General features: G+C 41.9%; 2 protein-coding genes, 1 long non-coding RNA gene and 1 pseudogene across 4 annotated transcripts; 2 read left to right on the plus strand and 2 right to left on the minus strand.

Annotated features, from left to right (window-relative positions):
* Nucleotides 1–3,360: 3,360 nt before the first annotated feature.
* Nucleotides 3,361–23,182, plus strand: LOC109461218 (tubulin alpha-8 chain). Its single transcript, XM_019757296.2, has 5 exons — nt 3,361–3,622; nt 15,885–16,107; nt 17,575–17,723; nt 20,077–20,757; nt 22,871–23,182. The coding sequence occupies exons 1-5, from the start codon at nt 3,620–3,622 to the stop codon at nt 23,162–23,164; spliced, it is 1,350 nt and encodes a 449-aa protein (XP_019612855.1). The 5' UTR covers nt 3,361–3,619; the 3' UTR covers nt 23,165–23,182.
* A 19,460-nt stretch (nt 23,183–42,642) lies between these two features.
* Nucleotides 42,643–43,499, minus strand: LOC148759132 (uncharacterized). The gene is made up of 2 exons (XR_016022839.1): nt 43,055–43,499; nt 42,643–42,749 (listed from the first exon to the last, which is right to left on the minus strand). It is a non-coding gene; the product is annotated as an uncharacterized LOC148759132 (long non-coding RNA).
* A 4,714-nt stretch (nt 43,500–48,213) lies between these two features.
* On the plus strand, nt 48,214–103,628 carry USP18 (ubiquitin specific peptidase 18). 2 transcript variants are annotated; one of them, XM_019757219.2, is made up of 11 exons: nt 48,214–48,352; nt 62,008–62,272; nt 63,307–63,403; nt 64,400–64,545; nt 94,960–95,039; nt 95,332–95,481; nt 95,854–95,949; nt 96,424–96,591; nt 100,013–100,144; nt 100,714–100,763; nt 102,951–103,628. In XM_019757219.2, the coding sequence occupies exons 2-11, from the start codon at nt 62,215–62,217 to the stop codon at nt 102,994–102,996; spliced, it is 1,023 nt and encodes a 340-aa protein (XP_019612778.1). In that variant the 5' UTR covers nt 48,214–48,352; nt 62,008–62,214; the 3' UTR covers nt 102,997–103,628. The 2 variants fall into 2 exon arrangements, with proteins under 2 accessions (XP_019612778.1, XP_019612779.1); XM_019757220.2 differs by having other exon boundaries at nt 62,008–62,113.
* Nucleotides 103,629–106,058: 2,430 nt separating this feature from the next.
* On the minus strand, nt 106,059–107,776 carry LOC109461198 (60 kDa heat shock protein, mitochondrial pseudogene; annotated as a pseudogene).
* Between the last annotated feature and the right edge of the window lie 36,403 nt (nt 107,777–144,179).

Below are 144,179 nucleotides of genomic sequence, written 5' to 3' on the forward strand. Positions count from 1 at the left end.
CATGTGAACCCACAGCCCAAAAATCCATGCAGGAAGAAATACACTTACACATACTAAGTGGAATGTGGTAGAGGTGAAGTCATTTTTTTACAATGCCTAAATCACACTCTGTGGGAGGTTGCCCTCTCATGAAGACCCTGAGTTTGACTTCAGTTTCTCCACCTGCAAAAATGGGACTGTATTAGTCAGGGTTCTCCAGAGAAATATGGTATATATTTATATATATTGTTTCAGTGTCTGACTGGAGGGAAATATACAAGTGAAGAAGTAACTATATACAGAATACCAAGGTCTCAGAGAGAGAATAATGACCAGACTGCCTTATCTTTCCTGTGGTGCCACTCTATCCCACACAGACCTTTTTGTGATATATATTTAATATATATATATATATATATATATATATATATATATATATATATATATATATATATATTTAACATAAATATAATAAGTAATTATTTATCAGAAGGAATTGACTCATGTGATTTTGGAGGTTGAGAAGTCCTGAGATCTGAACTCGGTAAGCTGGAGATCCAGGAGAGCTGATGGTATAAGTTCCAGTCCACGGTCAGGAGAAGACCTAGCCCACATCAACAGTCAGGTGGCCCTTCTCTCTCACTCAACCTTTTTTGTTCTATTTAAGTCTTAAATTGATTGGATGAAGCCCACCCACATTGGGGAGGGTAATCTGCCTTACCTAGTCTACTGATTCAAATGTTAAAATCATCCAGAAACTCCCTCACAGACACACCCAGAATAATGTTTGACCAAGTGCCTGCGCACCCCATCACCCAGTAAAGTTGACACATAAAATTAACCGTTAGAGGGACTAAAAAAGTATGTCTTTCCTTCTTTCCAAACTTCTACTCAGGGAGAAAGACATTGGATGGAGGTGGCGTGGGGGAAGTTATCGACGAGATGTGGGTTGTCACAAATCAAATAATTATAAGGCAGAGGACTTAAAAAACAAAAAGAAGTAAACAGTTTTTTGAATTCCAAAGACTTTAAGGCCTGTGTCTTAGTCTGCTCCAAATGCCATAACAAAATACAGCAGAAATTAATTTTTGCACAGTTCTGGAGGCTGGAAGTCCAAGATTAAAGTCCAGCAGGTCAGTGTCTGGTGAGGCCTGTCTTCTGGCTTGTAGATGGCTGCCTTCTTTCTGTGTCCTCACATGGCCTTCCTCTGCGCATGTGTATTCCTTGTGTCTCTTCCTCTTCTTATAAGGATGCCAATCCTATTGGATTAAGGCCACATTCTCATAACCTCATTTAACCTTAATTATCTCCCTAAAGGCCCCATCTCCAAATAAGTCACATTGGAGGTTAGGGCTTCAACATATGAATGGGGGGGGGGGGGGAGTCACACAATTCAGTCCATAACAACTACCCTTCTTTTTTGTCTCACTGGAATCTAAAGATGTTATATTTAGCATTTATGGTGTAGTGATGGCTCACTGCAGCCCTAAACCCAATGAAGGGAAAGATAATGAGGTTCAAAGGGCATCATTATAATGAAAGGCAATTGAATGCCACCATAATCCCTAGCATTATCATTATCAATTTTAGACCAAGACATTAAGAACCTGTTCATAATATGTTTGCTGGTTCACAAAGAGAACTGGAAAAACCAATTTGTTCGGCAATGTTTACTGAGCATCTCTGATGCTCTCGACTGGCTATTGTGATGGGGAGAGCACAAAACTGAACACCACAACCCCACCCTTCAAGGTCTTTCAGTTCTGTAGGGATGTTCAAATGCACACACTCACACATCTCTAGAATCCAACGTAGAAAGTGATAAATGTGATGGAAGAAGTAATTAAATATGCTACAGGAGTTTGGAAGAGTGATAAATATACAGTTAATAATAGTCATTATACTTTATGGATCATTTATCATGTTGACTTAATCAAGGTTCCCAATTTTCAGGATCTTAACATTATAAGACAGATATGCAACTCATGATTTACTAAGTATTATACCCTGTTTCCCCGAAAATAAAACCTAGCTGGGACAATCAGCTCTAAGGCGTCTTTTATAGTAAAATAAGACCGGGTCTTATATAATATAATAAATATAAGACCGGGTCTTATATTAATTTTTGCTCCAAATGATGCATTAGAGCTGATTGTCTGGATAGATCTTATTTTTGGGGAAACACGGTATCAATGGGTAAAGCATTGTGTTTGGTACGCTCTCAGATACAAAGATGATTAAGATGTGTTGTCTCTTCTTCTAGAAGCTCATAATATAAATAGAAAAATATATAAATGGGTGGTCAGCAGGACAAATTGCTACAAAAATAAATTTAAAATGTTTTTTCTCATTCTCTACTGGCCAGAGATAAGCACCTCTCCGGAATGGCAGGGAGGGTAAGCCTGTACCTGTGCTTGGGGACTTGGAGAGTCCCCATGTTTGGTCAGAGCAGCTCTGTGTGGCAGTATCTTGCAGAAAAGCCATGAATTTGCCTGGAGTGACTTGGTGGGTGGGGGTCAGGTGCCTGAGGAAAGTGGGAGAGAAGACAGAAGCTGAGTCGCAGGTCTCAGCCCCGTTGGCCTCGGGTGGGGAATTTTGCAGTGAGGCCAAGGACTGATAAGCACCAGCCCACCACCACCCTGGGGGAGGGGAGGGAAAGTGGAGTAGGTTTAATACAGGGGTTAGAATCTCAAGTGTGAAGAGAGGGGCTCTTCACCAGGCTGGACCCAGTCCCACCCAGCTCTCTCCAACTAGAGGGAGAGTAGGGGAAATCCCTTGCACTTCAGCGTTATTTGTGGCCACCAGAGGAGGTCCTATTACTGGGCAAAGAAGCCGCTGGAACCCTGATATCATTCTGTACTCTCTGAGTGTAACAGCAGGAAGAGGGAGTGATGATAAATGGATCAAGAAAGATACTTGAAAACAATGGTGGAGGGGTGATGTGCACCGATAGCGCAGTAGAAACCGGAACACCTAAAATATTGAGCACCTGCTGTGTACGGGGAGCTTTATGTATATTATCGCATTTAACTCTCCAGTGATCAGGTAAGTCTTGATGCGTGTAGAAACAGTTTTCCAGAGCAGAGGCCATCAACTTGCTCAAGTCCCCGCTGAGCTGCGCTGAGCCTGGAGACTGCGCCTCACCAGGGAGCCAGCACTGCTGCGCTCACCTGGGTAGAGAGAGAGAGCAGCAGCAGTCAACTAACCCCAGCCAGGTGCGTTTCCTGCCTGGGGAGCGATGAACATTTTGTCTAACAGCATTTTCGCATTTCTTTCCCAAGGAGCTGGAATAATAATGGCCTATCTTACAGTGTGGAGGAGTGCGTTTTGGTAGTAGGAAGGCTACCGCACCCAACTGCCGGGAACCCAACTGCGCAGTTCCCTTGCGCCTGCATCCGGGGTGCCCAGGCCGGGAGATTTGAGACGCTGGGCGGGGCGGAGGGTGGTGGGGAGCAACTGTGACATGTCTGGTCCCTCCCCTCCCCGGTCACTGTGATGCTGCTGGGCAGCTGCTGGCCCAGCATGTCTGTCCCCGGGCCCCTCCCGCCCAGTGTGTCACAACAGCGGAGGCGGCTGTATCTGGAGCAGTTGGGGTGGGCAGGCTCAGCTCCGAGGCGAGCGGGCGAAGAGAGCAGCCGCGATGGTGAGCCTGCCAGGGCCTTGGGGCCGGGCCCCAGCAGGGTCGGGGAGGGGGCGGGCGCCATGCGGAGCCGCGTCTACGTGGGGGCTCGTTAGCCATCGCTTTAGATCTCCAGAGCTGGAAGTCTCTTGGGGGTGTCAGTTCAGAGTCGGGGTGTGTGTGTGTGTGTGTGGGGGGGGGTCGGCACCCTCGGGCGGAGGACACCTGGTGGCAGTACATTTTATCATAGAGGGAAAGTGCAGAGCCAGGGCAGGTTGCCCTCCAAAGGTACCTAATGGAGATCTGGGCACGCAAGTACGGGGAGGAAGGACAGGAGAGGGGAGATTCTGAGGGATCCCCAGACGGACAGCTCAGGGACCAGAATGGGGGGTGGGGAGGGGACAGTCCAGCGATTCCAGATGGGTGGGCCTGGCCTGCGGCTGGGGGAGTGGGCTCAGTCAGGTCCCTAACCCCAACCACATGTGTCGGTGTCCCCGAATGTGACAGGGAGTCACAGTGCCCCAGACTGGAGGTAGTAGTTCTCTTTCTTGGTCCCCGGCCACTGGCTTGGGTTTGGGGCCCTTACAACTTGAGCACTCAGCTTCCCAGACACCTGGCACCTGTGCCAAGTCCCAGTTTTTCCAGCGGTCAAAGTCAGGACTTTGGAACACAGAAGTCTCCCTGCGGCAGCCAGGGGGCCTCGGACTTCTCATTTGTTTCGCTTCCTACCCGGACTTAGGGGGACAGGAGATGGCCCCTTTGCCTCACCGCGGCATCTGTCTCCTTTTGCAGACATGGATCTTAATTGCTGGGGAGGAGGCCTCTCCACACTAGTTCCACCCCCTAGAATCTCTCCCTTCATCCCGGGCACCCAGGGGTGGGTAACAGCCACCTCCAACCCACTTCTGTGACCACCTGGGAACCCAGGGTCTCCTGGTCCAGAGCCCTGGTATTTCAGCAGTAGGGAGGTGGGCTGGAAAGGTTGGGTGGGGGAAGGGGACAGACTAAGTATGTGTCCCAGGCCAACGTGGGGTTCTCTGGGTGTCACACAGGTCAGGGGAGAACCTCCCCTCCTCCCCTAGCCCCTGCTCATTGTGGAAAGTGCCCAGGGCCTGTCTCTGGCCCCAGCTCTGCTGTTTCTAACTCCAGGTCTCTCCAGCAAAGTCCCTCTTCCTGAGCTTGTTCCCAGGCACACCTGGGAGCTTTAAAAACTCGGAGGCTATTCAGGAGAGTGGCCAGAGGAATCTACTTCTACCTGAGGCCTTTGGGTGGGACCATACAAGGAGCCCAGAGCCGGAGTTCAGGATTTTGGCTCCTGGCTCTGCAGCTAGCTGTGAGTGACTTCAAGAAGGTCACTTAACTTCTCTGTACTGTTTTTTCTCACCTGCAAAATGAAGAGGGGTTATGGTTCAAAGTTGCATGTAGTTTATGGTTCAAACTCCATCTAGCTTTGCTTTTAAACTTTTTATTATAGAGAATTTCAAACATACAGAAGGACAGAGAATGGTATAATGACCCTGTATATGCCTCATTCAGTTTCAACAAGTAATCTACTTAGGATGAGTCTTGCTTTGTTTATTTTCCTTTCCTCTCTCCCATTATTTTGAAGCAAATCCTAGGCAGCATACTCAAGATTGCATATTTAATATTTATAATATCTAGCTTTAACTCGAGTGCTTTATAATTTTCAAAGTGCTTTCTCTTACATATTTTATTAGGTTGGTGCAAAAGTAATTGCGGTTTTTGCAATTATTTTTCACCTTTTAAACCGCAATTACCGTTTGCACCAACCTAATAATTTTCACCTGAATGTCGTAGTGACTCTCAGAGTGGCCCCTCAAGGAGGCTTCCTGGGAGCCAAGGATCATAATTTAGCCCTCTGAGCAAACGTTGGTGTGTATTCAGTAGGCAAATTCCTGAAAATACCTGGTCAATCAAAAATTTAAACAGTAAAACCTTATTTTAAATGTGCTAAAGAATTTAGATGTTTAACTGAAAATCTATGGCTGATTATTTTGGAAAGAGAATATCTTTTATTTATTGTGAAACATCAAATTTTTTATAACAGGTTCTATTTAGAAAACTTAATTGCATGGGCAACATTTGTCTTAATAGGATAACATTTTTTTATTAGTTTCAGGTGTACAAAACAATGTAATAGACATTTATACCCCTCACAAAGTGATAACCCCCCCAATCTACTACCCCTCTGACATCGTATATAGCTGTTACAATTCCATTGACTCTATTCCCCATGCTGTACTCCACATCCCATGACTATGGATATATTAAATTATAGTTGACATTCAATATTATTCAGCTTCAGCTTCAGGTGTACAGTGCAGTGGTCAGGCATCTACACCGTCCATGAAGTGGTCTCACTAATAAGACAAGTGCCCATCTGACACCCTACAAAATCTTTACAGCATTATTGATTATATCCCCCAAACTGTCTTTCGTATCCCCATGGCAACTTTGTGGTTTCTAATTCCCTCACCTTCTCCCTCACCCCCAACCCCCTCCCATCTAGCAGTCATCAGTTTTTTCTCTATATCTCTGAGATTATTTCTGTTTTGTTTGCTCATTTATTCTGTTCTTTAGATTTCACATATAAGTGAGCTCATATGGTATTTGTCTTTCTCTCTCTGGCTTATTTCAGTTAGCATAATGTTCTCTAGGTCCATCCATATAATTACAGATGGTAAGATTTCAATATCCAAAATTTATAAAAAACTCATTCAACTCAACACCAAGAAAACCAAACAACCCAATTAAAAAATGGGCAGAGGGCCTGAATAGACATTTTTCCCAAGAGGACATACAGATGGCCCACAGATATATGAAAAAATGCTCCACATCACTAATCATTAGGGAAATGCAAATTAGAACCACAAGAAGATACTACCTCACCACAGTCAGAATGGCTATCATCAATAAGTCAACAAACAACAAGTGCTGTCAAGGATGTGGAGAACAGGGATTCCTTGTTCCCTGTTGGTGGGATTACAGATTGGTGCAGCCACTATGGAAATCATTATGGAGGTATCTCAAAAAACTGGAAATGGAACTACCTTATGACCCAGCAACTCCACTCTTAGGTATCTATCCGGAGAAATTCAAAATGCTAATTCGAAAAAATATATGCACCCCTGTCTTTATTGCAGCACTATTCACAACAGCCAAGGCATGGAAACAACCGAAATGCCCATTGGTAGATGACTGGATTAAGAAAGTGTGGTTCATTTATACAATGGAGTATTACTCTGCCATAGGATAACATTTTTTTATTGACCATTTCCCACTCATAGAACCTCTTTTTAAAAGTCCCTGACTCATTCCTGAAAGGCTGGAATGGCACATCTATAAACCTAGAACAAAAGAATCCCACCATTACAGAAAGAACTTTACTTCCTGTAACAGGTTAAGTTTTGGGCAGCCATCCCCCATGCTCCCCTTCCCTAGTGGAGGTTGGGGTGCGGAGGCTGCCTCTGTATTAAGGAGGGTTAGAGCCAGCATTTTTATAGGTTCTGGGTAAGAAATTTATAACTAACCCTATCACTGAGCATTCCCATCTGTCCCCAGTGTCCCTGTACAAGCAGTTGTCCTGGGAACGGCGAATCTGACATCTTTTTTTGGGAGGTGGTATGGAGAATCCTGGCAGGGGACCCAAGCCAAGCCTGTGTCTGTAATTCCAGGGTTTAGAGAAAGTGTCTGTGGTTAAGGGCAGGTGAAGGTTTACAGCATCCTTAAGTGCATTCCTTCTGGATTGGGGAGCATCGGCTGCGTGTGAGTGGAGATGGGCAGCAAATGGCAACAAAGAGCCTGTCTCATGAAAAACTGGGCAGTTAGAGGGCAGAGTGTTCTGGGGGCAAAATGGACACTGCTTCTATGTCTGTGGTGCTCCAAACTGCCCCTGTGTGGGCAGGCATAGCTGAGCTCTTCAGGGTCTGTATTTATATTCTGACCTCAGAGCATTGCTTGGGGCCCCGAGGGGGCTGCACATCACTGCTGCATCCTTCTTTGTCTTCATTAAGTGCAGGTTCCCACAAAGGTCACTGGGTCCGCGCCTCTGGGCAGCACAGAGGCCCTGAGGAGCAGAGCTCCCGCAGGCCATGGCTGAGGCAAAGGCGCTGGGTGAACGAGGAGGGACTGGTGACTTTTCATAGGAAGCTCCCAGGCCCAAGTCAGGCCCATGCAGAGCTAAAGGGTTAATGCAGTTGGTGAGAGTCCTTTCTGAGAGGGCTCCTGAGGGCCTTGAAAGGAAGATGAAAAGTTAAAAATAGTTTTCAAGGAGGAAATAGCTGGTGAATATGGGCCAATGATAGGGGTGAGTAGGCGGATGTGGCACTCCTGGGGGGAGGAAGTGGACCAACTGCTCCTTCTCCCTTTGGCCATCAGGGCTCTGACGGAGCTATGAGCAGCTGTGACATTGCCCCTGTCAGAGTCTTCCTGCGAGGGTTTCTCCCAGATAGTGAGCTGTGGGAGAGGAAGGAAAACACGTGGGCACTATGCGCGTCGGTCTGAAACTCCTTAAGCGTCGTCTCCTCACTTGCGCCCCCTGTCGGCTAAGGCTCCAAGGGTCCTTTGACACCACAGGGTCCTCTGCCGGCAGTCCACTTCCCCAGCACCCCTGCCGTCCCTAAGGCGGGTCTTCTGCCATCGGCCGGCCAGCAGCGCCTGGGACCCAGCCCCTCTCCTGAGCTGCTTTCTTACCGCTGTGGACTCTGGTGGACCGTCTGTTCTTGTTGTTTTTACTTTGCCGTCTCTTCTTTGTTTTGAGTAGTTCCAAATATGCTCTGATGGGAGGATTTTTAGCAGAGATAATTCAATCTTTCATGAGTCACATTTGTTCTTCCTTTAATTATCCCTCTGTAACCCTGTTGGATATACGTTTTACTTGCCATGTCTGACTTAGATCCTAAAACATGGGTGATTTATTATCCCAATCTGACAACTAGAAACAATTCGGTGTAATCATATGCTTCCTGAAAGCCACTGTGTGGCATTTGACTGTGCAGGTGGTCGGGTGTATAAGGACGGGTCTCAGGTTTTCACATGGCACACATTGCTGGCCTACGTCAGTTTCTTTCCTAAGCAATATATCGGTTTTACTGTTTTTGAATACTTTTAAATGATTATTAAAGCTACAAAGCCTCCTTCTACAGAACTTTGATTAGCTGATTTTATTCCTCTGAGGGGAAAGCAAAAGGAAATGACTAATATTAAAATAGAAATAATATAAGATTGATATAAGGAAAGCTTTCTTATGTCAGAATAATAAAAGGGCTGTAAAGTTGTAAAATTGCTTTTCTTTTTTTTAAAAATTTTATTTTATTAAATTTATTGGGGTGACAGTTGTTAGTAAAATTACATAGATTTCAGGTGTACAATTCTGTATTACATCATCTATAAATCCCATTCTGTGTTCATCACCCAGAGTCAGTTCTCCTTCCATCACCATATATTCGATCCCCCTTACTCTCATCTCCCACCCCCCACCCCCTTTACCCTTTGGCAACCACCAAACCATTGTCTGTGTCTATGAGTTTCTGTTTCTCATTTGTTTGTCTTGTTCTTTTGTTGTTTTTGGTTTATATACCACATATCAGTGAAATCACATGGTTCTCTGCTTTTTCTGTCTGACTTATTTCGCTCAGCATTACACTCTCAAGATCCATCCGTGTTGTCACAAATGTTCCTATATCATCTTTTCTCACTTGCCGAATATTATTCCATTGTGTATATGTACCACAACTTCTTTATCCATTCATCTATTGAAGGACATTTTGGTTGTTTCCATGTCTTGGCCACCGTAAACAAAGCTGCAATGAACATTGGAGCACACGTGTTTTTATCTATAAATGTTTTCAGATTTTTTGGGTAGATACCCAGGAGAGGGATTGCTGGGTCATATGGCAATTCTATTCGTAATTTTTTGAGGAACCTCCACACGGCCTTCCATAACGGCTGCACCAGTCTGCATTCCCACCAACAGTGTATGTGGGTTCCTTTTTCTCCACAGCCTCTCCAACACTTTCTACTACTTGTCTTGTTGATGATAGCCATTCTGACTGGGGTGAAGTGATATCTCATTGTGGTTTTTATTATTTGCATTTCTCTGATGATTAGTGATGTTGAGCATTTTTTCATATGTCTATTTGCCATTTGTATGTCCTCTTTGGAGAAATGTCTCTTCAAGTCCTCTCCCCATTTTTCAATTGGGTTGTTTGTTTTTTTGTTGTTGAGTTGCATGAGTTCCTTGTATATTCTGGATACTAGCCCCTTATCGGAGGCACTGTTTGCAACAATCTTCTCCCATTCAGTTGGTGGCCTCTTTATTTTGTCGATGGTTTCTTTTGCTGTGCAGAAGCTTTTAAGTATCATATAGTCCCATTCATTTATTTTAGCTTTTACTTCCATTGCCTTTGGAGTCAAATTCATAAAATGCTCTTTGAACCCAAGGTCCATAAGTTTAGTACCTATGTTTTCTTCTATGCAGTTTATTGTGTCAGGTCTTATGCTTAAGTCTTTGATCCATTTTGAATTAACTTTGGTACATGGTGACAGATAGCAGTCCAGTTTCATTCTTTTGCACGTGGCTCTCCAATTCTCCCAGCACCATTTATTGAAGAGGCTGTCTTTGCTCCATTGTATGTTTTTAGCTTCTTTGTCAAAAATTATCTGTCCATATTTATGTGGTTTTATTTCTGGGTTCTCAATTCTATTCCATTGGTCTATGTGTCTGTTTTGCTGCCAATACCATGCTGTTTTGATTATTGTAGCCCTGTAGTACAAGCCAAAGTCAGGAAGTGTGATACCTCCATTATTGTTCTTTTTTCTTAAGATTGCTTTGGCTATTCGGGGTCTTTTGTGGTTCCAAACAAATCTGATGATTTTTTGTTCTATTTCTTTAAAATATGCCATTGGGATTTTGATGGGGATTGCATTGAATCTGTATATTGCTTTGGGTAATATGGCCATTTTAACTATGTTGATTCTTCCAATCCATGAGCACGGAATGTCTTTCCATTTCTTTGTGTCTTCTTCAATTTCTTTCAAAAATGTCTTATAGTTTTCAGCATATAGGTCCTTCACATCCTTGGTTAAGTTTATTCCTAGGTATTTTATTCTTTTTGCTGCAATTGCAAAAGGAATTGTTTTTTGTATTTTTTTTTCTGAGATTTCATTGTTAGTATATAGGAAAGCAATGGACTTTTGTGCGTTGATTTTGTAGCCAGCAACTTTACTGTATTTGTTGATTGTTTCTAATAGTTTTTTGGTGGAGTCTTTGGGGTTTTCTATATATAGCATCATGTCATCTGCAAAGAGTGATAATTTAACTTCTTCATTCCCAATTTGGATGCCTTTTATTTCTTTCTCTTGCCTGATTGCTCTGGCAAGGACTTCTAACACTATGTTGAAAAGCAGAGATGATAGGGGACATCCCTGTCGTGTTCCTGAACGTAGAGCAAAGGGATTCAGTTTTTCTCCATTAATTATGAGATTAAAAATTTGTTTTTCTTGATGTTCTACAAAACATGGGCTCCTCTGCCCATGGCGGATGGCCGTAGGGTGCACAGATGCCTCATCTGCTCTGTCCTCATGAGCCTATGCCTCAGAGAAACTGAACACTTTGTGGGACCTGCCCTAAATTTTCCCGTCTTTTGTTCATACTGCTTCTAAACCCAACTAAAATGGTCACGTTGGCATGTCTAAATTCCTCAAGGTCTCTGCATATATTCTTCCTCTAAGATACTGATCCAGAAGTTGTTTTTCCTCCTTTGAATTCTTATTACCTCTTAGGCACTGGCCACTGTCCTCACTAAATCGACTGCATATCTAGCATCTAGATTTAATAATAATAACTTTTCTGCCATATTTACTTTACCTGCTGTGTTTATTGAAGTATTTTAAAGGAAAATACAGACATCATGACATTTTACCCCAAATACTTAAAAAATGACTCTAAAAAATAAGGACATTGTCATGCGGGGTGGCATGTGGGGTCTCAGCTCCCACTCCCCATATAAGAATGCAGGACATGGTGAGGCCAAAAAGGAACACACACGGAGCCATAGATAGGGGAGTCACACCACTATATTCTCGCTGGCGGCTGGGTTGGAGACACAGGAAGCAGGAGCCACACATTCCGCAATCTGCACTCCACCGCTTGCTAACTCAGCCACCATCTTCTTGCTAGGCCCCCTCCCCCCCATTTCCTGCTAGCGTAGCCACGACAGTTATATTAGTGGCCAATGGCTCACTGGTTACAGCTGATGGCCAACTAGTCATAGCTGATGGCCATGCAATCACAGTTGATGGCCATTTACTACCTGAGCCAGCACCTTTCTACGTGAGGCCGAGAGCCTAGAAACTGCACTCCTGGCTCTGTCCCCATAGACATTTTCATACTTAACTACACTTTCATTATCATGCTTAACAAAATCAACCAATTTCTCTCTTTGTGTCACAAATATTTTGATTTGTTCATACCAGAATTCAGTCAAAGTTCACATACTACATGTGAATGTTATGCTTCATAAGTTTTTTTTGATATCACCTTTATTTTTCATAAATTAAAAAGATTCTATCACTTGCCCTGTAGAACGTTCCACCTACTGGATTTGTTTTATTGTTTCCTCATGATGTCACTTAACATTGGTCCTTGTGTTTTCTATAAGGTGGAAGCTAAATATTAAGGGTTTAATAGATTAAGGGCTGAGTGTTTTTGACAAGGTTTGCTCGTGGGTGGTGTTGTGTGTGTCATATTGTATTACATCAGGAGTTCCTTAATGCCTGCTTTTCTCACTATTAGTAGTATTAAGATTGATCCCAGTGTTGGGCTGGTGACCATTGTAATTACTTTTCTTCCTCATGTCCTGCAAGTAACAGTGATTCATTGGTGCTATAGGAATATCCAGTTCCCCATCACCCTTTCACTGAATGGTGTTGGCATCCTTGTTGAAATCAATTATATAATTAGAAACTGTAATATGGCAATATTTCTTAATACCGTGTTTCCCTGAAAATAAGACGTAGCTGGACAATCAGCTCTAATGTGTCTTTTGGAGCAAAAATTAATATAGGACCGGTCTTATTTTACTATAAGACTGGGCATAATAATATAATATAATATAATATAATATAATATAATATAATATAATATAATATAATATAATATAATATATACCGGGTCTTATATTAATTTTTGCTCCAAAAGACGCATTAGAGCTTATTGTCCGGCTAGATCTTATTTTCGGGGAAACATGGTATCTCATTTCTTCTACATTGATTCGCTAATACTCTTCTGATAAAAAAAAGCTTTTCCTCATCAACAGGGCTGTTTGGATGAGAACAAATAAGTTTTACTTCTGGGGGAAGTTTCCTTTTTTTCACAACACTAAGAATGTGTGGATTTTTATATATACATCCTGTTTCAATCAAGTACCATTAATCTTCTGATGCTCGGTGTGTCTCATCTTTGACAGCGGGAGCCTCTTCAAGTTGGTTTCTGAGATATTCTGACATCACCCCATTTGTGTTACTGTCTGTGCTCTCAGGGCTCACAGTGTCTGTTCCTTGCCCCAGCCCTGGGTCCAGTTAGTTGGATGGTGTTGAGAGACCTTCACTTTCTCTTGATTGGTGTGGCCACTTTTGGCTTTTGGAAGCACCTATGAACCTATCAATTATTTCCAAGTCTATCTAATCCCTCCAATTACTCTTGTGAATTAGTTCTACAGGGAAAATAGCTCTTCCTAAGGGGTGTGGGTGTGTGTGTGTCAGAAAGAGAGAGAAAGAGAGAAAGAGAGAGAGAAAGAGACAGAGAGAGAGAGAGAGATTTTGTCAGTGACGACTGGCACTTTTATTAGTGTGAGATTAAGGGGCCAATTAAAAGAGGCTAAAAATATTGATATTACCATGTTGGTGGTTTTCAGGTCTCCATGATCCTTTATTCTTCCTCCTATGACCTTTGATCTTTGTGAAACACCGCTGCACCCTTGCCAAAAAGGCCCAGAGTGTTTCATAAGGCAGGGCTGACTGGAGACTAAGCAGCTTCACAGATAGGCCTGGAGGATAGTTGAGGTGTGGTGGTGGTGATGGTGGCAAGCCTCAGAAGGTGGAGGGTCAGGGCCACAGAGGATGTGATCACCCAGAGGATGAGATATAGGGTGAGCCTTCTTTTAGGCCTTTCCAATGTCCCCTCAAATTTAGTTCCTTCCTTAGAAGCCACAGCTGTGTGCTGGATGTCAAGTTGCAGTCTGGGTAGTTCCTGGGTGTGGAACACCGCTGTTCTTAGACCTTAATTGAGTCCTAAGTAAAATAGACCTCACAATAAAGGTGAGTGGAAGGGGACCTGAGGTCTCTAACTTTCTACGTGTGCCTCTTCCAGGTGGAGAATAAAGTTACAAGGTAGCATAATGAAATTGATAACCATAAAGACAACAATAATCATGGCTAACTCTTTCTTTTCAGACAAGGGGAGGTTAAGTAACTCAGCCAATGTCACACAGCACAGCAAATCAGTTGAGAAGGCAAGATCCAAACCCGGGGGTGTGGGCAACTTTGTGAGAGAAGCCTTTCCCTGGCCACCAGGGTCACGGAGATACAGCTGGATTGTATTCCCAGCTTGGATGTGCTATCTACTGGCTGTTGTGAACACCTGTACTCTCTATCCTTCCCAAAGACAAGAGTGCAGAAACAGATGTAGAGTTGGTGCTCAGTTGTAAAACCAAGTAGGGGAGCAAGGGGTCATGACACCTCTGACCCTTTGAGATGTCACTCAGGCAGCTGCCCTGCTCCCATGCCCGGAGAACTTCCAAGCTCCTAGAAGCCCCATATTTTGACATGTACTCAGTGTGTTTCCATGCCCAGCCACATGCTCTGGAGACTCTGCACCTACTGGAGTTATCCGAAGCTGGAAAACGCCCGGTTGGGTCATGGATAAAGAATGGAAACCCACAGACCAGGCACATGCTTCCCTATTGGGCTCTGGAGGGCGTCCCAGGCACAGAGCCACCTTGTACCAGCCACTGCTTACCCACAGGTGTGGTGTAGTAGGGGGATGAGGCCCTCCTCCCAGCAAACCCCATGGTTGATTTTTATTCACACACACACATACACACACACACACACACACACACACACACACACACACACATGCTCATACTCTCAATCACACATGCAAACCCTACTCCCCATCCTAATCTAGGGCCAGTCTAGTACTAGGGCCAGTCAGGTAACTGTGGCTTCATACCAGAGTAACACAAAGAAAAGGACACTCTAAAGGTCAGCTTTACGAGGTCTGACAATTAAGTTCGCGAACTCATCCTAGAAAAAGTGCTACACACCTCATTGCTGAATATCATTATGGTCACCTTCATCCCTTGAGAAGCTATGCACCGATGCTAATGCCTAGTCCACCCTTCAAAGCAATTTTGGAACTCTTTTTCTGGAATGGCCATCAGAGCTGCCATCGTATTATACTTGATGTCCTGAATGTCATCAAAATGTCTTCCTTTCAATATTTCCTTTATCTTTGGGTAAAGAAAGAAGTCATTGGGGACAGATCAGATGAGTAGGGAGGGTGTTACAATACAGTTATTTGTTTACTGGCTAAAAAGTCCCTCACAGACAGTGCCGTGGGAGCTGGTGCATTGTCGTGATGCAAGAGCCATGAATTGTTGGCGAAAGTTGAGGTCGTCTAACTTTTTCACACAGTCTTTTCAGCACTTCCAAATAGTCAACTTAGTTAACTGTTAGTTAACTGTTTGTCCAATTGGTACAAATTCATAATGAATAATCCCTCTGATATCAAAAAGTTAGCAACATTGTTGCAACAAGTTCACAAACTCAATTGTCAAACCTTGCTTGCGTGTGTGCGTGTGTGCGTGCATGTGTGTGTGTGTGTCATTCTGCTGTTATCACTGGTATTTCCTTTGACCATCTTCATCAGTACAGGAGTCTCATGGTCTAGAATTAGTCCTTTGTTTCATTTGTGCAGCTTCCCCCTTTTTCCTTTCCTTGGTATGAAGGATTAACCCTGGAAAGCAAACTTTAGAGCAAACCACAAAACTGGGTCTTCTTCAGAGCTGAGTCTTGGTCTGGATGCAGTGGTGCTCAGATGCCTGAGACCTCACATCCTGTTTCTGCGATGGCATGGCTAGAGGGATGGACATCCTGTGAGCTGAATGTCAGGAGAGACAAGTTTTCACATGTGGGAGATACAGGAAAAAGACATGGCTGTGTGCCAGGACTCTCTGACTGTGATTCTGCACTCTCCCCACAGAGGGAATGTATATCAGTCCACGTGGGTCAAGCGGGCGTTCAGATTGGCAATGCCTGCTGGGAGCTCTTTTGCCTGGAGCACGGCATCCAGGCGGATGGCACCTTTGGTGCCCAGGCCAGCAAGACCAACGACGACGACTCATTTACCACCTTTTTCAGTGAGACTGGCAATGGGAAGCATGTGCCCCGGGCTGTCATGGTCGACTTGGAGCCTACTGTAGTAGGTAAGTATGGGCTAGGCCATCCCCACAGAAAACAACCTGAGACTGAGAGGCTCTGTCTGTGATTCTAAGGAAGCAGAGGCTCTAACTGGAAGGTGCGGTGGCTCAGCTAGAGCCCTTCCGCCCCCCATGATTCTGTCAGCTCCTTGAATTCTCCAGTCTTGAGGAGCCTCACAGTAGAAATCGGGATCTCTTCTCTCCCACCATAGAACTAAACTGTGCAAAACAAAATGCTCTCTACTTAAAACCCTCAAACCTACAGACCAAAATTGTCAAGGTTGTTTAGTAAATACTAGGGATAAAAAAATACAGATAATTTTGGAAATGATAAGAAGCCCCCAAATAGTCAATTTCTCAAAAAGTGTATGTTTCTGATTCTATAATAACTGCAGTCTGTTTTCACAGGTGTGGCACATAAAATGGAGTAATGGCAGGCATATTCTCTTACAGCCAGAGGTTGCTGTAGTCCTAGAATGAACCTCATTTGGATCTTAGAAAACAGGAATTCTGACTCGGGTCAGGACAGAATTCTCTCTGCTCTATCTCTCCCCCTGAGCACTCCCCCTCCAGGTCCCTGGGTCTGACCCTCGGGTCAGTCCTCAACTCCACATCAGGATGTCCTCAGCTTCAAGGCTGGCTCAACAAGCAAGGGATGGATACATGTCACAGAGACGTCTGGGCAAATGTCTGTAAAGCCCAAACACTAATTCCTAGGTGCAGTAGACTCTAGGTACTCAGCCTGTAATTACAATAGTGCAGATTCTGCGCCCAGGCCACTGTGCAAATGGGTGCTTTCCCTGGGGGAGTAGGAGACCCCTGAAAGGAAGAGGGGGGATGTAGTTGGGACCTGGTGCATCCGGTCTGCCTTGTGTCTTCTTTGTGTGGATCTTGGGAGGTGAGCAGCGCCCCCTTGACAGGCTCTCTAGGGCTCCTGCTCTTCTAGAACCTGGAGCATAGCTTTGATTTAAAGTAATTCTGAAATATCTCTAATGCCTGACATGTATTATGTCCACCTTGAGGTGGATATTAGGAGAATGACAATTCTGAGGAGAGCTCAGGAACAAGGTAGGTCATCCTGAATCTTTCTCTGTATCCCCAGAACATTTTAATGCAGATGAAATCAGGTTAAATTTTGGAGTCACTTTGCAGCATGAAAGAAACAATAAAAGGGAAGCCTTGTGGGATCCAGGGGAAAGAAGGAGTGTTTGGTGAACTTGGTTGAGCTTTTTAAAGTTCCAGCCAGGAGAACAGCTAGCTTCTTGTTGCCTACTTGAGTCATAGGCTTCTGGTTCTTTTCGTGCCTATGTTTCCTTGGAATTCTCTCAGCCTTTTGCAGATTTGTTACAAGGTTGTCTGGCTTCACCTCAGTGGAGTTTTACAGGTAGGAGAAGTGGAAACCCAGAAGGGTGTTATATAGTATTTTAATGGAAAAGAAGGCAGTAAGACACAATGGTCCCCCTCTTTTGGTAGATGAGGTTCGGGCAGGAACCTACCGCCAGCTCTTCCATCCAGAGCAGCTGATTACAGGAAAGGAGGATGCAGCTAACAACTATGCCCGGGGCCACTACACGGTGGGCAAGGAGAGCATTGACCTGGTGCTGGACCGCATAAGGAAGCTGGTAAGTATTAACAAGGGCAGGAGATTGGTGAGTCAGGCTAAAGTGGACAGGCTTGGACTCATACCTCTCTGAGCAGGATGGGTAGAGGCACGTGACCCCTGGCTATAGGACAGAGCTTCTAAGCTTTGGGAACTTCTGCTTATGTTCTGTAAGAAGCATTCACAGGGATGGTGGCCTTCCTTCCACTTGGACATCAGGAACTACCTTATAGGCTGGTGCCCTGTTAATTCTTATTGATACTCCATGGTAGTGTCTGGGGCAAATTCCACACATAAAGAAGGCTAAGCTCTTTGCTTGTTGGAAGCATAGATTAACAAAGCATTGAATTTGGAAGAGAAGAGGAAGTGGTTGTTGATACATTTCAGCACTTACAAATGCCATTACAAATGTCAGTTAAATACATTCCTTAATTTAATCTCCTTAGTAATCATAGGAATGAAGCAGGTCACTTCCCTGTGCTTTACAGATGAAGAAATTGAGGGCCAGGATGGTTCAATAAATTAGCCCAGGGCGTACAGCTAGAAAGTGGCAGTTAGGATTTGAACCAGATTGGTTTGCCTAGAAAGCTCTAGTTTGGAGTGATCACTCTCTACTCAAGCTCCCATTTCCTTATCTGTAAAAAAGAATGAAACTGGACTGCTATCTGTCACCATGTACCAAAGTTAATTCAAAATGGATCAAAGACTTAAGCATAAGACCTGACACAATAAACTGCATAGAAGAAAACATAGGTACTAAACTTATGGACCTTGGGTTCAAAGAGCATTTTATGAACTTGACTCCAAAGGCAATGGAAGTAAAAGCTAAAATAAACGAATGGGACTATATGAAACTTAAAAGCTTCTGCACAGCAAAAGAAACCATCGACAAAATAAAGAGGCCACCAACTGAATGGGAGAAGATTTTTGCAAACAGTGCCTCTGATAAGGGGCTAGTATCCAGAATATACAAGGAACTCATGCAACTCAACAACAAAAAAACAAACAACCCAATTGAAAAATGGGGAGAGGACTGAAGAGACATTTCTCCAAAGAGGACATACAAATGGCAAATAGACATATGAAAAAATGCTCAACATCACTAATCATCAGAGAAATGCAAATCAAAACCACAATGAGATATCACCTCACCCCAGTCAGAATGGCTATCACCAACAAGACAAATAGTAACAAATGTTGGAGAGGCTGTGGAGAAAAAGGAACCCTCATACACTGTTGGTGGGAATGCAGACTGGTGCAGCCGTTATGGAAGGCAGTGTGGAGGTTCCTCAAAGAATTACGAATAGAATTGCCGTATGACCCAGCAATCCCTCTCCTGGGTAGCTACCCAAAAAATCTGAAAACATTTAGAGATAAAGACACGTGTGCTCCAATGTTCATTGCAGCTTTGTTTACGGTGGCCAAGACATGGAAACAACCAAAATGTCCTTCAATAGATGAATGGATAAAGAAGTTGTGGTACATATACACAATGGAATACTATTCGGCAGTGAGAAAAGATGATATAGGAACATTTGTGACAACATGGATGGATCTTGAGAGAGTAATGCTGAGCGAAACAAGTCAGACAGAAAAAGCAGAGAACCATGTGATTTCACTGATATGTGGTATATAAACCAAAAACAACAAAAGAACAAGACAAACAAATGAGAAACAGAAACTCATAGACACGGACAATAGTTTAGTGGTTGCCAGAGGGTAAGGGGGGCGGGGGGTGGGGGGTGGGAGATGAGGGTAAGGGGGATTGAATATATGGTGATGGAAGGAGAACTGACTCTGGATTATGAACACACAATGGAATTTATAGATGATGTAATACAGAATTGTACACCTGAAATCTATGTAATTTTACTAACAATTGTCACCCCAATAAATTTAATTTAAAACAAACAAACAAACAAACAAAAAACTCAAATTCTGGGACTCCACTTATATTTCTGATATTGGTACCCTGAACCACCTTCCAAGGTTGGGATGAGATGTGTAGGTCAGCAGTTTCCACCAAATCCAATGAGAAAGGCAGGGGAAGTGGGTGAGGAGTTGGGGCTCTCAAAGGCATAGTCATTCACCACTGCGGTTCTGAAACTCTCATTTTGGGTTCAGCCAAGGCACTGGACTGGCACTTTCATGTACCTAGAGGCATGTACATGTACAGTTTGCCACCTCTATTTCAGCCAGTCTTCCCAAGGTCAACCCAACTCCTTTGGTATTTCCTTTGTCCTTCAAGGCTGTTGTGATTTCCTCCATGTGAGAATGTGCCAGGGCCTGAGATAAAGGTTGCCTGCTTTTGTCCACACGAGGGTATTCTGGGAAAGCTGTCTTCATGGTTTCTTCTCATGTCGTGCTTTCCCCAGACAGATGCCTGCTCTGGCTTGCAGGGCTTTCTGATCTTCCACAGTTTCGGGGGGGGCACTGGCTCTGGCTTCACGTCTCTGCTGATGGAACGCCTCTCCCTGGATTATGGCAAGAAGTCCAAGCTAGAGTTTGCCATCTACCCAGCCCCCCAGGTGTCCACTGCAGTGGTCGAGCCCTACAACTCCATCCTGACGACACACACCACGCTGGAACATTCCGACTGTGCTTTTATGGTGGATAATGAAGCCATCTATGACATTTGCCGCAGGAACCTGGACATCGAACGCCCCACCTACACCAACCTCAACCGCCTCATCAGCCAGATCGTCTCCTCCATCACCGCTTCTCTCCGCTTTGATGGGGCCCTCAACGTGGACCTCACCGAGTTCCAGACCAACTTGGTGCCCTACCCCCGCATCCACTTCCCGCTGGTCACCTACGCACCCATCATTTCTGCTGAGAAAGCCTATCATGAACAACTCTCCGTGGCTGAAATAACCAGCTCCTGCTTTGAGCCCCACAGCCAGATGGTGAAGTGTGACCCAAGGCATGGCAAGTACATGGCCTGCTGCATGCTCTACCGCGGGGATGTGGTGCCCAAGGATGTGAACGTCGCCATCGCTGCTATCAAGACCAAGCGGACAATCCAGTTTGTGGACTGGTGTCCCACAGGCTTCAAGGTGAGACTGAGGATAGAGGGAGGACACAGAGGACTAGAGAGGCAGAGGTGGATTACAAGGATGGGGAAGGTGTGTCAGCTCCAGGTTCTTGGGCTACGATATACAGTTACATGGGCGCTTCAGGCTTTGGGGATGATAGGGGAAGAGGGGCCTAAGCCAAGTGTCACATTAATTTCATTCATTCATTCATTCATTCATTCATTCACTCATTGATTTATTTTGGGTAAGGGAGGATTTCATTTTAAAAGATTATTGACAGAAAGGGACGGTCACTACTGCAATTGGAGAAGGGCTCCTACAGCTCCACCCTAAGGTCTGCAAGCATCTCAAAAGTGGGCAGGAAAGGTCATTTGTTTTATCAGGAGGAGTGAGCATGCTGGAAAGAAGCTGTATGGTGGGTGGGATGAACAGGAGACTGGGTGGAGGTGGCTGTGACTTGGCCATAGATCAGAAAATGAAGGTCACCAAGTTATTCAAGTTGCCAGAGAGGTGTGTTCCCTCTTCTTAGCAAAAGATGTGTTCTTCTCCCAATTTATTGTGAAAATTAAATATTCACCCTGCGAGTCTTAATCAATTTACAGTGAGGCTGACACATTTTGTGGTTGTATGTAACTGTGAATCACTCATATTGTGAAGCCCTGAAGTTTTCCATTAACCAGGAGTAAGCAGACACTGAGGCAGCCTGTTGTGGGTCAGGTGTCTGCAGTCTGGAAAGTGCCAGACTAAGGATTTGTGGGGAGACATGGACTACCCAGGGAAGACCCCTGGGTCTCAGTGCTGACTGAACGCTGAAAGAAGTGAGCCTCTGAGTTGCACTGGCAAGGCATGCAGCTGGCTCTGTGCATGTGAACTGCTTGGTCATTTTGTCCTGTGGTCCATGGTCTTTATTTAATCAGATTACACCATCAAAATAACTGCTACCATTTACATTAATTAGTACCCCCAGTCATGCTTTTAATAATTCAGAGGTTACTGAGCACCAGATGTGGTTATATTAGATGCTGGAGATAGAGATGAGCACATCTCAGCTTTTCCCTGGTGGGAATTATACAAAACAAGGCACTGCATGTCAGCATTTCAGCTGACCTATTTGCCCTTGAAGCTGTGACCTAGCTGATCTGCCAAGCAAAGGAGAGTCGCATTCTTTCTCACTGCTCCATTCCTAGCTACATATATAATCTTTTTTCCTAGACTGTGCCTATTTTTATGTGGTAGTTCTGGTCATTCTTGCAAAAACAGTCAAGATCTTCCAAAAAATGCAGTTCTTTTTTTCTTTCAAATTAGAAACAAACAATAAAACATGCTAATAAGAAAATGAATAGGAAAAAAAATAAGATGTGAAGGTGGGGGTGAAATTAACAAAAAGGAGATGTACTCTCATTTTCTCTCCTTCATTTTAAGCTGAAGCTCTGGGATTGTCCAGAAAGATAAGGTGGTAGCAGCGACGTGAGCTGCTTTTCAGAAAAAGCATATACTGTTGAACATCCTCCTGTTTCATCCTCCCCAAAGGTGTTTGTCTCCACCTAACTGAGGCCAGGGGATATTATTGTCCAAAACAGGAGAGTTGCCTCTAGGCACGCAGTTTTAGTTGGTCAGGGCCAGATCTGGCCAAATCTGTCATGTGGAAGAGTTCATTTTCATTGCCTGTCCCCTTCTCATTTTTGGTCCTTTGCCCCTACTTCAGATGACCATTTGGGAAAGAATAAACTTAATAATAACTTCAAGTCTAGAAATTAATCTGACTCTCAAAGGGAACCTATTTCCCTTTTGAAGAAAAACATGTATTGTACACATCCCCTTACTCATCTCACTCATTATGCTTATTTGTCTACTTGAATCTCCCCGTTAACGTTTCTATTACTAGCCCTGTTCTCCTCCTCCTCTTCTCCAGTCTTTAGATGCCCTTGACTTTGCCTGTACCACAACCCCACTCACTTTGATTTTCTCTTCAGCACTCCCCTCTCTCTACCTGCCAGCTTCCCAACCTCCTGATTCCCTCTTTTCACCTCCAGCCCTGCATCCTGCTCCCACGCCTACAGCTGTGTCTTGCTCCCACACCATGTAACAAAGATGACCCATCTGGAGTTGCTCCTCCTCTTTCTCTGTTCCCCAGGTGGGCATCAACTACCAGCCCCCCACCGTGGTGCCAGGAGGGGACCTGGCCAAAGTCCAGCGGGCTGTGTGCATGCTGAGCAACACCACGGCCATCGCAGAGGCCTGGGCGCGTCTGGACCACAAGTTTGACCTCATGTATGCCAAGCGGGCCTTTGTGCATTGGTATGTTGGCGAGGGAATGGAAGAAGGAGAATTTTCTGAGGCCAGGGAGGACCTGGCTGCCCTGGAGAAGGATTATGAAGAAGTGGGGACTGATTCGTTTGAAGAAGAAAATGAAGGGGAGGAATTTTAAATATACATGTTCCTCTTGGCTGTGTCTTTTTATTTATGCCGCTCCACTCTAAGAACACTCTAAGCACTCTTCCAAGAGTAGCAGCTACACTCCCGACACCAGTACCTGTGGGTGACTGGGTTGAAAATGGGTGCTGGGCTCTGTCAGATCCTCCGTTGGGTAAAAGCAGCTTTGTGTCACTAAAGAACATGAGAGTCCCTGTCTTTGGGTTAGGGTGAAGCCAAGGTACATGTGTGAGGAGGCCTAATCAGGATTTTAAATTCTAGATTAGGTCCACCCCAAAACACAGCCTGCTGGCTGGAGAATGGTAAAACACTAGGGAAAGGAAAGATCTGGGTATCGGGAAGGGAGTGGTACATAAGAGCTGGAGAGTTAGTGAGAAATAAGATAGACCCGTTTCCTGTCCATAGAAACACACAAAGAAATGAATGAGATAATTTCAGATAGTGTTAAGTGATAAAATAAACCAACAGTGATGAGAGAAAATGCTCCGGGGGAATGCTCCTTGCTGTTGGGTTGTCAGAGAAGGACTCATGCGAAGCTGAATGAAGAAAAGAGCCATCATGAGAATTCCAGAGTTGGGATGCTGAACACAGGGCAAAAACACAGATGTGGGAACAGGCTTGGAGTTTCTGAAGAACAGAAAGGAGGTCAGTGTGCCTGGAGGACAGTGATAAATGGACATGAGACCCAAGAGCCAAGCAGGGGTCAGAGCATACTCAGTCTTACAGAGCATGCTAAGGAGTTTGGATTTTTCTGAAGTAAAACACAGAGGCAGTGGAAGGGTCTATGCAGGATCAGCTATACTTCATATACACGCATATCTTATCTCTAACCCTCCCAACAACCTCAGAATGGGCTTTCTCATTTTACAGATGAAAAACCTGAGGGTTAGAGAGTTTGTGTAGAGACAGTAAGAGATGGTGCTCAGGCAGCAGAAACCAGTTCTGTTTTCTTGTCTACCCTACACTATTTCTATTCCTTAGTATTGGGGCCAGATTCCAACTGCTACCTCAGATAATGCCAGATGGGGAGAAACAAAAGTCGATGTCATTTACAAAGGAGAGGGCAACTTAATACATCACTTAAGTTGGCAGCTCTGGCAGGATTTTAGGAGGAAGTCAAGACTGTTCTTATTAAAGTAGTGGTAAGATATCCAGGGTTGGGCCCAATGCAGTAAATGTGCACCTCATTAATTGTTGACTATTCCTAAATGTTTCTATTCGACATTCTTTGGAATCCCTGAGAAAAATAGAATAAAATGTTCTAAGAAAAGGAAGCTTAGGCAACAAGTGATGTTAGTCACCTCTAGAGGATTTTCAGAGACCACTGTTTCTTGTTCTTCTGTGAAGGGGATCATGGTGCTAAAACAGGGAAGTCCCGATCTGCTGTCCATTGTGATCTCCCTTGCCTGAGAGCATTCCTGTACCATGTGCCATAGGTGTCTACATGGACAAACTGAGCTGTGTTAGAGACTCAGGGTCAGGAGCTGTCAGCCCCATATCACGATGGGACATATTCTCTCTTGAAGAAGTGAGATATACTCTTGGATTTCAGATAAGCCTCAAAGGACTTCCTGAGAATATAACTATGACATAATTAGGGAGAGAATAACATACCCCTGAGGTGAGGGGTTAGGGCTGGGGTAAATCACTTATGGTGTGTTCCTTTCCTCCACATTTATGTGAATTAGTTTAAAATAAACATGAAAGGCAAAGTCACAAAGTCACAAAGCTTGAGAGGTATGAGTCAAGGGTTGGGCTGCTGGACAGTTTGAAGAGCGGTATATAAAGGCCTGGGATGCATTTTACTCCCGTTTCTCCCCTTCCATTTTTCCTCATTTGGTTGAGTCCCTGTCCAGCCAAGGGGTTGGGTACCTTTGGCCCTGCTCAGCTTGTATGGTTCTGTTCATGAAGTTGCAGCATTGAACTTTAGAACTGGAGATAAGTGTCCCTAGAAAGTGGGTGAATAGGGAGTGGGTGATTCTCTACCATTCCCTGAGACGAGGCAGCTTCATACAATGGTAAGTTTGGCAGATGCTTGGTAAGACAACTGTGCAACAGCCTCTGGTAGGTTGCTTGTTTAGTTCACTGGCTTTTAGCCTGGGTTATTCAGTTTCTTGAATTCCTAATGCCAGCTCCTAAGAGCTCCTAAGTAATTTCTACTTATAAAACAAAGTCATTTTTATTTTTTAATATTTTACCCCAGGAGTTAGAAGAGTTCATAGTTAACATACTGTCTAGCAAAATCTGCATGGATATCCATATGTACCCCTCACTCCACTATTGGCGGTCCTGGGTCCTGAATTCTCAACAAGGGACAGACCTCCAGCCTTTCGACCATAATCAGCTTAGGTTCCAAAAGGAACCTACTGAGGAAGAAGACAGTATGTTTATCTTCTTCAAACTGCAGGTTCTATTAGCAATTTGATCAGAATTTAAGTTTCCTCTGACACAAAGTTGCCACTAGCCCTACTACTCTGAATTTTTAAGGATCACGGGGTCAACCCCCTGGAATTGCCTTTCCTATTGCAAATCTAAAGGGATTGAAAACTTCCCCTTTTGTGTTGTAAGTCTAAACTTTCTATATTAAAAAAGAAAACCCAGTTCTATAATTACTTCTTTTTTTTTTTTTAGGTCTTGTGACAAATTTATAACATTGACCATTTTAGGGATGATGAAAGTGAAAGAATGAGTGGGGCAAAAAGGGAGGCAATCAATACCGATAGTGATCACATTTTGTAGTGCTTCAGGACATCCTTGCTTCACTTATGCAACAGAATCCCCAAGAGTTAAGGTGAGTCCTCGCTGATCCATATTTTTTCATGAATATGCAGAATGCAACTCCTTATGTGACCTTTCATATATTGTACTTGGGGCTTAGAAACTGAGGTCTAAAATGTAAGGCTGTTCGGCTCATGGTTAGTGAGATAGAACATGGTCTCTCTAAGCAGGTTCCACAATCTTGCACTGGGGGGAAGTAAAAATACAGAAAATGATCTTCCTTGTAAATGCCAGTGCAAAAATCTATAGCAAAATATCAGCAAACAGAATCCATACCACATTAAAAAATATAGCACAAGAGGGATTTTTTTAAAAATAAATTTTTAATTTTTTAATTACAGTTGACATACAATATTATATTAGTTTCAGGTGTACAACATAGTGATTAGGCATTTATATAACTTACAAAGTGATCACCCCAATAAATCTAGTGCCCATCTGAGATACATAGTTATTACAATATTATTGACTATATTCCTTATGCTGTACTTTACAGCCCCATGACTATTTTGTAATTACCAGTTTATTATTATTATTATTAGTTTCAGGTGTACAAAACAATGTAATAGACATTTATACCCCTCACAAAGTGATAACCCCCTCCCCCAATCTACTACCCCTCTGACATGATATACAGCTGTTACAGTTCCACTGACTCTATTCCTTATGCTGTACTCCACATCCTGTGACTATGTCCATCTATCTATATCTATAGCTACAAAATTATAGTTGACATTCATTATTATTCAGCGTCAGCTTCAGGTGTACACTGCAGTGGTCAGGCACCTACACCGTCCATGAAGTGGTCTCCCTAATAAGACAAGTGTCCATCAGATAACCTACAACATCTTTACAACATTATTGATTATATTTGCCAAACTGTCTTTCATATCCCTGTGGCAATCTTGTGGTTACCGATTGTGCTTTCTAATCCCTTCACCTTCTTCCTCATCCCCAAGAGGGATTTATTCCAGGAGTTCAACCATGGTTCAGTATTAGGAATTCCATCAGTGTTAAAGTCAGCATGTTAATGGGGAAACACAAGAGACATTCTACAAAGGTCAAGAACACAGCAAGGGTGAAGAAGGCCTAGTATCTCCACAGCTATTTAAATTGTACTGTATCTAGTGGAATTAGATAAGAGAAAATAATTAGAAGAGAATAATTGGAAATGAAGAAGTAAAACTATCTCTATGTATTGATGATATAATGGTATACTTGGGAAATCCTATGCAAGAAGACTAAAAATTTCAGTAAGGTAGCAGGACATTAAATTAACTTCCAAAAATTAACAGCTTTCATTTTACAAACACAATAACCAGGTAGGATACAGTGGAAGAGAAAGCCTGCATTTACAATAGCAACAAAAAGAGAAATACTTAGAAATAACAAGAAGATATATTTATGAGGAAAACTTTAAACTCCAAGACACAAAAGTAGACTTGAGCAAAATTTTTTTTTATTAGTTTCAGGTGTACAAAACAATGTAATAGTTACACATGTATCATTTATATCCCTCACAAAGTGATAACCCCACTCCCCCAATCTACTACCCCTCTGACATCGCATACAGCCATTACATTTCCACTGTCTCTATTCCTAATGCTGTACTCCACTTCTTGTAAAAATATATGTATATATATTGTAGTTGACATATTGTTCAGCTTCACTTTCAGGTGTACAGTGCAGTGATCAGGCATCTACATCATCCCTGAAGTGGTCTCCCTAATGGGACAAGTGTCCATCGGATACCCTACAAATCTTTACAACATTATTGATTACATTCCCCAAATTGACTTTCGTATCCCCGTGGCAATCTTGTGGTTACCAACTGTGCTTTCTAATCCCCTCACCTTCCCCCTTATCCCCACCCCACCTCCCATCTAGCAATCCTCAGTTTTCCCTCTATGTCTCTGAGACTGTTTCTGATTAGTTCGTTCATTTATTCTTTTCTTAGATTCCACATATAAGTGAGATCATATGGTACTTGTCTTTGTCTGACTTATTTAACTTAGCATAATATTCTCTAGGTCTATCCATATTGTTGCAAATGGTTAAGATTTCATTCTTCTTTATGGCTGCGTAATACTCCATTGTGTAAATGTACCACAGTTTCTTAATCCAGTCATCTACTGATGGGCATTTTGGTTGTTTCCATGTCTTGGCTATTGTGTATAGTGCTGCAATAAACATAAGGGTGCACAAATTTTTTTCGAATTATAGTTTTGGATTTCTCTGGATAAATACCTAGGAGTGGAATTGCTGGTTCATAAGGTAGTTCCATTTTCAGATTTTTGAGACACCTCCACGTTATTTTTCATAGTGGCTGCACCAATCTGCAATCCCACCAACAGTACACAAGCGTTCCCTTTTCTCCACATCCTTGCCAGCACTTGTTTGTTGATTTATTGATAATAGCCATTTTGACTGGGGTGAGGTGGTATCTCATTGTGGTTTTCATTTGTATTTCTCTAATGATTAGTGAGGTTGAGGATTTTTTCATATGTCTGTTTGCCATCTGTATGTCCTCTTTAGAAAAATGTCTCTTCATGTCCTCTGCTCATTTTTTAATTGGGTTGTTTGTTTTTTGGAGTTGAGTTGGGTGAGTTTTTTATAATTTGGGGATATTAACCCCTTATTGGATATATCATTGGCAAATATCTTCTCCCATTCAGTAGGATCACTTTTTGTTTTATTGATGGTTTCCTTTGCTGTGAAAAAAATTTTTAGTTTGATGTAATCCCACATGTTTATTTTTTCTCTTACTTCCCTTGCCTGAGGGAATATATCAGTAAAAATCCTACTCTGGGTAATGTCTGTAAACTTTCTTCCTATATTTTCTTCTAGGAGTTTTATGGTTTCAGATCTTACATTTAAGTCTTTAATCCACTTTGAATTTATTCTTGTATATGGTGTAAGGAGGTGGTCCAGCTTCATTTTTTTGCATGTGTCTGTCCAGGTTTCCCAGCACCATTTATTGAATAGACTGTCTTTACCCCACCGTAAATTCTTGCTTCCATTGTCATAGATTAAATGGCCATATAAGCATGGATTTATTTCTGGATTCTCTATTCTGTTCCATTGATCTATGTGTCTGTTTTTATGCCATTACCATGCTGTTTTGATTACTGTAGCCTTGTCGTGTAATTTGATGTCAGGTATCATTATACCTCCCACTTTGTTCTTATTTCTCAAGATTGCTGAGGCTACCCAGAGTCTTTTATGGTTCCATATAAATTTTAGGATTATATGTTCTATTTCTGTGAAAAATGTCCTTGGTAGTTTGATAGAAATTGCGTTGAATCTGTATATTGCCTTAGGCAGTATGGACATTTTAATGATAGTAATTGTTTCTATCCATGCGCATGGTATATATTTCCATCTATTTGTATCTTCTTTAATTTCTCACTTCAGTGTCTTATAATTTTATGAGTACAGATCTTTTACTTCTTTGGTTAAATTTATTCCTAGGTATTTTATAGTCTTTGAAGCAATTGTAAATGGGATTATTTTCTTAATTTCTCCTTCTGATATTTTATTATTGGTATATACAAATGCAACTGATTTCTGAATATGAATTTTGTATCCTGCTATTTTACTGAATTCATTTATCAGTTCTAAGTCTTTTGGTGGAGTCTTTAGGGTTCTCTCTATGTAGTATCATGTCATCTGCATGTAATGACAATTTTACTTCCTCCTTACCAATTTGGATGCCTTTTATTTCTTTTTCTTGTCTGATTGCTGTGGCTAGAACTTCCAGCACTATGTTGAATAGAAGTGGAGAAAGTGGGCAACCTTGCCTTGTTACTGATCTTAAGGGGAATGGTTTTAGCTTTTCCTCATTGGTATGACGTTAGCTGTGGTTTTATCATATATGGCCTTTATTATGTTGAGATATGGTCCCTCTATTCCCACTTTCTTAAGAGTTTTTATCATAAATGGCTGCTGGATTTTGTCAAATGCTTTTTCTGCATCTATTGATATGATCATATGATTTTTATTTTTCATTTTGTTAATGTGGTGTATCACATTAATTGATTTGTGGATGTTGAACCACCCTTGCATGCCAAGAATGAATCCCACTTGATTATGGTGCATGATCTTTTTAATGTATTGCTGAATTCTGTTCGCTAATATTTTGTTGAGGATTTTTGCATCTATATTCATTAGGGACATCGGCCTGTAGTTTTCTTTTTTTCGTAATGTCTTTGTCTGATTTTGGGATCAGGGTGATAGTGGCCTCATAAAAAGGGTCTGGGAGCCTTCCCTCCTTCTGGATTTTTTGGAATACCTTGAGGAGGATAGGTGATAATACTTTTTTGAATGTTTTATAAAATTCACCTGTAAAGCCATCTGGTTCAGGGCTATTGTTTGTTGGGAGATTGTTGATTACTCATACAATTTCCCTGGTGGTAATCAGTCTATTCCGGTTTTCCGTTTCTTCTTGAGTTAACCATGGAAGGTTGTATGCTTCTAAAAAATTGTCCATTTATTCCAGATTGTCTAATTTATTGTCATATAGTTGCTCATAGTAATTTCTTAATTTTTTTTTTGGTATTTCTGTGGTGTCTGCTGTCACGTCTCCTCTTTCATTTCTGATTTTATTAATTTGGGTCCTCTCTCTCTCTCTCTTTTTGATGAGTCTGGCCAAAGGTTTGTCGATTTTGTTTATCTTCTCTAAAAAACAGTTCTTGGATTCATCGATCTTTTGCTTTTTTTTTTGGTCTCTATTTCATTTACTTCCACTCTGATCTTTATTATCTCCTTCCTTGTACTCCCTTTGGGCTTATTTTGCTGTTCTTTTTCCAGATCCCTTAAGTGTGAAGACAAACTGTTGATTAGTGATGTTTCTTGTTCCTTTAGGTAGTCCTGCATTGCTATGAATTTCCCTCTTAGGATTGCTTTCACTGCATGCCATAGATTTTGGGTCATCGTGTTTTCATTTTCGTTTGTCTCGAGATATCTTTTGATTTCTTCCTTGATCTCATTGTTGACCCATTCATTATTTAGTAACATGTTATACCGCCTCGGTGTATTTGTGTGTCTTCCAGTTATTTTCCTGTATTTGATTTCTAATTTCATAGCACTGTGTTCAGAGAAGACAATTGGCATGATTTCAGTTTTCTTAAATTTATCAAGACTTGTTTTGTGGCCTAACATGTGGTCTATCTTGGAAAATGTTCCATTTGTGCTTGAGAAGAATGTATTCTGCAGCTTTGGGGTGAAATGCTCTGAAAACATTGATTAAATCCAACTGGTCCATTGTGTCATTTAAAGCCGTTGTTTCCATATTGATTTTCTGTTTGGAAGACCTGTCCCTTGTTGTCAGAGGTGTATTGAAGTCCCCTACTATGATAATGTTACTGTTGATCTCTGTCTTTATGTCAGTCAATACCTGTTTTGTATATTTAGGTGCTCCTATGTTGGGTGCATAGATGTTTACTAGGGCTATGTCATCTTGTTGGATCAATCCCTTTATTATTATGTAGTGCCCATCTTTGTCTTTTAATATGTTCTTCATTTTAGAGTATATTTTGTCAGATATAAGTATTGCAACTCCAGCTTTTTTCTCATTTCCATTTGCATGGAATATCTCACTCAAACCCTTCACTTTCAGCCTGTGTTTGTCTTTTGATCTGAGGTGAGTCTCTTGTATACAGCATATACAAGGGTCTTGCTTTCTTATCCACTCAGCCACCCTGTGTCTCTTGATTGGAGCATTTAATCCATTTACATTTAAAGTGATTATTGATAGGTACATAGTTATTGCCATTTTTTTATTTGTAGTTAGATTGTTTTCATTTTTCTTCTGTTTACAGAAACCCTTTTAATAATATGCAATGTGGGCTTGGTGGTAATAAGTTCCTTTAGCTTGTTCTTTTCTGGGAAGCTCTTTATCTCTCCTTCAATTTTAAATGATGGCCTTGCTGGATAAAGCAATCTAGGTTGTAGGCCTTTGTTTTTCATCACTTTGAGTATCTCCTGCCACTCCCTCCTGGCCTTCAATGTTTCTGTAGAAAAGTCATTTGATAGACTTATGAGTTCTCTTGTATGTAACCTGCTGTCTTTTTCTCGCTGCTTTTAGGATTCCTTGTTTGTCTTTAACCTTTGCCAATTTAACTATAATGTGTCTTGGAGTGGACCTGTTTGGGTTTATCCTGGTTGGAACTCTCTGCACTTCCTGGGCTTGTATGTCAGTATCCTTCACCAGGTTAGGGAAGTTTTCGGACATTATTACTTCAAATATGTTCTCAATCCCTTGCTTCCTCTCTTCCCCTTCTGGTATTCCTATGATGCGCATGTTGTTGTGCTTGATGTTATCCCACAGGTCTCTTAAACCATCTTCATTGTTTTTTATTATTTTTTCTTTTTGTTTTTCTGTTTTGGTGATCTCTGCTAACTTGTCTTCTAAGTTGCTGATTCGATCCTCTGCTTCATCTAACCTGCTGTTAATTCCTTCAAGTGAGTTCTTTATTTCAGTAATTGTGTGCTTTAGTTCTAACTGGTTGTTCATTATAATTTCTCTATCCTTCTTTATGTCGTCACTAAGCTCCTTAAACATTCTTATCATCAGTGTTCTGAACTCTGTCTCTGATAGGTTGGTTACCTCTATTTTATTTTGTTCCAATTCTGGGGGTTTTTTCTGCTCTTTTATTTGGGACATGTTTCTTTGTTTCCCCATTCTGGCTGATTCTATGTGTTTGCTTCGATGTATTAGGTAGATCCTCTAGGGTTCTTGGTTTTTGCTGGGTGACCTCATGTAGTATGTGTCCTTTATATTTGACTTGTACCACTTCCCTATTCTCCTGTGTGTGTGCTCCAAAGGTGACTTTTGTGTTGTGTATATTGTCCTGCTAAAATTGAACTTTAATTGCTTTTGGCTTGTCAGTAGGTGGGATTGAATCCTAGGTTGACTAGTTGTGAGACTTGGCTCTGCCCACAGTGGATGATCTGCTGCATGAGGGTTGACCACTTAAATGTGGTTTGGCCTCTATGGGCTCTTATGCCTGTAGAGAATTCCCTCTGGGTGTGTCACTTGTAGGTCAAATCCGGTAATACTCTGGTTTAGTCTGGAGTTGGCCTCTGGGTGTGTTGCATCTTGTGTCTCTTGGGCTGGGCCCTGGCAGTTTCAGAACAAAGCAAATCACCAAGCACAACAACAACAACAACAACAAAACCCCAAATACACTCACATGTATAAACAACCGACAACCCACACTCAACACAGGCAAAAATATCAAAAATACAAAAACAAAACAAAACAAAAAAGCAGCGCCAGTCTTGGCTTAAGCCCACCAAGTAATCTCCAGGTTGTCCTCTGCTGTACCAAGAGTTTTTGCATCTTGTGCAGGCAGAGCCAGTCACCTGTTGCCCAGAGTGACCCTGGGACTACAGTTCTAGATGAGTGGGGCTATGGGGTCTGGATGGTAGTTTTTACAAAGTCAGAGCAGTTTCTGCTCTTGCCTGCACATACGCATGCTGACAGTAACACAGCCAGCCATCTCCTGAGTCTTAGGGCACTTCTTCCGTGGGTGTGTGTCGAGGGCGGAGATTTCTGAGCTGCTGAAAGCCCCAAGTTGCCTCTGCCACCTGTTGCTGACCCCTGGGAGTGTCTCAGCCATTACCATTGCCCTGCCCTAGGCAGGCCAGAAAAGGTGGGGGCTGGGGATGGAGGAGTCTTCTCTCTCCCAGCCCAGTAGTATCACACTCTTCCCAGCCTCTTCCCTGGGTCACAGCTGCAAACCGGGTCTTCCCAGATCCTGAGCCCTATTGCTCCTTCGTAATCTGACACTACTCCTCAGTTCAGGGCCCAACTTGAGTCTCTGGGATGGTGTGGGTATGATTGGGAGAGTGGGGGGAGGGGCCCAGGTAAGGTATTTACATCCTTTTCCGACCTAGGGCCCTGTTGGAGGTCTCAGCTGAGGTTACTGCCTCAAACACTGGATATGCTGCTCTCTTGGCAGGAGAGACCAGCTGTGGGATGCAGGGAAAGAGCCCACCTCCTGGCTCTTGTGGTCTCTGTCCTGTCCTGGGACCCCGCATCTCCATAGCCGTGGATGCGGGCTGCGTCTCCACTCTGCTCCCTTCCCTCTTCCCCTGCTTTCCCAGTTTGCCCACCTTCAAGTAATCCTCATAAGAGTCTCTTAGCTGTTCTGTGTGATAAGCAGAGAGTCCTTTGATGGGTTATAGATGTTCAATTTGTGGTAAATTCCGGAGGAGAACTCAAAAAGACTGCCTTGCTGCCGCCATTCCTATGACGTCTGAGATTGACTTGAGCAAATTTAAAGACATACTTTATTATTGGGTAGTAACTCTCAACAAAATACACGTATCATTTTAAGTTAATTTATAAATTTAATGCAACCCAATAAAAATGCCCATGACTGAAAAAAACACACACACACAAAACATCTTTTATTGTGAAATAATTATAGATTCTAAGAAGTTGTAAAAATAGTACAGAGAGGTTGAGTGTACTCTTAACCCAGTTTCCTCCAATGATTACAGTTTACATAATATTAAAACCAGGAAAGTGACATTAACACAATATGTGTGTGTATCTCATTGCCATTTTAGGTTTGTGTAATTACCATGCCAATCAAGATAAGACACTCTTCCAGCATCACAAAGATCTCTCTTCTGCTACCCCTTTACATTCATACTCATGCCCCTCCTAACCACTCTAACCACTGGCAACCACTAATCTGTTTTCTGTCTCCATAATTTTGTCACTCTGAAAATGTTATATAAATGGAATCGTACAGTATGCAAGTTCCCCTCTATTTCTAGTTTTCTAAGAGTTTTAAATTATGAACAAGAGTTGAATTTTGTTAAATACTTCTTTTGCATCAATTGATATAATCATGTGATTTTCTTCTTTAGCCGGCTAATATGGGGGATTGCATTGATTTTTTTAAAAAGGTTTTTATTAAAAAATATAGCTAACATACAACATTATATTGGTTTCAGTTGTACACCATAGTTGTTCAACATTTATGTACCTAAAGGAGTGATCACCGTAAGTCCAGCAACCATCTGACACCTTACTACGCTATCACATTATTGACTATATTCCCTATGCTGTACATTACATCCCTATGACTTATTTGTTTTATACCTAGAAATTTGAACCTCTTATTTCCCTTCATTTCTCCCCACATTTTTAATTTTTCAATTACAGTTAACATTCAATATGAGTAGTCTGCTGTTGTTGGATGAAGTGTTCTACAAATATTGATCAGATCTTATTGGTTGATGGCATTGTTGAGTGTCTATTATCCTTGCGATTTTCTGTTTAGCTGTTCTATCAATTATTGAGAGAAGGCTGTTGAAGTCCCCAACTACAAATGTGTATTTGTCTATTTCTCCCTTTAGTTCTATCAGTTTTTGCTTCCCATATTTGTCATCTGTACTTTGGCTGTATATGCATTTAGGATTTCTATGTCTTTTTTGGTTGATTGGTCTTTTTTATCATTATGTAATATGCCTTTCTGTCCCTAATAATTTTCTTTACTCTGAAATCTACTTTACCTGATATTACTGTAGCCACTGCTGCTTGTTTTTTATTATTATTTGCGTGGCATACATTTTTCCAGTTTTACTACCAACCTACCTATATCATTCCTTTTCAAGAGAGTTCCTTGTAAACAGTATATAGTTGGTTCATATATTTTTTTAAATCTACTCTGCCAATCCGTCTTAATTAGCATATTTAGACGATATATCTGACAATTAAGTTCGTGAACTTGTTGCAATGATGTTGCTAACCTTTTTTGATATCAGAGGGATTAGTTATTATGAGTTTGTACCAACTGGACAAGCAGTTAACCAAGTTGACTATTTAGAAATGCTGAAAAGGCTGCGTGAAAAAGATAAGACGAAAATGACCGGAACTTTTTGCCAACAATTCATGGCTCTTGCATCACGACAATGCACCAGCTCACACGGCACTGTCTGTGAGGGAGTTTTTAGCCAGTAAATAAATAACTGTATTGGAACACCCTCCCTACTCACCTGACCTGGCCCCCAATGACTTCTTTCTTTACCTGAACATAAAGGAAACATTGAAAGGAAGACATTTTGATGACATTCAGGACATCAAGTATAATACGATGACAGCTCTGATGGCCATTCCAGAAAAAGAGTTCCAAAATTGCTTTGAAGTGTGGACTAGGTGCTGGTTTCGGTGCATAGCTTCCCAAGGGGAGTACTTCAAAAGGTGACCGTAGTGATATTCAGCAATAAGGTATGTAGCACTTTTTCTAGGATGAGTTCTCGAATTTAATTGTCAGACCTCGTACATTTAATATAATTATTGGTACGTTAGGGCTGCCATTTAATTTTTTTAATCTCTTTTTTCCCTTCTGTTCTTTGCTTCCATTTTCTTTTTCCTGCTTTCCTATGGGTTATTTGTAACTTTTTTGAATCCTACTTTGATTTTTCTATAGTAATTTAGAGTGTATCTCTTTGTGTACATTTTGTAGTAGCTGCTCTAGTTGTTATATTATACTGTTATCACAATCTACTGGTGTTGACATTTTATCAGTTTAAGTGAAGTGTAGAAACCTTACATTCATTTAAGTCTTTTTTACCCTCCCTCATTTATAATACAATTATCTTAAATATTTCTTCTAGATACTTTAGAGAACCACCTTAGACAGTGTTATAACTTCAATCATCAAAGATACTCTAGAAAACAAGAAGGAAAGTCTAGTGCATTTACCTATATTATTACTCTATCTGTTGTTCTGTATTCATCCCTGATGTTCTAAAATTCTTTCTTTTATCATTTCCTTTCCATTTCAAAAACTTAATTTAGCTGTTCTTTCAGGAGTAAGTCTGCTGGAAAAAAAATCTCTTAGTTTGCCTTCATCTGAGGATGTTTTGATATCCCTTTCATTCACGAAGGATATTTTCACTGGATAATAGAATTCTGGGTTGAGACCTGTTTTCCTTAAGCATTTGAACATGTTGTTCCACTTCTTTTTGGCCTCTATGGTCTCTGAGGAGAAATCTGCTTTCATTTTTTTTTAATTGCTTTCCCCCTATAGATAAGGTGTCATTTCGGTTTTGCTGCTTTCAAGATTTTTTCTTTGCTTTTAGTTTTTGGAAGTTTGATTATGATGTATATTGACATGGATTTCCGTGGCCTTCTCTCGGGAGTCCACCCAGTTTCTTGAATCTGCATGTTTATGTCTTTTGCCAAATTAGAGAAAACTTCAGCCATCATATCTTCAAATACTTTTCAGTCTCACACTTTCTTCTCTTTTTATTGGAACTTGATGACATGAGTGTTAGATCGTTCATTATAGTACCACAGATCACTGGCTTTGTTAATTGTTTTGTCTGCTTCTCTCTCTGCTGTTAATATTGGGTAATTTATATTGCTCAATATTCAAGTTCACCGATTCTTCCTTCTGTCACCCTCATCCTGTTGAGCCCACCCAGTGATTTTTTTCTTCTTGAACCTTTGGCCTGACCAAACGGTTTTTTGTTTTTTTTTTCTGTTTTAATAAGCTTTTTTACACTGATTTTAAATACAACTTTTATTTAGTACATTGCGTGTTACAATTACAGCACAAAGCTCATAAAATACAATGTTATTTCCTTTCCCTGTGCATCTATTCCCTGTTCAAGAAGTGAGAATGCCAGTATTTTAGTATGGTAGCTCCACTTTAAAACTGTCACTGAATTTACTACAAATTTGGCTCCTTTAACTTTTTATTGTAAAACAATGCTAAGATGTTTATGGTCAAGTTGGCTTAATTTACCTCTTTAAAGGAGGTCCAGAAGAGGCACCACCAGATGTAGAAACCCCATCATCAGAGAAGCCCCAAGAATTCCGCTTGCCATGCCTCTTGCATCTGGTACAACTTAATAATGATGAGATTGCAAATTTTCTCCAGCTCTTTCTGCTGATGTTCAAATTCTTCCTTCTCTGTTATCTGATTCTTATGGAGCCAGTTGATGATTTCATTATACTTATCAAGAATCCTCATCTTTGATCTAGCCTTGAAGTTTCTCATCTCAATTATTGCTTTCATGTTTAATGCAAAGAATTCAAGCAAGTTCCAGGAGATACCTTTTCCCTCTGCTTCTCACATTCAGTTTTGTACTCCTCAACTTCTTGGACCATATGCTCAATGTCTTCCTTGCTCAAATGACCCTTTTCATTTTTGATGGCAATCTTGTTCTATTTTCCTGTACTCTTATCCACAGCAGAGACATCTAGGATGCCACTGGCATCTTGAAACTACATCACATGAAACAAATACATCGAATTGTATATCCAATGGATAATATAACCACATAGAACAAAAAAAACCTAATCCACAGCATTGAACACAATACTTAGACTACATATCTTCTGTGTAAAGATAAAAAGAATGGCAAAGAAATCTTGAACTTTACTTAGTAGTTTTGCTGTTGATAGGAGTATGGGTGTAGCTATTCTGGGTGTGTATGTCGTCAGATTGAGCAAAGAAATAGATTGATACTAATGGGAGCCAGGGTTCTCACTGTGGAAGCAGGGATATACAATTATGGAATGGGATAGAGCAAGGAAGACTCCTGTAATATTGGACAATATTGTAACATTGGAGGCTTCAGTATATTTGCTTCTTATTCTTGTGCTTCTCCCTCTTTCTCTTTCTCTTATTTTCTTTCTCATTCTTCCGCTCCTTCTCTGTCTTCTTAGCTCTGCCATTGAAAGGACCTAGAAGCAATGACACCCCAGTAGCCCAGTAACAATGAGAACATCTAGAGCAGGGGTGTCCAAACTTTTTTCAATAATTTTACCAAGGGCCATATGCGGTAAAATACACAAACAGCCGGGCCACTCACTCGCAGTGAAGTACGTATTGCCTCACCTGGTTTATTTAAGTAAACTAAATATATTTTTGGAATTTGCTGCGGGCCAATAAAAAATGGATCATGGGCTGCAGTTGGTCCGCGGGCCGCAGTTTGGACACCCCTGATCTAGAGCCTGAATCTTGGTTTCTAAATACCATTCCCCTCTAAAAGGAACCATGATTCATTTCAGAACTGTCGGATTTCAGGACTGAAGCAGGAAAGGCACAAGATGAACCTGGAACATCCTGTGCAAGATGGTAAGGAAGTGCTCAAAAAATGATGGGGGACATGTCCTAAGTACACAAGTGGCAGTCAGATAGAGCTTTTATCAGCCAGATGAGCAGCAGAATTAATAATGTCAGTACATATTGAACACAAAAAAATTCTTGAGTCCATAATGATAGGAAGAAACAAACAAGCAGAGAGGAAAGGATAAGGGAAAGTGCTTCCTTTAGTAGAACGTCACCTAGTAAACCTAGAAGGATCACGATAGAATCATTAGGAAAAGCTAAAATCATTAGGTAAAAGTTTCTTGGGTGAAGATAAACAAAGCCAGATATTAGCTAAGACTGTGAAAACAGATTTTACTCAGTAACTACTGACAGTGGGAAAAAGAGCTGAGCTCCATTCTGATTTGCACTGAGATGACATGGCATTTCAGAGGGAGAATGAGGGTATAGGGAGGTCCGGGACCTAGTGGGGAGCTCAAGTGAAAAGTTACAAAGGTCTGGTTAGTGTAAATGTGATTAGGCCAGCTGTGTCTGCTGCTGGCAATTATCAGGATTCTATCCCACAGAGGGAGAGGAAGCCCTATTCTTCCTGATAATTGTATTTCAATTTCACATCCTTGAGAAAGACACTCTGGAGTTGTCAGAGATACATTTACAGCTTGAAGGGACAGAAGAACGAGTCATAATGATTAGCCCTTTTTAGTAATGCTGTAAAGGTGTAGTTACACAACAGCCTAGCCAACTGTCCCCCCCGTGTCTTTCCTTAAGGAAAAAAGAGTCTGTGAGACTGTGCCTTTCTGGGTCTTTGTTCCATCCTTATGTTTACACCTTATGTCTCTCTGTCTGGTCCCCAAAAGATGGTTTGCAGCCAAAGACGGGTAAGATATCTCACGAGAGATACAACCTAAGCCAGGCGGAACCGAGTGGGGACCCCCAATGAGCTGCCTTAGGAAAATATGGGAAGGAGCCTTGCCTCCCCTTCCCCCTGCCTGGGAAAAGCTGTTGCTGGCTCTGCCTTTTCCCTGGCACCTATTTGTGAGAGAAGTTACAAAAACAATAAAGATCAGTTCTCTCCACTTAGCTCAACGGAACTTACAAAATAAGAGACTTGACCCTTCTGACCCTGAGAAGGTACATACCTTAATTAGGACACTGTGGGACCTTGTGCTTCAGCTGTTGACTGACAAAGGGTGATTGAGATAAATATTTTTCTGTTATGATGTGTGAGTTTCAGAGACCGTGTACGAAACAATGTTGCTTTCTCTTGTTTTTGCATACCTATTCAATAAAAACCCCCAGCCGGCCATATTCTGGGCTCCAGTCCTCTGAGACCCCTGGCCTTCGGAGAGATTTAACTGCATTAAGTCTCTGTTTGTTTCTTTCTAAAAAACTTAACCCAAACCGCCCCCCTTCTCGCACCCTCACTGCCCATGTTGTGCTGCACGCGACATAAAGGTAGGTCAGGGGGCCTATGCCAGACGTTGGTTAGAACAAACAGGAAATTATCTGGACAGCCCTAAGCTTTTCTGAACAGGAGCTGAAAATGAAGCTGGGTTGTCCTAGCATGCAGCTTTAGGCAGCTAGAAGCCATATTCAAGTCAAGTGCAGGGGTCTGAATAGAGTGTTCATGCGAGAAGCTTCTGCAGTTCTCATGGATTAAAAGAATATTTAACATTCTCAAAGTATCTCCCCTCAGATTACTTATTAAATGGGAGGGAGGGAGGGGGAAGTACCTATATAGTGGAGAAATCTGGTAGGCACCCCCTAACCAAGTGATGAAAGTTATCATCATTAATAATAAGACAAACTGATGTCAGGTGGCTCCTAATATGATGCTCAGAGGACACAATGTCATATATAGCACTATTGTCAAACATGTGTAACCTGAAGGAAATCATGAGGAAAAGGCCAACAAACCCAAATTAAGGGACATTTTAGGAAACAGCAGGCCTGTGATATTTAAAAATGCCAGTATCATGAGAGACAATAAAAAGTCAACTCCAAATGAAAGAGACATTTTAAAGTTAAATGAAAAACAATGAGATATTACTACACACTTAGCAGAATGGCTACAATAAAAAAGTAGTGATAACACTAAATGCTGGCAGGGATGGAGTGAAATTGATTCCCATATACACTGCTGGTGAGAATGGAGAATGGCACAGTCACTCTGGAAAAGAATTAGACACTTTCTTAAAAATAAGCATGCACTACTATACCATCTAGAAATTGCCTTCCTGGGCATTTATCCCAGAAAAATAAAAACTTATGTTTCCACACAAAAAATCTTGTATACTTGCAGTTTTATTTGTAAGAGACAAAAATTGGGAATAACCCAGATATTCTTTAATAGACAAATTGTTAAACAAACTATGGTACATTCATACCATGGAATAATACTCAGCAATAAAAACGAACAAACTATTGATATTCTCAACAATCTGGATAAATCTCCAGAGAATTATGCTATGTGAAAAAAGTCAATCCCAGAAGGTTACATACTGTGTGATTCCATTTACATAATATTTTTGAAATGAGAACGTTATAGAAATCAACAACAGATTAGTGGTTGCCAGAAGTTAAGGGGCGGGGGCAGGAAGAAAGTGGGTGTGGCTATAAAAGGGGCATAGGAGGGGTACTTGTGTAGTTGGAAATGCTCTTTGTTGACACTGACTCAATGCCAGAATTCGGTTGTGGTGTGTATTAGACATTTTACCAGTCGGCAAAACTCGAATCTTTCTGCATTATTTCTTACGAGTGCATGTGGCTCTATAATTATCTCAAAATAAAAAGTTTAATAATAAAAAAACCTAAATGAATGAGATTATGGCTTGGATTATGCACTGAAAAAAAAGTTGATATAAAAGACAATATTGGAATAATTGGCAAACCTTGAATATTGTGGGGACAGAGCCCCAGAGAGTAGTTTACAGGCTCTCGGCCTCATGTGGAAGGGTGCTGCCTCGGGTGGTGGATGGCCGTCGGCTGTGGCTGATTGGCCGTCGGCTGTGGCTGATTGGCCGTCGGCTGTGTCCGGTTAGCCGATTGGCCACTGGTATAACTGCTGCGGCTACGAGGATTGCCGAGGAGCCGAGCAGAGCCGAGGAAAGTGGAAGAGGAGAGCCGAGAGAGAGGAACAGAGGAGAGAGTGGAGGAGAGTCGTCGGTCGGTCGGTTGGCGGAAAGGCAGACGGCAGGTCGCACGTCCGGTGAACCCAGCCTCCAGTGAGACCGTGGTGGTGTGACTCCCCTACCTATGGCTCCGTGGGTGTTCCTTTTTGGCCTCACCGTATCCTGCGTTCTTGTGTGTGGAGCGGGAGCAGAGACCCCACAGGCCGCCCCGCCTGAAAGATGGCGCGGTGAGAAGGCCTCCGCGCACGACAAATGGCACAGCGAGCAGGGTCTCCCGCACGACAAATATTGACTATACATGTTAGAAAATTATATTGCATCAGTATAAATTTCCTGAATTTGATAATAATCGCAATGGAGTTATGTAAAAAAAATATTTTTGACACTATCAAATACACTGGGTTATTTAGGGCTGAAGAATCTTTTTTTTTTTTTTAATTGGGGAATGTTGGGGTACATTGTGTTTTTCCAGGGCTCTTCAGCTCCAGGTCAAGTTGTTGTCCTTCAGTCTAGTTATGAAGGGCGCAGCTCAGCTCCAAGTCCAGTCGCAGTTTTCAATCTTTAGTTGCAGGGGGCACAGCCCACCATCCTATGTGGGAATTGAACCGGCAACCTTGTTGTTGAGAGCTCGCGCTCTAACCAACTGAGCCATCCGGCCACCCTAGGTCTGAAGAATCTTAACCCAAGCAATTTCTTCTCAAATAGTTTGGCAACCCCCCACCCCCCACAAAACTGATTTAACACGTTGCGAGCGGCGGGGTTTAAATCCCTCATACCCCTCTGTTCCGGCAGGTTTTTAAAAGAAACTACTTTAAAATGCACTCTTCTCTTTAAAGCGTAAATGCTTCTATGTCATTTATTATTTTTCTATGGAATTTTTTAGGATTTACTCACCTATGATGTTAGTAATCCCTCCTGGTGTGATACTGCAGAAAGCAGCTTCCTTTGTGCAGTGGGACACGGAAAAAACGAAGATTCTTGTGATCTGTATGCAACGTGTTAATATGTATACCTAGAGGTGTGTGTGTGTGCGCATGCGTGTGTGTATGTGTGTGTGTGTGTGTGTGTGTGTGTGAGAGAGAGAGAGAGAGAGAGAGAGAAAGAGAGAGAGAGAGAGAGAAAGAGAGATAGAGAGAAGCAATAAAGCAACTGTGCCAAAATGTTAATGAGTGAAGAGTATATGGGGTCATTGTAATATTCTGGTAACTTTCTGTATGTCTAAAATTTATTTTCCAAAATAAAACATTTAATTTAAAAAGTCCTCCATTAAGACAATAAATTGCTAGAGGATAGAGAATGATTAGAAAAGGTAATAGATGCCAAGTCATAGTCTACCCTGAAACCCATGCCAGGAAAATGAAACTTAGAGTTCTGTTTGACTGTTTCAGTTTATCACCACCCTCTCCTTCTTAAGATAGTGTGTTTAATCTGTGAGGCAGATTCAATCAACATGCCTTTAAAGCAAATAACATTATTTATTTTTGGAACCATACCAAATAAAGTAAAATTTAAAATAAAAAAAGCACATATTGACAAAATGCAGAGAGGAAAATAGGCAAGAGAAAAAGTTGTGGAGAGGGAATGAACAAACAAGTCACATGAACTACATGTGTTTATAAAGAAATGTGCTTTTTAGAAAGTACTAATACTTTACCAGTTGCTGATTTACCCCCCACCCCCATTTCTTAAAGCACCATTTGCCCTTATTTCATGCAACAAACCCTCCCCTTTTCCTAGAACAAGAATTAGCATCAGGTTCTATAAATTGTTCCTCACCTCGGACAAATAGCTTTTCTCTAAAGTAGCTTTCCTCTGTGAAGGAGAACCAGATTATCTCAGAGTCAGCCAAGCATCTTCCTCTGTGACCAGTTTTTAGGCAGAATTTTCAAGTGAGGCAGTTAGGTGGGGCTTCTTGCCTCACACTTCAAATTTATATTTTTTTAAAAAAGGAAAAATAGAAAGAAATTCAGCTAATGAGAATTTCAGTGACACTGAAAACATTCCAAATAGGCAGAAATATTATGCAAGCTACAGAAAACACTACTCAGGGCCCAAACTTTCTTTTGAAACAAATATTATGCAGATTCATTTCAAACTCTTTCTTGCAAGGTTTTGAGAAATCCTTCAACCAACACTTTCAAAGAGTACCATCTTAATAATCTTCTGACAAAACTATTAACTCATACTATTTTTTTACTTAAAAAATTTTGAAACATTAAATTTACATAAAAGTTGCAAGTACGGTATAATTTTTTTCTTGAACTATTTGAAAGTAAATTTTCTGCACGATAGGTCATTCCCTCCTAACACCCTAGTATGAAATTACTGCTCCTTAATTTTCAAACCCCATTCAAGTCGCACCAATTGTCCCAATATTGTCCATTATAGCAAAAGGATCCAGTTCAGGGGCTTCTGTTGCATCTAGTTGTAATTATCTTTTAGGTCTGGAACAGTTTCTCAAGTCTTTCTTTGATTTTTCATGACCTTGACACTGTTGAAGATTACAGGCCAGCTATTCTGTAGAGCGTGCCTCAATATGGGTGAGTCCCATGTTTCCTGGTGAATGGATTTAGATCCTGCACATTGGACAACAAAGCACAGAAGTGATGCTGTGTTCTTTTCATTTCATCCTAACAGGTGGCACATAATTTCAACTTTCCTATCACTGTTGGTGTCCAATGCTACTGTGAAAGTATATCGTTTACCCTTTGTAATTAATATTTAAATTAATTGTAATTATAATGTAATATTAATAATATGTATTTTGTGGGAAAGAATTTTGAAGTTGTATAAATATTCTATTCCTCATGAAACTTTGAATTGATTCAATTATTTTTATTGGTATGGACTATGGTTTCCTATTTTCCTTAGTGGGTTATAATCTGTTACTATCATTATTTATGTTGATGCTCAGATTGTTTCATATTTGGCTGATGGGAATGCCCTTAAGTTGGCTTCCATGTCCTTTTGACATATTCTCATCTTTTTCTGAGCATTTCCTTACCTTCTGGCAGAACAAGGTGTCTTAGGCTCATCTTGTCATTCATCTGGAAACAGCCATTGCGTTAAGCAACTCTGGTTCCTTTTATTAGAGGATGGTAATTAGGAGCCAAGATCTGGGAGCTATACGTGCTCATGGCCACAGAGGTGTCACTGCTTCGAGCCCCTCTCTGTGGACAGTTAGGGAATACATGTGTGTGTACACATATTTGCCTCCACATTGATACCTTTACCTGTCTCTGTAAACATACTGAAAATCGTGAATTCACACTGACAACTCCAGTTCCTATTCAACACTACAGGGGTCATCTTCCCTTTCTTTATTTGCAACTCCCTTCTCTGACAGTCACAAACCTGGCCCATTATCCTTAATATAGCTACTTATTTGATAATCCCTCAGTATATAACCAGTCTCTCGTCTCCCCAAGCACCTCTCCTAGATGGACACCCTCCTGCTCCTGCCAATGTTCCAACACCTCGCATTGCATTCCCATGGACAGAAGCCCACCTCAGACCACTAGCCCAGGCTGCACCCCCTGCCCGTGTGGATGTTTTCGGCACCCGTGTGGGTTCTGACACCCAGGCTGGGCAGCCTGCCTGTGCTGACACCCTCCTCACCCTGCTTGGGCTCTGACATTATGTGCTGGGCTGTCCCCCAGGCACGTGTGGACAGCCACCTTCCTCTCCTACTTGGAGGCCAGAACCCTGCTCAGGCAGCTCTTCCATGTGGACGCAATTCTCATCCTGCTCTGGGCCACTGAGGAAGCCTACTGCATGAGGCCTACATTGTTTGTCCCACCCAGTGGCTTTAGCACTGAATCGTTTAGGAAGGTAAGGTAAAGAAAGGGAAGGGAAGAGAAAGAGCCCTCATAATAATTAATGGATCCTTAGGCAGTCTAGTCTCTGGCCCCAAGACTGACTTGTGTCCATTCTCCAGGGGCAGCGATGCCAATTACTTTGCTCTACTATATGATAAGATTCAAGTAGAATGAACCGATTGACTAGAAATAGCCATCCGCCAATATCACTGGAAGCAAATACAACCTGTTCCTTAGAATCCTACGAACTTGAAATATTAGGCAAACTGTATCACACTGTACTACATCCTCCCCCATTTCCCTCACCTCAGAATGTATGAGTTTCCTGTTTATTGACAAGGCTTGACAGAGATATAATGTTGGTTATACAATTGATTAGTCAGCAAATATACTGAGGACCCACTCTGTGCTCACCACTGTGTACCTGTGTAAACATCATGTACCAGCAAGAACATGCTGGGCTGTGCATGGTACTGCTTTCCGTTCAGACTACAAGGAAGGGCGCCTTAGCATAGATGAGTTACAAACGCAGGCACGCACATGGATGTATATACACAGCATGTGCACACATCTGGGCTCATGCTTCTAATGTCCACCTCCACATATATTATGGGTATGTATATCTTCATGCCGTGAGAGTCTCAACAGAATACGTACCTTACTGCAGGCCCTACCAGCACGTCACGAAGTCCTGGCAGCTTTGGGTTTCTGGAGCCTCTCACCCTCACATCTGGCCAGTGGATGGCTCTCAGAAAGAATGAGCTTGTGAGGAGATCTCATGCTGCTTCCCTGCACGAATTTACCCCTGCCCAGCAGCTAGAACCTGAGGCAGGTAACCCTGTGCCCCCCCACCCCCCGCCCAGAAGGCTCCATACATGAGGTAATAAGCATTTCACACATGCGTGTTACAGACCCTTTAACCTTATATATATCTGATGCCCACCTGGTGAGCCCCTAGTTTCACTGAGCTTGTATTTTACATGAAGGGTGAAATTAAATTTAGTTGGTGGCAGTGGTGGTTAAGACCAAAGTTCTGAAATCAGACCCCTTTGGAATCCTGGCTCTGCCACTTGTAATCTTCTGACTTTGGGCAGGTCACTTAACCTTTATTTATTTTTGTTTATTCTTTATTATTAGTTTCAGGTGTACAAAACAATGTACTATTTAGACATTTCACCCCTCACAAAGTGATAACCCCCCCAATCTATTGCTCTCTTGCATCGTATATATCTAATACAGTTCCACTGACTCTATTCCCCATGCTGTACACCACATCCCATGACTATGGATATATTAAATTACGGTTGACATTATTATTCAGCTTCAGCTTCAGGTGTACAGCGCAGTGGTCAGGCATCTACACTGTCCATGAAGTGGTCTCCCTAATAAGACATGTGCCCATCTGACAACCTACAAAGTCTTTACAGCATTATTGATTATATTCCCAAAATTGTCTTTCATTTCCCCTTGGCAATATTGTAGTTGCCAATTTAGAAGGGGAAGGGATTAGACAGCACTTAAGCTTTTTGAAATTTAATATTCCCACCTATAAAATTGGGATAAAAATAGGGTTTACATTAAGAAGCTGTTGTCTAGATTACATTAGGTTTACAGTTTAGAAGAGAGCCTCGCACATCTCAGGGATCCAGTGAACATTAAGTCTAAAAGTTAGACCTTGCATTATAAGTTCTACTGAGGAATATAAACAGTTCACTGTTTTTTCCCGTTCTGCTCTACCATTCACCACGTGGATCCTATTCTGGGGCTCTGCAGAGCAGCTGGACAAAAAAATAACGGCTTTATTATACCTATGTGCCATATTTCATCGAATCTACAAACCATCGAGTTTAAGATACACACTTTAAGAAATTGTATTATGGTATTAAGAAAGAAAAAAAAAATGCTGTCATGTCTCCTACGAAAGGCCAAGAGATTGTACGAGTCATACTAATTGCAGGGATCTTAAAATGTCAAATAAAAAGAAGCGTGTCTTCTTGGAATCATGGACAAAATGCATATATTGAAAACATAGCATACATCTGAAATGCTAAAATGCACAGTGCAGATGCACGAGCTCCGCGGAGCGGCTGCCTTTGGGGTAGTCAGGCTCACCTTCTCCAGCGCAGAACTTCGCGCCCGGCCTCCCGCTGAGTTTCACTTTCCTTTCGGTGGGAAACGAAAGCCGGCGGCGGGCGGGGCGCGGTGGGCGGGGCCAGGGGCGGCAGCGCGGAGAGCGCAGCCAGATGAGTGGAGGACACGGCCAGGCTCCATCTCCCTGGCGCGTCCTCCGCAAAGCTCAGCGACTGCCGCACAGAAAGCCTCGTCGGAGTTTCCAACTCAGCAGTCGAGATTTGACGCTGGCTCGCCGATTAAGGCAAGTTCGGTGCTAATTTGGAAGTTTTCTTTCCAGGAGAGATATCTCATGGGGCTCTGCTCGTATGCCATCTGAATAATTTAGGAATTTACTGGGGCTCTGCAAATTTCAATATGGTCTGTAGTCATTACACAAATATATTGGACCAATGATTTTTTTTTCAAGCTGATATATTTATTTGGACTTTTTGCGTGACTGTGTTTAGTTAAAAACACAAGCTTGTAAAAAATTCAGACCATGCAGACAAATGTGTAATGTAGAAACAAAAGTTTCTCTTACATCTCAACTCAGTATCATTTTTATGTATATACCTTACCAGAAATTTTCCTATGTGCAAGTCTTTAAAATTGTTTTATAATTTGGTTTTTCCTTCTTAACAGTATGTTAGGGACATCTTTTCATGGCAAGACATATAGATATCTCCACCTAATTTTTCAAGATTTGTACATAATATGAGAAGAATATCATTTGTTTAAACAACCTGAGGGCATTTCGGTTGTTTCCAGTTTTTATTGCTGTAGATGATACAGCGATGACTGTCATTTCATGTGAATACACAGATGTATTTGTGCAGAGCCCCATGGAGTATCTCTTCTGGAAATTCCTAGTAGTGGATTGCTGGGTCGGGCATACTCACTGAGAAATTTGAAAGATTTTGTCAAATTGTGCAAATTAGAGTATTTTAGTCTTTGTCCCCCTTTTTACTTCTTCCCCCTTTTTCCTGGAAGAAAGATAAATTTAGATCTTTAAACATAAAACTCCACTTACGACTCCTGAAAATTTCTGTTCAAAGCATTTGAAAATTAAATCAGAGGCATACTTTACAGCACTGAGGTGGTTACACTTTGAATTGTTCCAGAAAACCAGGCAGATATTTAAAAACATTTCAGTGTTATATTGTACAGAGTGAGGCAGAGAGTTAAATCTGGATATCTAGGTTATCTGTGTTCATTGGAAAAAGTGCGTAGGAGACTAAACCAGGTATACAGCTCCATCTTGATTTATGGTGTTCTATCAAAGAACTACAGGAAAGGCTTTTTTCACCATTAAAAGATGTGTTGCCCAGTTTGGGCACTTTTGCACAATGAGGGGCTTGCAAAGGGGAAAATGTTTAACACATACACAGGCTCCAAGAAGGTAAGTCCGAATGCTTTTTGCACGGGCTGTTTTTTTTTTTTTTTTTTTTTTTGAATAGCCCCAAGATTCCCTCTTACTTTGGGTTTTATGTGGTATGTTCTAATCTGCCTGCCCAGCACATAACCATTCTTCAAGAAGCACTTAGCAAATGGTTAAGAATGACATGCTCTTGCCATTATGGGTTGGATTAGGAAGACTGCGAGGCAGCTCATGTCATGTTACAGGCATGTTAATTTTTTTCCTTAGGGCATTTAAAGACAGAGTCAATTTTTCTTGCAGAGAGTCTAGTTGTGAGTGAACAGCCTAGTTAGAGCCCGGAACCACACTAGGTTTCCTGCATCGTGACGTTTATTATTTCTCTAAGACTCTGATTGGTTCTGTGGCTACAGTGATGGTGGGCCTAAGCCAGCTGCTTCTATATCATTCACATCTCCTACTTAATTTAAGGATAAAAATTTCAGAAAGAGTGGGAGCTAAGTTGTTTTAGCTCTTTGAAATATATATTTTAAATAATAGACTCTATTTTTTAGAGAAATTTAGGTTCACAGCAAAATTGTGTGAGAAGTACAGAGACTTCCCATACACTCCCTCCTGCCCAGCCTCATTACTGACAGTCCCCACCAGACGGTACATTTCTTACAATTGATGAATCTACATGGACACATCATTATCATTCCAAGTTCATACTTTACATTAGGGTCACTCTTGGTGTTATACATTCTATGAGTTTTGACAAATGTATAATGCCATGTATACACTATTATAGATCGGACCGAATAGTTTCATTGCCCTAAAACATGCTCTGTTGGAGCCAATTTTTTGGGTCAAGGATTGAGTTTAAAAATTCAACTTCCATCCTCTTTTCTCTGGTGGGTGCTTGTCGCCATCTGCTTAGCTCAACTGCATGCTGTCTGCCTACTCTGCCTTTCCCCATCCTTCTTAGATCTCTGAGTGTCACTTGCCTTCCTTTTGTTGCCCCACCTACCTTTCTCCCATTTGTGATCAGCTCTGAAGGTTGCTGCCTTTTTCTGTTGCCCTTTGGGATCTGGCCTGCCAGCCTGCCCAAATGATACACTTCAGTGGGTTTTACTGTCCTGTTTGGCTGGTAAACATTTTCAAGGTCTTGGCAGACTGTAGAACAGTGTCTCTGGAAAACACAGGCTGGTCCCTTTCTACTCTGTCAAATGCTTTTTCTGTGTCTATTGATGTGATGATATGATTTTTATCTTTCATTTTGTATATGTGGTGTATCATGTTAGTTGTTTTGTGGATATTGAGCCAACCTTGAATCCTGGGAATAAATCCCATTTGATCATGGTTTCTTGACCTTTCTAATGTATTGCTGAATTTGGTTTGCTAATATTTTGTTAAGGATTTTTGCATCTACGTCATCAGGGATATTGGCCTATAATTTTCTTTTCTTTTCTTTCCTTCCTTCCTTCCTTCCTTCCTTCCTTCCTTCCTTCCTTCCTTCCTTCTTCCTTCCTTCCTTCCTTGTCTGGTTTTGGAATCAGGGCAATGCTGGCCTCGTAAAATGAGCTTGGGATCCTTCCCTTCTCTTGAATTTTTTGGAATAGTTTGAGAAGAATCAGTGTTAATTCTTCTTTGAATGTTTGGTAAACTTTACTTTTGAAAGCATCGGTCCAGGACTTTTATTTGATGAGAGGTTTTTGATTACTGATTCAATTTCAGTCTTGGAAGATTGTATGTTTGTTGGAATTTATCCATTTCTTCCAGATTGTCCAATTTGTTGGCATATAATTGTTCATAGTATTTTCTTATAATGTGAAAATCTGGCTATTGCTGCTAGACCTGGACCAAGAGATTTCTACCTTCCAAATAAGAACATGAGTTTGCACTAACGACTCCATTAAATGGAAATAAAGCACCTGGGAAATCATGCACCTTTAGGGGGACTAACACTGAAAACAGTCTTCACGAAACTAACTGAAGGTGCTTCCTGAGCATGTACTGTAAGGATGTGAACAAAACACTTCATGCAAGACAGGCTATGTAATTTGCGGGTGCTGTGGTAAAATAAAGACATGGGGCTCCTTATTAAAAAAATGAAGAATTCAAGACTGTAACAGGAGAGCATTAAACCAAGCCTGGGCACACTTCTAAGTGCCGGTCTCTCTAACTACACAAGTCAAACACTCATGAAACCAGCCCTGACTGTAAGTTTGTGATTCCTAAACCACTCATAGCCTTCATCTTGTTTGTTCTACTACTGATGACAATTGTATGGTATTGCTGTTTTAAAAACTGGTTTTCCAGTCTGTAAATATTTCCTCAATCAGATTTGCAAGGAGAGAATCCTGCTAAATTCATCATTAATCCATCATGCTGTTAAGTTTAAAAGAGACTCTGGTTGTTTCTGCTGTTCAGATGCCTAATGTACATGATATAGAAGTAGCACATCTAGAATTATCACTGTGGGTGTGTGTGCATGTGCACACAGCAGAATACAACTCAGGAAAATTATTTTTAAGAACATATTTTCCAGAGCAATGATTCATAGTTTGGGCAGCTCTAGAAAGCTGAGCCGTTTGTTTCCAATTATTGAATTGAGTGACAATCTAAAGCCATCATTTGGACAATCATTTTTAGCCTCCAGAAATAGACTATACACTACAAAGATGTATGCTTGATCCATTTGTGCAGTTTGTGATTTTTGAAGTTTGGCTGAGAACAAACTGTGTTTTGGGTACTTTGTTTTTCTCTAAACATTTTTTTTCAGATTATTTTTATATTCTTTATTACACTTGAATTGAATGATATTTATTATTTTATTTTTAATATATATGTTTGGAGTTTTTCCTCATGATAATTTGAGGTGATGAAGTTTCACTTTAATTCTTCTTCACAAGATGTGACGAATTCATAAATAGGATTTTTTTCCCCTCAAAGACTCATGGCTTAATTGGGACTAAATAATTAACACTTAAATGCAATTCTTAAAGATTATTTTGTTTAATATTATGAATGCCGGTGTACCAAACAATATTAAAAAGCATAGAACTGATACAAACTTAACTCTGTTATTCTAAATTACTTTTTAAATTCAATAAATAAATTTAATAGTCATAAGCCCCAAAGATATAATATTCTTCACAAACTGCTTACAAAATTTATTCGCTCTTTAATATATATATATTAATTTTCAATTTTTTAAATAAGATTTTAAAATAATAGTTTTATATGTAAAATAAAAGGCCCAAACCGTTAATCATTTCAGGATCTTACTTTTGCAGTAAAATTATGCATTTATATCTCAACATATAAAGTATATGAGATTTTCTACCCTAAGTTATACGTGGAATATTTGTAACTGGCTATTGAGATAATCACAGTTAACCCGAGTGACCTCCCCTTTTGTTACAGTGATTATGTGTGGTGGTAACCAAAGTGATCACTCAGTCATGCCCAAGTGCAGGGACAGAGGAATTGCCACTGAAGTGGGCATTTGCTGACTTGGCCTTTCAAGGGCTAAGGCAGAGTTGAAGCCAAGGAGCAGGTCTTGGCTAAACAATAATGTCAAAGCCACACTCGGGGGCTTTCCTGCTTCATCTGAAAAATTTAAATCTTCACACAAGGTGTAGAATGCATTCGGGGGCAGCACCACTCACATTATGGGCCTTCCACGTGATTCAAGGTTTTCATACTGTGTCTTTTGTTATTTGTTGTTTAATGTGTACTCATTTTTATTTACTTGGTACAGTGCTTGGCAGTCTTCCTTCAACTCATTTCAACCTGGATGTTCTTCATATATCCCACTAGGGGACAGTGCCGCCATGCCCAACTTGGTTTGGCTGCTCCTTTTCTCCACTAGGAGACGCTACAAGTGAGAGCTTTGTGAAGGACTTCTGTCGTTAAGGACTCCTCGCCACCTTCAGTTCAAACTGTTGTTTGGGGAAAATCCACAAGGCGATTTGTAATTGAGATGTCATCAATTGTGTGAGCTCTGCCTTAACTGCTTGAGCTGAGCATGTGCTCTGCTCAGAGAGAAGAATGATTCCTGTGTTAGTCCCTGTCTGTTTTCCTCGGGCCATTGGCCTTGACTCCAAGTTCCAATTCATTGATTAACTAGTTAATCACAAAATATACACTTATCAAACCCCTTCACCCCCAAACTGGAACATTACTAGCAACTATATGTTCTCCACTTGTCTCATACCTCTGACTCCCCATAAGGTAATCACATGATCTTTGTGATTTTCATGATTGATTTAAGCTTTATTTCTCTCTCTTTCTCTCTCTGTCTCTCTGTCTCTCTGTCTCTCTGTCTCTCTCTGTCTCTCTGTCTCTCTGTCTCTCTCTCTCTCTCTCTCTCTCTCACACACACACACACACACACATTGATGCCTAAACAAGATAAGGTTCTATTTTTGAGTTTGAATATACACAAAGAAATATTCTATATTGTTGTCATGCAGGGGATCCTGCTGACTACGCCATGTGTTGTGCGGGGCGGCCTGTGGGGTCTCTGCTCCCGCTCCCCACACAACAACGCAGGATATGGTGAGGCCAAAAAGGAACACCCATGGAGCCATAGGTAGGGGAGTCATACCACTATATTCTCGCTGCCGGCATCCGCCTCTCTGTAATCCGCCCTTGTTAGCTCAGCCACCATCTTCTTGCTAGCCCCCATCATTTTTTTGCTAGCGTAGCCACAGCAGTTATATTACTGGCCAATGGCTCACTGGTTACAGCTGACGGCCAACTAGCCACAGCTGATGGCCATCCAATCACAGTTGATGGCCATTTACTACCTGAGTGAGCACCTTTCCATGTGAGGCCAAGAGCCTGGAAACTACTTTCTGGGGCTCTGCCCCCACAATTGTCTTCTAAGAATTGCTTTTTGACTCAACATTTTGTTTCTAAGATTCACCATACTGTGACATACGCTGTATATAGGTCACTCACATGCTGCTGCTGAATATTATTTTTGTGTGTGTAAATTTATTACAGCTTATACACCCATTCTTCCATCAGTTGGGCTGAGCACTTGGATTGTTTCCATGTTGTTGCTATTACAAACTGTGCCACTCTGAACATTCTTGTATGTGTCTTCAAGTACATGTGTAAGAATTTCTCTTGGGATTTTTGGGTTGAAGTTAAGTTACTCTTTAACTTTACAAGATGATGCCAAATTGTTTTCCAATGTGGTTGCCCACATCTCCTCCAACACTTGGTTCAATCAGAACTCTTAATTGTTGCCAATTGAATAGTGTAAAATGGTATCTCATTGTGGTCATGACTTGCATTTCCCTGACACTAGTGGCCAGTTACTTCTTACAAATATTAAAATTCTGGAACTTTCACATTTTATTCCAGTGCTATTATTCACCTGTGGAAATCTGCTTGTAGTCTTATGCACACTCTTCCCTGCATCCTCCTCCCTCAGCCACTAATCTTTTCTTGCCCCTCACCTGCCTTCCCTCAAGATGCCCCTTATTTCAAACCATGCCCTTTCCTCTTTAATAAACTTAGTTCCAAACTTACCTGTTCCATAAAAATCTGTCCTTGTAAACATCAATGAACTTAGGCTACTTCATTTAACCACTGAGCCCTGACAGGCCTCTCACATCCTAGTGGTCAGAGTATAAACCGGTGCAAGGCATTTAGCAACATACGAGTATATTAAGAACCTTAAACTTTTTACACTTTGACTTTGTGATTATAATTCTAAGAATATCTCCTGTACCTTGATTTGGTGTCTGGTTGTATCTGATGGTTGGGTAAGTTAGAGGGCCGCAGATTTATTTGCATGTGGACAGGGGGACAATTGAGAAAGTCTTGCTTATATGCCCCTGAGTGGAGAGAACAAAGACAGAGAGAAGATAGTATGGTTTATGCTCTCCAGCTTAGACCTGGGGACAGGACTGAGAACTCTGGAGAGAGCACAGCTGCAGGCAGAAGTTAGAGCACTTTCAGAAGGAACCTGGTGAAATCAAAAGGCACAATGCAGTGGGAGGAGCTGGGCTTGTTTCCCACTTCCACGTGGAGATGTGAGGGAACCTTGGCGGCTGATTGCTGAGTCTGGCTGTGCCCTGCAGACACTCTGAGTGGAGAATGGCAGGGTACAGTGGTTGCGACCTTGTTCCAAAACACATGAGAAACTCCTGAGATTTCAGAACACACTTGGGGAGAAATTTTAGGCAGCTGAAGTCTGTGTTGTCAGGGAGAAGTAAAAGACTGGGGAAGTTGGGCATTGTGGCTAACATGACCTCATTTATAGCTACAGTGTTGTGTCCGTGGGCTTTTGGTTTGCATGAGGAAAAATCAAACAGGTAGAGAAAAAAATTTTGCCTAAATATATTCACGATTGTATTTTTTATAATTGTAAAAAATTGAAAAAGAACCAGAATATTCCACAATGTTTTGTTGCTATATCAGGTATCAAAAAATATTTAGAAAGAGCTTGTAATACTTTGGAAAATTCTTGTTATAGTGCAAAATAAGCAACACAATATAATATCAAGCACGTCAAAAATATGTAGGAGAAAAGATTGAGGAGATACATACCAGTGCTGGTTATCCCTAGGTGCTGAGATTAATTTATACTTTCTGCATTATACATTTGTGCACTTTGCAAATTTTCTTCATAAGTTAGAGTCATTTGAAAAAAATATTTAAAAAATTTTTAAAAAATATATTTTCCTCAGGGGGAGTGTGTGTGCAAGGGTCCTGTCCTGTTTACTCCAGGACTAGCAGTGACTTATCTTTCCAACTGCCACGGTAATTCTCCAGAATATGAATTTCAATGGGACACATTTGAATGCTTCTAGTTGAATTAAAATGACTGTCAAGATAGAAGAATCAGTCAGAGGCTTCAGGTTTGGAAGGAAAACGAAAGATCTCACACTCCCCCCACCGCTCCCCAACTGTTCAATCCCTTTCTACACTCACCTTCCTTCAGGGCTGGCCTCGCAGCCTCTGCTTAAACACCTCCATGCGGGACACATTAGTGCTGCGGGAGCTGGCTCACTGGCTATGAGAAAGTTTTTGTTTTATAATGAAACCTGCTTCTTTGTAATTTTCACACATTTGGTAGTTTGATCCCCCTACTCCCCAGGTCCCAAAGACAAGAAGTCTAATTGTGTCTCTCCCACATGATAGCCTTTTAGTTATTTGGAGACAATTGTTTTGTTCCCCATAAGACCTTATTCATTCATTTATTCTTTCATTCATTCATTGAATGCTTGCTATACACTGTGCAAGGTGTAACGGAAGCAGGTGAAAATACACAGTGCTCACTGTTTAGGGTCTCCGGTCAGACACTAAGACTCTGAGACATGCATGCAGGATGTTTATTGGGCAGTACCCTTGGGAATAACAACTGGGAGGGGTGAGCAAAGCAGGGATGGTAGAGGGAGGAGGTGACCTGCCAGACAATTGCAGGAGAGGCCTCAGCCACTCTTAACATGTTGCGTATGGATCACGAGAATCTTCACGAGGGATTTAAACCCCGCCGTACGCAACGTGTTACGGGGAGCTCTGGGGCTGGATGACCCATCAGAGCCCTTTCACCGTGAGGAAGGCGGTAACGCCTTTATATCCTCTCATTGTATGGTCACTGGCTAAGGATTGGGCCAGCTTTCTTCACTGGGATAAATTCCTGGATGGACTCAGTTGTGAGTTGTCACCACTAACTCTCCCCTCAGCCTGGGGAATAGGATCTGTCCTGCAGGAATCTGAGTGGCACTCATTTAGTTGCCACACAAGCATGTAATGAGCCAAATACTTGAATAGCTCTGTGCACAAAATGCCTGGGGCGTAGACAACACTCAGGCCTGCCTGTGAGCCAGGACAGGCTTCCCCAGTATTAACCTAAAATAAAAGGCCAAAGTGAGAGATAACAACATTTCTTTGCAATAAAAAAGAACAGCTATTGAGGAAGCACTGATTCAGGCAGAAACCCAGCTAGTGTTCTGATTAGGAGACAAAGACAAGGGATATGTATGAGGCAGGGGAGGGGCAGCTCCCGTGAGCCAGCTCCCGCAGCAGTAATGTGTCCCGCATGGAGGTGTTTAAGCAGAGGCTGCAAGGCCAGCCCTGAAGGAAGGAGAGTGTAGAAAGGGATTGAACACTTGGGGGTGGGGTGAGGTCTTTCGTTTCCCTTCCAATTACATCAATAGAAGGAAGATATTTATTTTTCCGCTAATATTTGTAGTGTGTTTTGAAATTTACAAAGTGCATATTTTTGACATTCAGTATTATTTTATATTAGTTTCCAGTATACAGCATAGTGGTTAGACATTTATATAATTTAAGAAGTGATCCCACTGACTAGTCTAATACCAACTGGCACTATACATAGTTATTACAATATTATTGACTATATTCCCTATGCTGTACTTTACATCCCCATGACTATTTTGTAACTACCGATTTATACTTCTTAATCCCTTCGCCTTTTTCACCACCCTTTCAATCTGGCAACCACCAGTTTGTGTTTTGTATCTATGAGTGTGTTTCTGTTTGTTTATTTATTTTGTTCTTTAGATTCCATATATAAGTGAAATCCTATGGTTTTTGTCTCTGTCTGACTTATTTCACTTAGCATAATATCCTCTAGGTCCATCTATGTTGTTGGAAATGGTAAGATTTTATTCTTTTTTATGGCTGCGTAATAGTCCATTGTATATATGTACCACATCTTTTTTATCCAGTCATCTGTTGAGGGACTTTTAGGTTGCTTCCATATTTTGGCTGTTGCAAATAGTGCTACAGTGAACATAGGGGTACATACGTCTTTTTGAATTAGTGTTTTGGATTTCTTTGGATAAATACCCAAAAGTGGAATTGCTGGGTCATAAGGTAGTTCTATATTTAATTTTGTTAAGACTCTCCAAACCATTTCCCATAGTGGCTGCATCAATTTGCAATCCCACCAACAGTGCACGAGGGTTATCTTTTCTCCAACACTTTTTTTGATATATCCTCACCAACACTTGTTTTTGATATATTGATGATAGTCATTCTGACAGCTGTGAGGTGATATTGTGGTTTTAATTTGCATTTCTCTGATGATTAGAGACATTGAGCGTCTTTTCATAATTCTGTTGACCACCTGTATGTCCTCTTTGGAGACATGTCTGTTTAGGTCCTCTGCCCATTTTCTCATTGGGTTGTTCTTTGTTTATTTGTTTGTTTGTTTAGTGTTACATTGTATGAGTTCTTTATAAATTCTGGCTATTAACCCCTTATCAGATGTGTCATTGAAGAATATCTTCTCCCAATCGGTAGGTTGCTGTGCAAAAATTTTTTAGTTTGATGTCATCCTATTTATTTAGTTTTTCTTTTGTTTCCCTTGCCAGAAGAGATGTATCAACAAAAATATTACTAAGAACAATGTCAGAGAATTTACTGTCTGTGTTTTCTTCTAGGAGTTTTGTGGTTCTAGGTCTTACATTTAAGTATTTAATCCATTTTGAGTTTATTTTTGTATGTGGTATAAGAAGGTCGTCCAGATTTTTTTTTGGCATATATCTGTCCAGTTTTCCCAACACCATTTATTGAACAGACTATCTTTCCTCCATTGTATATTCTTGCCTTCTCTTTCATAGATTAATTGACCATATGGGCGTGGGTTTATTTCTGGGCTCTCTATTATATTCCATTGATCTATATGTCTGTTTTTATGCCAGCACCATGCTGTTTTGATCACTATAGACTTGAAATATAGTTTGATATCAGGAAGCATGAACCTCTAACTATTTTCTTCTTTCTCAAGATTGTTTTCGCTATTTGGGGATCTTTTGTGATTCCATATAAATGTTAGGATTATTTGTTCTAGTACTGTGAAAAATGCCGTTGGTATTTTGATAGAGATTGCATTAACTCTATGGCTTGATTTGGGTCGTATGGACATTTTAACTATATTAATTCTTCCTATCCATGAGCATGGGATATATTTCCATTTATTTGTATCTTCTTTAATTTCTCTCTTCAGTATCTTATCATTTTCTGAGTGCAGGTCATTTAACTCCTTGGTTAAATTTATTCCTAGGTATTTTTTGTTTGATGCAATTGTCAATGGTATTATTTTCTTAATTTCTCTTTTTGATAGTTTGTTATTGGTGTATAAAAATGCAGCCAATTTCTGAACATTAACTTTGTATTCTGCTACTTTACTGAATTGACTTATCAGTTATAATAGTTTTTGGTGGAGTCTTTAGGGTTCTCTCTATATAATATCATGTCATCTGCAAATAATGACAGTTTTTATTCTTCCTTTCCAATTTGGATGTCTTTTATTTGTTTATGTTTTCTGTTGTGGCTACAACTTCTAATACTATGTTGAATAATACTATCCTTGTCTTGTTCCTGATCTTAAGGAAAATGCTTTTAGATTTTCCCTGTTGAGTATGATGTTAGTTGTGGGTTTGTCATATATGGCCTCTATTATGTTGAGGTATATTCACTCTATTTCCACTTTGCTGAGAGTTTTTAATCATAAATGTATGCTAGATTTTGTCAAATGCCTTTTCTGTATCTACTGATATGATCATGTGATTTTTATCCTTCATTGTGTTTATGTGGTGTATCACGTTAATTGATGTACAGACATCAAACCAACCTTGCATCCTGGGAATAAATCCCACTTGATCATGGTGTATGATCTTTTTAACGTATTGCTGAATTTGGTTTGTTGATATTTTGTTGAGGATTTTTGCATCTATGTTCATCAGGATATTGGCCTATAATTTTCTTTTTTTGTAGTGTTTTTGTCTGGTTTTGGAACCAGGATAATGGTGGCCTCGTAAAATGAGCTTGGGAGCCTTCCCCTCTCTTGAATTTTTGGGAATAGTTTGAGGAGGATAGGTGTTAATTCTTTGAATGATTGGTAAAATTTACTTTGAAGCCATCTGGTCCAGGACGTTTGCTTGTTGGGAGTTTTTTGACTAATGATTTGATTTTGTTTTTGGTTATCAGTCTGTTCAGATTTTCTGTTTTTCTTCACTCATCTTGGAAGATTCTTTGCTTGTAGGATTTTATCCATTTCTTCCAGATTGTCTATTTGATGGCATATAATTGTTTACAGTATTTTCTTAAAATCCTTTGTATTTTTGTGTTGTCAGTTGTCACTTTACCTCTTTCATTTCAGATTTTATTTATTTGCATGCTCTCTTTTTTTTCTTCATGAGTCTGGTTAAAGGTTTATCAATTTTGTTTATCTTTTCAAAGAACCAGCTCTTGGTTTCATTGATCTTTTGTATTTTTGTTTAGACTCTATTTCATTTATTACCACTCTCATCTTTATTATTCCTTTCCTTCTACTCACTTTGGGCTTGATTGTTGTTGTTTTTTTACTAGTTTCTTTATGTGTTAGATTAGATTATTTACTTGAAATTTGTCTTGTTTTTTGAAGTAGGGCTGTATTGCTATGAATTTCCTTCTTAGAACTGCTTTGGTTGTATCCCGTAGATTTTGGGTCATTTTCTCAAAGTATTTTTTGATTTCTTCCTTTAGCTCATCATTAACCCGTTCATTTTTTAGCAGCATGATACTTAGCATCCATGTGTTTGTGTGTTTTTCAGTTTTTTTCTTGTAATTGATTTTTAATTTCATACCCTTGTGGTGGGAGAAGATGCTTGATATGATTTCAATCTTTTTAAATTTATTGAAACTTGTTTTGTAACTTAATATGTCGTCTATCCTGGAAAATGTTCCATGTGTGTTTGAAAAGAAAGTATATTCTGCTACTTTGGGGTGAAGTGCTCTAATAATATTAATTAAATCCATCTGGTCTAATTATCATTTAAGGCCATTGTTTCCTTGTTCATTTTTGGCCTGAATGATCTATCCATTGATGTTAATGGGAGAAGGAAGACATTTCTATTGGTGTGCCTAAGCTAACACAGTGAGGCTAAATTTAAACAATGTTTTTAATTTTTAGTCCAAGTAATCAGCAGTCCCTTAGTTATAATATCTGCTTTCTTGTTTCTTTGCCAATAGTTCTTTGAGACACAATGTTGCTTTAGGCCCAGTCCGAAGGTTATTTTGCCCAGTTTTAACATTCCAAAGTTTTGATGCATAAAACATGCAAGGCAGTTCCTCTGGAATTGCAGCACTGACTCCATTTTAAAGTGGCTCCATTTATATTATTTGTTTCCACCAGGAAGTTAGGGCATGGATAGCAAGGAAAGTTCTTGTGAGGAGCCTTTAGGCAGTAGAATTTAACAGCCCTCATGGTTGTTTGGGCCTGGGAGCAAGGACACACTAGGCTTCTGGTCTGAACCTATTGGTGAATGCTGTGCCATTTACCAGAATAGAGAACTTGGAGGGAAGAAGATATGGCAGTCTACTCTGATAAAATAAAAGTGGAGGCATGTGGGACGAAGGAGAGGGGGTGTCTAGCCTAGTTCTCTTTTCTAGCCCCAGAGCTTTTTGAGTCAGTCTCTCCAAGCATTTATCTCCCTCCCAGACTTGGCTGTTTGGAAGTAGAACTGATCACATGAATACTTGTTCTCCTTCTCTTATCCTTAACTGCCTATGGTGTATTTTCACAGAAGTCCTACCAAGGCTGTCTCATGAGAGCTCTTCCCGGAAGTGGGGTCTGCAGTCCTGAAGACTGGCCAGCCAACTGTCTGGAAATTTTGGAGTGATCACTAATGGGCAAGTGTGTTTGGGTTCCTGAGAAAATTTGCTAGTCAATCCTGACTGAGTCTCGGCAGTTCTCCACAGACCCTGTTGAGAAGAAGGAAGAAAACAGCAGCATGAAGAAGAAGAGGAATCAGCTACCAGAACGCCTCACGGCCTGGGACTGCCCTCAGGGTCATTACCTCCCTCCCATCGTTCTCTTCTTGACTGTGTAGAAGTGCTTTGCTCACCCACTATACTCTGAAGCTGTAGAGCTTTGTGGCTAATGACTCCTGATCTTTGTGTGTCCATTTCTTCTCCTTTAAATGGGAATAATCATAGTACTGAGTGCATAGGATTGTTGGGAAGAATAAATGAGATAATCTGTGGAAACTGCTTTAAACTGGTGTTCAGCATATAGTAGCACTCAGCATTAGTTTCTTTCTCTGTTGTTGTATCTGTGTGCTAGTATATCTAGAGGCAAGTGGAAGTCTGTGCTTACCCGCCATCCTGGATTCTTACATTCTTGTTACCCTGCCTCATGTACACCAAAGCCCTTTCCCCAGGAACCTGAGATTAGTGGTACTCTTCCCCCTTCTCCACTTAAATAACTCACCTTATGGGGTCTGCAGAGCTAAGTCTGGGTTGGAAAAGGAGAGGTTGGTTGCTAGTGGGTCAGAGAGATGTTATCCTTTGGTTTTCTCACCTCATCATAAGTTCCTTCTGGCTTACAGCCTCTCAAGGCGAGTTTAGATTAGTGGATCTTCCCTAAAGGTTTCTTTTGATTACTCCAGCCGTATGGTAGGAACTGAGTAGGGCCTTTCCACTGGAGTCTGAAATTCCTTTTATCCCTGAGCCCATAGTTGCCCATTCTGACTCAAGTCTTTAAGGAACTCATAATTCTCCCAGTTCCACTTTCTATAATGTTCTTCTTTTCCTTTGTTCTTGCAACAATTGCTTGTACTACACATTTGACAATGAGTAATACAATTTCTTGTGACATCTCTTTTTTTCCTAATTGACTACTAAAACTTGTATTACTATTTCACTTTTCAGAGGTTCATGCTTTATGTCTCCTCTTGAATTTGTTGCAAGCTCCTTAGTGAATTTTTTGTACTTCTGAGAGTACTTTACAGGATTTCATGTCCTTTGTAGATTCTAGAAAAGCATGATTTTTGTTAAATCCCTTAGCTCGGCCTTCCCTCAGTGTTTTTTCTCTTCCTTTATAGGCCCAGTTGGCTTACACAACATTGGACAGACCTGCTGCCTTAACTCCCTAATCCAGGTATTCATTATGAATGTGGGCTTCACCCAGATACTGAAGAGGTAAGACTGTTATGCAGGCTGGCAAACATGTATATTACTTTACATTTTCAAATGTTCAGTTATTCACAGTGACTTGGACTTCTAGAAGTGTTCTTTCAAAAGTTGCCAGAGAAAAGTCTTGTTCTGCACAATCTGGACTACACATTCTAATCATCTAATAAGTTTTAAAAAATGCCTGGTCCTACCCCCAGATATTTGGTTTCAGTTGGTTTAGGGTGGGCTCTAGGCATTGGTATTTTTTTTTTTTAAAGATGCCCAAAGTGATTGAAAACTGCAGTCAGGATTGACAACCACTGATTTGATTAAAAGGAAATTGAGACTAGATCAATGTCAAAGGAGGAGTAAACCAGTGTGTAGGTGCATGAGTCTATTGATTTTTCTCAAACAAAACACACACACACATACACACACACACACACACACACACACACACACTTAAAAAACACTGGTGTGTGATGTATGTATTTTATCAAACATTCTTTTCTGCCCTGTGCTTTCTATTTTTTCCCTTCTACTGGCATGGGCAATTGAAAGATGCCTGTAATTAAATAAATCGTTGCCAAAAGGCACTGACATCCCTCCCTGTTTCCCTTTCTTCCCAAGACCTGGATGAGTGCTGCTTTTTCATTTTGGAGAGCTTCAGGGTGGGTGTGGTGCTGCTTGGCCACTTTGCTGTGGGCCCAGGACCTACTGCATCTGCCCTTCATTTTAGTGTGACTGTCGGGCAGGGTGGGGAGAGAGGCGAGGCAGCGGTTGTGCTGATCCCCTCTCAGCAGGGTTCTCTCTATAGTTGATTTGCTCATATGGTGGTTCTCCACCTTGTCCGTACAGTTAAATCATCCAGGAAACTTAAAAATTCTGTCCCACCCTCAGAAATTCTGACTTAGTGTGAAGAGTGGCCTGTACATGGAGATTTTGAAAGTTCCCTCGAGTTGATTCCTGTATGCAATTAACATTGAGAAGAATAAGGAGGTTCGTGGTGTTCTTACTTGGCAGGATAACAGTGCCAAGGGGCGTAGAAGAGCAGAGGAGAAGTGTCCCCTTCCAGCTGCTCTTGCTGCTGGAGAAGATGCAGGACAGCCGGCAGAAAGCAGTGCGACCCATGGAGCTTGTCTACTGTCTCCAGAAGTACAATGTACCATGTAAGACAGTCCTCCTAGCTCTGGCTCCTGATCCAGTGCTCTTAAGGAGGTGGGAGGTTGGAAGAGGGGGGAGGAACGTGAGAGGAGAGGGCAAGGGGAGTGATTAATGTCATGAGTGAACAAGGATGTTAGGTAGACTATGGACCCCTTATATGAGAAGCATTTATATAGATCTGAAATATTTTTAAAAGCCCACATTTTTACAGGCACAGAATTGGTATTATTTATGCATATGTTATTTTCACACTCACTGTTTTTCTGTCTCTCAGAATAAGTAAGCCTAAGAGTCCTCAGAGCTAATTCAGCTGCAGATAAAGAATTCCAGGAAAACAGAATAAAGGATTAATAAGGAGAAACCATATTCTGCATAAGAAAACTCATAAATTAGTTAGTTTAAAAAAACCTGTTTTATTGAGATCTACATCACATAACCATAAAATTGACCCATTTAAAAATATGTAATTCAGAGGGTATTAGTATATTCACAGAGTGCAGGTCAGTGACAGATGTCAGGTTGGATTTAGTCCCACCGGCAGCTCTGGGGCCTTGGCTGTTGGCAAGCACTTATGCGACGGTAGGGGCTTGCTGTGGGCACACACATGCAGTGGAAGAGGTGACAGGATTCAGGCTAGCTGGTGCAGGAGCACAGCTTCAGGGACTAGCCTCGAGTGTGCGACGGGTGGTGGGGGCCAGCTGGCACCGTGCACTGTGCAGCTGCAGAGGCCAAGGCATGCTTCCATTGTGGATCGTGGGCTCTGGGAGATGGGAATATTGTGCAGAGGGACGTAGGTACTGGTGTCTGTAAACACAAACCTCTCAGCAGTGAAATCTGCAGGGTGTCTGGTGGCTGTGCTGGCCATTGGTTTCTTCAGTGGCAAAAGCTGATGCGGTCCTCAGTAGAGCAGGCCACGGGAAGCCATGGCTGTTCCTGCTGCATGGAGGATACTGGGACCACCTGCTCTTCTTCCTTGTTCCCAGCCATCTGTAGCCACCCAGCTTTGCCAGTCTGTAGGTGGGGTGAAAGGAAAATGGGCCCTTCATACAGTGCCCTGACAGAGTGGGGAAGCTGGTCACTCATCCGTCTTCCCTTTCCTGGTGAAGGGAATTCTTTTGAGCTGGGGAGTTCCCTCTTGGGACTGAGCAGTGTTGGCCTGGGGGATGGGATGATGCAGGCAAAATGAAGCTGTTCTTACTACGCTTTTTGTGTGTTTAGTCTCAGATTTTTGTTCCACCGTATTGCTGAAGTTTCTTAAGTGAACTACTAGGCTCTCCAGGAGCTATTTTCATTCATGGATAGCTGTCTAATTGTTGATCATTGTGGGGGCTCAGAGGCTGAGGTCTCCTACTCTTGGTGATATGAGTCTCTCAATCCCAGTGCCTTTTATTTCTTCGTGTGGATTTGAGTTGCCACGCAGTTACCATCTAGTTTCATTTCAGCTGGAAGGACTTCCTTCAGTATTTCTTGTAGGGCCAGTCAATGTCTAAATGTCTCCTCACACTTTTGAAGAGTTTTGCTGGATATGTAATTCTTGCTTGACAGCACCCCCCACCCCAGCACTTTGAATATGTCATCCTGTCACCTTCTGTTCTCCATGGTTTTTAATGAGATGTAAGGTGTCTTATTGAGGATCCTTTGTACTATCATCTAGATATTCATGTCTCCTCAAAATTCATACATTGCAATGTAATCCGCAAGGTGACGGTAGTAGTAGATGGGACCTTAGGGAGTTGATTAGATCACAAAGGCAGAGTCCTCATGAATGGGATTAATGTTCTTATAAAAGTGGCCCGAAAAAGCTGCTTTGCCCTTCTGCAGTGTGAGTACACAATGAGGTGTTGTCTATGAACATGAAAGTGGGCTCTCGCTACCAGAATCTACCGACATCTTGAACATGGACTCCCCAGCCTCCAGAACTGTGAGAAATAAATTTCTGATTTTTATAAAATACCCAGTTTATGGTATTTTTGTTATAGCAGCCTGAGCAGACTAAGACACTTTTATATGGTGAGTCATTTTCTCTTGCAGATTTCAAGGTTTTCTCTTTTATTTGACTTTTGACAGTTTGACTATGATGTGTCTAGGTACTTGGAGTTTATTGCATTTGGAATTTGTTGAGCTTCTTAAATGTGCAGATTAATGTCTTTCAACAAATTTGGGAGGTTATCGGTCATTATTTCTTCAAAAATTTTTTCCTGGCCTTTGTCTTTCTCTGCTCCTTCTGGGACTCCCATTTTGTGTAGCTGGTGTATCTGATGTATCCCACAGATCCGAAGCTCTACTCATTTTTTCCCCCAGATTAACTAGCTGTTTCTTTCTTTCTTTATTTTTTTAAATTAAAGTTTATTGGGGTGACAATTGTTAGTAAAGTTACATAGATTTCAGGTGTACAATTCTGTATTACATCATCTATAAATCCCATTGTGTGTTCACCACCCAGAGTCAGTTCTCCTTCCATCACCATATATTTGATCCCCCTTACATTCATCTCCCCCCCCACCCCCCTTACCCTCTGGTAACCACTAAACTATTGTCTGTGTCTGTGAGTTTCTGTTTCTCATTTGTTTGTCTTGTTCTTTTGTTGTTTTTGGTGTATATACCACATATCAGTGAAATCTTATGGTTCTCTGCTTTTTCATGAGTTCCTTGTATATTTTGGATATTAGCCCCTTATCAGAGGCACTGTTTGCAAAAATCTTCTCTCATTCAGTTGGTTGCCTCTTTATTTTGTCGATGGTTTCTTTTGCTGTGCAGAAGCTTTTAAGTTTCATATAGTCCCATTCATTTATTTTAGCTTTTACTTCCATTGCCTTTGGAGTCAAGTTCATAAAATGCTCTTTGAACCCAAGGTCCATAAGTTTAGTGCCTATGTTTTATTCCATGCAGTTTATTGTGTCAGGTCTTATGCTTAAGTCTTTGATCCATTTTGAATTAACTTTGGTACATGGTGACAGATAGCAGTCCAGTTTCATTCTTTTGCACGTGGCTCTCCAATTCTCCCAGCACCATTTATTGAAGAGGCTGTCTTTGCTCCATTGTATGTTTTTAGCTTTTTTGTCAAAAATTATCTGTCCATATTTATGTGGTTTTATTTCTGGGTTCTCAATTCTATTCCATTGGTCTATGTGTCTGTTTTGCTGCCAATACCATGCTGTTTTGATTATTGTAGCCCTGTAGTACAAGCCAAAGTCAGGAAGTGTGATACCTCCATTATTGTTCTTTTTTCTTAAGATTGCTTTGGTTATTCGGGGTATTTTGTGGTTCCAAACAAATCTGATGATTTTTTGTTCTATGTCTTTAAAATAGATGATGGGGATTGCATTGAATCTGTATATTGCTTTGGGTAATATGGCCATTTTAACTATGTTGATTCTTCCAATCCATGAGCATGGAATGTCTTTCCATTCCTTTGTGTCTTCTTCAATTTCTTTCAAAAATGTCTTATAGTTTTCAGCATATAGGTCTTTCACGTCCTTGGTTAAGTTTATTCCTAGGTATTTTATTCTTTTTGCTGCAATTGCAAAAGGAATTGTTTTTTGTATTTTTTTTTTCTGAGATTTCATTGTTAGTATATAGGAAAGCAATGGACTTTTGTGCGTTGATTTTGTAGCCAGCAACTTTACTGTATTCGTTGATTGTTTCTAATAGCTTTTTGGGGAGTCTCTAGGGTTTTCTATATATAGCATCATGTCATCTGCAAAGAGTGATAATTTAACTTCTTCATTCCCAATTTGGATGCCTTTTATTTCTTTCTCTTGCCTGATTGCTCTGGCAAGGACTTCCAACACTATGTTGAAAAGCAGAGGTGATAGGGGACAGCCCTGTCGTGTTCCTGAATGTAGAGCAAAGGGCTTCAGTTTTTCACCATTAATTATGAGATTAGCAGAGGGCTTGTCATATATGGCCTTTATTATGTTAAAGTCTTTTCCTTCTATACCTATTTTATTAAGTGTTTTAATCATAAATGGATGTTGTATCTTGTCAAATGCTTTTTCTGCATCAATTGATATAATCATATGATTTTTGTCCTTTATTTTGTTTATGTGATGTATCACATTGATGGATTTGCGGATGTTGAACCATCCTTGTACCCCGGGGATGAACCCCACTTGGTCGTGATGAATAATCTTTTCAATGCATTGTTGTATTCGATTTGCTATAATTTTGTTTAGGATTTTTGTATCGGTATTCATCAGAGATATTGGTCTATAGTTTTCTTTTTTTGTGTTGTTCTTACCAGGTTTTGGTATCAGGGTAATGTTGGCCTCATAAAATGAGTTAGGGAGTACTGTCTCTTCTTCAATTTTTTGGAAGAGTTTGAGCAGGGTTGGTATTAGATCCTCTTTGAAGGTTTGGTAGAATTCACTAGTGAAGCCATCTGGTCCCAGACTTTTGCTTTTGAGAAGGTTTTGGATGAGGGATTCAATTTCCTTACTGGTGATCGGTCTGTTTAGATTTTCCAGTTCTTCACAGTTCAGCCTTGGAAGGCTATATGTTTCAAAGAACTTGTCCATTTCTTTCAGGTTATTGAATTTGGTGGCATATTGTCCTTCATAGTATTCTTGGATGATCCTTTGTATTTCTGTGGTGTCCGTGATAACTTCCCCTTTTTCGTTTCTGATTTTGTTAATTAGTGTCTTCTCTCTTTTTATCTTAGTGAGTCTAGCCAAGGGTTTGTCAATTTTTTTAATCTTTTCAAATAAACAGCTTTGTCACATTAATTTTTTCTATTGTCTTTTTTTCTCTATTTCATTTAGTTCTGCTCTGATTTTTGTTACTTCCTTTCTTCTGCTGACCTTGGGTTTCACTTGTTCTTCTTTTTCTAGTTCTTTAAGGTGTAACATGAGGTTATTTATTTGGGATTTTTCCTTGTTTCGTGAGATAGGCCTGTAGTGATATAAATTTCCCTCTTAAAACTGCTTGACCTGCATCCCAAAAATTTTGGTAGGATGTATTTTCATTGTCATTTGTTTCTATGTATCTTTTGCTCTCTCCTCTAATTTCTTCTTTGACCCAGTCGTTCTTTAAAAGTATGTTGTTTAATCTCCATGTATTTGTGTTTTTTCTTGCTTTCTTTTTGCAGTTGATATCCAATTTCAAAGCCTTGTAATCAGAGATTATGCTTGGTATGATTTCAATCTTCTTTTTGCTGAGGCTGATTTTATGTCCCAATATATGGTCCATCCTTGAGAATGTTCCATGTACACTAGAAAAGAATGTATAGTCTGATGTTTTAGGATGAAGTGCTCTATATATGTCAATTATGTCCATTTCATCTAATGTGTCATTTAGGGCTGCTATTTCGTTATTTATTTTCTGTTTGGATGATCTATCCATAGCCGTCAGTGATGTATTTAAGCCCCCTAGTATAATTGTGTTTTGGTCAATTTCTCCCTTTAGTTCTGTTAGTAGTTGCTTGGTATATTTTGGTGCTCCCTGATTGGGGGCATAAATATTGATGACTGTTATGTCTTCTTGTTGTATAGTCCCCATTACCATTATGAAATGTCCATCTTTGTCTGTTGTTATCTTTTTCACCCTGAAGTCTGTTTCATCTGATATCAGTATGGCTACACCTGATTTTCTCTGGGTACCATTTGCTTGGAGTGTCAATTTCCACCCTTTCACTTTGAGGTTATATTTGTCCTTGTAGCTGAGATGTGTCTCTAGGAGACAGCATATGGTTGGGTTTAGTTTTTTGATCCAATCTGCTACTCTGTGCCTTTTTATTGGAGAGTTCAGTCCATTTACATTAGGGTGATTATTGATATGTGAGTATTTCCTGTCATTCTATCTTTAGTTTTCTGGTAAGGCTGTTTCTCCATTGTTTCTTTGCCTTTCTGTTGTTGTCTATTATTTCTGTGTGGTGGTGTTCTATGATGTTTCCCTCTGTTTTTTCTTTTGTTACAGTATGTATTTCAGTTCTGGATTTTTTTTTAAGTGGTTACCCTTAAGTTTATGTAAAATAAAATTTGATATTTAGAGTATTCCATTTTCTTCAGCATGCTTACTTTCTCCATTCCCATATTCCAGTTCAGGCCTTTACTCTACCCCTATTTATGTTTTGGTTGCCACAAATTGTCTCTGTTGATGGTGGTCAAATAGCCTCTTTTAGTATTTCTTGTAGTGCAGGTCGTGTATTAGAAAATTCCCTCAGCTTCTGTATGTCTTGAGAGGTCTTCATTCCTCCTTCATATTTAAAGGATATCTTTGCTGGATATATTATTCTTGGCTCATAATTTCTCTTTTTCAATAGTTTGAATATTTGGTTCCACTCCCTCCTGGCTTGTAGAGTTTCTGCTGAAAAATCTGCTGATAATCTAATGGGCTTTCCTTTGTAGGTTACCGTCTTCTTTTCCCTGGCTGCCTTGAGGATTCTTTCTTTGTCATTGATTTTAGACAGCTTCAATACAATGTGCCTTGGAGAAGGCCTGTTGGGATTGAGGTAATTAGGTGTTCTATTTGCTTCTTGGATTCGAGGATCCAGTTCTATCCCCAAGTTTGGGAAGTTCTCATTGACAATTTGTTTGAATATATTCTCTGTTCCCTTCTCTCTTTCTTCTCCTTCCAGTATGCCCATTATTCTTATATTGCTCTTTCTGATGGAGTCAGAAAGTTCTTGTAGAGTTCTTTCATTTCTTTTAAGTCTCAAGTCTCTTTCTTCTTCCATCTGTGTAATTTCTATGTTTCTGTCTTTGATGTCACTGATTCTTTCCTCCATCTGGTCAACTCTACTACCTAAGCTGGTTATTTCATTCTTAATTTCTTCTATTGAGTTCTTAATCTCCAGAAATTCTATTTGGTTCTTTTTTAAAATTTCTATCTCTTTCGTAAAATGCTCATGTTGTTCTTGATTGTGTTTCTGAGTTCATTAAACTGCCTGTATGTGTTTTTTTGCATCTCGTTGAGTTTTTTTAGAACTGCAATCTTGAATTCTCTGTCATTTAAGTCACATATTTCCATGTCTTTAAGTTCATTTCCTGGAGAATTTTCATTTTCTTTCTGAGCTGACTTGTTTCTTAGTTATTCATGGCAATTGATTAATTATTATTTCTCTTCCTAGGCATCTAGAGGAGTGGGTTCTGCAACAGGTTGATAGGAAGGGGCTTTCTTTTCTTTCTGGTAGGTGTTGGTGGAATGTTTTATTTTCCCTCTGACTGCAGCCTTCTATTCTCTCTCATGCTGCAGTGATATTTTTTCTGCACTGTTCCAGCTTCTCACACAATGGGGGGATTCCCTGGAAGGCAGGCTTCTCCTCTGTGAACAGGTTGCCTGGGTCACAAGGCACCGCCTCCCTGCAGGGTGCGGAGAGCTTTTGAAGTTCCAAAGCTTGTCCTGCACCAGTTTCAGAGCCCATGTGTTTCAGCAGCTCTGTTTATCCCTGCATGGATCCACCCAGATTGGTGGAGGCTCGCGTGGATTGGGTTGTGAGAGGTGGCCCAGAGCAATGGCGGCAATCACCACCACAGCCAGTCCTGCACCCAAGGCTCCCTCCTCTTTACCCGAACTGGTTGGGCTGTGAGTCCATGGCTGCGGGCTGCAGTTCTCAGAACTGCAAATATTCTGTTCTTTTAATCTGACACTGCTACCGTTCTGCTTCTAGCGCTGAGATGGTGGGTTAGGGCGAGCTCAGGGAGGTTGGGAAGGGGTCAGCTAGGCTCTGTGCCTATATGTCTTCTGTCCTCTGCTTGGCAGTGAGGGCTTTAACTACCATTTTCACCCTTCTGTTCTCAGTCTTTGCTCCGAGGTCTCTGCCTTGAGCATTGGGTTCAGCTGTATTATATGCTGATCCCTCAGGCGGGACTGTGGGCCGTTAGGGGAGCACTAGCAGTCCAAATTCTTTCCTTTCCAGCGACTGTGGTAGCTCCTGAATGCAGGGAGCTGGGATCTCCGGTCTGCATTCTGTGCCTGCGTGGCCCATGTCCCCGCATTTCCCCATTCCCTTCTCCCCCGCTCACCCAATTTGCCCACCTTTAGATAATTCCAGTTGTGTGTCTCTTAGTCTTGCCTGTCTGCTGCGCAGGGAGTCTTTTGTGGAATTACAGCTGTTCAATTTGTTGTGAATTCCAGGGGAGATTTCAACAGGTTCACCTCACGCCGCCATTTCTATGACATAATCCTGTGGGTTGTTTTTTATTCTGTGGATAGTGTCTTCTGATGCACAAAATTTAAAAAAAATTTGTTTGAAGTCTAATTTGTCTATGTTTTTCTTTGGTTACCTGTGCCTTTGGTGTCGTATCCAAGAGTCATTGCCAAATCTATTGTCTTGCGCTTTCGTCCTATGTTTTCTTTTAAGAGTTTGATTTAGGTCTTACATTTAGGTCTTTGATCCATTTTGAGTAATTTTTGTATATGGAGTTATGTAAGGGTCCAGTTTTCTCCCTTTGAATGTGGATAGAAATGTTTTCCAGCATCATTTATTAAAGAGACTATCCTTTCCTCATTGAGTGTTCTTGACTCCCTTGTCAAAAATCATTTGACCATATACCTAAGGGTTTATTTCTGGGTCCTATTCTATTCTATTCTATTCTATTCTATTCTATTCTATTCTATTCTATTCTATTCTTCTATATCTCTGTCTTTATGCTAATTATACACTATTTTGATTACTGTAGCTTTGTAGTACATTTTGAAATGAGAAAGTGTGAGTTTTGCAGTTTTTTTTTTTTTTTTTTCAGAACTGTTTTGGCTATTTGGGGACCCTTGAGTTTCCTTATGAATTTTAGGATGGGGTTTTTTACTTCTGCACATGTTTTATTGGGATTTCGATAGGGATTGCATTGAATGTGTAGAATGTGCTTTGGGTATAATTTACATTTACACAATATTAAGTCATTCAGTTCATAAACATGTAATGTATTTCCATTTATTTATGCCTTCTTTACTTCTTTTAGCAATGTTTTGTAGTTTTCATTGTACAAGTCTTTCACTTGTTAATTCCTAAGTATTTTGTTCATTTTGATGCTATTGTAAATGGATTTTTGTGATTTTTTCTTTTTCAGATTGTTTACTGTTTGTATGTATACAAATACAATTGATTTTTGTGTGTTGACTTTATGTCTGAGTATTTTTGATTTCCTTTATTAGATCTATTTGTGGAGTCTTTAGGTTTTTCTTTTTTTTTTTTTCCTAACATAAAAGATTATGGAATCTGAAAACAGACATTTTTACCTTCCTTCCCAATTTGAATACCTTTTCTTTCTTTCTTTTTTCTTTTTCTGTCTAATTGCTCTGTCTAGAGCTTCCAGTAGTATATTGAATAGAAGTGGTCAAAGTGGGCATTCTTGCCGTGTTCCTGATCTTAGAGGAAGCGCTTTCTGTCTTTCACAATTGAGTATGCTGTCTGCTGTGGGTTTGTCATATGTGGCTTTTATATGTTGTTGTAATTTCCTTCTATTCCTATTTGTTGGGTGTTTTTAATCATGAAAAAGTGTTGAATTTTGTGAAGTATTTTTTTCTGTGTCAATTGTGATGATCATGTGTTTTTATTTTTATTTTTTGTTGATGTAACATACTACACTTATTGATTTTCGTGTGTGGCCCTCCTTTGCAGGAATAAATCTCAGTTGATCATGGTATACAATCCTTTTAATATGCTACTCAATTCTGTTTCCTAATATTTTGTTGAGGATTTTTTCGTAAATGTTGATAAGGGATATTGATTTGTAGTTTTCTTATTGCATAGTATCTCTGTCAGACTTTGGCATCAGGTGTATGCTGACTTTATAAAATGAGTTAGGAAAGTTTTCTCCTATTAAATTTTTGGGAAAACTGAGCAGGATTGGTATTAGCTCATTTGAAATGTTTGGTAGAATTCACCAGTGAAGCCATCAGCACCATGACTTTTCTTTCTTGGGACATTTTGGATTTCTGATTCATCTCCTTACTAGTTATAGTTCTATTACATTTTCTATTTCTTCATGATTTAGTCTTGGTAGGTTCTTTTCCCCTAGGAAGGTTTGTCCATTTCATCTAGGTTTATCCAATTGTTCATAGTAGTCTCTTATAATCCTTTTTATTTCTGTGGAAGTGATAGTAATGTCCCACTTTCATGTCCAATTTGAGTCTTCTTTCTCTTTTAGTCCATCTGGCTAAAGACTTGTCAGTTTGTTGATCTTTTCAAAGAACCAACTTTTAGTTTCATTTTCTCTATTGTTTTTGTAGTCTCTATTTAGTTTACCTCTGTCCTAATGTTTATTATTTCTTTTTTCCTGCTAACTTTGGGTTAGTTTGTTCTTTTTCATTTCCTTAAGTCATAAGTTAGGTTGTTAATTTGAAATCTTTCTTGTTTTTCACTGTAGGCAGTTATAGCTGTGAATTTCCCCCTCAGTTTTGCTTTGACTGCATCCCATAAGTTTTGATATGTTATGTTTTCATTTTTATTCATCGCTAAGTATTTTCTAAATTCCCTTGTTATTTCTTTGATCTATTGGTTGTTAAAGGTGTATTGTTTAACTTCCACAAGTTTGTGAATTTTCCAGTTTTACCTTTGTTATTGATATTTACCTTCATCTTGTGGTCAGGATGACATTTATCTTTAAAATCTATTGAGACTTACTATGTGTACTAATATGTGGTTAGGTATCCTGGAAAACGTCCCATATGCACTTGAGAAGAATGTATATGCTGTTGTTGGCTAGAGTGTTTTATATATTTCTGTTATATGTAGTTGGTTTATTGTGTTGTTTAAGTCCTCTTTTTTTTCCCCTTATGTTTTGTGTGGTTGTTCTGTCTATTATTGTGAATGGAGTTTTGAAGTGTCTAACTTTAATTGTAGGAATGTCTTTTTTCCCTTCAATTATGTCAGCTTTTGCCTCATATATTTTGATGATCTGTCATAGGTGCATAAATGTTTATAATTGTTACATCTTTTTTGCTGTATCTGCTTCTAGTGAAAATTTCATTTCAGTTATTGTACTTTTCAGCTCCAGAAGTTCTTTTTGCTTCTTTTTAAGTTTTCTATATCTTTACTGATATTTTCATTTTGTTTAAATATCGATTTATTGACTTTCTGTTTTTTTTTTTTTCTAAACAACTTCCTTTAGTTTCTTGAGCAACTTTAAGACAGTTGTTTTAAAGTCTTTGTCTAGAATATCTGCCATTAGGTGTTTTTCAGAGGCAATTTCTGATTATTTTACCTTTGAATGGGACATATTTTCCTGTTTTTTTTTTTGAATGCCTTGTGATAGTTTTGTTGAACACTGGCATTTGAATATACTAATATGGTAACTGAAAGTAAGTTCTTTCACTTCCTTAGGATTTGCTGTTTGTTGTTGTTGTTATTGTTCATTGCTTTGTAAAAAATCATGTAAAAATGCTTTTTGAATTATTTTTCTCAGTTACAGTTGACATTCAATATTATTTTATATTATTTTTAGGTGTACAGCATAGTGGTTAGACATTTCTATAATTTATGCAGTGATCCTCTTAATTAGTTTAGCACCCACTTGGCACTATACAGGTGTTACAACGTTGTTGACTATATTCTCTATGCTTTACATCCTTGTGACTATTTTGTAACTACCAATTTGTATTTCTAAATCCCTTCATCTTTTTCACCCAGCTCCCCAACCCACTTTCCCTCTGGCAACTATCAGTTCTCTGTATCTATGATCCTGTGTCTCTTTTGTTTATTTTGTTCTCTAGATTCCACATATAACTGAGATCATATGGTATTTTCTTTCTCAGTCTGACATATGTCACTTACAGTAATACCCTCTAGTTCCATTCATGTTGTTGCAAATGGTAAGATTTAATTCTTCTTTATGGCTGAGTAATATTCCATTGTATAGATGTACCACTCCTTTATTCAGTTGTCTGTTGAGGGGCACTTGGGTTGCTACCATATCATGGCTATTGTAAATAATGCTGCAATGACCATAGGGATGCATATATCTTTTCCAATTAGTGTTTTGGATTTCTTCAGATAAATGCCCAGAAATGGAATTGCTGGGTCATAAGGTACTTCTATTTTTAATTTTTTGAAGAACCTCCAAACTGTTTCCCTTAGTGGCTACATCAGTTTGCAGTCCTATCAACAGTGCCTGAAAGATCTCTTTTCTTCGCATCCTAACCAACACTTGTTGTTTGTTAATTTATTGATGATAGCCATCTGACAGGCTATCTGATGATAGTCATCTGATTGTGGTTTTAATTTGCATTTATCTGTTGATTAGTGGCATTGAGCATCTTTTCATATGTCTATTGGCCACGTGTATGTTCTCTTTGGAGAAATGTCTCTTTGGGTCCTCTCCCTATTTTTTAATTGGATTGGACTTTTTTTGGTGTTGCATTATATGAGTTCTTCATAAATTTTGGGTATTAACCCATTATCAGATGTACTATTGGAGAATATCTTTTCCCATTCAGTAGCCTGTCTTTTCATTTGTTGATGGTTTCTTTTGCTGTGCAAAGCCTTTTTAGTTTGATGTAGTCTTATTTGTTTATTTTTTCTTTTGTTTCCCTTGCCCAAGGAGATATATCAGTAAAAATATTACAAGGATAATGTCAGAGAGTTTACTGCCTATATTTTTGTCTAGGAGCTTTATGGTTTCTGGTCTTACATTTAAGTCTTTAATCCATTTGGAGTTTATTCTTGTATGAGGTCTGACAGTTAAGTTCGTGAACTTGTTGCAACAATGTTGCTAACCTTTTCTGATATCAGAGAAATTATTCATTATGAATTGGTACCAACTGGACAAACAGTTAACCAAGTTGACTATTTGGAAGTGCTGAAAAGGCCACGTGAAAAAGTGAGACGACCTCAACGTTTCGCCAACAAATCATGGCTCTTGCATCACGATAATGCACCAGCTCCCACAGCACTGTCTGTGAGGGAGTTTGTAGTCAGTAAATAAATAACTGTATTGGAATACCCTCCCTACTCACCTGATATGTTCCCCAATGACTTCTTTCCTTACCCGAAGGTAAAGGAAACATTGAAAGGAAGACATTTTGATGACATTCAGGACATCAAGGGAAATACAACAACAGCTCTAATGGCCATTCCAGAAAAAGAGTTCCAAAATTGCCTTGAAGGGTAGACTAGGCTCTAGCATTGGTGCATACCTTCCCAAGGGGAGGACTTTGAAGCTGAACATAGTGATATTCAGCAATGAGGTGTGTAGCACTTTTTCTAGAATGAGTTTGTGAAGTTAATTGTCCGACCTTGTATAATCCATGACAGTGATCCAGTTTCATGTTTTTGCATGTATCTGTAGAGTTTTCCCAGCACCATTTATTAAATAGACTGTCTTTACCCCAATGTAAATCTTTGCTTCTTTCGTCATAGATTAAATGATCATATGATCATATAGGCATGCATTTATTTCTGGGCTCTCTGTTTGTTCCATTGATCTATGTGTCTGTTTTTATGTCAGTACTATGCTGTTTTGATTTCTATAGCCTTGCAGTATAATTTGATATCAGGTAGCATGGTACTTCCAGCTTTGTTCTTTCTCAGGATTGCTGTGGCTATTCATGTCTTTTATGGTTCCATATAAGTTTTAGGCTTATTTATTCTAGTTCTGTGAAAATGCCATTGGTGTTTTGATAGGGATTGCATTGAATCTACGAGGCTGGACAATTAAGTTTGTGAACTTATCCTAGAAAAAGTGCTACATACCTCATTGCTGAATATCATTATGGTCACATTTGAAGTATGCCCCTTGGGAAGCTGTGTACCAATGCCAGTGCCAAATCCACCCTTCAAAGCAATTTTGGAACTTTTTTTCTGGAATGGCCATCAGAGCTGTCGTCATATTACCCTTGATGTCCTGAATGTCATAAAAATGTCTTCCTTTCAATGTTTCCTTTACCTTCAGGTAAAGAAAGAAGTCAGTGGGGGCCAGATCAGTTGAGTAGGGAGGGTATTCCAATACAGTTATTTGTTTACTGGCCCCTAAGTACTCCCTCATAGACAGTGCCGTGTGAGTTGGTGCATTGTTGTGATGCAAAAGCCATGAATTGTTGGCGAAACGTTCAGGTCGTCTAACTTCTTCAAGCAGCCTTTTCAGCATTTCCAAATAGTCAACTTAGTTAACTGTTTGTCCAGTTGGTACAAATTCATAATGAATAATTCCTCCGGTATCAAAAAAGGTTAGCAACATCGTTGCAACAAGTTCACGAATTTAATTATCAGACCTCGTACAGATTGCTTTGGGAAGTATGGACAGTTTATATTAATTCTTCTTATCCATGAGTATGGTATTTGCATCTTCTTTAATTTCTCTCTTCAATGTCTTATAAGTTTCTGAGTACAGGTCTTTTATTTCCTAGGTTAAATTAATTCCTGAGTATTTTATTTATTTATTTATTTGATGCAATTGTCAATAGGATTGTTTTCTTAGTTTCTCTTTTTGATAGTTTGATATTGGTGTATAAAAATGCAACTGATTCCTGAATATCAATTTTGTATTCTGCCACTTTACTAAGTTCATTTATCAGTTCTATAGTTTTTTGGTGAAATCTTTGGGGTTTTCTATATATAATATCATGTCATCTGCAAATAATGACAATTTTACTTCTTTCTTTTCTATTTGGATACATTTTATTTCTTTCTGTTGTCTGATTGCTATGGCTAGGACTTCCAATACTCTGTTGAATAAAAGTAGTTGAAAGTGAACATCCTTGTCTTGTTTCTGATCTTAAGGGGAATGCTTTTAGCTTTTCCCCATTGAGTATGATATAAGCTGTGGGTTTGTCATATATGGGCTTTGTTATGTTGAATTACGTTCCCTCTATTCCCACTTTGCTGAGAATTTTTATCATAAATATATACTAGATTTGGTCAAATGCTTTTTTTACATCTATTGATATGACCATATGATTTTTATTTTTCATTTTGTTTATGTAGTGTATCACATTAATTGATTTGAGGATATTGAACCAGTCTTGCATACCAGGAATGAATCCCACTTGATCATGGTGTATGATCTTTTTAATGTGTTTCTGAATTTGGTTTGCTAATATTTTGTTGGAGATTTTTCCATCTATATTCATTAGGGATATTGGCCTATAGTTTTCTTTTTTTGTAATGTCTTTGGTTTCGGAATCAGGGTAATGGTGGCCTCGTAAAATGAGCTTGGGAGCCTTCCCTCTTATTGGAAATTTTGGAATAGTTTGAGAAGAATAGGTTTAAATTCTTATTTGCATGTTTGGTAAAATTCACCTGTGAAGCCATCTGGTCCAGGAGTTTTGTTTGTTGGGAGCTTGTTTATTACTGATTCAATTTCATTGGTAGTAATCAGTCTGTTCAGATTTTCTGTTTCTTCTTGATTCAGCCATGGAAGACTGTATTTTTCTAGGAATTTATCCATTTCTTCCAGATTGTCTAGTCTGTTGGTGTATAGTTGTTTGTAGTATTTTCTTAAATTTTTTTTTGAATTTCTGTGGTGTCTGTTGTCACTTCTCTTTCATTTTTTATTTTATTTATTTAGGTCCTGTCTCTTTTTTTCTTGAGTCTGGTTAAAGTTTTGTCAATTTTGTTTATCTTTTCAAAAAACCAGTTCTTGGTTTCATTGATCTTTCATATATATATATATATATATATATATATATATATATATATATTTTTTTTTTATTTTTTATTTTTTTTTCCTATTTTGTTTATTTTCCCTGTGATCTTTATTATTTCCTTCCTTGTACTCACTTTGGACTTCGTGTGTTGTTCTTTTTCCAGTTCCCTTAGGTGTGAAGTTAGACTGTTGATTTGAGATTTTTCTTGTTTCTTGAGGTAGGCCTGCATTGCTACGAATTTCCCTTTTAGTTCTGCTTTTGATGTGTTCATAGATTTTGGGTTGTTGTCTTTTCATTGTTGTTTGTCTCAAGGTATCTTTTGATTTCTTCCTTGCTCTCATTGTTTACTCATTCGTTATTTAGAGCATGTTATTTAGTCTCCATGTGTTTGTATGTTTTCAGGTTTTTTTTTCTTGTAATCAGTTTCTAGTTTCATACCATTGTGGTCAGAGAAGACTCTTGATATGATTTCAATTTTCTTAAATTTATTGAGACTTGTTTTGTGGCCTAACACATGGTCTGTCTTGGAAAATGTTCCATGTGCACTTGAGTGTATATTCTGCTGTTTTGAGGTTAAATGCTCTAAAAAATGTCAATTAAATCCGTTTCATCTAGTGTGTCATTTAAGGCTGCTGTTTCCATGTTGATTTTCTGTCTGGAAGACCTGTCCATCAGTGTCAGTCTTGTAGCATTAAAGTCTTCTAATATGATTCTATTACTGTTGATCTTTGCCTTTATGTCAGTCAATGTTTGCTTTATATATTTAGGTGCTTCTGTGTTGGGGCATAAATGTTTACAAGGGTTATATCCTCTTGTTGAATTGATCCCTTTATCATTATGTAATGTTCCTCTTTGTCTCTTATTATAGCTTTTGTTTTAAAGTCTGTTTTGTGTCAGTATTGCTGCTCCAGATATTTTTAGTTTCCATTTGCATGAACTATCTTTATCCATCCCTTTACTCTCAGTCTGTGCATGTCTTTCGATCTGAAATGGGTCTCCCCGGTCACCTGTACCAGGTGCTCCAAGAATGTCCCTTGTGTGCCTATAACACCCTTCCTGTTATAGTTGAGCCTTTATTGCTGTTGGCCCTTCCGTGAATGGGGTTGACCTACAGGCTGGCTGGTTGTGAGGATTGGCTTAGCGCTGCTGTGTTGGGGCTGACTCCATGGAGCAGGATTTGCCCCAGTGGGCTCTGGTGCCTGCTGAGACTGCCCTTTGAGTATGCCACTTATTGGGCTAATTGTTTTGGTGCTTTGCTGTGATTCAGAGCCGATCTTCAAGTATATTGTTTCCAGAGCATCCTGGGAGAGGTTCTGGTGCACGCCCAGGTCAGCCATTGCCGGTGATCACCTGGTAGGAACTACATAGCAATACACAATTGGTCGATTCCTGTGCTGGAACTGGAGGCACACGGGAGTGGCCACACGAACTGAGAATGACTGCCACCAGTATCAGGCCTGGAGTAGCTTCACAAAAAGCCAAGGCACCCCAAGGCCTTCTGCCACCTGCTGGCTCCTGTTAGGCTCAGCTGCTGATAGAGCCTTGTGTGGTATGTGAATTGGGTGAGGCAGGGTCCCAGAGAGTCACTAGGGTGGGACAAGTGGTATTCACCATGTTAATGTACATTCTGGTTTGGTGCCAGTGCTGAGCCTGGAGCTACTTTGCAAAAATCTTGGAGCACATCTCTGCGCTGTGAACGCCTGAGAATTGTTCATGAAAGTGCAACGCTGGGGGTGGGCTGGCTGCTGGCTGAAAAATAGCCTTCGTGTTGCCTGAGTTGGGTGGGGTAGGGTTCTAGGGAGTCACCCGAGTGGAGCAAGTGGAGCTCACCAGACCAATGCTGATTCAGATTCGGCCTGTGGGGGAGGGCTCAACACAGGAAAGATGGTACCCCCCTGCTGGCCGCACAGGAGGAGGGTTCTACACAGGGAAAATGGCAATTGCCCCTCTGGTCCTCACCCTGAGGCCACACAACTCTGTCTCCCTGTATGTCTCTGATGCCTTCTGACTTACTTTGCCTTTACCAGAGTCCAGAGTGAGTGCCTGTGAGTGAGTGAGTCTGTATGTGGGCCCTTTAAGAGAACACCTGTGTTTCCCACAGCCTTCCATCCCATCCGAACAGTCAGAATCCCCACTGTTTTTCACAGCCAGATGTTGTGGGGTCTCCCCTTTCTGGCCCTGGTACTCCTGGCTGAGGAGCCTGGTGTGGGGCTGGGGTCCCTCACTCCTCGGGGGATGGGGTGACTCTATGGCTGAGATATCCCTCCTGATTCTCAACTGCCACATGCAGGTGTGGGACCAGCTGTTTCATGAACCGCCCCTCCTACTAGTCTCGACATGGTTTCTTCTTTATATCTCCAGTTATAGGACTTCTGTTCAGCTAGTTCTCCAGGTTGATTGTTTTATAATTTATTTGTAATTTTAATATGGTCATAGAAGAAGGCAATCACAGTGTTTATTTTGCCATCTTGGGTCCTCCCTGCTTTTTTGATTGTTGGAGGCTGTGCCCAGAATCAGCTGAAGGTGTTAATTTCTTATCAGGCCTTTTTTGAGCTTTTCCCTTTGCATGCATGGTTATTTTCTAATTTTCCCTGTGTATGCAGTTGTTTTGGGATGTCATAGTCTTTAATGTCTGGCTCCTGAAAGGGGAAAAGTGAAAAATTAAGGGGTGGATATTAGGATGCTGGCATTTTAAGCCTCTGGAAATCACTTGAGCCAGAGGGGTAGGGGCATGCAACAAGGGGAGTGGTTCAACGACAGTGGCTGCCCACCTCTTTGTCTGAACCCTGTGATCAGAAGGATCAATGAACAATCAGAACACAGATCTTCAATATTTGGAGGATAGTCATTTTTGCCCAACCCAGCTTTGACATGCTATATGCAAACTGCCCCAGGAACATGTGCACAGCTGGCTCTCATGTGGCTGGTGGTGGAAAATGTGTAGCTGCTACTATGCTAAGAACTGAAATTAACCACAATTTATCTTCTAAATCTTCCACTGGAAATTGTAAGCCTTCAATAGACTCTAAAGTTCCAAAATAGTTAGATCAGGCAGATTGTGTCAGTTGAAATTGTTGTCTACATGGGTTTTTTTGGTGTTTCCTACTCTTCCATATTGCTAGAGTTGTCTCCAGCTAATTTTTTTGTAACACTGAATAATATTCCATTGTCTGGATGTACCATAGTTCATTAATCCATCCACCTACTAAAGGACATCTTTGTTGCTTCCAAGTTTTGGCAATTATGAATAAAGCTGCAATGAGCATGTGTGTGCAGGTTTTCATATGGATATAAGTCTTCAACTCCTTTGAGTAAATGCTAAGTAGTGCAATTGCTGGATGTTATTTAAGAATGTGTTTAGTTTTGTAAGAAACCACCAAATTGTCTTCCAAATCAGCTGTACCATTTTGTTTTCCTAACAGCTATGAATGAGAAGTTCCTGTTCTCCATACTCCTGTTCTCAGCAGTATTTGCTGTTGTCAGTGTTTTGAATTTTGACCCTTCTGATAGGTGTGTAGAGGTATTTTGTTGTTGTTTTAGTTTGCCGTTCCCTAGTTGACATATGATGTTGACCATCTTTTCAAATGCCTATTGGCCATCTGTATATCTTCTTTGGTGATGTGTCTGTTCAGGTTTATTACTCACTTTTTAATCAAGTTGTTTGTTTTCTTATTAAGTTTGAAGAGTTTTTGGTATATTTTGGATAATGGTTATTTATCCAATATGTCTTTTGTAAATATTTTCTGTCAGTATGTGGCTTGTCTTTTCACGCCCTTGACGGTGTCCTTCATAGAGCAGAGATTTTTAATTTCAATGAATTTTGGCTTATCAATTCTTTCTTTCATTTATTGCACATTAGTGTTATATCTAAAAAGTATTCGTCAAACCCAAGGTCATCTAGATTTTCTCCTGTATTATTTTTAGGAGTTTTGTGGTTTTGCATTTTACATTTAGGTCTATTACCTATTTTTAATTAGTTTCTTTTTTTAAAGATTTTATTGGGGAAGGGGAACAGGACTTTATTGGGGAACAATGTATACTTCCAGGACTTTTCCCAAGTCAGGTTGTTGTCATTTCAATCTTAGTTGTGGAGGGCACAGCTTAGCTCCAGGTCCGGTTGCTGTTGTTAGTTGCAGGGGGCACAGCCCGCCATCTCTTGCGGGACTCGAGGAGTCAAACCTGCAACCTTGTGGTTGAGAGCCCACTGGCCCATGTGGGAATCGAACTGGCAGCCTTTGGCATTAGGAGCAGGGAGTTCCAACCGCCTGAGCCACCGGGCTGGCCCTAATTAGTTTTTTTAAGAATGTAAGGTCTATGCCTAGATTCTTTTATTTATTTATTTATTTATTTATTTATTTATTTATTTATTTTTTAAAAATTAAATTTATTGGGGTGACAATTGTTAGTAAAATTACATAGATTTCAGGTGTACAATTCTGTATTACATCATCTATAAATCTCATTGTGTGTTCATCACCCAGAGTCAGTTCTTCCATCACCATATATTCGATCCCCCTTACCCTCACCTCCCCCCCCCCACCCCCCTTACCCTCTGGTAACCACTAAACTATTGTCCGTGTCTATGAGTTTCTGTTTCTCATTTGTTTGTCTTGTTCTTTTGTTGTTTTTGGTTTATATACCACATATCAGTGAAATCACATGGTTCTCTGCTTTTTCTGTCTGACTTGTTTCGCTCAGCATTACTCTCTCAAGATCCATCCATGTTGTCACAAATGTTCCTATATCATCTTTTCTCACTGCCGAATATTATTCCATTGTGTATATGTACCACAACTTCTTTATCCATTCATCTATCGAAGGACATTTTGGTTGTTTCCATGTCTTGGCCACCGTAAACAAAGCTGCAATGAACATTGGAGCACACGTGTCTTTATCTCTAAATGTTTTCAGATTTTTTGGGTAGCTACCCAGGAGAGGGATTGCTGGGTCATACGGCAATTCTATTCGTAATTCTTTGAGGAACCTCCACACTGCCTTCCATAACGGCTGCACCAGTCTGCATTCCCACCAACAGTGTATGAGGGTTCCTTTTTCTCCACAGCCTCTCCAACATTTGTTTCTATTTGTCTTGTTGATGATAGCCATTCTGACTGGGGTGAGGTGATATCTCATTGTGGTTTTGATTTGCATTTCTCTGATGATTAGTGATGTTGAGCATTTTTTCATATGTTTATTTGCCATTTGTATGTCCTCTTTGGAGAAATGTCTCTTCAAGTCCTCTGCCCATTTTTCAATTGGGTTTTTTGTTTTTTTGTTGTTGAGTTGCATGAGTTCCTTGTATATTCTGGATACTAGCCCCTTATCGGAGGCACTGTTTGCAAAAATCTTCTCCCATTCAGTTGGTGGCCTCTTTATTTTGTCAATGGTTTCTTTCGCTGTGCAGAAGCTTTTAAGTTTCATATAGTCCCATTCGTTTATTTTAGCTTTTACTTCCATTGCCTTTGGAGTCAAGTTCATAAAATGCTCTTTGAACCCAAGGTCCATAAGTTTAGTACCTATGTTTTCTTCTATGCAGTTTATTGTGTCAGGTCTTATGCTTAAGTCTTTGATCCATTTTGAATTCACTTTGGTATATGGTGACAAATAGCAGTCCAGTTTCATTCTTTTGCACGTGGCTATCCAATTCTCCCAGCACCATTTATTGAAGAGGCTGTCTTTGCTCCATTGTATGTTTTTAGCTTCTTTGTCAAAAATTATCTGTCCATATTTATGTGGTTTTATTTCTGGGTTCTCAATTCTATTCCATTGGTCTATGTGTCTGTTTTTCTGCCAATACCATGCTGTTTTGATTATTGTAGCCCTGTAGTACAGGCCAAAGTCAGGAAGTGTGATACCTCCATTATAGTTCTTTTTTCTTAAGATTGCTTTGGCTATTCGGGGTCTTTTGTGGTTCCAAACAAATCTGATGATTTTTTGTTCTATTTCTTTAAAATATACCATTGGGATTTTGATGGGGATTGCATTGAATCTGTATATTGCTTTGGGTAATATGGCCATTTTAACTATGTTGATTCTTCCAATCCATGAGCACAGAATGTCTTTCCATTTCTTTGTGTCTTCTTCAATTTCTTTCAAAAATGTCTTATAGTTTTCAGCATATAGGTCTTTCACATCCTTGGTTAAGTTTATTCCTAGGTATTTTATTCTTTTTGCTGCAATTGCAAAAGGAATTGTTTTTTGTATTTCTTTTTCTGAGATTTCATTGTTAGTATATAGGAAGGCAATGGACTTTTGTGCGTTGATTTTGTAGCCGGCAACTTTACTGTATTCGTTGATTGTTTCTAATAGCTTTTTGGTGGAGTCTTTAGGGTTTTCTATATATAGCATCATGTCATCTGCAAAGAGTGATAATTTAACTTCTTCATTCCCAATTTGGATGCCTTTTATTTCTTTCTCTTGCCTGATTGCTCTGGCAAGGACTTCCAACACTATGTTGAAAAGCAGAGGTGATAGGGGACATCCCTGTCGTGTTCCTGAACGTAGAGCAAAGGGCTTCAGTTTTTCTCCATTAATTATGAGATTAGCCGAGGGCTTGTCCTATATGGCCTTTATTATGTTAAGGTATTTTCCTTCTATACCCATTTTATTAAGTGTTTTAATCATAAATGGATGTTGTATCTTGTCAAATGCTTTTTCTGCATCAATTGATATAATCATATGATTTTTGTCCTTTATTTTGTTTATGTGATGTATCACATTGATGGATTTGCGGATGTTGAACCATCCTTGTACCCCGGGGATGAACCCCACTTGGTCGTGATGAATAATCTTTTTAATGCATTGTTGTATTCGATTTGCTAGAATTTTATTTAGGATTTTTGCATCGGTATTCATTAGAGATATTGGTCTGTAGTTTTCTTTTTTTGTGCTGTCCTTACCAGGTTTTGGTATCAGGGTAATGTTGGCCTCATAAAATGAGTTAGGGAGTACTGTCTCTTCTTCAATTTTTTGGAAGAGTTTGTGCAGAATTGGTATTAGATCCTCTTTGAAGGTTTGGTAGAATTCACTAGTGAAGCCATCTGGTCCCGGACTTTTGCTTTTGGGAAGGTTTTGGATGACTGATTCAATTTCCTTACTGGTGATCGGTCTGTTTAGATTTTCCAGTTCTTCATGGTTCAGCCTTGGAAGGCTATATGTTTCTAAGAACTTAATCCATTTCTTCTAGGTTGTTGAATTTGGTGGCATATAGTCCTTCATAGTATTCTTGGATGATCCTTTGTATTTCTGTGGTGTCCGTGATAACTTCCCCTTTTACGTTTCTGATTTTGTTAATCAGTGTCTTCTCTCTTTTTATCTTAGTAAGTCTAGCCAAGGGTTTGTCAATTTTTTTAATCTTTTCAAAGAACCAGCTCTTTGTCACATTAATTTTTTCTATTGTCTTTTTGTTCTCTATTTCATTTAGTTCTGCTCTAATTTTTATTATTTCCTTTCTTCTGCTGACCTTGGGTTTTACTTGTTCTTCTTTTTCTAGTTCTTTAAGGTGTAACATGAGGTTATTTATTTGAGAGTTTTCTTGTTTCTTGAGATAGGCCTGTAATGAGATAAATTTCCCTCTTAAAACTGCTTTCGCTGCATCCCCAAAATTTTGGTAGGATGTATTTTCATTGTCATTTGTTTCTATGTATCTTTTGATCTCTTCTCTAATTTCTTCTTTGACCCAGTCCTTCTTTAAAAGTATGTTGTTTAATCTCCATGTATTTGTGTTTTTTCCTGCTTTCTTTTTACAGTTGATATCCAATTTCAAAGCCTTGTGATCAGAGAATATGCATGGTATGATTTCAATCTTCTTAAATTTGTTGAGACTGATTTTATGTCCCAATATATGGTCTATCCTTGAGAATGTTCTGTGTACACTAGAAAAGAATGTATAGTCTGATGTTTTAGGATGAAGTGCTCTATAAATGTCAATTATGTCCATTTCATCTAATGTGTCATTTAGGGCTACTATTTCGTTATTTATTTTCTGTTTGGATGATCTATCCATAGCTGTCAATGATGTATTTAAGTCCCCTAGTATAATTGTGTTTTGGTCAATTTCTCCCTTTAGTTCTGTTAGTAGTTGCTTGGTGTATTTCGGTGCTCCCTGATTGGGGGCCTAAATATTGATGACTGTTATGTCTTCTTGTTGTACAGTCCCCTTCACCATTATGAAATGTCCATCTTTATCTCTTGTTATCTTTTTCACCTTGAAGTCTGTTTCATCTGATATCATTATGGCTACACCTGATTTTCTCTGGGTACCATTTGCTTGGAGTGTCAATTTCCACCCTTTCACTTTGAGTCTATGCTTGTCCTTGTAGCTGAGATGTGTCTCTTGTAGACAACATATGGTTGGGTTTAGTTTTTTGATCCAATCTGCTACTCTGTGCCTTTTTATTGGTGAGTTCAGTCCATTTACATTTAGGGTGATTATTGATATGTGAGGATTTCCTGTCATTCTATCTTTAGTTTTCTGGTAAGGCTGTGTCTCCATTGTTTCTTTGCCTTTTTGTTGTTGTCTATTATTTCTGTGTGGTGGTATTCTATGATGTTTCCCTCTGTTTCTTCTTTTATTTCAGTATATATTTCAATTCTGGATTTATTTTGAGTGGTTACCCTTAAGTTTATGTAAAAGAAAGTTTGATATTTAGAGTATTCCATTTTCTTCAGCACGCTTACTTTCTCCATTCCCATATTCCGGTTCAGGCCTTTACTCTCCCCCTTTTTGAGTTTTGGTTGCCACAAATTGTCCCTGTTGATGGTGGTCGAATAGCCTCCTTTAGTATTTCTTGTAGTGCAGGTCGTGTATTAGAAAATTCCCTAAGCTTCTGTATGTCTGGAAAGGTCTTTATTCCTCCTTCATATCTAAAGGATATCTTTGCTGGATATATTATTCTTGGCTCATGATTTCTCTCTTTCAATAGTTTGAATATTTGGTTCCACTCCCTCCTGGCTTGTAGAGTTTCTGCTGAAAAATCTGCTGATAATCTAATGGGCTTTCCTTTGTATGTTACCGTCTTCTTTTCCCTGGCTGCCTTGAGGATTCTTTCTTTGTCGTTGATTTTAGACAGCTTCAATACAATGTGCCTTGGAGAAGGCCTGTTGGGATTGAGGTAACTAGGTGTTCTATTTGCTTCTTGGATTCGAGGGTCCAGTTCTGTCCACAAATTTGGGAAGTTCTCATCGACAATTTGTTTGAATATATTCTCTGTTCCCTTCTCTCTTTCTTCTCCTTCTGGTATGCCCATTATTCTTATATTGCTCTTTCTGATGGAGTCAGAAAGTTCTTGTAGAGTTCTTTCATTTCTTTTAAGTCTCAAGTCTCTTTCTTCTTCTATCTGTGTCATTTCCAGGTTTCTATCTTCGATGTCACTGATTCTTTCCTCCATCTGGTCAACTCTACTACCTAAGCTGGTTATTTCATTCTTAATTTCTTCTATTGAGTTCTTAATCTCCAGAAATTCTATTTGGTTCTTTTTTAAGATTTCAATCTCTTTCGTAAAATGCTCATACTGTTCTTTGATTGAGTTTCTGAGTTCATTTAACTGCCTATCTGTGTTTTCTTGTATCTCATTGAGTTTTTTCAGAACTGCAATCTTGAATTCTCTGTCATTTAAGTCACATATTTCTGTATCTTTAAGTCCCTTCTCTGGAGATTTTTCACTTTCTTTCTGAGCTATCTTGTTGCCTTGGTTATTCATGGCGATTACTGGTTTACTATTTCTCTTCCTAGACATCTACAGGAGTGACTTCTGCAACAGGTTGATAGAAAGCGGTCTTTCTTTTGTTTGCCAGTACTTGTTGGTAGAATGTTTTATTATTTCTCCAACTGCAACTTATTTTTCTCCCTCACACTGTAGTGCTATGTTTTCTCTGCACTATTCCAGCTTCTCACACAATGGGGGATTCCCTGGGAGACGGGCTTCTCATCTGTTAATAGTTTGTCTAGGTCACAGGGCGCAGTGTCCGTGTGGGTATGTGGAGAGCTTCTGAAGTTCCAAAGCTCTTCCTGCACAAGATTTAGAGCCCGTGTGTTTCAGCAGTTCTGTTTACTCCTGCAGGGATCCGCCCAGATAGGTGGGGTCAGGGGCGGGGTGAGTTGTGAGAGGTGGCCCAGAGCAATGGCGGCGACCACCAGCACAGCCGATCCTGCTTCCACAGGTCTCTCCCCTTTGCCGGAACTAGTTGGGCTGTGAATTTGTGTCTGCGGTACACAGTTCTCAAAATAGCAAATTTTCTGTTGTTTTGATCTGACACTGCTACTGTTTCGCTTCTAGCACCGGGCAGGTGGGGGCGGGGCGAGCTCTGGGAGGGGAGGGAGGGGGCGGCTAGTCTCAGTGCCTAAGGCTCCGTTCTCTGCTCGGCAGTGCGGCTTAAACTACCGTTTTCAGCCTTTTTCCCTCAGTCTTTTCTCCGAGGTCTCTGCCGTGAGCGTTGGGTTCAGCCGTGTTATATGCTGTCCCCTCAGCCCCGTGGGCCACAAGCGGAGCCCTAGCAGTCCGAGTTCTTCCCTCTCCCGCAGGTGCGGTAGCTCCGGGAAGCAGCGAGCTCGGTGCACTGAGCTGGGTCTGCGTCCTGTGCTCACGCGGCTCCCTCTCCGCACTTCTCCCTTTCCTCCTCCCTCCACTCGCGCGAATCTCCCACCTGTGGGTGATTTCAGTCGGTAGTGGGCCTCTTCGTCTTGCCTGTCTGCTGTGCAGGGAGTCCTTTGTGGAGTTTTTGTTGTTCGATTCTTTGTAGATTCCAGGGGAGCTTTACAGAGGCTCACCTCACTCCGCCATTTTTCCGGAACTCTATTTATTTTTTGCATGTGGATGTTTAGGTGTTCCAACACAGTTTGGTGAAGACTGTCTTTGCTCCATAGTATTGCTTTTGCTTTTTATGTTTATTTTGGTGTATTTCTGGGCTCTCTGTTCTGTTCCATTGGTCTGTTTTTCTGTTCTGCAATACCACATTGTCTTGATTACTGAAGCTTTATAATAAATTTGAAATTAGTCCTCTGACTTTGTGCTTTTCTTTCAATATTGTTTTGGCTATTCTGGGTCTTTTGCTTCTCTAAATAAACTTTAGAATCAATTTGTCAATATCCACAAAAGAACTTGGTGTGATCTTGATTGGAATTGCATTGAGTCTATGGATCAAGTTGGGAAGAGCTGACATCTTGAAAATACTGAGTCTTTCTATCCATGAACATGGGAGATCTCTCCATTTATATAGTTATTCTGATTTCCTTCATCAGAATTTGTGGCTTTCCTCATATAGATCTTGTACATATTTGGTTAGATCTATACTTAAGTATTTCATTTTCCTGAGTTCTAATGTAAATGGTGTTGTGTTTTTTATTTAAAATATTACTTGTTCATTGCTGATATATAGGAAAGTGACTGACTTTTATATATTTACCTTTTATTCTGCAACCTTGTTATAATCGCCTATTAGTTCCAAGAGCTTTTTGTTGACTCTTTTGGATTCTCTACATGAATGATCATGTCGTCTGCAAACAAGGACACTCTTAGTTCTTCTTTTCCAATCAGGATGATTTTATTTCCTCTTCTTGTCATAATGCATTAGCCAGGACTTCTAATACGATGTTGGAAAGGAGTGTTGAGAGGGACTTTCTTGCCTTTTTCCTGATCTTATTGGGAAAGCTTCTAATTTCTCACCATTAAGTGTGATTAGCTGTAGGTTTCTTTGAAAATGTTCCTTATCAAACTTCAGAAGTTCCTCTCAGTTCCTTGACTGAAAGTTATTATCAAAAATGAGTGTTGAGTTTTGTCAAATGCTTTTTCTGTATCTATTAAAATGATCATGTGAATTTTCTTTTTAGCCTGTTGATGAGATAGATTATATTAATTTATTTTCAAATGTTGAAATAACCTTGCATACCTGGGATAAATCTCACTTGGTTGTGGTGTATACTTTTATATTTTGTTGGATTCTATTTGCTAATATTTTCTTGTGGATTTTGAATCTATGTTGTTTACGAGAAATATCAATCTATAGTTTTCTTGTAATGTCTTTGTCTGATTTTGGTATTAGGGTAATGCTGGCCTTATGGAATGAGTTAAGAAGTATTCCCTCTGCTTCTATCTTGTGAAGATATTTCTGAGAATTGGTATATGTCTTACATAAATGTTTGGTAAAATTTATTACTGAACCCATTGGATACTCTATTCATTTTTCCTTTCATTTCCAGACTGTATAATCTCAATTGACCTATTATCAAATTTGATGATTCTTTCTTCTGCTTAAATCTGCTGCTGACTTCTTCATTTCTGTCATTGCACTCAACTCAAGAATTTCTATTTGGTCCTTCTAAATAATTTTCTCTTTATTGATATTCTTTATTTAGTGAGACATTATTTTCATACTTTAGTTATTTTTAACATGGTTTTCTTTAGTTCTCTGAAGATATTATATTAAATAATCTGAACTCTTTGTCTACTAATGCTAACATGTGGGGCTCTGTGTGACAATTTCTACTAATTGCTTTTTTCCTGTTTGTGGACCATACTTCTGTGTTTCATTGTGTGTCTGGTAATTTTTTTGTAAAAAACTAAATATTTTAGATAAAACAATGTGACAACAGTGAAAATCAGAAAACCCCACAGTAGGGTTTGTTGTTGCTGCTGTTGGTTTTGTTGTTGGTCTTTGGATTAATTCTGTAAAGTCTATATTTCCCGTAGTGTGTGGCCACTGAAGTTTGTTTGGTTAACTTCATGTCAGCTAATGACTGGTCAGAGATTTCTTTAAATGCTTTGAACCAATATGTTTTCCAGTCTTTGCTGAGTGGCTCTGTACTTACTGGGACACACCTTGAAAGATCAGGCAGTTTATGACACTTTTAACCTTCATTTCTTGCTTGCACAGGGCCTCAAAGTCAGCCAGATCTAAGAGACTGGGGACCAATCAGGTCTTACCTGGACATGCAAATGGTCTTCTAGATCATCAGGAATATGTTGCAGCTTTTAAAAGTCCCCTTCGGACAACTCATTCCCCAGATCTTTGTTTTAAGTTTTTGGCCTGGCTCTTTTTTGCCTCAGCTGGTAGTGCAGCCTTAGGTAACTGCAATATTAACTGTCACTGATTGTTTTCCACAAATGCCCTGGGGAGAGGGCTTTGAGCTCTGAGTCAGGTCAAATAATGATGTCCTTCAAATGGGGCTTTTGCACAGAGCTGCAAGACAGATCAAACAATGAAAACGCCCTCCTGATGGGACTTTCTGAACATCCCCAGGCCTAGTCCACTCCTCTGGCAAGGCTTCTGGTTCTCATAGCTTCTATGGTTGCAAGGTTTCTGGTTGTGAAGGCTACTGCAGAGCTGTGTAGAAGGAAATGGGAATAGGCCAAGTTGAAATAGCCTTAAATCCTGCTCTTCTTACTTAGATTCTACAGTTTTTCTTGAATAAACATTCCTAAGATTTTTGTCAACGTTTGGTTAATTTCCAGAGTTCTGAAAAAATTTATTTTGACAAATTTTGCCAGTATATCTATTGCTTTTATGGAGGACTAGATTAATGGAGACCTTCAACCTATCATTCTAGTTGTATTCTCACTTTCCTTTAACTTTCCATAGCAGTTTGTACACCTGTATGAAATTTCCTTATTCTTCTTTGAATTATGATTACATGGATACTTGTCCTCCACTAGAATGTAGGTTTCTTTGGGACAGGAGCTTTCTCTGGCATGTGCAAGGCTTTGCACATAGCAGGTATTAAGTCAACTATGGGCTGGGCAAATATCTCTGTATTCCTTAGATGAATTGGGACTTTGGTTCTGGTATGGTCAGATTAGGCAAAATACCTCTACATGGCAAGGTGATCCAACTTCCTTTATGTCCAGTGTTGGCTCTGTAGCAGGCAGCCATCTTTAAACAATTCCCTGGAGACAACATCAGTTTAACACTGCTGTTTGTCTGTATGTTTTGGGATTATTATCTTAGAATATTTAATCCATTTAACTAACATAAAATATTCACCTGTTATATGCCAGGTATTGTGCTGGTGCTGTAGATGAGGGAATAAGAGTAATAAGAAGCTTTGCCTCTGTGGAGCTTACAGTTCAGAGGGGAGACAGGCCAAAACAAAAATAAAACAAAATAAAACCCCAAAACACTAAGTACAAAGATGCTAAGTATCATGAAGGGAATAAAGTGATATTGAGATAGCAGATATGAATATTTAGTACATTTACAATAACCAGCCTTTTTTGCAATGTCTTTGCATATAGGCAGACATCTGTCCTTTTGTAAAATAGTCCTCAGTGTGTTTTCATTTTCTTTGTCTTCTAGGTTTCTTTCCGGTGTCTGTACACACCGTTTTAGCCATACATCTACTTATATAACATATGTGGAATTCACGGCTTAATTCTTGCCTCTCAGTTAGCATCATCTATTACTGCGATGGTCCTTTCCCTCTTGTTCTCGTAGACCCCTTTGGGGAAGACCTGAGTCAGATGTGAGTGTTGGGAAACTGCTCAAATTTTAGGGGAGTGAATAAAGAAAATACATAAAGGAACAGAGAAATGAGTGGCCATAGGAGTTCATTAGAGTGTTGTCTTGGCATAGACATGGAAGGGAATCCCCTATTGACTGTTGGTTTTGTCTAACTATGTCTCCCAATGGAGGCCAGTAGGGTGGGTGGCAAGTCAGAGGACAGAAAACTTGTGAGATGCAATGGGACTGGATTTGAAGTTTTAAGAGGAGCACACAAAAGTCAATACCAAGCTTATTTTCCACTTCTGACACCCAGCATCTAGTGGAAACAGCCTGGAAATGAGACGAAGGCTAGGAAAATGCAAAGTGGTGAGTGTTCATGTGCATGTAGGTAACTAGGGCACCAGGGCATGACAAGTGTCCCTGGTGACCTCACTAATTGGGCTGTTACTTTTCTCTTTGGCCAGTGTTTATCCAGCATGATGCTGCTCAGCTCTACCTTACAGTCTGGAACCTAATTAAGGACCAAATCACTGATGTGGACTTGGTAAGATTCAAGCACTAGAGAACTCAGAAGTTTAAGATGCTGCTCATGGAACTCATTCAGCGATTGTTAATGTAGTATGTAGAGAAGAGGAAAAGAGAAAATCACATAAACTGCTTCTCATACTGTTTCATACTATTATTGTTATTTTGCACCTTGTTGAGTAGAGCAAAGAACTTTAGTGCTGCCATTTCTGGAGATTCTGTCCAGTGGCTCCAATTTCTGGAAATTGTCCTGACCTGATCTGTTTGTGGCTTGGCACCCTTTTTACCTCTCCCCGCTCTTCCTCTTGCAGGTGGAGAGGCTGCAGGCCCTGTACGTTATCCAGATGAAGGAGTCCTTGATTTGCCTTGAATGCACCACGGAAAGTAGCAGAAACAATAGTAGCATGCTGACCCTCTCTCTTCCTCTTTTTGATATGGACTCAAAGCCCCTAAAAACACTGGTGAGGGATTCCTTTTGGTGAATTTGCTATTCCTACACAACCCAGTACCTCCAGTGCCCCCTTGCTTCTTTAGTCCACCCTGGGCTTTTAAAATATTATTTCTATCTCCTTTACGTGGCTCTGGCTAAGTTCTCCTATGTTTTGGCAAACAAATGTTTTTCCTCCTATTTCCTCTTTCAGGTGCCCCCTCCTGTTTTTTTCTCCAATCAGCAGGCACTTTTTGAGATCCTGCCCTGTGCACCACTCTGGGCAAGACATTCAGGGGGACATAGAGAGAAGCAGAAGAGAAGCTGCAATCCCTGTCTACAGGGTGATGGGCTATACTCTAGGTGGGAAGTGCCAACCCTGCTTCTTCCTTGTTCTCCTGCACAGGAGGACGCCCTGCACTGTTTCTTCCAGCCCAGGGAGTTGTCAGGCAAGAGCAAGTGCTTCTGTGAGAACTGTGGCAAGAAGACCTGTGGGAAACAGGTACACAGTCCCCAAAACCAGATTCTTGCCCCTTGTGAGTTTCCTGGTGGACTCTTCCCAGAGCCCCCAGGGCAGCTCATGACTGTTGATGGAGGGATCCTGGTCAGGCTAGATCCTGATCTGATGGGATCCTGGGACTCCTCAGATCACATCAAGAGAAGGGCAGAGCCTTTTAAAGGTAAGAAGAGAAGGTCCAAGATCAGGGGCCAGAGTTTTTCCCCTCAGGGCTACACCAGCTCCTTAGAGCAGATTCCATTGCTCACCTGGCATCCAGGGCCCGTGTAGGACCAGGGCTGCTCAGGCCTTGGATAGGAGGGCTCAGTTGATGCAGCAGATGGGGGCTGTCCACTGTGTGTTGCATCATTCTGTTCCCTTTGTGGGAAGAAACACATATTGCTGGCCCTGGTATTGCTCTGAATCTGCCCATTTGAAGTGCCTTAGGACTTCATCTCCACAGTGATTTTGCTTTTGTAGGTCTTGAAGCTGACCGATTTGCCCCAGACCTTGACAATCCACCTAATGCGGTTCTCCATGAGGAATTCACGGACAGAAAAAATCTGCCACCCACTGTATTTCCCCCAGAGCTTGGATTTAAATCAGGTCCTTCTGACTGAGAACAACCTCTGCAATGCTGAGGACCAGGTGAGACACGCCTCACCTTCAGTCCCTCCTCACCTCATCGGACACCACGTCCTTTTGAGTTTTGCCTCCCTTTCCCCCTAAGCTACTTGAAGTCACCCAGTCATCAGAGATGGCATGTTTGGGATGCCTTGTTTGTATCGTTCTCTCATCTCATAAAGTATGTCCTCTGCTGGCTATACTTAGGATATGCAAAGGGAGGAAAACTCACCAGCAGCTGGGTGTGGTTCATAGAAACATTTTCATGTATTCAAGAAACATTCATTTTTTTAAAAACAGTGTTTTAATGATGGAAACCTGTGTGTTCCCGAATAACAATGATGAGTTGTTACCTACACCACCATTTGCTCTTTGTAGCTGCTTTTCTTCCCTTTTAAGATTCAAAAGACTATTTCTAAATATTGGGTCTGTACTCATATGCCTCACAGCACTGACTGGGTGAAGGAACCCATAATTCAGGACCTTCCTTTTAAATGAGATGTGTGATACTTACTTGTACATAGATAAACACAACAGCTTGGGTTCTAAATATAATATCAACCAAACCTTCTTAAAACAGCTTATGCCCACTTTGAGGATAATAAGGAAGTAACCAGTTCATTGGGCCAAATTTAATCAAAGTCAAGTTGCATTCAGTTGTCCTGAGTTAATAACTTATTGGAAGTTTCTGAGGAAAAGTGACATAAATATTTTTTCTCCATGTACTAGAAATTCTACATTTAGCAATATATATATATATATATATATATATATATATATATATATATATATGCATTTTTGAACTGTTTTGTTTCATTGGTCTATTTACTATTCATGCTCTAGTATTTTAAATATTGAGGCCTGATAATATGTTAGAATAGCTCCTATTATAATATAGTTTCTTTACCAGTTCAGGGCATATACACTCATAAGAGTGTCATTTTTCTCTCCTGGTTTTCCTTATTTCTACTTGCACAGTCTACCTGATGAAGTATATCTTAATTTTTTTCCACTTAAAAATGACTTTGTTATGGAAAACTTTGAATATATACCAAAGTAGTGAGGGATTATGCAATAAATCCCCACATCCATCAAGGAGCGTAAACCATTATCGAAACTCCCGGCCAGTCTTGCTTTATCTACAGCACCTTCTCTTCTTTCCTTGACCCTCTACTGAATTATTTGGGAGCAAATCCCAGACATCAAACCATTTCATTACGTCACTCTAAAGAAAAAGCACTTTTTCTAAATGTAATCAATTCTGTCTCGTATTTCTTTAGTGTCATCTAATATCCAGTCAATATTCAGAGTCCCCTGACTGTCCTATAATTTCTTTGGCTTGAATCTAATCCAAACAAGGTCTACACTTGCATTTGCTTAAGTTGGTTCCCTCCCTCCCTCCCTCCCTCCCTCCCTCCCTCCCTCCCTCCCTCCCTTTCATCACTTAGGTTAAGTGTCTTTTATGTTTCTTCTCTTTTTCTTTTCATTGCAATTCATTTGGTTGAAGGTATTTTTTTTACATACTCATATATTTAGAAGTGGCTGGTTGGTGTTACTTAACATGTTGTTCTTCTAAGCCCTTGTATTTCTTCTAAATTAGATAATTAGATCTGGGTGTTGCACTGTATTTTTAAAATCCAGCGTTAAGTCCACAAATGAAAATAGAAAATGCCGTGAGCTCTCCCTTTTGGGTGACCTAGCTTCATTTGCACTGCCCTCACCCCGGTCCTTTCTCCTTGGTCCTGTCTCAAAGTCTCAGGTTAGGAACATTATTTCACGGTGTTGGGAAAATAGTATATTCCTGACTAATGTGGAGATCCTGCTCACAGTTAGTCAAAGCTCTGTCTCTCCCTTCACTATTCTTTTTTTCACAGAGAATGATTTCTTATCTTCACTTTCTAAGATTTTAGGGAGTAGAATAACTTACTGCCAAATCTAATGGATACTTTCTGGGCTTTCTCTCTTACTTGATCTTTCTGTGCTAGTCTGTGTTACTGATTCTACTCTACTTCAAAATTGGTCTACCCTCGGTTTCTCTTTTGCTGGATCCTTTCCTGCCTATCTTTTGTTGGTATATAGTTTTAATACCATTCTTTCTTCTCCCCTTTTTTCATATGTCGTCTTATTAATACTCGTGGTTTCAATGATCACCTCAAACTAAAGACTTGCAAATACGTATCTCCTGTCCAGGTCTTTTCCCTTGACCTCCAAACAAGTATACTCATCTCCTAGTGAATATTGTCACAGTCCCAAATTCATTATCTTCATTCCCAGCAGCTCCGCTCAGTATTAACTTTTTAGTGCCGACATCTCCCTAAATCTCCAACCCAGAAACCTGGGATTCACCCTTACAGTGCCCTCTACTTACTCTCCCACCTCTGCCTCCAGTCAGTTACAACGTGTGTACCTTTCATTATTTCTCCCTAATTTTGCACAAATCTGTCCCCTCACCTTACATTCACCCTCGCTTCCTCAGTACAGTAGAGGGGTTAAGAGCTTGAGCTTTGAAGGCAGACAGGCTGACCCATTTATAAGCCCTGACCCATGGGTAGATTACTTTACCTCCCTGAGCTCAGATTCAATCTCTGTAAAGTAGGATTTATACTTGCACCCAGCTTCCAGGTTTGTGTGAATCTTAAATGACACAATGCACATAAAGTCTTGGCCAAATGCATAGTGAATGCTAAAAGTTAACTAATAATTATGTTAATAATGATAATTATCGTTTTATTGATTACTACTGATAGTAATTATTCAAGTTACCACCACTTCTTCCTTGCACTATTGTGGTACCTAATTTATCACACTGGCTTCTGTCTCAATTGAACTCTCCATCCAGTTTTCAAGCCACATTATTTCAGTGTGTTTCTCAAACACAAATCTGATGATGTTCCTCTGCTGAAAACTTTCTGAGGGCTCCGCACTACTCATGAGACAAAGTTCTAATTCCTGACTTGGCCTCGGAGCCTGATCGCTAATGACTTCACAGCACGCTCCCTGACTTCATTTCCTCCGTGTGCTCTGCTCTGTTATGCTGCCGAGCCTTTGCAGTTTCGGGGTCCACATTCAAGGATACACCTTTTCCACAGCTTGTCTGCCAATCTTGTTCATTCTGCAGGAGCAATTCAAGCATGTCTTCTCTGGGGAGCGTTCCTGGCTCCTCAGCCATTCCTCAGCTGGTTGCTCCTCTCCTTTTTGGGGGCAAAAGTTAGGTCTTCCCAAATTTACCTGTAAATTCACCTGGAATAAAACATGGCATTCTAATTATGGCTTACCTTGCTTTGAAATTCTTGAAGTCAGGGACTGTTTGCTGGTCCTGTCGAAGCACCAGTGCCTGGCATGGAGTAGGCACTGAATAAAGGTGGTGAGATGTTTCCTTTTTCTAAAGTAGGCTTAGGAAAGGAGGGATGATGGGCAAATCATGCTATGCCTTGTGTTCTTCCAGCTCGGGGGACAGTATGAACTCTTTGCCGTGATTGCCCACCTGGGGCTGGCTGACTTCGGCCATTACTGTGCCTACGTTCGGAATTCTGTGGATGGAAAGTGGTTCTGCTTCAATGACTCCAGTGTTTGTTGGGTGAGGAACATCATCCAAAATTGCCTCTTGCCCTGGATTAGCTGCCTTTAATATATTCTGAGCCCAGGCCCGGATGGGTCCTCAAGGTTAAGCCACATTATGGTCCTGTTCTCTGTGGGTGGGTGGGACTTTTATGAGGTTTAAAGCTGTTTTCTGTATGAAGTCCCCATCTGGTTTACAGTTCTATAATACCACATAGCTCAGTGTCTAGGTTTTTGGTGTTCTAGGCTCAGTGTCCTGCAGCTTCATGCTTTATGGGAAACTGTACTTGATCTTAGCCAAAAGACCCAGAAGCAATGCTTTATGGGAAACTTATGGAAAAGGAAGAAGAGTTAGAAATACGTAAGTTAGAACTCTGGGCTGAGCATAGCCAAGTTTAAACAGAGGGACAAGGGTACTGAATAAGATTTCATGTACATGGCATCTGTCACTAAATGCTGCAGGTCTTGAGGATTCCTAGGGGTGGGTTTTTCTGTGGAGTGAGGGAGGGCAAATTAGCAGCCTGGATTCTCTCTGGATGCTTAACGAAGGTCAGCTGGATGCTTCACTTTATGTTTATGTACTTCTAGGTATCCTGGGAAGACATCCGGTGTACCTATGGAAATCATAACAGCCGCTGGTAAGAGAAGTGTTTGAGTGACAGAAACCCTGTCAGCTGGCACAGGGGTTTTATTGCTGTATGAAACTTTCATGGATTCAGCTGCCACTAATATTTGCATAGCTCCCCTGTGACTCACTGTTCATCCTCATCTTTTAGTACCCATCCCACTGCACCATGATTTTCTCACAATTTATACTCCAAAAGTACTGAGTGTAAGTAGCTCCCCAAACATTAGGTCCTCTCTGAGGCTTTGCACATGCAGCTCCTGGCTGGTGTTACCCTCTCTTATAGTCAAGGCGAAGTCCCATCATACGCCAGTATCTCTGCTCAGGGCCTTTTCCTGCTCTGTAAAGCTTCACTGATGCACCCAGGTGCACCTGTAGTGGCTTCTCATGTGCTTTCACTGCATTTTGAGCATACCTTTTTTATAGAAAGGATCACACTGTTTTGTAATTGTTTGCTTATATAACTTTCATGTTAGACCATGAAGTCTTTTGGGTCAAGAATCACTCTTTTCCTCTTTCTTTGTCTGGTAGAGTGGTGTCGTGCGGGGGACCCTGCTCGCTGCACCATTTGTCGTGCGGGGCGTCCGGCGGGGTCTCTGCTCCCGCTCCCCATACAAGAACGCAGGATATGGTGAGGCCAAAAAGGAACACCCACGGAGCCATAGGTAGGGGAGTCATACCGCTATATTCCCGCTGGCGGCACTATACTCTCACTGGAGGCTGGATCCACACTGTCCGCAAACCGCCATCCACACTTGCCAGCCCAGCCGCCATCTTCTTGCTAGCCCCCATTCTTCCTCTCTTTCCTCTCTCTCTGCTAGCGTAGCCACAGCAGTTATATTAGTGGCCAAGGCTCACTGGTTACAGCTGATGGCCAACTAGCCACAGCTGATGGCCATGCAATCACAGTTGATGGCCATTTACTACCTGAGCCAGCACCTGTCTATGTGAGGCCGAGAGCCTGGAAACTACTTTCTGGGGCTCTGCCCCCACAAGTGGCTTGTATTTATAAATAAATATCAATAAATTTATCAGTAAATATCAATAACTGTATTTTTAAAAATCAGTACAGAGGGAAAGCTGGAAAGAAAAAGGCTGGGTGAAGTTAAATCACAGATTTTGTAAGTTGTTGTAGGGACAGAGCCAGGAGTGCAGTTTCCAGGCTCTCGGCCTCACGTGGAAAAGTGCTGGCTCAGGTAGTAAATGGCCATCAACTGTGATTGGATGGCCATCAGCTGTGGTTAGTTGGCCATCAGCTGTAACCAGTGAGCCATTAGCCACTAATATAACTGCCGTGACTACGCTAGCAGTAAATGGGGTGCTAGCAAGAAGATGGTGGCTGAGCTAGCAAGAGCGGATTGCAGCTAGCAAGTGGGATTGGTTGATTGGCAGAGAAGTGGACGGCAGATTGCACATTGTGTGGCTCCTGCTTCCTGTATCTCCATCCCAGCCGCCAGCGAGAACATAGTGGTATGACTCCCTTATCTACGGCTCTGTGGGTGTTCCTTTTTGGCCTCACCATGTCCTGCGTTCTTATGTGGGGAGCGGGACCAGAGACCCTGCCTGAGTCCCTGCATGACAGTTGTCCCAGCTGAGTTTCTGGGTTAGGGGTGACATTGTATATCACAGTGATATTTGAGATGATTTCAGCTGCAGAAGCAGGCCTGATAATTTGAAAAAATAATGAATTAGGTAAAATTTGTGTTTGAAATTTTCCTCTAACCTACTTTTTCTCTTTCTTCTAAGCATCTCCCTTTGTCACTTTCTGGTTGTCAGTGATTTCCCCCATTATTTAGGTCGTGGCTGGCAAACGTTTTCTGTAAAGGGCCAGGGAACAGATACATTGGGCTTTGGGACACAGTCTGTGCTGCAACTGTGCCCTTGTAGCCAAAAGCAGCCACTCACACATGAGTGAATGAGTGTGGCTGTGCTCCAGTTAAATGTGTTTGCAAAAGCAGGGTTGGATTTGGCTCATAGGTTTGTAGTTTGTCGGCCTCTGATTTAGATGTTAACTAACAGCAGCTTAGCGATTACTTTTCCAGGTTACCTGTCTTGTTCTCCTCGGAGGTGATGGGTAGATGAACACTTGAGCCAGCAATTTGGAAAGTTTGCTGATGTTTGTCCTATCATGAATTAATAATGTGTCAATTAGCTATGAATGTTTCCTATATGCTGTCATGTTGCATTTTTTTCTTTCTAGGCGGGAAACTGCATATCTTCTGGTGTACATGAAGACTGAGTCCTAATGGATATACCCCAAATCTGGGGTATATATCCCATATCCTAATGGATATACCCCAAAAATGACAAAGTATCATTTTCTTTTTCTATTCCTGAATCTGCTCTTTAAGAGATTTTGCAATTAAGAGAAGTACTATTTTCAAATTGTATAATTTAACTTTATTTATAATCAGGGGTGATTATCAAAATACTGAACAGTGAGATACTGCATAGGTCTTGATCAATCAGAATGGACACTTCCACCAGTGGACCCCAGCCAGATGGTTGGAGCAGGGTCCTGAGTGCTCCTTGCTGTACAAGCCATTGACCCTTTAGTTGCGAGATTGTGGGAATCCAGATGTTTTCAGAGGAGGAGAGAGCTTGCCAGCAATGGTAGCGGGAAGCATTCGGGTGGCAAGGGGCAGTGGTAGGGAAGGAAGTACTTCAATATTTTACAACTAGTATGACCATACTGGTATGTACTGGCTGAATATCATTTCTGTCTATAATTATTTTATTTTTAGAACCCATATTAATTCCATAAAACTCAAGTGTTTTATCATTGTTATTCATTTATTTGACGAATATGTATTGATCACCTACTCGCCATAAGATAATGTGCTAGGCACAATGATGAATAAAATTATTTCTCTCAAAAGGTGTTTGCAGTTTAATGAGTAATTAAAATACATAAGATACAGAGGGTTTGTGTTACAGAATTCAAAGGAAAGTGAAAGTACTTCCATTGTGTGGCCATGGGAGCAGCCTTCAGACTGGAAAGGGGCTTAGGGTGGAAGACAATCCACTTACAGGGAAAAGCACATTCAGTGACATGGTTGAAAAGGGCAAGGCTCAAGGTTCGAAGATTGCCTACAAACCTGGCTTCTCTCTACTTAGGAAGAAAGTGCTGAGTGACAGTGATGGCAGGTAGTTTGGGCTCTGAATGTAGAGAGTCTTGAACTAAGCTAGAGTTTGGATCTAATTTAACAGGTGATGGATGAGGAGCTGTTGAAGGGCTTCAAAAAGGAAAGGAACATGTAGTGGTACTTTGGTAAAATGAATCTGCTGGCGGCTGGGGACATGGATTGGAGACATGGTAGGGTGAATAGAAAGGCGTTCACAGTCACTAGAGCCATTTTGGAGGTAGAACAGATGTGGACAGTGAAAGAAGAGGGCCCAGGGAGACTCCCAGTACCAACCTGGGAAGTGAGCAGGGTAGGTGTTCAGATCCCCATTTTCCAGACGAAGCGATTGAAACCTGCATATATTTAATGACTTGCTCAAGATTTCATACTTGATAAGAGCCAAAACTTCCAAAATAAAATGTGGGTAATTTCTTTATCAATTTATTTGGCAAAAAATTAGCCAAGAAAGAATAAATTCTTACTGTAAAATAGTCAAACAATTTAGAAGTATATAGACTGTCTTCCTTAGAGCTAACCATTGTTAAACAGGTGTGTATTAGTTTTCTACAGCTGTTTTAACAAATTATCACAAAATGAGCGACCTAAAACAACAGCGATGTATTTTCTCACAATTCAGGAGGTGGAAAGTCTGAAATCGAGGTGTCAGCAGTGTTGGTTCTTTCTGGAATCTGCGGAGAATATGTCCCATGCCTCTTTCCTAGTTTCTGGTGGTTGCCAGCAATCCTTGTCATTCCTTGGCATGGAGCTGTGTCACTCCAGCCTGGGCTTCCATCTTCATGTGACCTTCTTCCCTATGTGTCTTCACATGGCCTTTGTATAAGGACACCACCAGTCATTGGATTTAGGGCCCGTCCTAATCCAATATGACCTATTTTCACTTGGCTAATCACATCTGCAAAGACTCCAAATAATGTCACATTCTGAAGTTCCAGGTAGACGTGAATTTTGGGGGGACACTATTCAATGCAGTAAAAGATGTGCATCCCTCTAGGCCTTTTTGTGTGCATTTGCATGCACATCTATCACAGATATAAATAATTTTTGCATCTGTCAAAGAACTCAGAAGGAGTCTGGAAACTTTGCCAGAAATAAATCATTGAGACTTACTCGTTTTCAAAGATTTTAGAGTTTACAAACTGGAAACAGCTAGGCAAAAACCCAGAAGTGTCCAAAGAAGAGAGAAAAGTTAAAAGTTCTAATAGTAAAATGTGCATTCCTGAGAATTATCAGTCCTGCATTCTTAGCCCTAGGGTAGGTCCAGGACGTTTATCAGTCAGGATGATGAATGCCAGGTGGTCCAGAAGATGGACGCCAGGAGGTCTGGTCATATCCAGCAGTCTGGATAATGGATGTCAGGTGGATGTATGTGTCAATCCTCTAGGGGTAATTTGAGTGTTACCTGGCGGTCCAGATGTATATATCCAGGCATTGATGCAGGACTAGAGAGTTCAAAAATTTAAGTTCCTAGGCTAGTGAGAACAAGGATGGAGTCTTTCCTCATGCCTCAAACTTCAAAATGTTAACAATTTTAGCAGCTCGGTTAAAGTGACCCCATTTTATATATTTCTTATCTTTACTCTTTCCTAACATCATAAATTATATTGTACCAATTCTGCTCATTGTGTTTTTCATTTTAAAATGTCTTAGAATAATTTCCAAGTTTGTGTATAGGTAGATAGTATTCATTTATTTAACACATTTTTTAAACTTTAAACAAATTTTTGTGACACAAAGGTTGTCATATAATTGGATATTACTACTTTGTACACAGTTCTTACTCTCCACATATAGGCTGCTTCTTAACTTCTCATCGGGTGATAGCAAGTACTGAAATCCTGTTTTAACAGAATAGTGAAATAGTAAAAATGACTCAGTGACTTAAGTTGAAAACAGTACATTGGTACATGGCTCTTGCACTTGGTTATCAGGAATGTACAAATGTCTTTATTCAAAAATACAAAATAAATTATCTATAGGCATGGACAGTAGTAAACCATTGTATGTTGTCAACTGAAACCAGTAACTGATGGTCATAGTGATTTTCTTAAACGTCAGCCTTTTCTCTAGTCATTTCCTTCAGCTGACTTCTCTGAAGTTATAGGTGAGGCGCACTGCCTTGAACTCCCTCTCACAGTTCCCATTAGTAATGGTAAAGCACTGCTCTAGGAATTAGAACACGCCGCTTCCCATACATGCCGCTGCCCATGCATACCACCTCCCATTCCATCCATTCCACCAACTCCAGGGTCTTTCTCTTTAGGAATTTCTGTGACTACAACTTCTGCTGCAGTTAACAGGCCACTCCAGCAGTGTCCAATAAAGCAATTCTTACAACGTTAGTTGGTTCAATGGTTCCTTTTCCCACTATATTCACCAAACACATCATTATAACCAACTTCTGAGGAACTTTGCATAGCTTTTCTCAACTATCAATGATCCCTCAACACCTGCATTCTTAAGCAATGGTCGTTGCAGGAATTTTGAGTGGTTTTAAGAAATAATTTGTATACCGATATGTTTTATTTTCATTAGCTGGAGTTAATGAGTCCAAGGCTGGAATGCACCGAAGCAGGGCACGACCCCCTCCCAGAAGAACACCTTCCTGAACAGCAGCTCGTGTGGCATTGAGGGCAATTGTTACTCTTTCTTTTCATTCACTTCAGCATCGCTTGTCCCACCAACCTTCAGCACAGCTACTTCATCTGATAGTTTTGCCAGATGTTCATTTAGTTTTTCCTTTTCATATTCACTAGTTGTGATATCTAACTGCTCGATGATTTCTTGAATACGTCTTTCAGTTTGAGCCTTGTCTCCTTTTCCTTTCAAGAGCATGACATCATCTTTGGTCACAGTGACTTCAACTTTTTGTAAGTCATGAGGCTGAATGTCCTCAAGATTTAGAATCAGTTCTTCTCCAAACATTGCACCATCAGTAGCAATAGCCATGTCTTTAAACTGGTTCTTTCTATTGTTACCAAAACCTGGAGCTTTGACTGCTACAACCTAAAGACCAACTTGTAGCCTGTTCAAAACGAGTGTACTTAGCCCCTCTCCTTTGACATCTCCCCCAATTATGACCGAGGACTTACGGGAGCCCGGGAAATTTCCAGGGCAGGTACAATGGACTGGACACTTGAAATTTTCTTTTCACTCAGTAGAACACAGGAATCTTGGAATTCACATTTCCAACCTTTTGCTGTATTAATAAAGTATGGATAAATATAACCTTGATCAAACTTTATGTCCTCAGTAATTTCTAATTCATTATACAGGGTTTTTCTATCCTTTACCGTGATGATGTCCTTTCTTACAACCTTTTTCATTGCATCACAAATGATGTCGACAATTTCTTTATCTCCATTTGCAGATCATAGCAACCTGAGCATTTTCTTCAGGAGTTGTCATAGGTGTGGACTGCTTCTCAAGTTCAGTTATAGCATCAGCAGCTGGCGTACACCCCTCCTGATCTCCATTGGATTAGCACCTTTGCTAATCTTCTCGAAGCCTTCCTTGGCAGTAGAGCATGCAGCACTGTAGCAGTAGTGGTGCCAGCCCCATTCTTCTGTTGTATTCTTGGCAACATCTTGAACAAGTTTAGTGCCAATATTTTTATATTTATCTTTTAAGTAAATGGACTTTGCAACAGTCACATCATCTTTTGGTACTTGGGGACTTCCCCGCTCTGTTCAATAATCACTGTCCTTCCCTTAGGCTCCATAGTAATGGCTACAGCATCAGCTAAAAGGTCTACACCTTAAAGCATTAAGGCTTGGGCATCTGCACCAAATTTTACATCTTTGGCATAAACCCACGTGAGATGAGGAGCCAGTGCCCTGGATACTGGCCTCATCTGGTGAAGGACTTCGTATAATTGAAGCATTTCTGTGGGTCAGCTACAGGTGTGCAGGCGGTGAGGCAGGCCATTCCGAGCAAGTGAGGGACAGAGCGCAGGGCACATACATCAATGAACTCGTGACCCCCAGGTGAATAGTATTCTTTTAAATTGTGGCATTTAATTCCATAGATAGACTATTTTTTTATATTCTGATATTGATAAATATTTAGCGCATTTCATTTTTTTACTATTTTAAAAATGCAGAATGAATGAACACCGCTAGACATAATTTTGTGCATGAGCAAATATTTCTCTAGGTACTAGGAAACAAAATTATTGGGTGTCTGAAAATTGTGGTAGGTACTGCTAAATTGGCTTCAGTTAGCACCAATTACATTCCAAGTTTTAACTTTGGTAAGTTTGATAGATAAAAATATGTGATGATTAAATTTGATCTTTACAGGTTATTAACACAGTTGAACATCTTTCCAGTTTTGACTATGACTATTTCATCTATGAATTTCCTATCTTGTCCTTTGTTCTTGTTGTGGTGTTTGACTTTTTCTTACTGGTTTGTAGAAGTTTTTATATATTTTGGATAATTTTATCACATGTGGTGAATATTTCCTCACAGGCTGTTGCTTGCTTTAACTTAACTATTATTATTACTTTAAGGTGCAGAAATGAAAATTTTACCTAGTTATATCTGCTAGTGGGTGGAGTCACTGTGGGGAGTTCAAAGTTAGTGTGCATGTACCTATGGTCTTTTTGGACGATTTCATGGCTAGACAAGATGTTGGAGGCAGCTCCCTTCTGGGAGTCTGTCTGTCCTTCATACCAGGGTTGGGGCAAACTTGCTGTTTATCTGTCCCTCTTCCTTTTGGGTCTAGTAGATTGATAAGAACTGAGATTGGACATCAGGGTGGACATAACAGAGCAGCCTCTGACCTTCTTTGAACAGTGGATATGGAGACCTGTCTGATTGTGGAAAAATGAGTCCTCCACGTAGCTTGGCTTCGTTCACTGGAGTCCCATACTGGTGTTTGGGACCAAAGCTCCAGCTAATAGTGAAATGTTACTTTGCCTTGTTCATTTTGCGTAAATTTCTTTTGGGGTCCTTGAGAGGTGGCTGGATCCAGGTATTCAGGAGTCCCTGGTCAGATACCATCAAAATATCACCCTTTACCTTTTAATAGCATCCTGTTATCTTTATTACACTCAATGGAAATAGCATCAAAGGAATAATTTATAGTAGGGGGAGTGAGAGTCTGTAGCAAGGTAAGGACTCCTTAGAAAGGAATAGAAGGAAGGAAATGGACGCTAGTTGTTGGAACAAGGGACTTGGAGAAAACAGGAAGGAAAGTAGTTAAAGCACCTGTGGGAGTAATTATCTTGGAAGAGATGGGAGCAAGGAATAGGAGACAGAGACAGAAGGGAACTGAAGATGGGAAACATTACATAGAGATTCCAAGTTAAAGAGGAAGAATAATAATAGATATTTTTTAATGTACTGGATGGAAGGAGAAGGAAAAGAAATCAACGACTGAGTTTTCAGATGAAGCTGATTTATCCTGGAAGAGGATGGTGTCATCATCATCATCATCCTTCATGATTACAGTGGCAGCTTCCCCTTAGTCTGCCCTGTCTCAAGCACTCTACACTTGAGTCAATAAGCCATGGCCCACAGGCCTTGTTAGGCCCACCATCTGGTTTTGTAAGTTTTTGTTGAAACAGCCACACCCATCATTTACATATCATTGATGCACAACTGGGGAGGAAGGCAGGTGCAAAACAAGCTCTTTTTGTCTCTGGAAGATGATAGGCTTGAGGGCCTGGTTTTGGGCAGTGCCAGCTACAGTGCAGGATGAGAATGGAGCTAGCAGTGCCCAGGCCACAGGAAGGAGGCGCTCCACCACACAAATGCTGAATCAGTGGAGCACCCGCCAGGGCTGGGCCCTGGGCCAGGCCTGCTGAGCTGCAGGTTCCCACACTGAGGGAACAGAGCAGGGGCTGCCTCAGGAGCTGGGTGTGTACAGCAGAGCACAATCCTCTGGAACTGCCCCAGCCTCAAGGCACTGCTGAGGAATAGGAGACTGAAAGGGGCCCCCCATCTGGGCTCAAATCTCAGGTCATTGATCGACCTGCTGAGTGACCCTGAGCAAGTCACACAATAGTCCTAAGGCTTGGCTTTCTCCTAAAATGGGCATAGAAACAGCATCTCCTTATGGGGTTGTGAGGACTCTCAATGAAACGCTTAGACCAGCGCCTGGTGCATCACAAGGCTGTGGAAGTGAGCTGTTGTCATCATCACTGCCATCGTCATAGGGCATGGGTCAGAGCCACTGCAGGAGCCTCAAAGGCTCCAGCAGCCTTTCCCTGGGCAAGATTGTACAGGGTCTGCCCTCGCTGACCCTGAAGGAGCCTGGGAGCCAGACGGGTCAGGCGGTGAGGGGAGCTGGAGCAAGTGCCTGCTACTGGTCAGGGAGGGGCGGCTACCTCACTTCTAGGCTCAAGACCTCAGAGTGGTGCTTAGGTCAAGGGCCCAGGAGGTAGGGATGAGCTGAGGTGTGTAATCAGAGCCCACAACTCTGTAGCCCCACAGCATGGGTGGAGCTTTATTGGCAAGGACAGACTCTCTGTTTTGGGCTTGAGGGTGATGGTGTGCTGCTCCCACAGTTCTTTCTCCTCACTACCAGGCGAGGAGCTGGTGGGGAATGCGAGGAGGAGTATATTAAACCACAGATACTTCATCATTGAAATGACACCAGGAGGGATGAGGTCAGGGAATGAAAAGCAGGAGCAGTAAATGCCTTTCAAGCCTTTAGGAGAAACGTGCCAGAATGGTCTTCATGATGTCTCAGCAGAGCCCATAGGAGGGAAATGGAATGCAGGCTATCGGGTCTGATCTCTCCACCACCAGCTCCAGGGCCCTACTATGCACAGTCAGACACTGAGAGGAAGGGTCACAGACATTGCGCTCGGTGAGTCCCCGCCAGACTCCATGTCAGGGTCACCCCAGCATGATGATTACAGACAGCCCCTCCTCTGTGATTGCATTTCCTTATCCTCCCAAAACCATCCTTGGGTTGCTACCCGGGTCTCCTGAGGTGTGCACATACCAGACATCACAATGGTAAAAAAAGAGAGAAGGGCAGAAGACAGACAAAAGGCATGACTGCAGGGTACTCTACAAATACCAAAGATCTAAAAGCCTCATTACTTATGATTTTTAAAAAAGCTTCTAAATATGTGACTTAGAAAAGGAGGCCCATTTAGTGAATGGAGCTGGAACAATTGGGTATCCATACGGAAAAATGAAGTTGGATCCCTACCTCACACTACATCCCCAAACCAATTGCAGGCACACTAAAAACCTACATTTGAAAGGGAAAACTTTAAAAAGAATTTTTATAAGGGACTATCTGTTCAAATTGTCATCATCATTATCATCATCATAGAGTATGAGTCAGAGCCACAGTAGGAATCTAAAAGACTGATAGCCTTTTAACAGCACTCCATCACCTTCAAGCCCGGAACAGGACACCAAGTCCTTGCCAATAAGGCTCCACCCCTGCTGTGGGGGTGCAGAGTTGTGGGCTGGGAACAACGTCTTAAACAAGAAACAAAAAGCTCACTAAGCATAAAAAAGTTGGTAGATTTGACTTCAGTAAAACAAATAATTACTTTTTACCAAAAGACAGGTGAAAAGACAAACTACAAACAACAAGAAGACACTTGGAATATGCAGAACCAGCAAAGCATTAGTATCCAGAATACATAAAGATCTCCTACAAATCTATAGGAAAAAGAAGCATTGAGCAAAAAGACTGGAGCAGGCATTTCTTAGAGGAGGAGGCAGGTACACAGATGAACATACCATGTTTCCCCAAAAATAAGACCTAGCTGGACCATCACCTGTAATGCATCTTTTGGGGCAAAAATTAATATAAGACACAGTCTTATTTTAATACAAGACTGGGTCTTATATAATATGATATGATGTATGATGTGATATGATATAATACAGGGTCTTATATTAAGTTTTGCTCCAAAAGACACACTAGAGCTGATGGTCTGGCTAGGTCTTATTTTCGGGGAAACATGGTAGCAAAAGATGCTTAACTTCAGTAGTTCACAGGGAAATGCAAACTAAGATCCCAATGAGATGTCATTTTGTGCCCACTAGACTGGAAAAAGGAAGACATCTGGACAGTACCAAGGGTTTGAGAGGGTACAAATAAACTGGAATACATCAATACTGTTGGTGAGAGTGTTAACTGGTACCACCACTTTATAAATCACTGGCATTTTCTTGTTAGGTTGACTGTTCACATACCTTATAACCCTGCAAGTCCACACAAGGCACATACAAGAAGATCTCATAGCAGCATTGTTAATAATCGGGGGGGGGGGGGGGGGACAACAACCCAAAACAGAAATCATCCAAATACTTATTGACAGAAGAGTGCAAAAATAAATTGTGGAGGGGGCAGCCAATTGGCCCAGTTGGTTAGAGCACGAGTGAGCTCTCAACAAGGTTGCCGGTTCAATTCCCGCATGGGACGGTGGACTGCGCCCCCTGCAACTAAAGATTGAAAATGGCAACTGGACTTGGAGCTGAGCTGTGCCCTCCACCACTAGATTGAAGGACAACGACTTGGAGCTGATGGGCCCTGGAGAAACACACTGTTCTCCAATATTCCCCAATAAAATTAAAAAAAAAAAAAAAAGCAATTTAGAGAATTTCATGAGAAAACTCATGAAATTAAAAAATAAAAATAAATAAATTGTGGAATAGTCACACAATTTATCATCACACTAGTGAAAATAAACTACAGCTACATATGACAACATGAATAAAGCTTAGAATTGTAAAATGCTGAGTAAAAATTACAAATCTTAGAAGCCCACACATAGTATAGCATTTTTATAAAGCTCAAGAACAAACAAAACAATACATTGTTTAGACATACGTAGTAAACCTATGAGCAAGAGAATTACAAACAAACACAAAATTTAGAATTGTGGCGACCTCCAGGGTAGGACAAGATGCAAACACACCAATTCAAGTTATTGAGAAGGTTCTAGTTCGGGAGTTGAGTGGTGGGTTCACAGATGCTCATTATCTTATTATTCTTTATAATGTATAAAACACATTAAATATTAAAAAGATATCGGCAAAGGAGAAAAAAAGAGGAGGAACAGTGTGTGGATCCAGACAGACCCACCATGACTTCCCTGTCACACAATTCACTGCTTTCACTTTGTGTCACAGTGGGTACCTAGTGATCTGGAGAGGCCAGACCAGGAAGTGAAAGAACTGAAAATTGGATCAGGGCATTCCTCCTCCTAGGCCTCAGTTTCTCCAAATGCAAAATAAGGGTGTCCCAGGAATAAGACATGGCTGGCATGCATAACACAATGTCCCCTGCCTCGCCCACTTCAGACATTACTAGTGGATTGCAGCACTCTTTCACGCTGAGCACACAGTACACGGCTTTGGACTCCTCAGCTTGGCACTGCAGACTGCCAGGGACAGTCGGTCAGAGGTGGCACACTATGATACCTACTTGCTGACACTATGAGACCTACTTGCTGACCTGGAGAGCCCATTCAGCTCTGGCCTGGGAGTTTTGAAGCCAGCTAGCAGGTACTAGGTACTCTGTAAGGCAGTGCCTCTCAAGGAGCAGCCCACTGGCCTTGGAGCTGGCCCTGGCCAGACTCTGGCAGCACGAGACCTCAACTTCTACAGTGCCCACCCCTGTGGCTGCCAGTGTCCTGGAGCCTCTCACTGCCCACCCACCTTCCTTCCGGGGCTCCGTTCTCCCACCTGTCTGGGGCAGGCTTGTGACTACTCTATGCTGGTGAGCTTAGGACTGAAGAACAGCCAGACAGCCAGCACAGAGGGCCAGGCAGGAGCTCATCATCACTAACGCAGAGGGCAGCCAGGAAATGGCCCTTTGAGCCTTATCAGACCCGCCTCCCTGAGGCAGAAGGACAGCATTCCTTCACCACCTTTGCCTACTCAGGCCTGCAGGCCTTTGCTCTTGGGACACCCGCTGCCTGGAGGGTCCCCCTCTCCTTCCCTTATGCCGAGGCTGCAGTGTCCTAGCCCTTTCCTCCCCAGCAGGAGTTCAGGACCCCTCCTCTAGGTGTCCATGACACAGAGGTCAGCTTTGTCATAGAGAACTTGTGCACTGAGTCAGGATGCAGGTTCTGTGGGTGTCTGTCCCCCATTTCAGGGAGCCCTCAGAGACTACCTCTCAACTGGCACGAAAATAATAATACCATCAGAAACAACAATTCCTTGGAATAAATAGACTTTTCCAAGCACTCTCCAGTAAAGTTGGCAGTGAGGATAGGGCTTCACTCCCCACTATCACAATGAGAAAATCAAGGGCCACAAAGGACAGTGACTTTTTAGCATCACTGCCCACTTTCCCACCTTCTGGGAGACTGGAGGATCTTTTGCGACGTTCCATCACAGCCCTGAAACCCCAGTCCTGTGTGGACACGCCTTCTCCCCCAAAGCAGGGAACTGCTGAGTGACCACAGTCCATCACTGAGCAGCAGGACTCATTTGGCCTTATCCTGCTACCCACAGATCATTTTAATAACAAAATAATACTGAGAGATTATATCTAGTGACATGGTGTTTTTGCTGATTCATCTTTCTTCCATTTTATTTATCTCATGCAAATTTTAAATGACTGCTGGGGCTGTGTGAGCAGGAAGTCTTGATTTACTAGAAAGAACTGACTATGGTGGGCTCTTGAAAACAAGGACAGGAACTTAAGGCATGAGACATCTCCAATGAGCAGAGTGGAGACAAAGCTGTCTCACTGCTTCCTGCCGGAACAAAGCTCCAGCAGGCACCCAGAGGTGGCCCACCAGACTCCCAGATCACAGTCTGTCACTGACACCCATTGTGTGGAAGGCCTGGCACCTGCTATTATCATCACTGTCTACAGACCCTGAGAACCAAACACCACAAGCCACTTTTCACTGCAAAGGCGCTGAAACAAAAACACTTGTGTTCACAGGAATACAGATGCCAGATGTTCACTCTGGTCCCACTGCTCCTGAGCTCATCCGCTTTCAAGCCTTGGCAACTTTGGACACACTGCATCTTGCTCTATAATCCCCCCCCCCCCCCACTTTCCCCCTGAAAGCTCCCCACTTGGACAACTCCAGCTCTTCCTCAAAACCCACTCTGACACCACCTCCTCCTCCAGGCAGTCTCCCTGGCCTTCCCTCCAGCCTCTTTTATACTAACTTCCTGCTAGAACAATCACAGTGGGTTCAAATGCTGCTGTTTGCCTGTCTCTCTGCCCTACCATGGGGCAGGTTTGTGGAGCAGTGCCCTGACATGGTGGAGATGGAGCAGGGTCTCAAAAGAGCAGGGGCTAAATTCCTAGGCTATGCCTTCATGGAACTCACAGTTTAGTGAAAGAGAACTAATGACAAAGAGGGTAAATTCAACGTACTTGAACACAGGTCAGACAATCCTTTCCTGAGTAGTTCACATTTAAGCTGAGATCTCACTGGTGAGTAAATATGGACTGAGCAAAAGAGGGTGTCAGGAACTTCCCTAGGAGAGAGAACAAGAGACACGTTCTGAGGTGGGAGGGAGTAACTTGTGAAGTCCTGAAAGGCAGTGGGCTCAGCAAAGACATGGACATGAGTGACAGAGCGTGGGCCATGTGTATCGAAGGACAGGCTGGTCATGCTGAGTAACAGGGGGCTCCCCAGAGCTCAGTGGCCTATAGTGGGCCTTATTTATCCCTCACGCTTCCTGTCCACATGGCTCTGCCTCGTGTCACTTCCCTGGGACTCAGGCTGCCACAGCCATCTCTATCTGGACTACTGCCATTGCCCGGGAAGAAGGAAAAGGTAGTAAATCACACTCTGGTTCTTAAAGTGAGTGCTCACATTTCTGTCACCGTACATTAGCCCCTTTGCCACACCTGAGAGTAATGGGGGCAAAGGTGTGTATAATGCCAATGAGACAGGTGCCACAGCAAGGCCACTGAATGGGGATGAATGGTAACCTGGTTCCACACCACACTTAAGATTTGGATGTTCACCCTTGGAGCAATGGAAAACCATTGAGTACAATTTCCATTTTCAATAAATCACTCTGGTCGTAGTGAGGAGAACAGATTATAAATGGGCAAGAGGCCATTTTCAGTTTTACAGGCAGGAAAACTGAGAGAAACTGAGAGAAACCAATAGATTTAAAGGACAGGAGGATCTAGTGGTGGTGTGCAGAGAAGTAGACAGCGATTCTGTGGCACTGGCTGATGAAGAAAGGCAACAGACTTGGTGTCTCATGTCTTACGAGTTGCTGGCTTCAATGTTTTGAGAAGTCCAGCTACTCTAGGCTCTGCTTTTTGGTCCCCTCTGTTTCCTAATAAATCTTCCCCTCACTTTAAAAAAAAAAAAAAAAAAAAAGGGACGTCATAAAAATGGCAGCGTGAGGTGAGCCTCTTGAAATCTCCCCTGGAATTTATAACAAATTGAACAGCTATAATTCCACAAAGGACTCACTGCACAGCAGACAGGCAAGAGTAAGAGACACGCAATTGAAATCATCTAAAGTTGGGCAAATTGGGCGGGTGGGGGAGGAGGGAAGGGGGAAATGTGGAAACGGGGCTGCGGGGGCTCAGGATGCAAACTTAGCTGGGAGCTCCGAGCTCACTGCATTCCCAACTACTTCAGTTTCGGGAGAGGGAAGAATTCGTACTGCTAGGGCTCCGCTTACAGCCCACAGGGCTGAGGGGCAGCATATAACATGGCTAAACCCAATGCTCACAGCAGAGACCTCGGAGCAAAGACTGAGGGAAGAAGGCTGAAAACGGTGGTTTAAGCCCTCACTGCTGAGCAGAGAACGGAGCCTTAGGCACTGATACTAGCCGACCCCTACCTAACCTTCCAGAGCTCGCCCCGCCCCTACTTGCCCAGTGCTAAATGTGCAACAGTAGCAGTGTCAGATCAAAAGAACAGAATATTTGCAGCTCTGAGAACTGTGGTCTGCAGAAACGGAGTTGCGGCCCAACTACTTCTGGGAAAGGGGAGGGAGTTGTGGAAGCAGGACTGGCTGTGGTGGTGGTCGCAGCCATTGCTCTGGGCCACAACACATTACCCACCCTGCATCTGTCCCCACCTAGCTGAGCAAATCCGTGCAGGAGTAAACAGAGCTGCTGAAACACACGGGTTCTGAATTAGTGTAGGAAGAGCTTCAAAAGTTCTCCACATCCCCCCACGGAGGCGGCACCCTATAACCCAGGTAAACTGTTCACAAGGACCAGCCCGTCTTCCGGGGAATCTCCCCATTGTGTGAGAAGGCGGAATAGTGCAGAAAAATATAACACTACAGTGTGAGAGAGAATGAGGGGCTGCAGACGGAGAGAAAATAAAACATTCTACCAACACCTACTGGAAAAAAAAAAAGAAAGACCTCTTTCTATCAACCTGTTGCAGAAGCCACTCCTGTAGATGTCTAGGAAGAGAAACAATAAATCATCAATTGCCATGAATAACCAAGGTAGCAAGACAGTTCAGAAAGAAAATGAAGTCTCCAGAAAATGAACTTAAGACATGTGACTTAAATGACAGAGAATTCAAGATTGCAATTGTTGAAAAACTCAATGAGATGCAAGAAAACACAGTTTTATGAACTAAAAACACAATCAAAGAACAAAATGAACATTTTACCAAAGAGACTGAAATTTTAAAAAAGAACCAAATAGAATTTCTGGAGATTAAAATTCAATAAAAGAAATGAAGAATGAAATAGCCAGCTTAGGTAGTAGAGTTGACCAGTGGAGGAAAGAATCAGTGACATCGAAGATAGGAATCTGGAAATGACACAGATGGAAGAAGAAAGAGACTTGAGACTTAAAAGAAATGAAAGAACTCTACAAGAACTTTCTGACTCCATCAGAAAGAGCAATATAAGAATAATGGGCATACCAGAAGAAGATAAAAGAGAGAAGGCAACAGAGAGTATATTCAAACAAATAGTCGATGAGAACTTCCCAAACTTTTGGAAAGAACTGGGTCTTCGAATCCAAGAAGCAAATAGAACACCTAATTACCTCAACCCAACAGGCCCTCTCCAAGGCACATTGTATTGAAACTGTCAACAATTAACGACAAAGAAAGAATCCTCAAGGCAACCTGGGAAAAGAAGACGGTAACTTACAGAGGAAAACCCATTAGATTACCATCAGATTTTTCAGCAGAAACTCTACAAGCCAGGAGGGAGTGGAATCAAATATTCCCACTATTGAAAAAGAGAAATTATGAGCCAAGAATAATATATCCAGCAAAGATATCCTTTAGACATGAAGGAGGAATAAAGATCTTTCCTGACATACAGAGTCTGACGGAATTTTCTAACACACGACCTGCACTACAAGAAATACTGAAGGAGGCTATTCGACCAGCATAAATAAGGATAATTTGTGACAACCAGAGCATAAAAGGGGGAAGAGTAAAGGCCTGAACCGGAATATGAGAATGGAGAAAGTAAGCGTGCTGAAGAAAATGGAATACTCTAAATATCAAACTTTCTTTTACATAAACTTAATGGTAACCACACAAAAATATTCCAGAACTGAAATATATAAAATAATAAAAGAAGAAACAGAGGGAAACATCATAGAATACCACCACACAGAAATTATAGACAAAAACAAAGAGGCAAAGAAACAATGGAGACACAGTCTTACCAGAAAACCAAAGATAAAATGATAGGAAATCCTCACATATCAATAATCACCATAAATGTAAATGGACTGAACTCACCAATAAAAAGGCACAGAATAGCAGATTGGATCAAAAAACTAAACCCATCCATATGCTGCCTCCAAGAGACACATCTCAGCTACAAGGACAAATATAACCTCAAAGTGAAAGGGTGGAAATTGACACTCCAAGCAAATGGTATCCAGAGAAAATCAGGTGTAGCCATACTGATATCAGATGAAACAGACTTCAGGGTGAAAAAGATAACAAGAGACAAAGATGGACATTTCATAATGGTGAAGGGGACTGTACAACAAGAAGACATAACAGTCATCAATATTTATGCCCCCAATCAGGGAATATACCAAGCAACTACTAACAGAACTAAAGGGAGAAATTGACCAAAGCACAATTATACTAGGGGACTTAAATACATCATTGACAGCAATGGATAGATCACCCAAACAGAAAATAAATAACGAAATAGCAGCCCTAAATGACACATTAGATGAAATGGACATAATTGACATTTATGGAGCACTTCATCCTAGAATATCAGACTATACATTTTTTCTAGTGTATATGGAACATTCTCAAGGATAGACCATATATTGGGACATAAAATCAGCCTCAGCAAATTTAAGAAGATTGAAATCATACCACGCATATTCTCTGACAACAAGGCTTTGACATTGGAGATCAACTGCAAAAAGAAAGAAGGAAAACCCACAAATATGTGGAGATTAAACAACATACTTTTAAAGAACGACTGAGTCAAAGAAGAAATAAGAGGAGAGATCAAAAGATAGATAGAAACAAATAACAATCAAAATACATCCTACCAAAATTTTTGGGAAGTAGTGAAAGTAGTTTTAAGATGGAAACTTATATCATTACAGGTCTATCTCAAGAAACAAGAAAAATCCCAGATAAATAACCTCACGTTACACCTTAAAGAACTAGAAAACGGAAGAACAAATAAAACCCAAGGTCAGCAGAAGAAAGGAAATGATAAAAATCAGAGTAGAACTAAATGAAATAGAGAACAAAATGACAATAGAAAAAATTAACGTGACAAAGAGCTGGTTCTTTGAAAAGATTAATAAAACTGACAAACCCTTGGCTCCCAAAGATAAAAAGAGAAAAGACACTAATAAACAAAATCAGAAATGAAAGAGGAAAAGTTATCATGGATGCCACGGAAATACAAAGGATCATCCAAGAATACTATGAAGAACTATATGCCACCAAATTCAATAACCTAGAAGAAATGGACAAGTTCTTAGAAACATATAGCCTTCCTAGGCTGAATCATGAAGAATTGGAAAATCTAAATAGACCTATCACCAGTAAGGAAATAGAATCAGTCATCTGAAACCTTCCCAAAAGCAAAAGTCTGGGACCAGATGGTTTCACTAGTGAATTGTACCAAACCTTCAAAGAGGATCTAATACCTGTCCTACTCAAACTCTTCCGAAAAATTGAAGAAGAGACAATACTCCCAAACTCATTTTATGAGGCCAACATTACCCTGATACCAAAACCTAGTAAGGATAACACAATAAAAGAAAACTACAGACCAATATCTCTGATGAATACCGATGCAAAAATCCTAAACAAAATTCTAGCAAATCGAACTGAACAATGCATTGAAAAGATTATTCATCACGACCAAGTGGGGTTCATCCCAGGGGTACAGGGATGGTTCAACATACACAAATCCATCAATGTGATACATCACATAAACAAAATAAAGGACAAAAATCATATGATTATATCAATTGATGCAGAAAAAGTGTTTGAGAAGATACAACATCCATTTATGATTAAAACACATAATAAAATAGTTACAGAAGGAAAACACTTTGACATAATAAAGGCCATATGTGACAAACCCTCAGCTAATCTTGTAATTAATGGTGAAAAACTGAAGCCCTTTGCTCTACGTTTAGGAACATGACAGGGCTGTCCCCTATCACCTCTGCTTTTCAACGTAGTGTTGGAAGTCCTCGCCAGAGCCATTAGAAGAGAAAGAAATAAAAGGCATACAAATTGGGAATGAAAAGTTAAATTGTCACGCTTTGCAGATGACATGATGCTACATATAGAAAACCCTAAAGACTCCACCAAAAAGCAATTAGAAACAATCAACGAATACAGTAAAGTTGCCGGCTACAAAATCAACATACAGAAGTCCATTGCATTCCTATATACTAACAATGAAATCTCAGAAAAAGAAATATAAAACAATTCCTTTTGCAATTGCAACAAAAAGGATAAAATACCTAGGAATAAACTTAACCAGGGATGTGAAAGACCTATATGCTGAAAACCATAAGACATTTTTAAAAAGAAATTGAAGAAGACACAAAAAAATGGAAATACAGTCCATGCTCATGGATTGGAAAAATCAACATAGTTAAAATGGCCATATTACCCAAAGCAATATACAGATTTAATGCAATGACCATCAAAATCCTAATGGCATTTTTAAAAGAAATAGAACCAAAAATCATCAGATTTGTTTGGAACCACAAAAGACCCTGAATAGCCAAAGCAATCCTAAGAAAAAAGAACAATGCTGGAGTTATCACACTCCCTGACTTTAGCTTGTACTACAGGGCAATAATAATCAAAACAACAAGGCATTGGCAGAAAAATAGACACACAGACCAATGGAACAGAATTGAGAACACAGAAATAAACCCACATAAATATGGACAGATAATTTTTGACAAAGAAGCAAAAAACATTCAATGGAGAAAAGACAGCCTCTTCAATAAATGGTGCTGGCAGAATTGGAAAGCCACGTGTAAAAGAATGAAGCCGGACTGCTATCTCTCACCACGTACCAAAATTAATTCAAAATGGATCAAAGACCATTTTGCATAAGCATAAGACCTGAAACAATAAACTGTGTAGAGGAAAACATAGGTATTAATCTTATGGACCTTGGGTTCAAAGAGCATTTTATGAATTTGACTCCAAGGGCATGGAAGTAAAAACTAAAATAAACGAATGGGACTATAGCAAACTTAAAAGCTTCTACACAGCAAAAGAAACCATTGACAAAATAAAGAGGCAACCAACTGAATGGGAGAAGATATTTGCAAACAATGCCTCTGATAAGGGGCTAATATCCAAAATATATAAGGAACTCATACAACTCAGTAACAAAAAACCAACAACCCAATTAAAAAATGGGCAGAGGACCTGAAGAGACATTTCTCCAAAGAGGACATACAAATGGCAAATAGACATATGATAAAATGCTCAACATCACTAATCATCAGAGAAATGCAAATAAAAACCACACTGAGATATCGCCTCACCCCAGTCAGGATGGCTATCATCAACAAGACAAATAGTAACAAGTGTTGGAGAGGCTGTGGAGAAAAAGGAACCCTCATACACTGTTGGTGGGAATGCAGACTGGTGCAGCCGTTATGGAAGGCAGTGTGGAGGTCCCTCAAAAAATTATGAATAGAATTACCATATGACCCAGCAATCCCTTTCCTGGGGTATCTACCCAAAAAATCTGAAAACATTTGTCCATAAAGACACGTGTGCTCCAATGTTCATTGCAGCTTTGTTTACGGTGGCCAAGACATGGAAACAACCAAAATGTCCTTTGATAGATGAATGGATAAGGAAGTTGTGGTATATATACACAATGGAATACTATTTGTCAATAAGAAAAGATGAAACGGTACCATTTGTGACAACATGGATGGATCCTGAGATTATAGTGCTAAGTGAAATAAATCAGACAGAAAAAGCAGAGAACCATATGATTTCACTGATATGTGGTATATAAACCAAAAACAACAAAAGAACAAGACAAACAAATGAAGGAACAAAAATTCATAGACATGGACAATAGTTAGGGGTTACCAGAGTATAAAGGGGGGAGGGGCTCTAGAAGAGGGTAAATGGGGTCTATTATATGGTGATGGAAAGAGAACTGACTCTGGGAGCTATGTAACTTTACTAACAATTTTCACCCCAATAAACTTTAATAAAAAAAACACAAAACATGACCTAAGTAAAGGAGCTAAATGAATTAATGAGGTGACGCGGGGCTAAGTGAACTGACAAATGAGTGACAGAGTGACCTGGGGAATTAATTCATGTCCCCAAATATTGAAAGAGTGAAGAGAAACTAGACTCAACCAGAAAAAAAGGAAAGTCCTCTCACTGGGTGTGCCTCAAAGGGATCCCTCCCTACCCTACCAACACATCAGGGGTCACTACTCTTTGGGGAGCCAGGACCACTTTCAGGTGCCACTGAGAAAGAGGGTTGGGGTAGAGGAAGAGGGGACGGAGGGAGGTACTTGACGGATGGGCCTGTGGAAGCTCTGCACCGTCCTCTCCTCCCCTCCATGAGGCCTCCCAACACCTCCCTTTCAGAGTCCCAAACTTGACTTTCAGTCAAGGCCTTGGGATTCACAAAACACCCCCAAAAGAGATTTTGGGTAGCAGTAGCGGCATTGGCAACCTCACAGGAACTTGGAACCTGGGGTCCGATGTGGGGAGCCATGGTTACAGGAAACTCTGAGCTTTGCAGAATGGCTCAGTTTATGCTACCTGTTTCCTCCCCCTGAGGCAATTGTCTCTTCCTGCACCTGAGGGGAGATTGAGCTTGTAAGCTGCTGAGGAATTTGGTGGGAGTGGCCAGTTCCCAGACACAGAAGGCTGATGCCTATCAGGGCAATTGATAAGATAATTACTTGTGAGTTTCGGTGAATTTTGTATCCTCTATGTGAAAGCTAAAGAATTTACATTTGTTATGTTAATACATACTTGCACGTGCTCAAACTGCTTATATGGGTGCAGTAAAATAAACTTAGTGTCTTCAGGATCACTGAAGTCCCGCGATCGCCATCATATGTGAGAGTGTCTTTTATTCATTCCCACTCCCCCATTCGGGAACCCATCGACTCATGACGGCTGGCCCGTCACAGTCCTCCCAGACCGGAAAGCCCCAGCTCCTCCTTGGCCCTGGGCTGACTCCCAGCTGGAGAGCTGTTCTAAGATCAAACCACAGTACGTCAGAGCTGAGGGGGTTCCAAGATCTCATTTTCCCCAGTGCCTTGCTTTGCAAATGAGAAAGCAGAAGGCCAGAGAGGGGGAGGAATTCTTTCAGGGCCACACGAGGAGTGGCAGATGGGACTGGAAGTACCTCCTGATATTTGCTCAGATGAAAATAATTTCCTTTGAAAGACTCCTGGGTGATGCCCATTCTCGGGATGATTACCAGTCCTGAAAACTCATAGTAGCATATAGAAGATCTCGGTGGATGTTTGTTGACTGAACAAATGATTAAAATTGGACACTAAAAAGCAGACCTTGAAGCTGGGAAGGGACCCCAAATCCTATCTTTAAACAGGAGGTTTTGCTCCTTATTGCTCTGGGTGAAATGGGGCTTGGAAAGGGAAGAGGTGCCACCATGAATTCTTTTGTAAACAAGACGTGAGTGGGGTGTGGGAAGAGGATGTGACCAGGTTCATCCCAGGAACTTAAGCCCAGAGGAATGCAGCAGCTGGACGCTTAGCACTGTTCTCTCAGGCATCACACTATCCCCCACCCTAGAAATAGGGTGAACAGCTCATAGGCTTCCTTGGACAGGGTGGTCACATGACCTTGAGCTGGCCAATCAGCATATTCCATGGCCACAGTGATTGTTCAGGGCTGGGCATGTGACTAATCAGGTCTCAAGGGTCAGGCCTTACTGCTGAAATCATGGGGGAAGAGAACCTCTTTTTCTCTTGGGGAGTTGAGAGGGTATGACATCACCCTGTGTCTGTTGGTGGCCATCTTGCCTTCATAAAGGGGAGAATGACACCAGCACAGAGGGAAGGAAGCAAAGCCAAGAGGTGAGGAGAGATGGTTCCTGCTGACATTATAGAGCGCCAGGTACAGCTTTGCCTGAAGCCATCTGCCTTTTAAGCTTCTTAGTTTTATAAATTATTTCCTCCTGCTTTGATTGTTTACTTGTTTAAGCCACTTAGGGTTTTCTGTCACTGGCTATCAAAAAAGTTTTGGCTGTTCCTTCCAGCTGGCTACATGGAGCATGCTGGAATTACAACAGTATGGATACAGGCCAGATTCTAGGAAGAAGTTACAGATAACACTGCCAGTCTCCAATCTAATCTGGCAATCCAAATGGATTTCAGCAGGGTCTGTTGAGGGCCAGCTACAGGCTGGGCCACTCATATTACCCAAATTAACCCTCATGGGATTAACCCTGTTAAGATAGAAACTGATATCCCCCTTTTAGAGGACAAGACTAAGGCTCAGAGAAGGGACATAACTGAGGAAGGGCCATGGTGAGGAAGTGTGAAGCCGACTGCACCCCCAGATTCTGCTGCTCATACTCTGGGAGCCACGTGATGTGGCTTGTCCACGCGATAGGAGCTAAGGCACCCAGGCCACACCCAGATTGCTGTGGGAGCCTGAGACTTGGTAACTGACATGTGGCCCTTAGGTGACCCCCAAAAGCAATTTGCACTGAAGGGAAGAAGGGGACCTGTCTTCGTCAGCACCACCACATCCTTCCAGCTCCCCCACACCCAGCGTCCGTTTCGCTTGCTTTGCTTGGCAATTACAGAGTCATGCTCATGTGACCACAGGGGCAGTCCCCCATTCACAGTCTGGCATCTGGAGTTCGTACCGGGGAAGAGCCTTTACCCCCACCATACCTGGAAACACCTTCTTTTGGGCCTTGGGAGACCCTACTCCTCACTTGCTCACTAGCAGCCTTTTCCAGACATTCAGAGAACCTCAATCAGTTTGGAATGGGGTGGTCTGTCACTGCCCTTCCCACATCTCCCTTGAAACTCAGCTCATGAACTCCTTCCTGTATTGTGGCCTCCTGTGTCTGTGGCAGGAGAAAGAGCTGACAATAAACCAACAGCTCAGCACTTGAAGGCATGTGTGAGGTGGAATCTGACAGCTGGGCCTTCCCACCTCTCACTGCATGCTCAAGAGGCTGCAGAAACCCCCAGGGTCCAGAAGCAGTGTTTGGGCCAAAGTGAATCTGAAGGCTTTTTGATGGCTGGAGGCTTCTGGCCATGGAGGGGAGGTGTGGTGAGGTCCCTGAGGTGTCCTGAAGACCCACTGTGTGCAGGCTTAGAGGACATGCAGGAGAAAAGTCAGATGCCTGGCCCAGGGGTGTTCACAGACCAAATATAGACAAGTCAGTCAGACAGAGCACCATAGCTCATGAGCGTCTTTCGTGGGTGAAGGGCAAGGGGACAGAGGGAGAGACCCAAGTTGGCTGGGTCACTAGTTAAGGACAGAGAATTTTCAACTGAGACTTGAAGGCTGAATCAATTAGATATGTGTTTGGCTGAAGTAACAGAAAACTCTACTAAAGGAGGCCAAAATTACTGCATCTGATGCTTAACAGATGGCCCAACAATGTCATCAGTGACTCACATGCTACCCACCTCTCTACTTCACCATTAACAGAATGTTGGTGTCACCCCCTCTTGGTTGCACTATGGCTGCCTCCACTCCAGCCATCACATCTGCATAGCTAGCCTCAAGCCGGAAGCAAGGGGGCACCTTCTTCCCTGCCATCTCTTTCTTTTCAAGAAGAAAAATCTCTCACAGAAACCCCTGTAGACTTCTAATATCTCATTGTCCAGAACTGAATCACAAGTCCTTGCTCCAACCCATCACTGGGGGTGAGGGGTCGTTGCTATGCCTGTCTTGGACCAACCGTGATTCCTCCAAATTGAGCAGGAAAACGGTGGGGTAGGCAAAGGCTGCTGTGTGAGCAACCAACATTATCCTGCCATAAAGGAGAAATGGACAGGCTACGGTAGCTGAGGGTTTAAAGCCAAGGGAACAGAACAGGAAGAACAGCACATGCAAATGTGCAGAGGTGTGGCAGACACCCCAATGCTCTGGGTTACCGGTGGTTCATTACTGCACGAATGCAACACATGTGGGGAAATGTGGTCAGAGCCTCACATTCCACGAGACACGTTGTGCAGGAGCAGATGGAAAAGAGCAGGTGTGTGGATGTCCCCTGTATATTAGAAACTGAGCACAGCTGCTAATAAACTCTGGAGGCTTCTGTTCAAAGAGATGGTTATAATTGACTAGGGAGAGGAAACATGAATTTGCTGATGGCAGCTACCTGTTTCTGGATATCAGAACACACACACTCAGCCCAGTTCTTTAGACAGCTATGCTGTCGCATTTGTGATGTCCGTACTTCACCTCTCCCACCTGCCCTGGGCCCGGCCTTTGCGCCCCCACACTCCCAGAGCACCCAAAACAGCCCAGTACTTTGTGCTGTAATTTACACAGGATGGCCCCACCTCTGAGGGTGGGGGTGACTGTGTCCTGGTTTACAGAGGAGAAAAGAGAGGCTGGAGTGGCTAAGGGGCTTGCCAGTGAGCTGTGGGGGTGGGATTTGAACCCAGAGCCTGTCTTTCCCAATCCACCATGCTGCTTTATGACTCCAGAGCGGGCACCCCTCCAAAGCCCCAGCCAGGATGTTTGCTAAACCCAGGGGGGCTCAGAACTCCTGCTGTCTCCAGCACTCCCCCAGGGGTGAGCTGGGGGAGGATAAGGGCTCTTCCCTATGAACTGCTCATGGAGAGGGACACACACATGACCCCACAGACATGTCATTCGTTGCCTATGACCTGGGGCCTCCTGGGCCAGACACAAGGAGTGCCCTGCACCGGCATCCATGGGGTGCACACGTGGGCAGGTGAGCAGCTAGTGAGGCCCCCACAGCCCTGACCTTGACAGATAGGTAGCACTCCCAGTTAAGGCCCCCCATGCCCAATCACATCCTGGAACTGAGGGGCACCTGGGGGTCAGGTTGGCCAATTCCAGCCTTAATGGCAAACTGTTATCCAGCAGGCTGATTTTTAAAAATTAAATTATACATTTCCAACCCATTAGTCAAGTCCCTTCCCCCACTCCCTTGTAGCCCTCAGCCTCTCAGCTTGTATTTCTCCCAGGGACCAAATTCTTAGCTTCGAATCAAGTCCCATATGGACATATATGCTGTTCTTTTCATGTGTCAACTTCAGTGTAAGAGGCCACTCCAACTTTCCCTCCCTTCCCACTGTCCGTGCATGCAGACCCTGTCAGCAGGCTCTTTTAATGCAGTGCTGCAAATTTAGGAGCTTAAGATTTTGAATGATGAAGCTTGGAGGGGCCAGGCCCACACGGCAGGGGAGGCAGGTGGTGAAGACCCACCTATAACACCTCAGTTGCTGAAGTGTGGGGCAGCAAAGAGAGCTGCAGTCAAGGGCCCAGTGAACAACTAGATTAAATGTGTTCCTCCAGCCACCTCTGGGATGGTGGGCCTTGGAGCATGGCTGTAAGTGTGAACGATGGAGGGCCCCAAGTGCCCGGGCCCCTCTATCCAGAAAGCAGGGGTTGAGATGTGAGGGCTTTGAAATCAGAACACAGGGGTTCAAAGCTGGCTCCCCGACCTGCTTTAACTAAGAGCAAAATAAGCCTCAGTTTTCTCATCTGTAAAATGGGCATATTGAAATTGCTTCTCACTGGGGAGGGGAGAGTGGGATTAAATAACTAACAGGAAGAGCAGGAAGCCTGCGTGGGCTAAGCCCTGCACCAGGTCCGCTGTGGCCGCTGCTGTGGTTCCTGCCTTCCAGGGCTGGGTCAGCACACTTTGTTTATAAAGGCCCAAGAGTAAATAGGCTTTGAAGGACTATGGTTTCTGTCACAACTAGGGGACTCTGCTGTCATTGTGCAAAAGCAGCATCAAGGATAGGTGGTCCATGCTCTCTAACCTGCTGTCTGCATGATGGGAGTCCAGGCATTCGGGACCCTTCATCTTGTACAGTTGTGTTTCCAATAGTGGGTGGAGCTGTGATCCCATAAACTCAAACTTGGGCCTGGATCGCTAACCCTGTTCAGAGCCTGGCTAAGAGGAGGTATGCAAGGGGTGGAAGGCATGCAGTGGGTGTGAGCCCCCTGAAGTCACTGGGCAGATGGTCACGTGCTCTGGATTCACATCTCCCAGACCATCAATCACTCTCAGCAACTGTGTGCCTAACTAGGGGGGTCTCTGACCACCCTCTGCAAAATCAGATAGGCTGCCCCACCAATTCATCCCTCTCAAAGCAGCCTGCCTGTTCCCCAGTCTGCCTCTTATGTTTCTTTGATTAATGGTTTTATTTGTTAAACACACAAAAAAATTTAACTTTCATGGCTGAAAGACTTTTTGTAAATAAAGTTTTTATCGAGCCAAAAATGCTAGCCAAAAAGAAGATGGGTCTTGGGGCATGGAGTCTAAACCACTAACAGGATGGCTAGGTAGAAAAGACAACATGTCCATTGCCCCAGAGTTTTGCAAGCGTTTTTATTTTTATCTTTTTTGTTTATTTATTTTTTAATTAATTTATTTTTATTTTTTATTTTTTTAAGGAGGGCACAGCTCACAGTGGTCCATGCGGGGATCGAACTGGCAACTTTGGTGTTATTAGCACCACGCTCCAATTGAGCTGACCGGCCACCCGTGCAAGCATTTTTATACATCAAGTGGGGGTGGGGGGAGAAAGTGGTGGTCTGAAAGAATTTACATGAGCTATAGGCCAGGGGTGGGAGAAGGGGAAGTGGGGCCAGCTCTGGGATGGGTACAGAGTCCGCATAAACAAATGTACGCTCTTGTGGTTTGGCTGGGGAAGCATCCAGAACACCCCCATGCAGACAAAAAGTGGAGGCTCCTGGAGTTAGATGGGACCTGGCTAAGATAATCTACAGATACAGATGATGTAATACAGAATTGTACACCTGAAATCTATCTAATTTTACTAACAATTGTCACCCCAATAAATTAAAAAAAAAAAAAAAAAAAGATAATCTACAGAAACAGCCACCTGGAAATTCATCTGAAGTTCCAACAGGCAAAACATGAATGTGACGCCTTTTGACCCAGAAGTTCTGCTCCTCGGTGTAAACATGTGAAGTATGTGACACAGCCTGGGGCTGTGTGCTCCTAAAGCCAGAGCTGGGATGGGCCCAGTGTGTCTAACAGGAGGGTGGATGAATGTGGCCCATCCACACAAAGAACACTAACCAGCCATGGCAACACATGAGCCCCAGCAACCCCTAGCAGCAGGGTGAGCCGCCCAGGCAGCCAGTCCCCAAAGAGGGCACACATTACAATCCATCTAAATACAGTAAAAACAGTCATACTCAACGCTCCAGCTGAGAGGTGCCCACTTGGGGGTTAAACTATGAGGACCTGTCCCAAAAGTGAGGGCACTGGTCACCCTGGGGAGAGGCTTGTTGTCAGGAGGGACACCAGTGGCTCTAGGCTGCTGGGAATGTCCCACGTACTGACTTGAGTCGTGAATACAGGGGTCTAGCTTATACCGTGTTTCCCTGAAAATAAGACCTAGCCAGACAGTCAGCTCTAATGCATCTTTATAAGACCTGGTCTTATTTTACTATAATATAAGACCCGATCTTTTATAACTTTTGTTCCAAAAGATGCATTAGGGCTGATTGTCTGGCTAGGTCTTATTTTCGGGGAAACATGATAGCAAACCTTTAAATTGTGTACATACACATACATACACATATGTATGTATATATATTTTGCATGTATCTTCTGTGAGTATAAACCACGGTTTTAAAATGGAAAAAATGAGCAGTTTTTCAACAAAGTAACAAATTATTTTAAAAGACGGGACAGAATCCCCACTATGCTCCTCAAACATCCAGGACAATTGTCACAGACGAATCCAGACCTCTCCTGGCAGCACCCAACCTCCCCCATGCTCTCGCCAGTAGCGAATGAGTCGAAAAGCAGGTAGTTCTCAGTACCACGTGTTTCCACTGCCTAAAAGTAAATCCCTTGCCCTAGAACAGGGGTGTCCAAACTTTTTTCAACGGTTTTCACCAAGGGCCATATGTGGTAAAATACACAAACAGCCGGGCCACTCACTCAAGGTGAAGTACGTATTGCCTCACCTGGTTTATTTAAGTAAACTAAATATATTTTTGGAATTTGCTGGGGGCCAATTAACAATGGATTGCGAGCTGCAGTTGGCCCGCGGGCTGCAGTTTGGACACTCCTGCCCTAGAAGGACACTGGGTGCCCTGTCCAGCTGTCCCAAGCAGGCATCAGCGCATGCCAACACAGGCCTCACTGATGGAAGACCAGAATGGCTACAGAAACCTGTCCTATCTCCCTGCCCAGGGGACAGGGACAAGGGACAGATGAGGCCCCTGTCAGCTGAGAGACTCTGCAAAGCCATTGTCAGGAAGCCTGTAGCCAAAGCCCGCCAGAGCCGGGTGAGCAGTAACAGAGAGTTCCTGTCCTTGTTCCGTTTATCATAGCCATGACAGAAAGGACAACAGACGGGTCCTGCATGTGTGTGCATCTCAGTGCACATGTCAGTCTCTCACCTGGGGAAGCCAGCTGCCATGTCCCACCATGTCCCCCAATGAGCAGCCCTGTGGAGAGGCCCATGTGGCGAGGACCTGACATCTCCTGCTACCAGCCACGTGAGTCAGCTCAGAAATAGATTTCCCAGCTCCTCAGATGAGGTGGCCTCAGCCAACCTCTTGACCATGACCTCCTGGGAAACCGTGCGCCAGAACCACCCAGCCACGTTGCTCCCGGGTTCCTGACCCACAGAGACCCAGACAATAAACATTTGCTCCTGTAAGCTGCTTAGTGTTGGGGTCGTCTTTTACGCAGTGATAGATGACCAACCTATAACTCCTGCTCAATGCCTTTCCATCACGCCTCCCTGCGTGGTAGCCTTCACTTGGTACCACTTTGAAGTGGTCTTATGGATGCCTGTCTACTGTCTGTGTCTCCCTCATGAGAAGGAAAAGCAATGAGGACAAGGGATTTGTTAGGTTCACTGCAGGGTCCCCAGGGCTGAGACCATGTAGAGGCTCCTTGTTAAGTGGCTGAAGCAGTGCAGCCATGCCAGGAACCCCATCATTCTGGTATGTCCCTTGTCTGAGATGCCACACCAGGAACAAGCATGGACCCTGAGCCAGACCATTCTGGTCCCAGCCCAGCCCTGATCCTTATGGCCCATCAAGTGGCCTTAGAATGTCACTCAATCTCTGTGAACCTCAGTTTCCTCATCTGTGGCTTGGGAATGATAGTAACAGCCCTCAAGAATGCTGTAAGGAGACAAGGCACACACCTGGCACAGTGTAAATGGGTCAGTAAGCTGCCTCTCTCACCTCTGCCTGAAGGTGTAATTTGAGGATGTGAGCTTCCCGCCACTGAGCGGCCGGGCTGCTACTGGCAGAGTTGCGGTACCAGCAGAAGGCTGACTTCCGCAGCTGACGCCGCACCTCTGCGTCTGCCGGCATGGGGCCTGGCCCGAGCAGGCCGCGGGGAACCCATGACAGACTTGGTGCAAACCCCTCGTGCCAACAGCAGCACACAGCAGAGTCCACTTTTGTACAAGGATGGCACATTCAGGGGATGCCCTTAAATCCCATGGCAGATCATCACCGGTGGGTGGGGGCGGAAGCAGAAATGAAGGACGCAGGGACAAGCAGAGAAGTGTTGGCAGAACTCTGGGGCGGAGGACGCCTGTGTGTGCCCATTGTCAGGAGGTCAGTGTGGACGAGGTAGCAGGCAACTGGGAGCATCCTGGAGCCCTCTGGTTTCCTGCCAGTGAGCACATGAACCAGGAACAGGATGGCTCTCTGAACTGGTGTGAACAGATGTGAGGTCACAGAAGCACCCCCACTCCTAACCCACACCCAGGGCACTGTCCCGAGCAGGTCTTCCAGAGCCAGGGCAAGGCTTTATGTGAGTGCATGCGTAGGCTCCCGTGCCTTAGTCTGGGCTGCCCCAGACATTCCTGGTGCAAGGAGTTTATCTGGAAGGTGAAGACAGGAGAGAGGGAGGTGAGAGGAAGGAGAGAAGGCCTGCCCACTGCAGTGGAACCCATCACCGGGGGGAGCCTGCCACTGTGGCCATAGGCGCGTGGTACCAGGGCCCTGTGAGCCAGTGCAGAGCTATCCCACCCAAGGGGCGAGGCAGCTGTCAGGGGGACCAGAAGCCTCCACACTTCAGCCTGCAGCACAAGCGGCCAAGGATCTTCAGCAGTAAGGAAAGGCCCCAGGGCAGCAGTGCTGGCAGCTGAAATCAGGCTGGTGTGCACTCAGGGGACTAAGACTAGGGGCTCAGAGAGCCAGCGCTCCCTGGACAAAGAGAGCCTTCTTGTAACGGAACAGGTGACTGAGCTTTCATGTGGCCTTCAAAAGGTTAAAGGATCGTTTTTGTCACTCTTGCTTCACTTCTCTGGTGAATCCTGCAGATGGACTCATTCCACATGTGTGCCAACCTCTCCTTCCACGCCTTGCTTGTAAGTTAATCTCTGGAAAATTGAAAGCGATGTTTTACTTGTAGCTAGGGTTCTGCCAGTGGCCTCCGCTCCTCTGGACAGATACCTGCCTGAGATCTAACACAGGTGGAGGAGGGATGAGACTCCGGGCCGGGAGCAGACGGGTTTGCTTCTCCCCCAGCAGCAGGCTCCGGTGTCCAGGCCTGAGTTGCACAGGCAGTGGGGTTTCCAGGGCAACATTTTTGGATTGAGTTAGGTGATTTTGCAGACTGTGTTGTCCCTGGCTATGGGGCATCAGCTTGGTGCCCTGGGAGTCCTGGAATCTCAGCTGGAACACCCTGGAATAAATAAATCCCCCTCTGCTCAAAACAGAAAGGGTGATTTCTGTCACCTGCAGCTAAGCACTGTGACTGTTACAAAGTCAGATTCTGAAATCACCTTTATTGTTTTCCCTGTGTGGAGAAATACAGAAAAGCATAAAAAAAGCAAGTAAAAATCATATGCAGTCCCACCACCTGGAGGTAATTGCTGTATTACTTTTGCATGTTTATTTCTAGGTTTAAATTCATATTTTATCTAGTCAAAATGACAGCTTATATCATTCTGTGCCAGTTTTGCTCACTTAACACCGATTATAAATATGTGCCAGAGACCTTGTCCACGAGGCCTTTAGCTCCCTAGACAAAATCAGTTTCCATTCTATCCACTCTGTTTTTAAAACCACACTATTGCATTAGAGTTGACATACAAAAAGCTGTAGCTGTTTAATGTACGCAGCTTGATGACTTTGGAGATAAGTACACAGCTGTGAAACCATCACCACAATCTGTGTCATATACAGACCCATCATCTCCAAAAGTTTCTTCCATGCTTTTTATTTATTATTATTTTATTTTTGTGATAACAAACTTAACATAAGATCTACCACCTTAGCCAAGTTTTAAGACTATAATACAGCATTTTTAGTCATAGTCAAAGCCACCGGCCCTCTTTAAATGCTTCTGTTCTCCCCTTGGCAAGAATTACAAACTCTTTTGGACACATCATTTTCAGAGAGGGAGGATGGGTTTAAAGTAAGAATTATGTATCCAAAGATGCTCCATTAGGTCCTGAGCAAGCATTACGTCTTCAAGGGCACTGATTTAATCATCGCACATCAGGCCTCCTGGTGTGTCCGTGGGCTGATCTGCTGGAAACTCTCCCCACAGTCCTCACTCACTACTGCATTGGGAAGGCTGTGGGAATGGGTCCCTGTCAGTGCCATCTGGACATCTAGAGGCTTCATTCCCCCAAGTCATTTTCTTAGCCATCAAAATGAGCCCAGCACAGAGCTCATTATCTTTCCTGCCCCCAAATTGCGATTGGTCAGGTCTCAGGTGGTGGCAGGATCAGCGTGTGTCCTGTGGAGACCCCTAGCCCAGTGGGGAGTGGCTAGGGGCTGCTCCCTAGTCTCGGCCAGGCAGCCTCAGGGCAAGGGAGCATGTGCAGTCAGGGCCCCACTGGGGGAGGCAGAGATCGTGGCTCCCCATGGCCAGGTCTGTTGAATAACTACAGGCAGCTCAAGCTGGAATGGTTGTGCCTAAAACAGAGCTCCCTGTCTTTGGAGGAATGTAAGAGTGAGTTGATGGAGAGGGTATGCAGAATTAAACGAGGTACTGGACTGTCTCCGCAGTCCCTTCGGCCACCAGGAGATGCCAGGATGCTAAGATGTGACTATTCCTCCCTGTTAAAACAAATACAGAAACTCATCCTGGCTAGTCGGCTGAGAGCAAATTGTGTTTAAGAGGTAAATTAGTCCACATTGCATGCACTCTGTTTGTGGGGCCTTATCAGTTCACAGGAAGCATTTGCAAAGCCCAGCTCGGTGCTTGGTCCTGGGACAGATGTCATTAAAGAACAGCAGAGAGCCGCCTACTCAGGGCCCTGAGTGTATGAGGCTCCATGAGGGGGACAAAGAGGGGGGTCAAGTGTCCCAAGCTGAAAGGGCCGGGGAGGCAATCAGAGAGGCAATGGGAGAACTGAGGGCGACCCCCCCTGGGCAAGAGCACAAAACCTATCTTCGCTCCTCCAGAACCCAGGTGGGCTACACAGGCCCTACCCCATATGCCTGCAGGCAGGGAGGGTTGCCACTCACCCATAGTGGCTCCTACGCAGGAAGCACTGTATAGAAACTGTCTCTGTGTGTTGGACACACCCTTCCTGTACAAATTAAATTTTAGGGAAAAAGTGTTTGACATTTTCTTTTTCCCTCCTTCCCCAGCCAAGTCCCTGGAGGACAGCAGGGTCTCAGCTTCCAGCCTGCCAAGCTGGGCTGCGGGGAGGGGCTGGGACCAGATGCTGGAGCAGGGCCAGAGACAGCTGTGGAATGAAGGAAAGAAGTGAGGAGAGCAAAGCTGTTTGAGGGGGGTCTAAACAGAGCATGCTAAGAAAGAATGGGGGTACTGTGGGCTGGGGGGTTGGGTTTGTCCAGGCAGTAGGGAGCCATGGCAGGATCTTGAGCAGAGGAGTGACAGGATAAAAATGACATTTCAGAAGGGGTACTTTAGCTATCTAGCAGTGCTGTGCAAAGCAGACTAGGATGGGTGTGAAAATAACAGAACTCATATGACCAGCACTTACTGGGAGTGGGAGAAGTGCCAACATATTCTGAGCTCTTTGTATTAATTACTTCCTTCTTTCCTCACATGGTAACTCTATGCGGTGGGGACAGCCATTGTCCCTTGTACAGATGAGCAAAGTGACCCGCTGAGGACACAGGAAGGATAAGTGGTGGCACTGGGACTCCATGCCTGGGATGGTCTGTCCAGGGCATGGTGTGTTCCAGGGCATGGTCTGTTCAAGGATGGTGTGCTCTGCTGCTTCCTGGTGTAAAAAATTATATGAACGGAGCTACTTTAAAATGGAACTGGAGCTGCCATCCCAGATGAACTGCCTTGCATGTCTTATGCCTCAAACCTTTGGAATGTTAAAACTGGGCAAAATAACCTTTGGACTGAGCCTAAAGCAACATTTTGTCCAAAAGAACTGTTTGCAAAGATAACAAAAAAGCAGATATTATGACTACAGGACTACCTGACTAAAAATTAAAAACATTGTTTAGAATTAGTGTCACTATGTTTGCTTTACTGCACCAGTAAAAATGCTTTCCTTCTACTGATGTGATTGTTCTCCTTTCCTTTCTATAAACACCCCTGGCCTTCGCCTCCTAATCAGAGCACTATTTGGGTTTCTGCCTGAGTCAGTGCTTCCCGAACAGCAATTCTCACTGATTTCAAATAAATGCTTGTTGCCTCTCACTTTTAAAAGCTTTTATTTTTAGGTCAACACTGGTGTGTCTCTGGGGAAGTTCCTCAGCCTTCTGGGCCTCAGTTTCCCCTCTGTGAACTGGGAGTATTTAGGGCCCACCTCTCAGGGTGGTTCTCTCTGATCCCAAAGACTACGTAAGGTCTTTCCACTGCTCTGCAGGCCAAGACAGTCTTGGAAAAACATGCTCCTTATTTTCAGAAGGAAGAAAAACACTTCAAATCATTTCCTTGAAAGACCACTGAAACCCAACTGGCTGGTATTTTGATTTTTTTTCCCCCTAAGAAGAGTCTGAAAGGAACTATCTAGTGCTGACGAAATTAGGGAAACGTCTGAGCACTTTAGGATTCAATTCTTGATCAGTCAGTCACCTCAAAACAAAGTCCAATACTCTCTTCCGATGGGCACTCTTGGGGAATTTTTAATGTACTTCAGCCATGTTAAGTGTGTGAGGAAGAGGGGCTGACCCCCTGGCTCCATGCTCCTGCATCCCCTCCAACTGGCATGGTGAAGCCACTGACACTCACCAACTCCCACAAACCGAGCCCTGACAGAGGGTGACGGCCTTGGGCCCTCCCTGCCTTTGGGCGCTGGCACTGTGTGAGGCAGACATAGTCTCAGCCTCCATGTCGACCCTGTCATCTAAGGCCCTGGGGACTGGACCCCAGCAGCCTAGCCCAGCTGCACGGAGGCCCTCATGCTCCCAGAAGGGAGCAAACTCCTGGAGTGAACCCTCCTCTGGGCTGAAGATGGCCCTTGGGCATTTCTGAGGGCTCCAGTGCAATCCCAGAGCCCTGTGCTGTCAGCCTGGCTGGGTGCTCTCATCTAGGGCCACCTGGCCCCTGCCCTACTCCAGGAAGGCTCTGTATCCATTTCAACAATAGGTTTCAATCTCCCAAGAGAATCGACATGGGTTGAAAACTAAACATACGTGATTGCCCCCTGCTATCTCCCAAACTTGAGACTGGCTTGTCCACTGACCTCGGTACACCCACTTACATGTCTGACAAAGGTCTCAAACTCACCTGGCCAAAGCTGAACCCACCATGGCCTTCCCATCTCAGTTGGGGGCCTGTCCACCTTTCTAGGTGCTCAGGCCAAACATCTAGGGCTTTGTTCTTCCCTATATCTTGCAAGTGCATCTCATCCATCAGCCAATCCCAGCAGCTCTACCTTCAGTATCTCCCAGGACCCCCTCCCTCCCCTCCCCTCCAATGCCCCACCTGGGCCACACCACCCACTGCCAGCCGTCCCTCTCATGATTGTGGTCCCCCGCCTTGCCCTCACCTCCACGGTCTGCTCTCCACACACATCTAGATGGATCCCATTCAGACCAAGTCAGGTGGCATCCCTCCTGTGCTGCCCCTGAGGCAAAGCCAGGCCTTAATGACAGGCTGACCTCATTTCTTGCCACCACTCTCCCTCTTGCCAACCCCACTCCCCATCTTCTCTCATACACCAGGGCTATTTCTGCCCTTGCTCTTGCTGCCTCCTCCTCATAGAACATTCTTCCCAGGGTCCACATGGCTTCTTCACCTCCTTCAGGTCTTTACTGAAATGTTGCCTTCTCAGTGAAGCTTTCCCTGACTCCCTCTCACCACCCTGACACCTAGCTGGTCTCTGTCTGCATGCGACATGCTCTCCCAACCATTTGTGAGCCATCCAGGAGCTGTCTAGAGTGCCAGGGTTTGAATCCTGTCTCTGCTACTTCCCAGCTATATGACTCTGGGCAAGGTACTAACCTCTCTGTGCCTCCATTTTTTCATTTGTAAAATGGAACTTCACACTAGGTTGTGTGGGAATTAAATGAGTTAATATGTACAAACTGTCTGGAACACAGCAGGTGTCCAATGAGCTATTATTAGAATCATTATTACATACTATGAGCCAAGGGTTCCTGGCCAGCATTCAGGAGACCTGGGCGCCAGCATTCAGGAGACCTGGGCTCTCGTCCACCTCTGCCTCCCTTTTCCTTGTGACTTTGGGAAAGTCCCTTTCTCTAAGTGTCATTTCCTATAGCTGCAAAATACAGGGATTAGCCAAGAAGTGGTCTGAGCGCCTATGTGGTTTTAAAATATGCCCACAAAATGTTAGACACTCCTTTTTTTCAAAAGGTGGGGCTGAATTCCCCCTTTTTTGGATGTAGGTTAGACTCAGTGACTTGTTTATAATGAACAGAATATGGCAGAGGTGACGATGGATGATTTCTGGTCACGACAGACACTGCAGTCCCGCCTTGCTCTCTGGGATCACTCACTCTGGGGAAGCCAGCCGCCATAGTGTGAGACACTCGAGCAGCCTATGAAGAGGCCAGCGTGGGGAGAACTGCCTCCTGCCGACAACCACGAGCTCCGAGGAGGCTCCTCCCACCCTAGTCAGGTCTTCAGGAACTGGGCTGCAGTCTCAGGGAGACTCTCAGCCAGGCCCCCTCAGGAACTGTGAGCATAGTAGATGTCCATGAAGGTTTTGTACCACTCAGTTTAGGTCGTTTGTAATGCAGCAAAAGACTGCAATATGGCCCCTTCCCTGGACATTCCAGACCCTTGAAAGCCCCTTTTGTACTCACAGCCCCAGCCTGAGCACCGGGGTCTCTGCTTAATGCCACTTTGTGAGATCAATTGGGATACCTGAAAACCTGTAATGGGCTCTCTCTGACTAACCTGTAAAGCAGCACAAAAAATTTGTTTTTCTTGCTAAGGACAGCTTTAACGTTCTCATTCCTGAAGCAAGCCCCAAACAAGCCCCAGGTCCTGGAGTGGGGCCCACTGGACAGGATGTCCCTCCCAGAAGGGCTGTGTGAAACACTCCTGCAGCGCCAGGAAGCATGGGGAGAATAAAGCCAGAGCAAAGTGGACAAAGTGGGAGCCCAGGGCAACCCAGAGGCCCGAGAGCAAAACACAGATGGTTAGATCTTTTAAAATGCATGTTTGAGCTATCACAAAATTAAGGAAATAGTTGAGACAAAAACAAGTAAACTGATGAATGGATAAACATGTGGTCTAGCCATATAATGGAATATTATTCAGTCATAAAATGGAATGAAGTGCTGACCCAGGCTACAACATGGTGAACCCTGAAAACATTGTGCTCAGTGAAAGAAGCCAGTCACAAAGGACCACGTATTGTCTGATTCCATTTATGTGGAATGTCTAGAATAGGCACATCTACAGACACAAAAAGTAGATTAGTGGTTGCCAGGGGCTGGGGAAAGGGTGGAAAGAGGAGTGAGTGCTAACGGTACAGAGTTTCTTTTTGGGGTGATGAAGCCCACCCTGGGAGGATCTGCCTAACTGGGCAGAACAAGTTACAAGGCTCTTTCTTCCTCTCCGCCTTCAGGTCTGCACGAAAGGCCAACTGAACAGCTTCCTTGGCCCTTCTCCATTCGGCCTATCTGGATCTTGTCCCCATGTGTCCCAGTGCTCTGGGGTAAGAAATACACAGAGAGATGAAGCCAGACAACTGGCTGAAGTGGTCTACTGAATTCCGTCTTCCTGCCAGTCCCTCTCACAATCTAGCTCGGTGAAGGGACCCTCCTCAGCAGGAGGCAGCCCCAGATATTATTAAATACCACGGAAAACAAAAGATTGACAAAAGCAGGAATCCAAATGAGAGTGGTCTCACTCAAGAAAAGCTTATTATATAGTGTGGCTCTGCTAGAGTAGGAGCCCAATGTTTCTTGCCTTGATTTGCTTCAGAGGTCCTCTTCCCTGGGAGTGGAGAGGAGTGGGGACTTTTAACTTCCCTTGTGGGTTAGACTGCACTCCAGTGATGTTTGCCTACTTAAAGAAGGCTATGAATTCTATAGACTACGAGGATATGTAGGGTCTGGTTAAGTAAGAATCTCTCCATATTACTTAAAAAACAAAAGATCCAAAAGAGAAACATATAAATTCCCTCAGAGCCCATTGCTTCTGGGCTGAGAGTTTGACATCCATGTAAGAGTCAGCCCCAGGGTCCCGGCAGACCTGAGTGTCAGGTGGGACTGCGTGGAAAGGAGCCAAGTGTGCTGCGACCTGGTTGTAGGTATAGGTGAGTGTCATAAAGGGGTACTCACCCCCAGAAGAGTGGGATCCACCCTGAGAGGCGAAACAGTGAGAAGAGGTCTCACATTTGAGAAAAGTTCTCACCAGGAAGTGCCTGTTCCAACTTACGCGTAGGTCAGAGCCATGGGGTGAGTGGTTGCACCGATGATGAGGGAGTAGACAGCTCCTTGAAGGGTTCTTTGCAGGCTTGTGGTAAAAGCAAAGGATGCTGCTAAAGATAAGGATCATGGCACCTAAGATATTAACAAGAAACAAGAAGACAGACCAGGAAGAAAAGTGGCCCCATGTATAAAGGAACTACAGGGCAGCCATAAAAGGTGCTCTTCAAATAAGAAGATGAGTCACCACCCAAATGCCTCTTTACCACCTTATCTCTTACAAGGCTTGTAGATATGAGGCTGAGGTTGAATTTAAAGTCTACATGGACGGACATCTATAACCCATCAAATGAATCTCTGCTCATCACACAGAACAGCTAAGAGACTCATGCAAGGATTACTTGAAGGTGGGCAAATTGGACGAGCAGGGGAAGAGGGAAGGGAGTGGAGTGGAGACGCAGCCCGCATCTGCGGCTGTGGAAACACTGCTGGTATTCGCAGCTGCAGACACGCAGGGGATCCCAGGAGGGAAAAGAGAACACAAAAGCCAGGAGGTGGTCTCTTTCCCTGCATCCCACAGCTGATCTCTCCCACCGAGGGGGCAGCCAGTTGGGCCCTAGGTCGGACAAAGGACACAAACTCCATACCTGGGCCCCTCTCCCCTCCCCCTTCCTTCCAACCCTACCCCCACCCTTCCAGAGACTTAAACTGGCCCCTGAACTGAGGAGTAGTGTCAGATTACAGAGGAGCCTCAGTGCTCAGGCTCTGGGAAGACCAGCGTGCAGCTCTGACCCAGGGAAGAGGCTGGGAAGAGTGTGATTTTTGCTGGGCTAGGAGAGAAGAGACTCCTCCACCCCCAGCCACCACCTTTTCTGGCCGGCGGGAAGAGTGTGACATGGCTGGGCTGGGAGAGAGAAGACCCCTCCATCCCCAGCCCCCACCCTTTCTGGCCTGCCTAGGGCGGGGCAATTACAACTGCAGAGGCACTCCCAGGGATCAGCAGTAAGCAGCAGACGCAGCTCTGGGCTTTCAGCAGCTCAGAAATCTCCCTCCCGCCACACACACACACACACACACACACACACACACACACACACGGAAGAAGTGCCTTAAGACTCAGGAGAACTGGGCACAGGGCTGGTGGTGCTATTCTCAGTGCGCATATGTGCAGGCAAGGGCAGAACCTGCACTGACTTTGTAGAAACTACCATCCAAACCCCTCAGCCCCACGCATTTAAATCTGTAGTCCCAACATCATTCTGGCCACCAGGTGACCGGCTCTGTGTGCACAATACACAGAGGACTCTTTGGTACAGCAGAGGACAACCTGGAGATTATTTGGTGGGCTTAAGCCAAGATGCAAGGTACTACTTTTTTTTTTTCTTTTTCTTTGTTTTGTTTTGTCTTTATATCTTTGATATCTTTGCCTGTACTGAGTGTGGTTTGTCAGTTGTTTTTACATGTGAATGTATTTGATTTTTTCTGTTGTTGTTGTGCTTGGTGATTTGCTTTGATTTGAAAGTGCCCTACTAGGGCCCAGCTTAAGAGGCATAAGATTCAACAGACCCAGAGGCCAACTCCAGACCAAACCAGAGTACCACTGGGTTTGATACGCCCAGAGGGAATTCTCTATAAGCACAAGAGCCTATAGAGGACAAACCACATTTAAGTGGTCAACCATCACACAGCAGAACACCCTGCGGTGGGCAGAGCCAAGTCTCACAACTAGTCAGCCTGGGAGTTAACCCCACCTACTCACAAGCGAAAAACAATTAAAGATCTTCTTTGACAGGACAATATACACAACACAAGAGTCACCTTTGGAGCACACGCAGAGGAGAAGAACGAAGTGGTGCAAGTCAAATATAAAGGACACATACTACATAAGATAACCCAGCAAGAACTAAGAACTCTAGGGGATCTACTTAATACATCGAAGCAAACACAGAGAGTCAGCCAGAATGGGGAAACAAAGAAACATGTCCCAAATAAAAGAACAGAAGAAACCTCCAGAAATTGAACAAAATGAAACAGAGGTAACCAACCTATCAGAGACAGAGTTCAGAACACTGATGATAAGAATGTTTAAGGAGCTTAGAGATGACATAAAGAAGGATAGAGAAATCATAATGAACAACCAGTTAGAAATAAAGAACACAATTACTGAAATAAAGAACTCACTTGAAGGAATTAACAGCAGGTTAGATGAAGCAGAGGATCAAATCAGCGACTTAGAAGACAACTTAGCAGAGATCACCAAAACAGAAAAACAAAAAGAAAAAATAATAAAAAACAATGAAGATGGTTTAAGAGACAGATGGGATAACATCAAGCGCAACAACATGCGCATCATAGGAATACCAGAAGGTGAAGAGAGGAAGCAAGGGATCGAGAACATATTTGAAGTAATAAAGTTCAAAAACTTCCCTAACCTGGTGAAGGATACTGACATACAAGCCCAGGAAGTGCAGAGAGTTCCAACCAGGATAAACCCAAACAGGTCCACACCAAGACACATTTTAGTTAAAATGGCAAAGGTTAAAGACAAAGAGAGAATCCTAAAAGCAGCAAGAGAAAGACAGCAGGTTACATACAAGGGAACTCCCATAAGACTATCAAATGACTTTTCTACAGAAACATTGAAGGCCAGGAGGGAGTGGCAGGAGATACTCAAAGTGATGGAAAACAAAGGCCTACAACCTAGATTGCTTTATCCAGCAAGGCTATCATTTAAAATTGATGGAGAGATAAAGAGCTTCCCAGAAAAGAATAAGCTAAAGGAATTTATTACCACCAAGCCATCATTGCAAGAAATACTAAACGGACTTCTGTAAATAGAAGAAAGATGAAAACAATTTAACTACAAATTTAAAAATGGCAATAACTATGTACCTATCAATAATCACTTTAAATGTAAATGGATTAAATGCTCCAATCAAGAGACACAGGGTGGCTGAGTGGATAAGAAAGCAAGACCCTTGTATATGCTGTATACAAGAGACTCACCTCAGATCAAAAGACACACACAGGCTGAAAGTGAAGGGTTGGAGTAAGATATTTCATGCAATTGGAAATGAGAAAAAAGCTGGAGTTGCAATACTTATATCTGATAAAATAGACTTTAAAATGAAGAACATATTAAAAGACAAAGATGGGCACTATATAATAATAAAGGGATCGATCCGACAAGAGGACATAACCCTAGTAAACATCTATGCACCCAACATAGGAGCATACCTAAATATATAAAACAGATATTGACTGACATAAAGACAGAGATCAACAGTAACACTATCATAGTAGGGGACTTCAACACACCTCTGACAACAAGGGACAGGACTTCCAGACAGAAAATCAATATGGAAACAACGGCCTTAAATGACACATTGGACCACTTGGATTTAATCGATATTTTCAGACCATTTCATCCCAAAGGTGCAGAATACACGTTCTTCTCAAGTGCACATGGAACATTTTCCAAGATAGACCATATGTTAGGCCACAAAAAAAGTCTTGATAAATTTAGGAAAATTGAAGTCATACCAATTGTCTTCTCGGACCACAGTGCAATGAAATTAGAAATGAACTACAGGAAAAAAACTGGAAGACACACCAATTCATGGAGGCTGGATAACATGTTACTAAATAATGAATGGGTCAACCAGGAGATCAAGGAAGAAATCAAAAGATATCTTGAGACAAACGAAAATGAAAACACGACAACCCAGAATCTATGGGATGCTACGAAAACAATCCTAAGAGGGAAATTCATAGCATTGCAGGCCTACCGAAAGAAACAAGAAAAATCACTAATCAACTGTTTATCTTCACACTTAAGGGATCTGGAAAAAGAACAGCAAAATAAGCCCAAAGGGAGTACAAGGAAGGAGATTAAAAGATCAGAGCAGAAATAAATTATATA

This window comes from Rhinolophus sinicus, chromosome 1 (genome assembly GCF_057876585.1).
Source record: "Rhinolophus sinicus isolate RSI-liver-muscle chromosome 1, RSI-T2T, whole genome shotgun sequence".
NCBI classification, from domain to species: Eukaryota; Metazoa; Chordata; class Mammalia; order Chiroptera; family Rhinolophidae; genus Rhinolophus; species Rhinolophus sinicus.

Excerpts from the sequence above, each read along its gene's own strand:
- USP18 (XM_019757219.2), top strand. The coding sequence starts at position 62,215 with ATGAAGAAGAAGAGGAATCAGCTACCAGAACGCCTCACGGCCTGGGAC. Across the intron at positions 63,404-64,399 it reads TTCACCCAGATACTGAAGAG|GATAACAGTGCCAAGGGGCG; the intron begins GTAAGACTGTTA and ends CTTACTTGGCAG. Across the intron at positions 95,482-95,853 it reads CAAAGCCCCTAAAAACACTG|GAGGACGCCCTGCACTGTTT; the intron begins GTGAGGGATTCC and ends TCTCCTGCACAG.
- LOC109461218 (XM_019757296.2), top strand. Across the intron at positions 16,108-17,574 it reads CTTGGAGCCTACTGTAGTAG|ATGAGGTTCGGGCAGGAACC; the intron begins GTAAGTATGGGC and ends CTCTTTTGGTAG. Across the intron at positions 17,724-20,076 it reads TGGACCGCATAAGGAAGCTG|ACAGATGCCTGCTCTGGCTT; the intron begins GTAAGTATTAAC and ends TGCTTTCCCCAG.